General features: G+C 38.0%; 9 protein-coding genes and 1 long non-coding RNA gene across 11 annotated transcripts; 8 read left to right on the top strand and 2 right to left on the bottom strand.

The window, feature by feature from the left end:
* Nucleotides 1–1,203: 1,203 nt before the first annotated feature.
* On the bottom strand, nucleotides 1,204–5,669 carry fkbp11 (FKBP prolyl isomerase 11; the record flags this gene model as incomplete). Its single annotated transcript, XM_079242818.1, has 6 exons — nucleotides 5,420–5,669; nucleotides 5,262–5,324; nucleotides 3,044–3,131; nucleotides 2,888–2,921; nucleotides 2,706–2,776; nucleotides 1,204–1,412 (listed from the first exon to the last, which is right to left on the bottom strand). Exons 1-6 carry the CDS (start codon nucleotides 5,546–5,548, stop codon nucleotides 1,204–1,206), a joined length of 594 nt encoding a protein of 197 aa, XP_079098944.1. The 5' UTR covers nucleotides 5,549–5,669.
* Nucleotides 5,670–12,453: 6,784 nt separating this feature from the next.
* On the top strand, nucleotides 12,454–13,565 carry LOC306757403 (ADP-ribosylation factor 3; the record flags this gene model as incomplete). 2 transcript variants are annotated; one of them, XM_079242445.1, is made up of 4 exons in its annotated part: nucleotides 12,454–12,601; nucleotides 12,689–12,799; nucleotides 12,894–13,018; nucleotides 13,404–13,565. In XM_079242445.1, 4 exons carry the CDS (start codon nucleotides 12,454–12,456, stop codon nucleotides 13,563–13,565), a joined length of 546 nt encoding a protein of 181 aa, XP_079098571.1. The 2 variants fall into 2 exon arrangements, with proteins under 2 accessions (XP_079098571.1, XP_079098572.1); XM_079242446.1 differs by lacking the exon at nucleotides 12,689–12,799.
* Nucleotides 13,566–20,152: 6,587 nt separating this feature from the next.
* On the top strand, nucleotides 20,153–40,446 carry erbb3a (erb-b2 receptor tyrosine kinase 3a). The gene is made up of 31 exons (XM_079242556.1): nucleotides 20,153–20,551; nucleotides 27,365–27,483; nucleotides 28,829–28,970; nucleotides 29,114–29,227; nucleotides 29,360–29,517; nucleotides 29,900–30,086; nucleotides 30,428–30,553; nucleotides 30,912–30,977; nucleotides 31,236–31,354; nucleotides 32,212–32,353; nucleotides 32,478–32,591; nucleotides 32,892–33,009; nucleotides 33,159–33,232; nucleotides 33,348–33,438; nucleotides 34,333–34,550; nucleotides 34,640–34,772; nucleotides 34,859–34,952; nucleotides 35,385–35,539; nucleotides 35,643–35,699; nucleotides 35,796–35,937; nucleotides 36,040–36,147; nucleotides 36,267–36,365; nucleotides 36,551–36,736; nucleotides 36,822–36,977; nucleotides 37,077–37,152; nucleotides 37,262–37,408; nucleotides 37,512–37,609; nucleotides 37,719–37,907; nucleotides 38,012–38,080; nucleotides 38,206–38,455; nucleotides 38,829–40,446. Exons 1-31 carry the CDS (start codon nucleotides 20,461–20,463, stop codon nucleotides 39,599–39,601), a joined length of 4,611 nt encoding a protein of 1,536 aa, XP_079098682.1. The 5' UTR covers nucleotides 20,153–20,460; the 3' UTR covers nucleotides 39,602–40,446.
* A 973-nt stretch (nucleotides 40,447–41,419) lies between these two features.
* On the top strand, nucleotides 41,420–47,956 carry pa2g4a (proliferation-associated 2G4, a). The gene is made up of 13 exons (XM_079242540.1): nucleotides 41,420–41,588; nucleotides 42,803–42,931; nucleotides 43,221–43,326; nucleotides 44,151–44,220; nucleotides 44,342–44,434; nucleotides 44,753–44,816; nucleotides 44,988–45,066; nucleotides 45,552–45,630; nucleotides 45,730–45,863; nucleotides 45,992–46,086; nucleotides 46,175–46,302; nucleotides 46,414–46,467; nucleotides 46,602–47,956. Exons 1-13 carry the CDS (start codon nucleotides 41,507–41,509, stop codon nucleotides 46,662–46,664), a joined length of 1,176 nt encoding a protein of 391 aa, XP_079098666.1. The 5' UTR covers nucleotides 41,420–41,506; the 3' UTR covers nucleotides 46,665–47,956.
* An 855-nt stretch (nucleotides 47,957–48,811) lies between these two features.
* LOC306756781 lies at nucleotides 48,812–50,188 on the top strand. Its single transcript, XR_013771340.1, has 4 exons — nucleotides 48,812–48,860; nucleotides 48,960–48,986; nucleotides 49,404–49,426; nucleotides 49,868–50,188. It is a non-coding gene; the product is annotated as an uncharacterized lncRNA (long non-coding RNA).
* Nucleotides 50,189–51,380: 1,192 nt separating this feature from the next.
* Nucleotides 51,381–67,545, top strand: crbn (cereblon). The gene is made up of 11 exons (XM_079242475.1): nucleotides 51,381–51,462; nucleotides 51,749–51,864; nucleotides 52,005–52,207; nucleotides 53,736–53,885; nucleotides 55,806–55,968; nucleotides 56,269–56,331; nucleotides 56,441–56,525; nucleotides 56,638–56,753; nucleotides 59,225–59,289; nucleotides 60,744–60,875; nucleotides 65,315–67,545. Exons 1-11 carry the CDS (start codon nucleotides 51,390–51,392, stop codon nucleotides 65,496–65,498), a joined length of 1,350 nt encoding a protein of 449 aa, XP_079098601.1. The 5' UTR covers nucleotides 51,381–51,389; the 3' UTR covers nucleotides 65,499–67,545.
* A 4,232-nt stretch (nucleotides 67,546–71,777) lies between these two features.
* On the bottom strand, nucleotides 71,778–73,049 carry LOC306756783 (vasopressin V2 receptor-like; the record flags this gene model as incomplete). Its single annotated transcript, XM_079241639.1, has 2 exons — nucleotides 71,778–71,986; nucleotides 72,206–73,049. The coding sequence occupies 2 exons, from the start codon at nucleotides 73,047–73,049 to the stop codon at nucleotides 71,778–71,780; spliced, it is 1,053 nt and encodes a 350-aa protein (XP_079097765.1).
* Nucleotides 73,050–75,103: 2,054 nt separating this feature from the next.
* Nucleotides 75,104–77,948, top strand: vhl (von Hippel-Lindau tumor suppressor). The gene is made up of 3 exons (XM_079241635.1): nucleotides 75,104–75,522; nucleotides 76,591–76,710; nucleotides 77,249–77,948. Exons 1-3 carry the CDS (start codon nucleotides 75,336–75,338, stop codon nucleotides 77,440–77,442), a joined length of 501 nt encoding a protein of 166 aa, XP_079097761.1. The 5' UTR covers nucleotides 75,104–75,335; the 3' UTR covers nucleotides 77,443–77,948.
* A 5,085-nt stretch (nucleotides 77,949–83,033) lies between these two features.
* Nucleotides 83,034–87,653, top strand: tatdn2 (TatD DNase domain containing 2; the record flags this gene model as incomplete). Its single annotated transcript, XM_079242124.1, has 6 exons — nucleotides 83,034–83,330; nucleotides 83,477–83,902; nucleotides 84,132–85,016; nucleotides 85,730–85,857; nucleotides 86,152–86,335; nucleotides 87,513–87,653. 6 exons carry the CDS (start codon nucleotides 83,034–83,036, stop codon nucleotides 87,651–87,653), a joined length of 2,061 nt encoding a protein of 686 aa, XP_079098250.1.
* Nucleotides 87,654–92,613: 4,960 nt separating this feature from the next.
* On the top strand, nucleotides 92,614–97,840 carry ccdc174 (coiled-coil domain containing 174). Its single transcript, XM_079241704.1, has 11 exons — nucleotides 92,614–92,716; nucleotides 92,901–93,008; nucleotides 93,133–93,233; nucleotides 93,313–93,371; nucleotides 93,444–93,597; nucleotides 93,852–93,947; nucleotides 94,357–94,493; nucleotides 94,616–94,710; nucleotides 95,036–95,183; nucleotides 95,321–95,488; nucleotides 96,925–97,840. The coding sequence occupies exons 1-11, from the start codon at nucleotides 92,675–92,677 to the stop codon at nucleotides 97,491–97,493; spliced, it is 1,677 nt and encodes a 558-aa protein (XP_079097830.1). The 5' UTR covers nucleotides 92,614–92,674; the 3' UTR covers nucleotides 97,494–97,840.
* The last annotated feature ends 7,224 nt before the right edge of the window (nucleotides 97,841–105,064 follow it).

The following is a 105,064-nucleotide window of genomic DNA, read 5'->3' as shown; positions in this document are numbered from 1 at the left end:
TATTAAAGTTGTGATAAATGCTTAGGTATTTTACACTTAGGCATTTGTCTGAATGCTGATATCTGATATGGTTTGTTTTGTGTGTTTATCGTGTTATTGTTTTGACTGCAACCCCAAGCTGATTCGGTCTTTGTGCCGATCAGATGCATCACACTGACACTCAACACTCCTTCCAAAGACCACTTCTCATTGATTGTGCTTTATAGGGCTATTGCTTGCATCTGCAACCTTTAGAATCTAAAGAGCCATTTTTTGCCATAATCTCAGAAAAATAAAACTCATTTAGAGCCACAAACGACCTTTTGAAAAATACCACTTATAATTCTTGTTATTTTCTACTATGGAAAATTATCTATTTACAAGGTTTTATTTCTATGTCAGGTTTTAAAATAAAGAAAAAATGAACAAGAGGATTGATACATTTTTTTTCTATGGGATGCAGACATTTTTGGAAAATTAGGTAAAAAAAAAAAAGCCATAGTTTTCATCACGAAGACAAGAAAAATACATCTTCATCTCTTTATGTTAATGAAAGTTAATGCAATTATTCCATGAAAAAAGCTAAAACCTTTTTTTTTGTATCTATTTAGAAATATTTGTTTTGTATTTTATTAGCTAATGTTATGAAAAGCCACTGTGGATGGTCCAAATAGCCAGTTGCAGCTCTGGGCCTGCAGGCTGCAGACTCCCCGGCCTAGTGTGACCTCAAGCTTTCAAGTGTGTTTGAATTAGCAGAAAGCTTCAGACTTTAAAGGATTGTCAACTTGTGGGCCTGATGTTGAGAATGTTTCTACATATATTCTGATTTTACACCAAGCGTAAATTCAATTATCATCCAATTATATTCTGATAATGACTTTTAAAATTGTTACACCTTGCACTAACGTGATTTCCCAGTAAGTTATACTGGCTGAGTTCACACTTTAGTCTGAGGTGGAAATGTGGAAATGTAGCTCGATTACAGTGGTTCTTCCTGGATATTGGCAGTAATAAGAGACCTAAACTAATTTATTAGCCTACAATTTCTTCATTAGTCTTGAGATGTCGTATCTTTTATCACTGAGCCAATATGAAGAAATGACAGAACTGCTAGAAATAAATATTACTGTCTAAATACACAAAACACACAAGTGGCCTTTTTGAATAAACATAATGAACACAGGTCATTTAAAAAATTTATTTAAATAGTTCTGTACTGTGCCCTCATTTCTTCTTGCTCTTCTTATCTTTTGCCTTCTTTTTGCTGGGCTTCTGGGAATTGGCCTTTTTGTAGAGGTAAAGTCCCACCAAGCCAAGCAGGGTGGGCACCAGGGCCAGACATAGCAGGGGGAACACATCGTTGACCATCTTCTGCCATGGTGTCTGCTGTGAAAGAGAAATCACCTCCACCTCGAATTCAAGAGCAGCGTCACCTGGAACAGAATCAGGACATGTTCATTTCAATTTTGACTCATTCATTCAGGTCTTTTCGTTTTAATTAAGTAGGGACAGAAAATACTGAAATAATAAATCATATAAAACACCACAAACAAAAAAAAAAAAGACATTTTAGAAATATAGATGGTTTGTTATTAGAATCTATAGTTTTTCTTGATGTAAACTGAACATAAAACGCAGAAGAAGGTTTAATTCAGTTTATTTTCTGTTGTTAGTTTTTAACAATTTACACATATGTGCATGATACATGCAAGAATCAAGACAACTTGATCCCAAAAGGGCAACTCCCCCACAACAAAGGCAATAATCATTTAAGAAACAAACAAGACAAAATAAACAAAAAACGACAAAAACTAAAAATAGTCTTTGTCAGCAGTAGCAATCTAACCAGACAGAATGTTACAACTTAACTCCGCTAGGGCAACTGAGCCGAACAAAAGAAAGATCTGTTGCAAGGTGTTAACACATGGACCAATATAGGTTTATTGTTCTCAGAGGAAGATGAGGTAAGAACAAACCAGAAATGGCAAGATGGTAATGAATTAATTGGGGTTAAGGATGCAGCTTAAAACCACAAAAGGCCAAATCAACTCTGAACAGCCAGACCAAAAGGAAAACAGGCACATAAAGCTGATTTTTCCAAACAAAAGCAGCACCGGTGTAACTTTAACAAAAAGCCTAATAGTTGTAACACTGCTGGTATCACACCCAATGACCACAAAGATTTCACAACTACAAATAAAGAAGCTAAACAAGGGGAAACAAAGCTGATCTATCAATATCCACTGGAAATAATAAAGGTAAAAGTCCAAACACCACAGCGAGCTTGGGGCAGACCACTACTGCGCCAGTGGTTGCCGTTTAGTGTCTTTTAAGTCCCGGTCGTTAGTGGAATCAGCAGCGATTAGAGCTCTAATTATCCAATGAAAATGGAGGGGATGAGCGTGCAACTGGTAGGACCAATCCCAGCCAGGAGGCAGCAAACAGAGAGTTAAAGGAAGGATTTTTATTGCTGGAGGGAGCACGGTAGCAGTGAGTAGAAGGCATAAACGCAAACGCATAAGCTGTAATGTGGTGGAGTTGCCTGATGATCGTGATGGCTCTCTGTTTTTTAACCTGAGACTCCCAGAGGGAACTTTATCTCTCGCATTGACTACAGTTGTCTTTGAACAGATCCTACAGTGTTGTTCAGTGTTGATGTTCATTTTAACAAGTGTAGTTGTGTTGCAGTTTTAATGTGCACTCATTCGTAATCTATCATTACATACCTGGAATTGTAGGGGGGTAACCTTTTTTTCCATATGCCAGGTGAGATGGAATAGTGGCTTTGATTTTTTGCCTAAAAGAAAAAAGGAATAAAGAAAATATTCATTCTCTGAGGAAGGATATTCTTGTGTTTCATCACAAAATTATCAGATCTCTGCAGTGGAGCTTTACTTATTCTACTTACCCTTCACAAACACCAACCAAGCTTTGTTCTAGACCTGATAAGAAAATCACACAGAGGCAGTCAGTTTGCAGGGTCAGTGTGTTCCCTGGCCTTGTTAATAAACTAATAAAACTTCCAATCACTTCAACATGCTCAAATCTGCTCAAAAAGCCTCACCTTGGATAACTGTCCTCTTCCCCAGCTCAACAACAAGAGGGTCCCGGGACAGTGACGAGTCGATCACCTTTCCGTCCATCAGTTTGCCCTAGTTTGGAAAACGTTTATAACAAGAGTGAGATGGAGCCAAACGTGAAGAGCACTGACAGATTTCACAGTTTACTTATTTTAAAATATGGTTTTTGGTTGCTAGTCATTTCTGTACAAAACTATCTCTACAAAATGTTTCACTTATATTAGAGAAAACTACGATAACTGCTGGTTTCAGTTTAATTTTTCACCAATACACCTTCACTTAACTCAACATGAATGCAGAATGCATTTTCCAAACTTTCTATAAACGCCTGTAAAGTTAATAAGTAAAAGAAAAAGATCAGCATTTATGACTTTCCTTGTTGGCATTGTCAACATAGCACAAAATAAAAACCTAGAAATCATACCAACCAAAACGCACTGGAGTGAAAACACTAAACTTACATAATTAAAGTCCACAAGATGACAGAAGACAAAGCAATGAGCTATTTGATCACATAAGCTACAGCACTCAATGACCAAGTTATTTCATTTATGGGTGGTGGGGTGCGGTTTTTCCTGGCCTCATGGGAACGGTTCCTCACCACCTTGCTGTGGATGGCACAGCTGACACAGTAGTGCAGCTTCACAAAGAGCTTATTTCATTCAGCAGCAATACCTCGCTTTGCTTCAGTCTCTGGTTTCAACAAGAAGCTGAGCTAATAAGAGCTAATTAACAAGTAGAAACCAGCCAGAGGCTAACTAATCTCTAATCTCTAAACTTGGAAAGAAGCTTTTGTCCAGTCTCCTTCACACCCAGAACACCCAGTTCAAGCATTCAAAGCAGGATGTGCGTTATCGCCAACAGAAATATGAAATGAGTCAAATGTATCACTGCAATAGTCAGAATAATAGTTTACTATTTCCTTGTTCAGACTAATTGTATTCAATATCTAAATTAGGACAACTGTCTCATTTTATAACAATGTTAACTATATTTCTTTTTAGTCTGGTGTCTGTGTAAACCTCTAAAAACAAGTCCTACTGTTTTGTGTATCATATAAAATCTAAAGAGTTTTCAAATCCATCCTCAAAACACACCTGTTCAAGAAAGCATACTCCCTATAGTCACCCTGTCCCTCAGTTCTATGTTGTTTTTATTGTTTCCTATTGTTTTAATGCCTGTTTTTATTGTACAATGTTCTTGAGAGACTTGAAAGGCACTTAATGATAAAAGATAAAATGCATTATTATTATTATTATTATTATTATTATTATTATGAAATAACAACTAATCATTATTCACGTAATTATGATAGGATGTTAAATATGTATAATGAACTATTTTTTTTATTTGTTTTGCTTAACAGGACCATTTGAAGGCTGGATATTGTATTCTGCTTATTACAGTTCATCTGAACATAAGTTTTAGAAGCAAAAAGGTTGTTCAGCTCTTGTTTCTGTTCTTAAGACATTTCCCCAAAACCTAAAAATGGCATTTCCTTGATACTAAAAAATTATATATTAACAATATTTAAAAAAATTAAAAGAAATGCTAAATTCTTATTTTGATCAATAACACACAACTTGAGTAAATATCTGCAGAAAAAAATGAGTCTTCAGGGATTTTTCAGATATTTTGATTCTAATGTGCCAACTGGTGTGAACTGATGCAAATGTCACGTGACATTTTCTTGCTATGACACACAGAAGATGCATAAACTTGTTAATTGCTGAGATTAGCAGCCTGTATGTAAAGAGTGACTGTCCCACTGGCAGAAAGGGCTCTCACACTGCTGACGTGTTGCACCGCCCCATCATAGTAAAACCAGACTGAACCTCATCAGCCACGCAAACACACACACACACACACACACACAAAAACCGCAACCTGTCCATCAGAAATCCACTAAGTCAGCGGGATGAGCCTTTTAATTGTTCCCGTTCAGGCGCAGCGTGGAGATGCCGCTGGGTCCACATGGTCCGGGCAGACGGTGCCACATAGACAGCGTCTGCGCCCGTCACCAGGCGCTCCGTGCTTTTCTTTGGAAAAGACACCCCCCCCCCCCCCCCCCCCCCCCCCCCCCCTCTCTCTCTCTCTCTCACACACACACACACACACACACACACACACACACACACACACACACACAAGCCAGATGCTGGGTTGTTTCATCCAGTTAAACGAGAAATGACTTGAACTCACCGTGTAGTGGATCTGCAGCGTGTCTCCCATTCTGGAGATCACGGAGCAAGTTTCGGGCTTCACCTACAACCAGAAGGGTTCGCAGCAACCGAGGCGATTATTTTCCACAGGACAGCTGCAATATGACTTAGTAATAACATAAAAGTGCTCCTACTCACTAGTGTCTCCACCTGCAGCTCCTCCACCGCCCCATTTTCCTCCACCTGCGCGACTCCACAGGTGAAAGCAGCGACTAGCAGGAGAAAAACGCGTGTCTCCATTGTGAACTTCTGGAAAAGAGCTCCCATCCGCTTAACTTCCGTGTAGGGCTTCTTCTATCTACACCCAGCAGATCGCACAGAAACAGCTGGTCGAGCTGCGTCGTCAATATGGCTCAGCAGCAGCTAATGCTGATGTGGTGTAACACTGAGGACGAGCAGCCCGTGGACGTTGTCCCGACACCTGGGTCTCCGTGAAGAGACCGCCTCAAACATTCCGCCAGCAGCATCCCATCAGGCTGCCGGGGGTGGGAAGCGGAAGCAGAGGCGCAGGGGGGGCGGTGCTGTGCAGCTTCTGCCCCGGTTCTGCTGCTCCAGCATGCAGACGTCCTCTCGCACGCGCTGCTGCGCACACCACGTTGCAGCTCTCTTCTCCTTTTGATCCAGGCTCCAAAACATGTCGGTGATAGGAAGAAGAAAGTCATTTCTGATTTAATTTCCATGTTTAATCTGGATCTTTATGGGAACATAAGCTACTCGTTCCTGTTAAAAGAGGAAGGGAGGGGAATCAAATATATGATAAAATCTGTATTTAGCTGCCTCAGTCTGCCTGACCCTAACCCTAAGTCATGGACGGGTTGTACTGGAATTAATTTCGTTGTGCCGACTGGTTCAATGACAATAAATATTTTGAATTCATATCGTTGATCAGTTGAAAAGTCAGCTATAGGATCAAGACTTTTTAAAGAAAGCAATGATCCATTTAATCTGTCTACTCAATCTATATGCTTCCCATTCTGAGATTATTGATTGTATCATGGCTTCATAGCTACAATAAAATAAGTATACCAAAAAATAAATATCTACACTAACATAAATAAAAACAATGAAAGATCAATGTTTAATGAAGTGCAACATCTTTCTGTTAGATTTGTTTTGTTATTAAATGCATTGCTTGACAAATAGAATATTTCTTTGTCAGACAAACAATCAGCAGAAGTAAAATGACCAAAAGTCATTTGCAAAACACCTTTTTGCACAATTCTACAAGGATTTCAAAGGGATTCCTTTTGAATATACTTAAAAGTCCTGTTTGTAGGATGCACAAACTTGCTGATTGTAAAAAAAAATTACAATCAGCAAGTAACAACCAATTAAATACATGTAACAACCCAAAATGACACTGGCTGGAGAGAAAGGACAACTGTAGACTTTGTTTTATTTGTTCCTTAAACTGCTGTGGCAACATGTTGGTGCAAGGTGGCAGACGGATATGGAGTAAACCATCTGCATTGTTAGGTCATGAAAAAACACTATAACTCTTGTTTTAGACTCTACAATAATTATGACATAATTCTAATATTGCAATTAATTTCTGCCAACAAAATCTACTAAAATATTAGAGACTGGAATTTGTATTTGTTTTGTTAAAGCATAAGATATTAGAAATTTTCTGCCATAGAAAAAAATTAGTCTGTAGGTGGAAATTGAAACATGGTGTTAAAATCCCTCCGATTGCACCATAAGGCTTCAAATTCAGCTTGAGCTCATTAATCCTGCATGTTGACTTTTCAGGTTTGTTTGTTTCATGTTATTGTTGTAAAGGTGTCATGGATCATCAGATATTTTTGTAATCACACCTTCAACAAATATTACTCAGGTGCTCACCCTAAAACTGAATGAATTCTTCCTTTGCACGTGCTCCACTTCTCCACAAACGTCTCAGCCAGCCGGTTTTTGTGCAATCTAGCAGACTGATGAACCAACATGCAGGAAGACAAGGGGTACTGAAAACACAATATGAAGTGGTAACAGCAGCCTCGAGTTGAAACATACGATATTGCATTAATCTAAAGCTGCTCAGCGCCTTCATGACGCAATCAAGGATTAAAACTTTGCATTACTTTGAGTCAGCAGTTTGCAAACATGATGCCTTTTGATGTTCTCACAGCTCACATGGAAAAAAAAAAAAACTAAAATAGACGCATGGGAGATTTTCAGAGTCTACTCACGGTTTGAAGACCAATTTCCTTCACCTATGACTCACTATTGCTGTCAAACATGAGCCATTCTCTCTGGGGAAAACTTTTAGTGAGTTCTTACTACATCACTAAATGTCAGCAAGTTGGGCATAAAGACAAACTAATAAAACTTTATGCCAATATGACAAGATCAAATGCACTGTGTGTGAACTATAAATATAAGAAGAATCCAGGTGATAGGTTTTATCATTTATCAGCATTTATTGCAGACATACCCACCATTCCTGTAAACTTAGTCAGAAATATCTTAATGCCCATCACAGATACAAAATGACTAAATCATCCCCGAAAGAATCCCAAAACTTGTGGTGTCAACAGGATAATGACATGTTTGCAGAAAGAATGTGTTTTACCACATTAGTTTTGTTTTCTTTGTGAATTATTCCTGCTTCTCTAGGTAAAACTTCCAAAAATTAGCATGCAGAAATCCCAAGAGCTGCGCTTCACAGCGGGACGTCATGGAAGACTCCCCACCACAGAGAGCAGAAACAATGAGATATGCTCATGTGTTGACAAAGGAAAGCTTGTCATGAAGAGGAGCGGGTTTAGTATTATACTCTGGTGCTAACCAGTGCAAACATGGAACATACTGGGTATCATGCTACATCACTGGATGAAGTACTATGGTGCAGTTCCATGGAGCAGACCCTTGATAATTAGCCATGCTGTAACTTAACAAAGAAAACATGTCTTCAAGAAACATGCAAGAGAAAAAAAAAAATTGGCAGAAAATGACTTGCTTTTAGTAAAGCACATGTCAGATTGAGCAAGCTGTCCAAAAACAGCAAACTAGAAATGTATGGCTTGTATATGTGCAAACTAAAAGCAGTCTGCTTTCTCCTTCAGATCTCAGAGCTTCATAAACGTATGCTTGCACATTAACTTCCTTTTCTCAAGCTCCGTCATCGAGCCCAACCAACACATTCAATGTGTGCACTGAAGTTTTGCTACTTTGTTTCAGTAACCGATGGTAAAAACAACCCAGCGCGATGCTGAGTCATATGTTTCAACACAAAAAGATTATGTCTCTTTGCATTGCACTTCCCAACCTCTTTACACTTTGCATTATAACATAATTATGTTCTGTAATATTGATATGTCTGCTCATTCTTATGCAACACAAACTTCACTTTGCTTGCTTTCTGTGGTTTAGAATTTTGTACTAGTGTTATTTTGTACAGGAAACCTCTTGATTATTTCCTGAACTGTCAGTGATTTCACCTGAACACGAAGTACTGTACAAAAGAAGCACTCAACAGCATTTACAACTTGAAAAAAAATCTTGATTTTGGGTTTGAATTCACCCAATACATTATTTCTCAACTTGTTGTGAGTATATTTGTCTTCTGTTGTAAAACATCTGAATTGGATTTATGGTGTTTTAAAGAAAGAAGCTTTTTATCTTTTCTTCTTCACCGCAGATTAGATTAAATTGAATTAGATATATAGTTTATTCATTATCAGAGGTAAATTCACAAATGGTGCTGCACGGTGGCATAGTGGACAGCACTGTGGCCTCACAGCAAGTTTCAATGCAGTTTCAATCCCTGAGTCAGCAAGGCTTGGCCATATGTCATGTATGTGTGACTTGCTTGTTTTTGGTCTGGGGTAGGGGATTGATTGGTTTTTCGTTGTTTTTAATTTAAAACACCTTGTTTTGCTAATTATTTTAAAGGAAAAACTACTTTATAAAGAAAGTTTGATTGACATTTAAATATAACAGTAGTGGGGAAACGTCTAGATGTTTTTCCATGATATTTTTTATTTCCTGACAAGGAAGATGATCTTTTGATGCCTTTTAATATTTTTCTGTCCCATTTATAACTTTCTGTGTTTTATCTAAAATAAAAAATACTGCAATTACACTTACAAAATTCAATAACTCTTTTTGAGAAACTGTGCTGAAAGTATGGTTTTACCACACTTTTTAGTTTTTAAAAACATATTTACATTTTTAATTTTAAACTAAAATGAAGATAAAAATTAGAAATAAAGAATAAGTTATTAACCCATAAGAAAACGTACAAATTGTAGTACATAATGAGCCTTTCATGATACAGTGCGATTACAGTGTTATTATTCACATGTTAAAACTAAAACTTTAGCTTTACCTTGTCAATGATCAAGTTTCAGTCTAACAATTACTTATAAGGGTGCAAATGATTAAATATTTAATTATTCTGCTGATTTTTTTTCCAGTAAATTGATTTATTTTGCTTTGTAAAAGACTTACAGAAGAATTGCAAGGTTAAAAAATGTCAAAGAGAACACTATTTAAGGTGATATATGATCCCTTTCAAGGCAGATTTTAGTATCATTCTGTAGGTGGATTGCTGCTGGGAATTGCTACTGGCATAAAGGGAGAAAAGTACAAGCTTAAATGATGAAGCCACAACCTACATTTTTACATAACCCAAATTTTCTGTCCTGCAGAAGGATGTGACAGTATCTAATTTAAACACCTGTGTAAAACCTGTGGAATCCGGCCATCTGGAGCAGTATCAGAGAGTGGAGAGATAGTTGACGGGCCCCCAGTGCAGCATGTTGACCGATGATAACAGGAAAAGAACAGGTGTAATTATTAACATTGATGCTACAGCTGTTCCATTTAATGCCCCCCATCACCAACAGCCCCTTGAGACAGCAGACACCAAGCAGGCACCTAAAACCTGTAAACCTACATGGATTTTTGCTATTGCTGGTTGCTGTTTTTGAGACTTGGTTATACAAGGTTTCATGAATGAATTTTCTAACATATATTTAAATACCTGCTCATTTGCACTGGGAATGAGATTTGTGCTCAGGGTTGTGGATAAAGCGGCTGTGTATTATATTGTGTCATTCTTTCCACCCAGCAGAAGTGTTAGATATGGAAAGATGATCAAATATGTAAAGTGTACTGTTTAAACTGTTAACATAATTAGTATTTTTATGTAATTAATAAGATTCCAGAAATAGCACAATCTGGAAGAGTAATGTTGGATGAACATCAAGGATAAAAAGTAAATAATTTTTTTAAGAAGACGCCAATAGCCTCTATTTGACTTTTAGCTTGGAAAGAAAAAGAGCGATTAATGTTTTACGTAATTTATGAGGAATAGAACCAAAGTAAACGTGGTGAATAATTATCAATAATGTGGTTTAAAAAAAAGAAAAAAAGACCACCAACAAGCAAGCATTATTTCATAAAATTTAAAAAAAAAAACAACAAACCCACAGGTAAAGCTTTCTGGAAAACGTCGACAACCACAACTTTGGCTTTTGACTGGTACTATCGCGAGATCTTGCTAACTGCCAAGTTGTGTCCCAGAAAATCTCGTGAGATATTTAGTAGAGGACTGCTCAGCTAAGGTAAGTGAGGACACTAGCTGCAGCATCAACACGATGTATATCAGGTAGATCCTAAGAGATGATAAAACAGCAGGAAGAAACAGTGGTGGTTGTGTTGTCTCGCTGTCAGCCTGGCTGAAGAATTCACGCGCGTCTTGCTGGTGGCAGGATGGTTGCTGAGTGCACGAGCGGTCAGACTGAATGTGGTGGTGGTGGTGAATGTGGACGGTTCAGATGCTAACAACTGCAGGGTTTAATCTATTCTGCCATTAAAATGTAAATCTGGACGGATAAACGAGTATCGTGTTGTTAACGCAGTGAATCGGTACGGATGTGTTCAGACATGAAGCGGAGCTGAAGTGGCGAGATGTCAGATAAAACCCAAGTAACGACAGAATATGGCTGTTTAATGTTACCTAACGTAGTATTCCGGAGCTAACCTGAGACACAGGATTTGGATGAATATGATAAGGCCCTGCTTTGCCTTAATATGTCCATTCAGAGATGTTACAAACCTTTGGTCTGACCGATCTGTTTGAGGAAGGGAGTATTGAAGCTCTTCAGCACCATGGACAGAGCTGCAGTAAACCTCAGATGGACACAATGTCCCTTTTTTATAGCATCATTCCAGTTTTTCTATACTTTATAGCTGTAACTGTTGCCATGAAATGTTTTAATCAATGTATTAAATCAGAAAGGATCTGCACTGATACATCTTATCTTCTTCCCCCCTTCACCCAACACATACTTAATAATTAAGGATGCATGAGCGATAAGATTTTTCCACACTCCTCTGTTAACACTATATATATGTAGTGTAACATATATATATATATATATATATATATATATATATATATATATATATATATATATATATATATATATATATATATATGTATGTGTGTGTGTGTGTGTGTGTGTGTGTGTGCGTGTGTGTGTGTGTGTGTGTGTGTTTCAATGTGGATTCTGCTGGTATCAATGGAGATACCCCAGAAATGTTTTAATCAAAGCATTAAATCAGAAAGGATCTGCACCGATACAGCTTATCCCCCCCCCCTTCAAACAACAGATACTTTCTAAGTAAGGATGCATGATTGATAAGATTACAGTGAGATATTAACTGTTAATAAACCAGGCCTGGTGATGTAGGACATGTTGCATGTGCTCTGGGGGTTTGGCGTTGTGTTTGAAGGAAGGGGAAAAAGAGCAAGAAAGGCTCTGAACAGATGGTGCTGTTGCCTGGAGTCATGGCACAGAGATGCGTCTCTCTGTCATCCTTTCTGATGATGAGTGTGGGTGTGTAAGTTAGTTCCGCACCTGTCGTGCAGTGTGCATGTACAGCAGGAGTGAGATACAGTTTCAGTTTTAGAAAAGTGAGAGGGGGATGTGAATAAGAGCATTTTAACTCATTAATAACTCAGCCCTCATTAAGCAAGTTTATAATTGTCATTTCTCAACATAGCAATGCTTGTAAAAGCATTACTGAACAGTTTTTACAAATTCTTTTATGTATTTTTTTTCCAGCCCTCCTTAAAAAGCAAGCTTTGCTGGACAAGTGGGGTTTTGAGAAGGCCTCCAGCTCCAGGACGGTAAACACAACATTGAAACTTCGTCTGAATCATGGGGAATATTTTTGGGAATTTGCTGAAGAGTCTGATAGGAAAAAAAGAGATGAGGATTTTGATGGTGGGGCTGGACGCTGCAGGGAAAACGACAATCCTCTATAAGCTCAAACTGGGGGAAATAGTCACCACCATTCCAACAATCGGTGAGTTTTAGGATTTAACAGTTATACAGACTAGTAGTGGATCACCACATTGACTTACACGCTGCATGACATCTTATCTCTTTGCAGGGTTTAATGTGGAGACAGTGGAATACAAGAACATCAGCTTCACTGTGTGGGATGTGGGTGGGCAGGACAAGATACGTCCCCTCTGGAGGCACTATTTTCAAAACACGCAGGGTGAGCAGAGCTAATCAGACAGCAGTACCAGCCATGATGCCTCGCCTCTTCTTTAAGGAAACACGTATCCAGCATGTTTGCCTTGCTGTTTCAGGCCTGATCTTCGTGGTGGACAGTAATGACAGAGAACGTGTGAACGAAGCACGAGAGGAGCTGATGAGGATGTTGGCCGAAGATGAACTGAGAGACGCAGTGCTCCTTGTGTTTGCTAACAAACAGGCAAGAAACTATTACTTCTCTGCAAATGCAGATGCATGCACACTTCTGGATTGTGCTTAAATCAGTTTAAACTGTTTACATTATTAAATATGATAGTTTAAGACTTTTAAACTAAAAAAAAAGTTGTCATATCACAACTTGGAAGCCCAGAACTAGTCCTGTTAGAATCCCAGCAGCTGGTATTGTCACTTCCCAGAGGTTTAAAGGCAGTTAGAAGGAAATTGGATGCTATACAGAGGTAAGTGTGGCCCTTGACAGTTTTAATTCTTTGGGGAATAATCATCTCTCCACAGCCTAAAAGTACACAAGTTCAAAAAGGACAAAAAGTCCCTTATGTGATCCTATTGTCTACTTACTGACCTGTTGACTCTTTTGCTTTTGACAGGACTTACCAAACGCCATGAACGCTGCTGAGATCACAGACAAGTTAGGCCTGCACTCCCTGCGTCACCGCAACTGGTACATCCAGGCCACCTGCGCCACCAGTGGCGACGGCCTCTATGAGGGCCTTGATTGGCTGGCCAATCAACTGAAGAACAAGAAATAATCATTTTAAAAAAAAACACCAGTCAGCAGCCACACCCTTCTAACTTTTTCTTTCTTGTGAGGATGGAGGGTGCAGGTTAGGAGCGAAGGCTTTGATAGGTGCAAAGCACGATTCTGGGTTCGGGGGGGGGGGGGGGGGGGGGGGGGGGGGTCAGTTTTGCTCTGTTCTTGATACTTTTCAGCAGGTATTTGAAAACAGATTCAACTTCACACACACACACACACACACACACACACACTAACTGTAAGCATTCACAGCAGACACTTGTTTCCCTTCGTCCACCTCTTGTCCGTAGGTGCAGTGTTCTGTATGTTCGTCTTTAGGTGCTGTGAAGAATCACATGTGACTCCACCAGCTCAGAAATCAGTCAGATCTGTCTTTTATGTTTTCCAGCAGCAGGTCATCCAGACAAAAAAACATATTCCCTTTTTTTTGTTGTTGTTTTTATTGTTTGTTTGCTGTCCTGCAGAGTAAAAGCCACGTTAAAGAACAACCTCATGTTACAGACTCATTTCACCCTTATTTGTTGTAAATGTTTTGCTCTCTTCTCATTTGCAAGAACTTTGATACTCAGATTAAAGGTGTGTAAGCATACGTGCTTATTCAGTGTATTTTTCAGTGCAAGCAGCCCAGGAAGTATTAATCATGAACAACAAAAGAAACGTCCTCTTACTGCCACATTTAGGAAATCCTTTGATATCTGTGCTGTGTTTCCGCTCCCCATGTGGCAACCTGAAGTTCTGAATCTGCCCTTTTTTTAATATTTAGAGCACACAACACAGTTTCTGACCTGCATGTCTCTTTCTGGCCTTGTTGCATATGTCTCCGTCCTTTAAGCTGCATAGATGTTGATGCTGTTTGTAGATTTTTGCTTATACTACCCCTGTGTTTACTGTAGGATGCAGAAGGCACTTCTTTCTGCAAGAGGTGGCAATATGTACTGAAGATTCTGTACAACCAGCTTTAATGTGAGAACAGTATATAGGTCAGGGGTTCTGTCCTTAAGATTTGCCATCCTCCAACTTTTAGATGTGACCTTTGTCCAGTACACCTGAATCAAATGAATGGTTCATTACCAGGTCTCTGCAGAGCTGGATGACATGCAGAAGAAGGAATTCAGCTGATTTATTTAAGTGTGTTGGAGAAGGGATGCATCTATAAGATGCAGGATGGTAGATCCCGAGGACCAGACTTGGGCACCCCTGATGCAGGTTGATCCAAACATTAAGTCACTAATCTGTAAAGCTGCTTCTTGTCTGCCTTTTTGCGTGTCCATACGAGCACTCCGACTACATCGGGTAGATTCTGTCACAGGTAATCGTGCTGCTGAATGTGAATGTTGTGGATGAGTCTATAAATGGTTGTAACTTTATTTATTTTACATGCATATTCTGTCTTTTCTGTGATGTGTCTCCATGTTTATGTGAAGGAAAGCAGGGTCAGCAGAACATTATTCTGGTGAATTTGCAGGAATTCATCAGCACATCCACAACTCACTTTTAACCAGCAGGCGAATGACTGAATCTCCATTGATACCAGCAGAATCCACAGTTATGTCAATAAAACTTATCTCCTTGTGCCATACATGGGTACGACTACTCATACACCAGTAACAGTATCGCACGCTGTACATCCGCTTTTCAAATGATTATGGCATCTTTCATGTCCAGCATTTATTATACATTACGTCAAAAACTTGACTATTTGGTTTATGTGGCCTTATATTAAGATTATTAAGATTTATTTCTTCTCAGCTGGTTTCGTTCAGATGTTTGAGTCACAATTATTTATCTATTTAAAAAAAAAGACTTGCAGGTTTATTTCTCAATGCCTTGAAAAGGCTAATTTTGCACCACACTTTATGAAACTCAAGAAAAGGTTTTGCCCAGGTGTGTCTTTTGTTAGTACAGGAATTATATTCAGTGGTTGATTTCTTTTTCTTTCTTTTTTTTTTTCTTTTTTTTTTTTTTCATTTGAAGAAACTTTGATGTAGACGGTGTCTGTGAAACTATGATAATCGGCAGTGAAAAAATTACATATATATCTGATTCATTCTGTACCGTTATAGTTACACTGGTAGATTTTAAAACCGTGACAACCATGTGTCAGTGCTGAATGCATGGAGACATGTTTATGTGATGCTATATCAAATAAACCCATTTTCTGTATGACTTGTCTCTTCAGCTGAGCACCATCATTACTGCTGCAAAATAAAGTTACGTTTTGGGCACTTTATTTGCACGAGGTGAAAAATGTAGAGAATCTCTTGCTGTTACAATCTTCTACCAGGAGAGGGCAGTCTATAGGAATGTATCTTTACGATGAAAATTACTGGAAAAGGGAGCATATTAAACATATTAGATACTCTGTTTTCATTTTTTTTTTTTTCGAGTCATTCTTTTAAAATTTAATGATTTAATGTGATGCATCATTTTGTTTGTGGCCTCAAAGACCTGGAACACAAGGAAGAGATCGTAATTGATGTGATTGTGCAACACTATCACAGCCAAGTTGTGTTTTTTCTGCAAAAGAAAAGGGAAGAAGAAGTTTTAAAGCATATAAAATATCAATGGTTGCTTCATTGATTAGGCTAACATGATCGTAATCTTAATTAGTAAGAATAAGGGCAAGAGGATGGTTTCTATTTGGTACTTTACTACATAGAAGAATAATTGTTTTTAATGCTTTAGGAGATAATACATAAGTACTAGCAGGCAGAAAAGGTTGATTTAAGGTAAACTAGAGTTTTTTATTTTTTTACAGAATCAGCTTTGTCAATCAAGACATGATTGATTAATGAGTGGAATTAAAAAGGGCCCACTTGGATGCTACTGCTTCCACTTCTTAATTTTTAAAGAAAAGTGGTACCTATCACTTCCCCACGATGAAGAACATAAGTTCAGGACAGTAAGGGAAATTCTTTTGACTATATGAATTTGACTATTTAGACCAAGAATTATTATTTTATATTATGGAAATCACTATTCCTAATTTCTCCTAACAAGCTCCTGAAATGTAGTTTGTTTTTGGTTTCCATGCTCAGCAGGTTTCTGTGGCAGTATGTCTTAAATCGGGGTGCCCAAAGTCGGTCGCTGTCCTGCAGGTTTTCAGTGTATCCCTGCATCAAAACGCCTGTCTTACATTAAATGGATCCAACAGCCGATGACGTTCTGCACAATGACTGATTAGTTTGTGTCAAGTGTGCCAGAGGCTGCACGGTGGAGCAGTGGTTAGCACTGTGGCCTCGCAGCAAGAAGGTTGCTGGTTCAATCCTTGGCTGGTTTGGTCAGTGGCCTTTCTGTGTGGAGTTTGCATGTTCTCCCTGTGTATGCGTGGGTTCTCTCTGGGTACTCCAGCCCACCATCCAAAGACATGCATGATAGGTTAATTGGTCACTCTAAATTGCCCCTAGGAGTGAGTGTGGTTGTTCGTCTCTGTGTGTGGCCCTGCGATGGACTGGCAAGCTGTCCAGGGTGTACCCTGCCTGTTGCCCAAAGCCAGCTGGGATAGGCTCCAGCTTCCCCACGACCCTGAATTGGAATAAGCAGTTCAGAAAATGAATGAATGAAAGTGTGTCAGAACAGGGATACTTGGAAACCCTGCAGGCTTGTGGCCTTTGGGGATTGGAGCTGGGCATGCCTGTCTTAAATGAACTCTGCAAAGAATCATGATGTGATTTTTTTTTTTTCACAGATTAACTGATTCATTTGAGCCAAACAGACTCATTGTAGGTTTTCAGATATAATGTTAAGATCTCCTGGTGTTTTATTTTTTTTAACTTTCTTTGGTTTTGAGCAGTTTTATAGCATTTGGTACTGGCTTCCTCTTAGATTTAAAATATTATCTATTGGTTAAGAAGAATTTTCTCCGTAATATATAGTTTGATCTTATGTAACTTGATTGAATTGAGAAACTGAAAACTGTCTTTTCGTGGGGCTTAGAGGTTGTGAACATTCAGGCAGAACCAGTTTACAGAGAGCAGTTCGGCCTGCTCATCCACTCTTTAACAGCAAGATGTTTTTCCAAAACAAGACTACTTTCCTAGCACAATGTTAGAATGTCTTTTATCAGCAAATAAAGAAATGTTATACGCAAGTGTTGTACACAAGTTGGTCACAGGTCCAAAGGTAAATTCATGCTTGAGCAATGCAATGATGCAGCAATAAAATGATCACATCTCATGAAATCCTGCAACAAGGAGTGGTGGGGTCAAAGTCTTTGTGTTAAGACATCAAATGAGAGAAATGTGCCAACAAACCATGACTGATAATTGCAGGAAAACAGGGTAAACAGCTTTCAAATATGTTTTAGAATTTCTTTTGTTTTTCTGTAGAAGTTTTGAAGCGTGGAAGTTTATTAAGTGTTTTTGTCTGTAGAAAGATTTACCAGGACAAAGGAGGCAAAATGACGTTTAGAAGCTGATTCTAAAGATAAAAATAAGTTAACAACAAAGTGATAATTTGCACACATTTGTTTCAGGCTGTTTCTGAAAAATGAAATTGTGTCCATTGTAGGTCTCTTGACCCTTTAGGTTCTAGTCTATCATTTGGTAGAGGTAAATTTGCAGAGACCATGGTGAATTTCTAGATAAAAAAAATAGAAATAAACTGCCTGAGGTATCTTTACCAATTAGTTTTGGTATTTAAAACCCAAACTAAGAGTTTGTTTGACCACAAGTGTTTCAAATTTTGACCATTTCATCATTGTTATGTATTATTAACATCAAAGCAATTTGCTAAAAAAAATTTATTCTGATTATTCTTGTCCGAAACAAACAGAAAAATACAAAGAAAAACAAGAGAAACAGAGAGAAAGAAACATTTTTCTCTTACCTTTTTCTTCGTGTAAACTTTAAAGGATTAACAAAGAAAGAAAATGCAGCATAAAGAAGTTGGATTGGGACAGAACTTTACCTGCGGTTTAGAGCAGCCGAACAGAATCATAACAGGCAGATGTTATTTGAGGAATCTTTTTTACCTCTTACACCCCAAGTGTCCCTTTGGGGTCTCTCCTTGAAAATGACATGCACAAAAAGAACAGATTATTTCTCAGTGATTAAATCACCTTGGAGTCAAATTAAAGCTGATACTTTATTAGAGGTTAAATCATCACCACAGACATCACGATGTTGGAGATACAGAGGCAAGAACATCGCAAAACTTTCAGAATTTTCTTCTCGCCAAAGTATATTTTGCATTTTGCAAAACAAAGTTACCAAGGTTTTAGTAAAGAAATGGTGAGGTGTTTTATTTTCAGTTTGGCACCTGTGAAAATCAAAGATTTTCATTTTAAGTATTGATTTAAAATATGTTTTTGTGTAAAGTAGGCTAATTTGTGGTATGCATCTGTGACTAGTTAAATAAAAATGGCACAGAGTTTAGGCTTTATGCTATATTTTTAAACATGTACTACAAAATTAACAATATAATTACCTCTGAAAAGTTTTTAATAAATGCATTGCACCAGTGAAAACCCATTGTAGTGGTAGTAAAGTTATCATAGTAAACCCTGCAGTAGGCCTTCTGAAAAGGTCTCAGGTACATTCAGATGCTGTCCCATTATGCCTGAAGTGGGAATAAAGCTTCTGCATGTCGTCAACCAACAGTACAGGCTGGGATGAGCACTTCTACCTCATTTCTCTGCTCATCTTTCATGTAAAAGATGGAGGCATCAGTAACGTATTTCTTCTCTTTCTGCAGGTCTTTCTGAATAAAAGTTGCAGTACATGTTGACCTCTCTTTCCTGTCTTCTCCTCCCCTAACCGGTTGATGCAGATGACTGTCCTCACTGAGCCAGGTTCTGCCGGAGGTTTTTTCTTCCTGTTAAAAGGTAGTTTTCTTTCCCTTTCCTCTATCAACTTGTGTATGTTCCAGATGGGGGATTGGATCGAAGTCGAGATTTGTTGCAGTCTGTTGGTTTTCCTTTACTAGACTCTTTATTGTGAACTGGCTTGAATCGATGTGTCTGAGATGACAGAAGTGGTGCTAGACAAATAAAGCTGAATTGATAATTGTAATAATAGGCTATTATGATGACTGCCTTATTTTGTCTCAACATTTCTTATTTTTCCAGTGTTTCACCCAATACAGTTAAGTGGGTTGGGACAGCGCCTTTTGAGATATGATTTTACGTGAGTGTTGTGTTGTAATGTATATGTGGGTTTCATGGGTTCTCTAATCACGGGTATTTGATGGATAATATTTTTGTTTTTTTCTCTATTTTTGACTTTTAATGTAAAGCAATTTGTGCTAAATTGTTTTAATTGTAAGAACAGTGCTTTATAAATAAAGATGCTTTATTGATAAAATGGGAAAAACACTTGTTCTTCATTCTTTTGATTAAAAGTAATTCCTTGTAATCATATAAAGCAGGGTTGTGGTTTGTTGAACCCTAAAAGTGTACAAGATAAAATTCCTGTTAAAGTGTGCCAACTTGCCAGGACCAATATGGCGGCGCGTTGACGTACGAAGCGACGACCAGTGCGTCGCAGCGTCATCCCAACGTAAATCAACGGCAGAGAAAGAGCCGCTCCCGCTGCTGATTGGCTCGGCGTTGCGCTCCGATCACTGAACTGCAGTGATTCCTCTCAGATGGACCGAAGCGAGCGTAAAGTCAACTTACAGCTCATATAAATGTCAAATAGAAAAAACACAATCAACTTTTTTTTCCCCTCGGGGTGGATTTACGTTTTTAACAGCAAAAAGCGACGCAAAAATACACAATAAGGATACGACTTGGATTAATCGGAGGGACATTAATCCGTAAATGGAAGTCTCCCGCTGAAATGAAACAAGTATAAACAATAAAAGTTTTTTTTCCCCTTTTCTTTGCATACTTATTTGATTGCAACGCCTGTTTAAAACACCACCAGCCTGGAGATTTCAAGGGTTTGAGGATGACAGTTCTCCTGTGGAGGGTGCAGCAGGTGCTTTGCGTCCTGCTGCTGCTGCGTGTTTTCCAACTCTGCAGCACTGACACACAAGGAGGTGAGAGAGCTTTATATTTTTAATGATCATTACTGACATTATGAAACGCTTTAGTATACTCAGACCAACCTGTGCACCGTGGTCAGGTTTGTCTGGCGTTGTGAGAGCACCTGTCCCCGCAAACCTCAGAACCTGTTCCGTACACGTAAAACGTGTTTGCTGTGAGTCATCTGCACCTCTCCCACGACTCTGTGTGCTTTATCATGTTTGTCTAAATTGTTACAAGGTTTTGCAACTGAGCCCAGCCTTTCACCAGCCGAGTCGTAGTCAGGCAGGCTAAACACATTTGCGCTTAAACTGGAAGCCTTTGTCTATGACTTGTTGAAGTCACTAGAATCAATTGTAAAACAAGACGTCTTGTCAAACTGGCTGGTTAATATATACATCCCTTAGAAAGCTGTAGTATTGGCAGCGTTATTATGAAGACTTGTTGTATGACAAAATGGCTTTACTGGTCAGAGTCAAACTAATTCTCTGTGCATGTGGGGTTCTGGTTGTTTAAATTAATTTTAGGTTTGGTTAAGTATTAACCTATGCAGCAAATGATGGAAATGAGATTGCATTTGGATTTTAAATAGTGTTGAATTTGCATGAACTGCAATGAAATCTCGTATTTACATTTTAACATGATGGGATGAAGATTGACTGCAACAGATAGCTTTTTTTTTTATATAACTTTTGCTGATGTTTGCCTCTTTTAGCAACACTGAGTAGTTTTGCTGAAGTGAAGGATCCTTTCCATCACATGTAAAATAACTTAAACATAGCAGAGCAAAAAAAAACTGAACTATTCAAGTAAGTTGTGTTGGCTGAATACAGTTTATCTGTATGTGTACTTAATGACTTGTTGTGATGCTTTGGAGGGAGAGACCTGTTGTGATCTGAATACTGGTGTGAACTTTGACCTTGTTGTTCTTGTCACCACCTTGTTGCCACCTTCCTGCCAGGTAAACCCAGTGACTCTGATTCTGAGAAAAACTAAATGAAAATGAACTCACTGAATGTCATGTTTAGGCATTAACCCCTCGGGAAAACGTTAAACCACAATAGACAGATGAATAAAGTGAAAAATAAATAAATAAAACTCATTCAAATCATTCAAATCAAAGATACTTTATCAATCCCCGAGGGGAAATTCAAGGTTCAAGCCAGCTTGTCCAAGGTTTGACATGCAGATATGTAAGATTTATGACAAGTTTACAGAACCAATCTGAAGCTCAGGACCCGCAGCCAGTTTTACCAGCGCTGCCTTATGACACATAAAAACAGAGATACATTAGGATCATTGGGGGTCGAGGGAAAAAACATGTAACTCTGGACCGCGACTCTAGATTATTATGTTATTTCAAGAGAAAATTAATGTGACTCGATGCAAACCTCAAGATTCATTGAAAATTAAGTAAATCTTTAACAGTGAGGCAGATGAGCACTGATATACTGCACATCCCCATTTATTTGCTAAGTTTTAAATAGATTAAAAAAATATTTAAACTAAAACTGTAAAGGGGATTTCAAGGGATTAACTTCACATTATAGACTTTCTTTTTCTTAGTGTTCAACTTGTTATTGGAGGTAATAATTGAACTAATGGTCAGTTAATTTGTTAGTTTGGTTTTTTTAAAATTTTCTTTTCCTGCTCAATTTCAGTGCCAGTTTTCCTTTCACATCCTTGTTGCACCTTCCTGGAATAAGTTTTTTTTTAAGAAGCTGTTTTTTACATTCTCAGTTGAGCGTGAAGTCAGAAAAACAGATTGCACAACCAGATTGTAAGTAAACAGCAATCGATTGCCAACTTGTAGTAGCCTACTTTGATTTGAAAAGTTGTCACTGTGCCAGTAGGAGGAACAAGTGATTTATTGTCACGACAGCACAGCTGAAGTTGTCGGCTAAGAGGTGGCATTATTAAAGACTCAACTTAATAGATTCAAGTCATCTTGAGATACAATTTAATTGATCATTTTTAAGAATTAAAAAAAGTGCGACCATATCAAATCACTGATGTGTCAAAAAGCAAATATGTTGTCAGGCCTCATGCCAAACTATGATGCCAAGAGGTTTTTGTGTGTTCAATGAAGTTTAGCACATTGGAAAAGATAGAAGATAGAAAGATAATCTTTTTTTATGCCATCAGATCTCTGCCTGTGAACCAGTGTGTCCACAATGAAACAAAGTAGTTCATGATCTCAGGTGTCTGGCTTTGTATTTGCGCGTGCACGGTTGTGCACGATTACCTGTGAGGTATGCGGTAATCTCTGTCCATCCTGTGCCAAGTTTCTGTTTACATCAGTCATCGTCTCAGCTGCCTCAATGAGCTTGTTTATCTCCTCCTCCCTCTATTCTTTTCTTTCTCTTCCTCTGTTTTTTTTCCCGAGCTGAAACCATGGTAGCAGATAAACTAACATAACAGCTAAACCCAACCCATGCTATGTTGTTATCATATGTTAGATGACATGTTAGTGTCAAGGACAATGACACTGTACTGCTGTGAGTTCATATACTGTGTGTGGTAGTAGACAGTGGGTTAAGTTGGGGCTCTAACACACTGCAGTGTGTATAAAGGATGGGAAAGCTCAGGGAGTAAAATGTCTGCAGACAGAGAGGTTTAGAAATACAGCTACAAGACTTGCTTTGCACTCTTAAAATAGGCCCATTGTGTTCATGTGTCAGTCAATGTGTGTATTGACTCTAAACCCTCCACCCCAGTCCTTTTTCATCCATCATCCATCTGCCAACTCTGAAAGTCCTCCTTTGACAGAGAAAACCCACTCAGCCTGTTGAGATTTTCAGCTTCCACAGCTGCAGCTTGCCTTTTTCTGTCACACTGTGTCCTAAAGTTGTACATACTGGTTTGCCCTCCTCTGTAGAGGGCTGCGCCTGCTCTGCATTCATATTCCACATAAGTTGTCGAACATACATGCTTAGGTGCTCACAGCTATTTCCCAACATGTAGTTCAAACAGTACAGAGTTAACAGCTCAAGTCAGGCTCTGATAGTGCTGAGTTGTTCTCAGGGGTTAAACAGGACAGATTGGAGATTAAGCTTCACTCCTAAAGAACCTCCAAACTCATATAATTTTAATTCAATGTTGCAAAACTGAGTCTATACAAAGCAGGAAATCTAATGCATGGAAGAGATCAGGTTTAAATGCAGGTGCACATTTGCATTTCTCCAGTGTTAATTGCATGTAGTGACCATTGTAAGAAATGTGGATATGGTTTGTTTGTTTGTTTGTTTGTTTGTTTATGCCTACTTTCACATGCAGATTTAAAATAAGGGTGAAAATGTTTAAACATTGTTACTCAATAGCTTAAATAATTTAATAAATAATAGTTGAGAAGGTTGTCATTTATGTCTGCAGTGACTTCAGCTCAACATGTCTGAAACACGTTGCAGAAAGTGAGATTGTGTGAGCAATAGTTTGCAGCGTTGGATTAAAAAAGCTTGTAAATGTGATAAAACTACAAACCAGAATAATTTTTTTTATTTACTCAATATTTTTTTATCCTCCATTTTAAAGAAGATGCACAATGAGGGTGTAACAATACTTCAAAATGTGTTGACATATTACTTCATTCATTAGTTGAGCTAGTAGAATCAATGATCAATCAAACATGGATGCAATAATAATTTGGAAGAAAGAAAACATGGAACAGTTACATTTGCTATGTTTTAGCTAAAGTCAATCCGTATGTGTGGTGTGTAACTATGATAAACCCAGACTGTGGGAGCTAAATTACTAAAGATATTTAGTTTGAGACTCGAACTGGAGCCCAGTTCACACTATATGTACTACAGTGTGGCTTTGGATGAAGACTAAGGATCCCTGATGGGCCCGTAAATAAAAGCAGAAAGTATGCAGTCAGCTCAGACTTCTTGCAGGGAACAGGATGACCCTGCCATGTATAAGTCCTATGATGGCTGCCATTTAGCCACAGACTCTAATTTGGCATGGGATGCAGGCTCAGGTCTGCTCACCCTGCAGCCAGCTGCCTCTGGTGAGAGTGTATGGTGTGAAATGGTGTGGTCTGACCAACTAAACATCATGCAGAACGGAGAATTATGCTCTAGCAATGAGTAAACCAAACACTTCGAAACCAATTCCAGTAAGCCCAGTGTCCTCAGAAACAATAGAATAAACCTTATCAGGATTTTATGAACCGAGGACATGCTTGTTGCCACGTCACCACACACACACACTCACTCACACACGCGCATACAGAGTTGTTTTCCCATTCCTTCAGAGGACATTGAATTTACTTAAAACATTTCCTTCAGAGTTATCCAAAATTACAATGTGCAACACACACACACACACACACACACACACACACACACACACACACACACACACACACACACACACACACACACACACACACACACAAAACAGATTTTTGTTCTTGAAGCAAAGGTGCAGGAAGTGTGTACTAATATGCACAAACACACAATGTTCTTTGACCTGCCTGTAATTGAGTTTAATAATCACGAGTCCTTTATGCCCTTGCTGATCCTGTTGTTCTGCTTGCTCCTGTTTGGATTCAGATGTCAGTGGAAGGAATGTGTTTTTGTGACTTGTGTACGAGTGTAAATCAGCACGTATTCAGTTCAACGGACACATTATAAAACATGTAATAGGATGAGCTTTCCGAATAAAATAGAGGAAAAGTAGTTCATTAATGGTTATGCTCAGAAGTTAAAGGATTAGTACACTTGATAAAAAGATTTTAGAACAATCTGATGTGGCACTTAACCCTCTAATGCATTAATTATTAAAAAATGATGCCACATTCTTTTTAAAATGCAATGTTTTACTTATACAGACACGCACAGAGATGCTTTTCTTTGTCTTTAATATTATTTGATTTTTTTTTTAACTTTATTTTATTTATTTGTCTAGTCTATAGTCATGTTTCTAAACTAATATATTGTAATCTTAATCATTTTCTTGTCACTGAGGTAAAGTTATATGTATGTGTATGTGGAATTTTTATACTAAATTAGTATTTTTCAGTGAGTGACAGTGTGTTGGGTGATTTTCCTAATGTCCACTGAAGTGGCAAAATTGCAAACATACCATATTCACTGAATATAATGGAAAACAGCCTTTAAATAGGTGTCCACTGTAGTGGACACAATGCATCAAATGGTTAACTGTGTAGACTCTTTTTGTTGCATCCTCTCTGTTTTCAGACAATAAAAGTGAGATTACTGCCACTTCAGACATGATATTTAAATTCATTATGAGTTAATGAATTAATCCTTTATTAAATTAAACCTAGATTGATGATAATTTTGACACAATAATTGGCCGTGTCAAAGAATATTTCAATATTTCATATTAATCTTGTTATCTTACTGTGACCATACCTTTGCCGACATTCAGACAATACACTCATGTTATTGTCCACATTTGTGACTTTCATTGCAACACCTCACCTCACATCTAAATACAAGAGTGTCAGTGAACTCTCAGATGGATTTTTAAGAAATTATAGTTTATTTAAAAGCACAAAAATCCATCACAGACCAATAGCGAATTAGCATATTATATGTAATTATACATTTGTGCAAAGTCTTGATTTCTCAGTGACACTAAAAACAACAGTCAAGTCCAGTTCCCCGTCCTTGCTGTGTTTTTCCATATTTACTCTGCTGGCTTTCTCCAAAAGACATTTGAATAGCAAAGCAGCCTTCCTGTGACGCTGGCTGGTTGAAATCCCACACACCAAAAACAAGGCCTTGTATGTTTGTTAGAGAAAAGAGCATGGCCTGCACACAATCCTTAACTTGTTTCACATTGTTACAGTACATGCATTCATGCTGAGTGAGCTGAACATAGCATCTTATAGTAAATAACATAAAACAGTCTTTGTAAAACCTCACACACCATTGTCTTGTTATATCATGGCTTGTCATCAGTTTGTTCTTTTCTTTTTATGTTACGTTGAGTTCTGTATCCTTCCATCAGGGCAAAGAAGCACATACAGTACTGGCATTGAACATAGTTGACTTAGACATGAAACTGGAAAAAACAAGAATGAAAGACTATCTGTCACTCTTCTAACATCTAACTTTCTCTAGCATCACTTGCCCAAACCGAAGATGGACGGTTTAACAGTTATTTTCCCAAGATTGGAGAGAAAAGTGGTTTTATGAAACTATTTTTCAATCAAAATGAATCAGTGTGCTTATTGAGCACTTTAGGCAGCTGTGGACTAATGCATAGTCAGTGCAGTAGGGATTATTTACAGCTGCTTGATAGTGAATGAAGAATGTGTTTAAAGGGAACTACACTAATCATGTCTGCTGTAATGAAGAAACAAGTTACCTTTGTGGTGTAACTGTGTAACATTTCCCTTTTCCTCTGCAAAAATACAGCTTACAAAAGCAAGAAAAATGATAAAAGTAGCAATACAGTTGTAAGAATTATTTTTGTTCTTGTCTGAGCTCAAGAAGTTTTCCCAGATAGAAAAAAAATGTTTTGTCCCAAATATGACCCAAATGTACGCTTTTTTTAAAACCCAAATTAATTAGTGAGTCGCTAAAACTCCGCTGCATGACAACCTCATGTGGCCCACAAGGTGATTGGCATAAAAACCATATATTAGTACTATTTATGGCCCACAGAATACATACATAATCCATTTTCAGGCCAATAACTGACCTCTGCACCACATATGACCAACAGGAGAACTTCAGTAAATAAATTAAACTTGAATTAGTGTTAATGGCATTCCTGTGTTACATTTCTACCCCATTTTCCAGCTGCTGCCGCTGCTGCGATGCATTAACATCCTCCCCTCTAACTTACAGTGCCTACGACAGTGTGCGCTCCTCAGTGTGACGGCCGATGCTTTGGTGGAAACCAGACTGAATGTTGCCACAGTGAATGTGCTGGAGGCTGCACAGGCCCCCTTCACACAGACTGTTTTGTAAGTATGAACTTTCTGTAAGACTTTTTACACTATCACTGATATACCAGTCAATCATTTAGACTCAATTGCCCTTAAAGTTAACGAGTAAGTGTGTCCAACTGTTTTGACCAGTTATGGTACAACTATTCTTAAAAGAACATGTTATTATCTTCATTGACAGGAGGTATTCCTGCTATCTTTTCCAATGATTATAACTGAACTTACAAAAAACAAGCTACAAACATATTTGATCTCACTAGATTTGATTAAAGTCCATGGTTGTTGTTGTTGCGTGCCATATACAGCATATTTTTTGATCTGTAACACGCATAGTCATTCTGTGCCTCGAGATTTCTCTACATGAGATAAAGAAAACATTCAACAGACACCTATAAATAACCAAAGAAGCTCAACAGTCAGGGCTTTTCGTAAAAGTCCATCAGAGGGTGTTCTGGTGTGTATGGTAGTGTTAACAACTTAGACTTCAGACTCTGGTTTAGTGTAACATCTTTATAAACTGGACTATTGAAGATTAATTGCTCTGGGAGTCCCATCAGACTGTTATGTGGTGAATTTGGATTCCCAGGAAACACCACAGACTCTGCTGTGTTGCTTTGAGTCCGTCTTAACCCTTTCATGCATAGTGACCATATAGTGGACACCTATTTACAAGCTTTTTTCATGCATATTCATGTCATTCAGTACGTTTCTACTTACTGGTGAATAAACAAATGTATGATATAACTGAACATAATGTAATTATGCAAGTTTGCATTTGCGATAAATAGGAAAAGAAAAATGATACAGCTATATTTTTATAGAAGATTTACAGAATATAATTATGATCCTATATTATTTTAGAAATATTTTATAGAATACTTTAAAATAAATCACAAATCGGGATAAATTATGAATATCAATAATAAACATAAAAAGTATCATTGCATATGTGGAGCTAAAATACTGTATTTTTAAAAAGGTTGCATTGTTTTTTATTAATTCATGCATGAAAGGGTTAAACTGATATTAAGGAGTCATTTGCTGCCACTGAACATCATGTGAATGTAAGAATCTAGACTTTTCCAGCAGAATGTCACATGAAATATATATATAAAAAAAATAGCTTTATAGTTTGTTTAAAAGTTATTGATGATTGACTTCTACTCACTAACAAAGTGATTAAAAGGTCTGTGTCTCACCTTGAAATTTCACCTCATGTCAGCTTTATGTGGGATATCATTCCCAGAAAGAAAATATAGTTATTGTAAAATGTTTCAACTCTGTCGGGACGAACATGCGCGAAGCACCAAGCAGATGAAAAGATCTGACATGTTTATCAGTTTTGTTTGTGTTGCATTCACAGGCTTGTAAGAACTTCAACAATTCGGGATCCTGCGTGTCTCAGTGTCCCCAGGCCACAATCTACAACAAGCAGACATCTAAAATGGGACCCAACCCCAATGCAAAGTACCAGCATGGTTCTGTTTGTGTGGCCAAGTGCCCGGGTAAGTTCCCCCTCCATCCCACAGTGCAGATTTTATGTTTCCTTTTATAACGTTCCAGGTGCATCAGCTTTTATTAAAGTTTAAATGCAGGTCCAACTGCACTGCCTTGTAGTGATTTACATCATCTTTCTGTTTCTGAACAGTAAACTTGGTTGTGGACGACGGTTCATGTGTGAGCAACTGCCCATCGGATAAAATGGAAGTGGAGAAAAACGGAGTAAAGCGATGTGAGCCCTGCGTAGGCCCCTGCCCAGAAGGTAAATTAATTCAACCAAATCCGCAACTGCGTTCAACTAAAGTTACAGCTTTTTATTTGAAAGTAAATTGTGGCGCATGGAATCAAAACAACATTAAAAAAAAAAAAATCTGCATGTTCTTTGCCTTTCTAGTGGTCATTTGTTCCGGCACCCAAAACGGCTTGAGTACAACAGGAAATTCCGAGATCCAGTACAACCTGATGAAAAAGATGTACACCGGCTGTGACATCGTGATGGGCAACCTTGAGATTACGCACATGGACTACAACAGAAACTTCAGCTTCCTGCAGGTGAGTCTGTCAACATCACAATCAATAGAGAGCAGACTGGAAGTAATCCTTTCACAGAATGTGTCACTAAAAAGAATCACTAACCAGTCTGGACATGGATGTGAATCAGCCAATGGCAGAAACATTCCCACATGTGAGCTCTCCCGAGAAAATCACACAGAGGGTGTTTACAGAGGGTTGTGTCACTATGAGCTCATTATATTTCCCTCCTGCTCTTTTATTCATAGCATTGCCTTGATGATGAGTAATTTAATGAGTGAGACACACCTGTGCTACCAGGTTGTGACCCTGAAAACAATCTATTTTACAAAGGCAGGAAAGAAAGACTTTAAATAGAAAAAAAACCTCTATTATTCCTTCTTTTTTCCCCCAAATTTTGCAGTCTATTAAGGAGGTGACCGGCTACATCCTGTTTGCTCTCAATGAGTTCTCTCGCCTACCTTTGGACAACCTGCGTGTCATCCGAGGCACCACTCTGTATGAGAACAAGTATGCTTTGGCTGTGATGGTCAACTACCAGAAAGGCGGGCAGTATGGAGTTCAAGAGCTTGGGCTGACTCACCTCACAGGTATACAGTTCATGTGTGGTGTGTGTTAAAAGTGTGGGAGGCTACAGTGGAGCAGATAAGAGGTGAGGGTGCACTCTGTTACTGTTGGTGCTTTCACGCCCACACCACGCAGACACACCCTCAGAGTACTGTGCAGCGGTGTGTGTACATTCGGAGAAGTCCCAGGAATGTCTCCGCTCAACTGCCAAACTGTCGCAGTAACATGAGCTCTGGCAGATTACACTATGATTACATGGGATGCAGTAAACACTCAGTGGCAGCGTTTGATGGTATGAGTCACCAGCATGTCCAGGCATGCTACGTTAATTGTCATACTCTATTTGCATGTGTGGTTACCACAGAGATACTTGAGGGAGGCGTCAATATCATCCAGAATAAGTACCTGAGCTACGCGCCGCAGGTGAACTGGCTGGACATCATGAAGGATGGCACAACTGAATTAAAGATTGAAGACAATGGTCCTGAAAGTGAGTCAAAAGTGCGATAAATACACCTATGAACACATATGGTTATGTGCAAATGCATCTCAGCGCAAGTAAAATTTTATTTCTTATCAGAATATAAACGGAAGACTTGTGCAAAGCAAGTTAGATATTTTCCACATGTACAGTATTTATAGTGCAAACTCTTCCTGAAACTGTTTTTGACTGCAGCTCTGCAGAACAAGGTGACACTTTGACTCAATAAAGTAATAAACCACTGGTATTTTTGCAGAGACCAATAACTTTTTCAGCAAATGGGCTAACATGAGAGCTTTTAGGAATGTCAAAATTGATTTTAAACTTACTTTAAAATATATTAACAGATGATATATTGATATTCCAGAGCCTTGTGACAAAGCTTGTGGAGACGTGCCATGTTGGGGACCAGGAAAGGACAAATGTCAGATTTGTGAGTGACATCAAGACCCTTATTTTAACAGACTTAGCCACCATGTAGTTACACAGATCTCAACAGGTGCCCTGGGGTGTTTTAAAGATTTCTGAGAAATGACTCATGGACAATAGTGGCAATGAAGATTTATTTAAATATCAGTAAATAACTTAAACTTGCATTAGAAATAATAGCATTTATGTGTTGCATTTTTGCACCAGTTTCCAGCTGCTGCCACTGCTGCGATGCATTAACATCCTCTCCTCTCTCTTACAGTGACCAAGACAGTGTGCGCTCCTCAGTGCAACAGCCGATGCTTTGGTAGAAACCCGAGTGAATGTTGCCACAGCGAGTGTGCTGGAGGCTGCACAGGACCCCTTGATACAGACTGTTTTGTAAGTATAAAGTTTCTGTAAAACTTTTTACACTATCACTGATATACAAACATTTCAACACGTTTATTGTTAAAGTTAATGAGTTAGTGTGTCCCAATGTTTGACTTTACATCAGTTTTAAAAAAGTAAAAGTTATTGTCTTCTCTAACTATCTTTTTCCAAGGATTAGTCCTGATCTTACACAAAAAAGGCAATCTAAGTGAGCTGCAGTTAAATATATAAGGAAAGAAATGAAAGAATTCAGCTAGACATATTTTATCGCACTAAGCAACTTTATGTGACAAAAATCACATCAGTCTAATTTTAAGACCCCTTCAGTCTTCAGAAGGGGTCTTTCAGCATGAGATGCATGTAACATGCATCTACATAGTGATTCTTACCTCTAGGTTTCTCTACATCAGATAAATACGACATTTAACAGACATGCAGAATGTCATCTAAGGAATTTGGATGCCTGGAAAACACCACAGACTGCTGTTTTGTTTTTTATTTATTTTTTTCTTCCTTTGTAAAACTGCTGTGGGGTCCTTTGCTGCCACTGAAGGGGAGTAGTGTTGGTTCATAAGGAGGTGACATCATGTGAATGTGAGAACAGAAGAATTTCCAGAAGAATATCACACAACAAAATTAGCTTTATTGTTTGTTTTAAAGTTATGGGATTGACTCCTACCCACTCATGAAGTCATTACAAGGTCTCTGTCTCACCTTATGTTACCTTTATGTGGGACATCATGCCCAGAAAGAAGATATTGCTTTCCTTATCATAAAACATCTATAAATTCGCTGGGACAAACGAGGCACAAAGCAGATGAAAAGATCTGACATGTTTATCAGTGTTGTGTGTGTCGCGTTTACAGGCTTGTAGGAACTTCAACAACTCCGGATCATGCGTGTCTCAGTGTCCCCAGGCTCTAATCTACAACAAGCATGCATTTAAAATGGAACCCAACCCCAATGCAAAGTACCAGTATGGCTCTATTTGTGTGGCCCAGTGCCCTGGTAAGTGCGCCCCCACAGCAAAATGCAGATTTTATGTATGTTTTTCATAAAAGCTCCAGGTGCATCAAGTGTTTAAATTGCACTGCCTTGTAGTGATTTGCCTCATCTTTCTGTTTCTGAACAGCAAACTTTGTTGTGGATGACGGTTCGTGTGTGAGCAACTGCCCATCGGATAAAATGGAAGTGGAGAAAAACGGAGTAAAGCGATGTGAGCCCTGTGTAGGCCTCTGCCCAAAAGGTATCCCACGACTATTTAAACAGCTTTAGATGTACTGTTTGAAATACCTTTAAGCCAATAACATCTGGATAGAAAATTATTTCAACTTCATGGGAAACAGTGTTCAACTAAAGATAGTGAATATATCAGTTTTATAATATATAGCAGGTGGTGATGGATGTGGTTTTGCTGTAGGCTTTGTGTATTTTTAAGCTACACTTATTGCTCACAAAAACTCTTCACAGATTCGCCTTATACTTCTTTTTTTTTCTTTTAAAAAAAAAAAAAAAATTCAATCCTTTTTCTTCATTTTCCCTCCAGCTTGTCATGGCACTGGAAGTCCTTCCAGGCAAACCGTTGATGCTAATAACATAGACAGTTTCATAAACTGCACTAAGATCCAGGGCAGTCTGCACTTTCTGGTAACAGGAATAAAAGGGTAAATACAACTTTTATAGTAGCTGATAGTCCTTTTATCAAGTACAGGGCATGTTACACTGTGACTAGCCGTTCATTAAGTACTTATATCCATGTTTCAAAGTATGTTATATTGCTATAGATGTTTATTTTGTCTCTGCTTCTTGAAAGCGATGAGTACGTCGGCATACCAGCTCTCGATCCAGAAAAACTCAAAATTTTCAACACTGTCCAGGAGATCACAGGTGAGTATCAGCTGATAATCAAACTATGTGGAGGCTGTTTTTTTTCTGGTTAGCGCAACATCGTGGTATTTGCAGTCTGATTAAAGCCTCTGAAACACATTGTGTTTATGATCAGATATCCTCAGTATCCAGTCGTGGCCTGAAAGCATGTCTGACCTGTCCGTCTTCTCCAACCTCCAAACAATTCAAGGCAGAACTCTTTACAAGTGAGCTTTTTTTCCTCCCTCTTTCAATTCACATTGTTTTTTTGTTTTTTTTGTTTCGTCTCCAGTCAATCACGATCAATTTATGTTGTATCCTGAACTGTAGTTCACTCCAAACCTTCACCAACATGAATCTGATTTTTTTGTGTCTCTTCACTTCCTTCTTATGTGACATGTTTACCCTGTTTAGAGGAGTTAGCACTAGAAGGTACAGTAAATGTTTTACATGCTCAATTTCTGTGTTTCACCAATTTTAGTTTGTCTTCAAAGTGCTTCTTCACTGGGATTTTGTGGTGGTGGGCATATATCTTTATTAAGTCTGCACACTGTTTTTGCACGCTATCGTTAGATTTATTTTTTTCCTGTTTAAGTTTTGGGTGGTAAATTATGGAATCTGGGGGTGTGGCTGTGTTTCTTGGAGTCTTGGAGTGCCTTAATCATGAGGTTTTATCCAAACTTACAGTTTATGTCACGATAATGAACAATCACAAGTATGTAGAGACGTGTGTTTTCCAATTTGAAAAGCATAATAGAATACTAAGGGTTCAACAAATTAAAGTTACAGAAAAAAAAAATATGGGTTCTTAGATTGTGTAAGACACTTAAAATCAACAATGACCACTCATCACACCAAGAATAATTATTTAAGTTGGTGTCTTCAGGATTTCCTGCTTGAATTAGTCACCTTGGAAAACACCCAATAGCATGATTTTAAAATTGCAAAACTTAATTTTTCTTGTGTGAAAAAAATTAAGTACAATAAAGCATTATTTTGGATGTTTTTCAAATTAAAATATTAAGGAGTCAGTAACATTGAATTAGCTTTTATATCCCTTTTAATTAAGTTACATCTGTCAGACCTCTATCTGGCACTAACTTGCTTGACTCCTGTTTCAGGGGCTACTCTCTACTGGTGATGAAGATCAAATCCCTGACCTCCCTTGGCTTACGATCACTTCGGAAAATCAACGATGGTGGTGTTTACATCACTGGGAACAAGAATCTCTGCTACTACCAGACTGTGAACTGGACGCGTATCCTAAACAGCAACTCCCGTCAGCAGAGACGTCAGAAGCACATCGACATCAAAGACAACCGAGCTCCAGATGACTGTGGTGAGTAATGCTTTATTACATTTTCTCAAAGTCATAAATCACTCTGGCACTCTGTCAAATCAATTTTTCTCCCCTCTGTGGCTGTTTAGCAAACGAAGGTCACGTATGCGACCCTCTGTGCTCCTCTGACGGCTGTTGGGGTCCGGGGCCAGATCAGTGCATTTCTTGTAAAAAGTACAGCCGGGGAAGGACGTGTGTGCCAAACTGCCTGTTCTTAACTGGGTCAGTCTTCCTGAAAAAGCTTCATTTTATTATTAGTAAGAAAATTACTGCTGCTAAAAGAATGTTTCTTTTTGCTTTGAATGCAGGGAGAGGAGGGAGTTTTCTACGCAATCAGGGGAGTGTATGCCCTGTCACCATGAGTGTAAGGTCCAAGAGGGGAAGGAGACCTGCAGAGGCCCGGTATGTCTAATGACTAATCATCTCGTAACAAGGTTCAGTCCATTAAGACACATTGCAGCGATTAGGCAGATGAACACTCATTTGTCTTAAAGCACAGGTGTCAAACTCCAGTCCTCGAGGGCCGATATCCTGCAGGTTTGTGTTGTCTCCATTCTCCAACACACATAACCAAAATTCATAAATAGGTTGACGAGAAGCTGCTGGGTCCATTTGATTTGAATCAGTTGTGTTGGTAGAGAGAAACAACAAAAACCTGCCAGATACCGGCCCTCTAGGATTGGAGTTTGACACCCCCGTCTTAAAGAGTCACAACAGCTTGAGTAACTTGGGGTTTAAGTCAACTGCTGCCACCTAGTGGCATCTCAGATGACATGTCTGATTGGCAGATTTACTGTTATTTGTCGGCTCATTTTTTATGATTTTTCTGTTAAGGGAGCAGATCAGTGTGTAGCATGTGCTAGCCTGCAGGATGGTCCACACTGTGTCTCCTCATGTCCTGAAGGTGTGATGGGTAGAGAAGGGTTCATCTTTAAATACCACAACAAGCAGGGCCATTGTGAACCATGCCACATCAACTGCACCCAAGGGTGAGCAACGAGCAGAAATGGGACACACACTCACACACACACACACACACACACACACACACTATCCCCTCTAAAGCTCACCAACTTTGTGATGTGTATTCAGGTGTACTGGACCAGGAATTAGGGACTGTGTGGAGCTGACTTCTCGATATATTTCTGGGTAAACTATTCTCTCATTCAGAAGTATTTCACTCAGTGATTTTAAGTCTTCATCGAGTGCTAAATGTGTGACGGTGCTTTTCGTGTCTGTCATTAGACAAGCGACCGCAGCCATCGCATTAGGAGTGATTGCCTTCGTCTTTGCTTCATTCTCTATTTTCGTCTTGACTGTTCTGTACCGACGAGGTCTCGCAATCCGGCGCAAGCGAGCCATGAGAAGATACATGGAGAGCGGAGATGTCAGTCAGCAATTCTGCTTTAAGTTTCATAGTGTTGCTGTACTGATGCTGGCCACTGTTAAGCTATACTAGAATTATTAACATTGTTATGTGTGCCAACAGAATTTTGAGCCGGAAGAGAAAGAGAAAGTCCATGCCCGGATATTGAAACCCACAGATCTGCGTAAGATCAAGCTGCTTGGAAATGGAGTTTTTGGATCTGTTCACAAGGTACTTATCCATGCGACAGTTTCCAAAGCAATGCTCATCTTGCTTTTCTTTTTCTTTTAATTTAGCAAAGCCAAGCCAACTTTATTTATGCAGATGTCTCGGTTTCCTGTACTTTATAGGGAATTTGGATTCCTGAAGGAGACACGGTGAAGCTACCGGTTGCCATCAAGACAATTCATGATCGCAGTGGGCGACAGACCTTCTTTCAGCTGACAGATGTAAGAAAATTAGACTTTATTTTTTTTAAAAAAGGAGGATGGGGGGGACTGAAATCAAATATAAGAGTACAGCACCCGGACATGTTTTGTGTTGGTCCTGCTTACGCCTTCAGCATAGCTATGAACTCTCACAAAATGTTGGCATTCAGTTCAATCCAATTATATAACCTTAATGGTCGTTGCAGCACATGATTGCAATGGGAAGCCTGAACCACATTAACGTCGTCAGGACACTTGGCATCTGTCCTGGTGAGAGCCTCCAGCTTGTCACCCAGCTCAGCAATCAGGGCTCCCTGCTGGAGCATGTCAGGAACAACAAGAACAAGCTCAGTCCACAGAGGCTGCTCAACTGGTGTGTTCAAATCGCAAAGGTAAAGAACCAAGAGATTTTGCCTTTTTTTTTTTTTTTGTGAGGATGTATATTAATTCAATATATTGTTGTCTTCTTGCCACCAGGGTATGAATTACCTGGAGGATAAGAGGATAGTCCACAGAAACTTGGCTGCCAGAAATGTACTTCTAAACAATAATTTCACAGCCCAGATTTCAGACTACGGCATTGCAGACTTGCTCTATCCTGATGACAAAAAATACTTTTACAATGAGGTCAAGGTTAGTAGTTTTGCAAAAAAAAAAAAAAAAGAAAAATACATTTTCTGTAAGATTCTATAATTTCTAAGATGTAAACCTTATTTGTTTATTTATTTTTAGACACCAGTCAAGTGGATGGCCTTAGAGAGCATCTTGTTTCGCAGATACACTCATCAGAGCGATGTTTGGAGTTACGGTGAGCATCAAGCAAAGTGACAGACTAATAAACACTGATTCAGCTTCACTGATATATAGATGTGCACATCTGTTTTCATTCCACATTAACTGCCTCTGTGTTATTGTAGGTGTCACAGTGTGGGAGATGATGTCTTATGGGACAGAACCATATGCATCAATGCGTCCACAGGCAGTTCCTGACCTGCTGGAAAAGGGCGAGCGTCTGTCCCAGCCTCAAATATGCACAATCGATGTGTACATGGTCATGGTTAAGTGTGAGTAATCACATTTTGAAGTCCTGACTTTAGTTTTGAATGGAGTTGCAGCACCTCAAAAAATGAAGCCAGATTACAGATACGTTTCTTTTTAATTGCTCAGGTTGGATGATTGATGAGAATGTCCGTCCGACATTTAAGGAACTGGCCAGTGAATTTACTAAAATGGCCAGAGATCCTCCTCGCTACCTGGTTATCAAAGTAAGACATTTCTTGTTTGGTCAATACTGCATTTTGAATTATTTTAACTGTGATTGAAAATTGGTTGCTCATGCAATATGGTCATTTGCGATTCACCTCGGGCTGTCAGGAGGATTGCAACCAACAGGAGCCATTTCCAGATGAGGTTAACCAACGGAGTGCAGACCTGGATAACCTGGATGATCCAGAAATGGATCCAGAGGACCTGGAGGCAGAAGGAGTGGTGGATGGCACTGCTCCAACACCCCACTACCTGTCCAGGAGTGTCAGTCGTCTCTCAAAGATGGACACCCAGAGAGTATGGGACACAATTCTCAGTTAATCTAATGGCTAGTTTGTTTTCTGAAAGATGCTTTTCTGACATTTCTTATCAACATCTCATTGCTTCTTTTTGTGGTAAAGGTGATTCTTAATCCATCAAGTGGGACTGGATACTTGGCTATGACTCCAGGTGTTGACAATTCAGCACAGGTAACGAAAGCAAGCTTTTGTGCTGTCAGACAAGATTATATGTAAACTGTTGTCAGTCAGATTGTATTTATTTTATAATCTGATATTATATAATGTTTTATGGTTTTATTTCGGCTATGTGGCAGTCTCGCTCTCGCCTAAATTCTGCACGGACTGTGTCTGAGAGTTCAGAGGGTTGTGGGACAGCAGTGGAGCAGGAGATGAGCGAAGACTTTTCACTGGCAGGAAGCTTGAAAATAAGACGCCGCAGAGAAGACAGTGCTTATGTGTCACAGAGAGACAGCATGTCCGGTGGACCACCGGAGACACCCTCCCCAGAGATGGAGGAAGAAGATCTGAATGGATATGTCCTTCCTGGAAGCACCCCAGAAAGAGGTGATACAATGATTTTATATCTTTTCAGATATTTATATATAAAGTGTAAAATGTGAAATAAGATGTAGAGATGCTTTTTTTTTTTTTTTTTTTTTTTTTTTAAAAAAAAGCAAACTTACCACTTTTTCCTTTTCTCTTTCATTAATGTTTTCATGACAAAAGGCATGTAACTACATTTAGAAGTAGTGTCAACTTTTTTTTTTTTTTTTAAGTAAAGCAAAAGAAATATGGATATCTAAAAGATGATGATAAAAACAGTAGCCACTTGCTCCACCAAAACAGTCACAAAATGGATTTATGGCTTCAGCATTAAATGTGTTAAAATGAAATAAAAAAATTCTTCATAATTCAATCCGTCGTCGTTTTGTTTCAGATCCTCTGCTGTTCTCATCTCGAGCCATTCCTGGCAGAATAGCCAAGTCTCATTCAGGCCTTTTGGATGATCCAGATGATGAAGAATATGAGTACATGAACAAGCAGATGTGTGTGACCTCTGTTTCACTGAGGCACAATGGCCAGCGGTCAAAGCAGAACAAGAAGCGAACCTCCTCTGTGTCGTCACAAGCAACTGCGTGTTCCTCTGAAAGCACACTGTCAATGGATATCAGAGGAAGACGCGCAAAGAGCAAAGACTACTCTGATTCAGAGCCACAGGAATGCAGCAAAGTCGAGTATGAATACATGGACATCAGAGGTGGCGAAAAAGAGGAAGTCCCCCCCTCATGTGAGCCTCCTCCACCCCCAGTTTCAGTGAGGATGAAAAGAAAGGTTGAGGAGGGGGAGGACGAGTACGTGGAGGACGCTAACTATCATTACACAAACAAACAGCCGAAGCTGCGACAAACTCTTCAAGACAAGAGGGAGCTGAAGATCCAGGGAGGAGATGATGGGGAGGTGTATGAATATGAGGACATGGACTGCTTTGCAGCCCCACCGTCTACAGATGCATCTGTGTACCAGAACATGCAAGGAGAGGAAGAGGGAGCTGTAGGTGGGACACAGACTCATCCTTCTGGGTTCAACCCCCATGTAAAAGTGCGAGCAGGAGTTGGCGTGGGAGAACCTGCAGCTGGTGACAAATCTTTTGACAATCCAAACTACTGGCACAGCAAGATGTTCCTAAAGCCCAATGCAGTATCCACATGAAGAACATGGAAAGCTTATATCTGGGACACAGCAATGAAGGAACTGAAAAGGAAACACAATGAGAAGACACAGAATGTAGACTGAGACATATTTTAAAAAAAAAAAAAAAAAAAAAAAAAGATCTGTGTGATTGTAATTGTACTTATGTAAATAATAGAAACCCATTTGGGACAAATAGATGAACAAAAAATAAGAAATGAAAATAAATGTACCTCAAAATCTAAAGTCTTAAAGTAATTGCATCACAGAGAGCAGTGATGTACTGATCTGCATCACTACCTTCAGCTTATGTGAAAATAGATTCAAGATACCTTAATGCAGCTAACATTTTGCCAAATGTTCAAAATCATGCCTTTTCTTGTAGAATGTAAACAATGAAAACTGCACAATTTTGACATATCCTTCATTTGGAAAAATGGGATTTCTTGTTTGTTCATTTATAAATCATCTTGAGCAGCTAATTTTTTATAAAAAACATTGTCAATATGATAACACACATGATCTTTTTTTATTTTATGTTTGTGGAAATGGGCTTTCATGCATTAAGTTGGCAAAAAAGGTATTCAGGCCTATGATGTTAGGGATTTCAGGAATTAATGGCACTGAGTGTTGAAACACTAATAAAAAAAAAAACCATAAGCTATATTTTTTTGCTTACATTTTGAATTTATGAAATATTTTAGAGAACAAATGACATTTTCAGGAACTTGATCTCTTCAGATCTCTTATGATGATACATGGAACACATTTTCATACTCAATAAAAAATATTTGTACAGTGTACTTCTGTTTGGAGCAGCTTTTTAAATTGGTGACATCAACATCACATGCAAAAATAATGTATGTAATGCAACACTAAATGTACATGCACACACACACACACACACACACACACACACACACACACACACACACACACACACACACACAAAGAATATGTTTTAAGGGGAAAAAAAAGTTGTACGCCATGCTGTTTGTATATAACTTTAGTCATAAACTTATAAAACATTTTTTAAAAAAAACTTTTGCAGTGTATTTTTTTTTTTTGCTGAAGAAACCTTTATTATTACAGCGAAAAACTGATGAAAAATTGTGAAAATTGAACAAGCTGATATTTAAAACATAAGGAAATTGGATATAGTTGAAGCTGTGCTTTGAGGATACTAACAGTTGTGCTCATATTTATTCATACCCTTTCAATAAAGAAGGAAAAAACCAGCTGCTTGTAAAATAAGATGAAATTTACTAAAGTAATAAATAAAAACTTTATGAAAATCATTACATTATTTTCTAATTCTGGTTCAATAGAATTTTTTTTTTTTTTAAAGCAAACAAATAAGATAAGATAATAAATAAGATCACTCATAAAGTAGTATTTTGTTGAACAATCCTTTTATGTTTCCGCTACAGTCAGGTGTTTTCTGCTTCCTCTCAATCAGACTTCTGCACCTGTTGACAGGTATTTTGTCCCACTGTTCAACAGAAAAGTGCTCTAATTTGTCCAGGACCAATTTCTTTTTTTTTTCCTTCTACTCAATTAAATGAAAACAGAGTGTCTTATATTACTAAATTCTATTTTTGCAAATTTTTAGTTATTGTTCCTTTTTTAATTCTCCAGTTATTTGAGTGACTGTTGTAAATTCAGCCTTTTCTTTAAAGAAAGGGGATGAATACATATGAACACAACTGTAAATGAGGGTGTATTTTGAAGAGCCATGCATGCATTTTGGCGGTCTGGGGTCCACGCATCGTCACTCTGCGTCACTGTGGAGTGGGAGGGTTTGGAGGGAGGGGAGCAGGAGGAGGCCCGTGTGGAGCAGCAGCTGCTGCGGTCAGAAAGCGGAGCTGAGTTTTGGAGCACTGTCGCTGTGCCGGGCCCACTAGCGACTGAAACTTCACTGCCAAGATGTCCGACGACGAGCAAGAACAAACTATAGCCGAAGATCTGGTTGTCACTAAATATAAGATGGGAGGTGACATTGCCAACCGTAAGTTGATGTAAAGAAAAAGCTGGTTGTAACTGAATGGGACGCCCTTCTCGGCCCGTCGTGCAGACAGCTAATGCTCCCCAGCAGCAGCCATGTGGTTTTATCAGTCGAAGCACACGCATGCTATCCTAACTAGCTTTACTAGGCTAACAGGTGCAGCTTCTTCTGGTTTACTTTTGACGCTGCTAGTTTCTCTGCTGCCGACGTTCATCGTTGTTGAAGCTGTCTGTCGATGCTAACTAACTAGCTAGCTTAGCTTGCCCCAAGGTTGCCTGTTTAAAACTGTTCAGTAAAAGCTAACAAGCTAAAATACAAGAAGCAGCCAAAGAAATGAAGCAAGGCTAGTCACTTCTTACTGGGTGGCGTTTAGGGGGGGAAAGCTGGCTTATTGGTTATACTAGTGCACAGCTTCAATGTATTTTTTATTTTTATTTTTATTAATTGACCTACTTAATGTTACTCAAGTAACTTAATGTTCTCAAGTTTTACTCCTTTCAGCCAGTTTATTATAAACTATAATGTACCAAGTCTCTCAGAGACAATAAAAATGTTAGACTTGAATTTCTTTCATAAAAGTAATTTTAAGGATTTTAAAGAAGAATACGTTAAGAAATCTTGATGGGTTAAAAGTGAATAACTTACCAACATTAATGATATAAAAGTTAGGGTTGTGATAGACTGTATTCCTGAGCTGTTGTATTTAATCACTGCAATTAAAATAATATAGAGTAGTAGTCCTTTTTGCTATTATAATTTTCCTGGGGAAAAAAAGGTAAATGTTGGAGCACATGCACAAGATTTTTCTCTCATCTGCAATTACACAGCTGTTGTTTGTACAAATACAAAATGTGGTCTTACAGAATTGCTTAACAGATAGTTGGATAAACTGTATTTCACAGCGGGGCTTAGGTTACTTGTAGTGTCCCAACAGGTAATGACTTATGGTCCAGCAGGTGTGACGGAGGATGGTGATGTATCACATAAAAATGGGGGTTTTATCACTGGATATTCAATATCTATACCTGTTTCTAATTTCATTATCTTTTTGACAGTCCCATGAATGCTAAAGAGGCTCACCTCAAATTTTCTTGCTTACCCATTAATGCATTTCTTGAAGTCAGACCACGAGCTTCATTTTATCAAAATCATTTTTTTCTCTTCTGCTCTGTCTCTCCTGCCGTTCTATTAACCATGTTTCATTTCTCTAACCCCAGAGGCTCTTCGCCTAGTCTTGGAAGCAGCAAAACCTGGCGTTTCTGTCCTCAGCCTGTGTGAGAAAGGTGACGCCTACATCATGTCTGAAACCGGAAAGGTCTTCAAGAAGGAAAAGGAAATGAAAAAAGGTGAGGCAAAGATGGAATAGTGTATATGTTGTGTCTTTGAATGAACTGAAGTGGCTCTGGTTGTAGGAGCTGATTCATCTGCTGGCTGTTGATTCTCTTATTTCTCAGATCTTAGATTAGCTGAATAACTTAAAGGGAAAAAAGGCCAAAATTGGCACAACCGTGTGAACGTACAAGTGTCACATCCTTCATTTTTTTTTTTTCCAGGTTTTTTTTTTTTTTTTTTTTTTATAGAAGTCGTGAATGATTTCCAAATGAAGACTTGGTGGTTCTCTTCTTCCCTTTCTAGGCATTGCCTTTCCCACCAGCGTCTCAGTCAATAACTGTGTATGCCACTTCTCTCCCCTGAAGAGTGACCCTGACTACATACTTAAAGATGGGGATCTGGTCAAAATGTAGGCACAATGCTCTGCTTTAATGTTACCCTGTCATTTTTACATGTGTCTTTAGTCCCCAGTGTGTTGTCCTCTCCTCTATGTGGCAGTTTGGCTTGTACTTGAAGGCTTTCTCACTGCAGTTATTTATTTGCTTCATCTGTAAAGTCTTGTCTGTCCTCCTATCTGTCCTGTGTGTGGCAAACGACAAGTAAGGTTGTTTAAAATTTGCATTTTTATTATGATGTTGGATTTCAGCGTTTATGTTCATCCATTAACACAATCCCATATCATATTATCTAATGTAGTTCTGTGGTATGACCAAAGAAATCATCTTAATTGTTGTATTGCCACTGATGTCTTTGTCCTCTGCAGTGTACTTTGTTCTGTGTATTTTGTAATATTTTACATGTGTCTGTTAGTGTTGTGATGAAGCTAAAGCTGGTTTGTATTTTTTCTTTTACTTAAATGTACTTGCAAAACACCTGGCTGGGCATGGTTGTTCTCTTTATTACACTGCTTGAAATGACTCCAAATCTGTCACTGTATTCCAGCAGCTATAAAAGAAATTCACCTTCAAATATATCTTTGATTTAATGGGCAGATTATATTGATCGGTTTTTATCCAAAGTTATTGTTCAGCCAATTAGAATTCTCCTTTCTGTTCATTTATTTCTTTCCTGCTTTACTGTTTGTGATCTTGGCAGCTAGTTAGCACTTAAATTTGCAATAAATACAAGATATAATCTGTTTATTTACATTATTTTACGCTTAAATTTCCCCTCAGGGATGAATAAAGTATTCTTGATTGATTGATTTTTACGCTTTTCTTTCATTTTGTACAGAGATCTTGGCGTTCATGTTGATGGCTTCATTGGCAATGTTGCTCACAGTTTTGTTGTGGGAGCCAGCAAGGTGAGAGCTTTTTGTTGAAACAAAAATTTTTTAAAAAGATTACACACACACACACACTGTTTTTGTTGCAGTTTTGCATCCTTGTGTCCCAAGTTTGAACAGTAATCCTTTGTTTCTGTAGGAAAACCCTGTTTCAGGTCGGAAAGCTGATGTCATCAAAGCAGCCCATCTGTGTGCAGAAGCAGCTTTACGCCTTGTGAAGCCTGGTAACCAGGTACATTAAGCAACATTCTCACATCATCTTACACGCTGACCTCAGGTTTAACTCTCTGAAATGGCTGCTCTGGGCCTTTGAAACATTTAAAAAGCTCAAGATTTATCTCTGGTTAAGTGTCAGTTTTCTGCTTTAACATTTGATTTTCAAAAAAAAAAAAAAATCCCAGTATTGCTCATCTTTACTGCTCTGCCTCCATTAAACTGAGATAAAATAGATCATATAAACTGTAGTTTAAAAAGGAATTTAAAAAAAAAAAAAAAAAAGTTTCTTTTGCATCAAGCAGACAAAGCTGCATCTTGCATGTCTCTTTTCCAGAATACTCAAGTGACAGAAGCCTGGAACAAGATTGCACAGTCTTTCAAATGCTCCCCAATTGAAGGTCAGTCGCTGTTAATAATTTGGCCATTTTTACCTCTCCATCCATAAATTTCTTTGTGTAATATCAATGTGATACGGGTTGTGTATTTATAACAGATGAGTATTTGTTTGTCAGACCGATTCACTTGCCTGCTGCAATATTATTTATTCTCTCTGTCTCCATTTTTCACAGGTATGCTGTCTCATCAGTTAAAGCAGCATGTCATAGATGGTGAGAAGACCATCATCCAGAACCCAACAGACCAGCAAAGGTATGGTTTTTTTTTGTTTACTCATTGGAAGTCGCAGAGCAATTTTCATCAGTGTACGCCACAATCAACTAATGTATTTACATTGTCCAATACAGTGGATGAAGTCGACCTTATCTGAAAAACTCTGCAAAGAAATAAAAGATGTTTCACAGATTTTGATTTTTTTAACAAGTTGCAAAGAAAATGTATATCAACTTAAGAAGAAACTTTGATTTTTAAAAGAAGCTTTGGGAGATGCCAGAATACTGATGTGCTTTTGTGAAACTATGAAGCTGGATTTGCTTCTCTTTAACCTGAGTTCACAATCCTTTGTAGCTGTATGCTGTCCCTGTTTATGATATATAATTACAACACATTAAGCTTCCATAACTCCAAAACTGTATGCTTTTTATCTGGATTCACTTAACTAAAATAAAGATGTTGTATATAAAAAAAAAGATGGTTAAATCAGATGCAGTAAATGCCATATTTGCCCCCCTCCCCAGAAAGGACCATGAGAAGGCAGAGTTTGAAGTGCATGAAGTATACGCTGTGGACGTCTTAGTTAGCACTGGAGAAGGGAAGGTTAGTGGCTTGCTGGTCTGTTCCTCATCTTTACAAATGTGATTTTACTCTTTGTAAACAAATGCGAGTTTATGCATCATGTTTGTGATCTTAATTTAGGCCAGAGATTCAGGTCTCAGGACCACAATTTACAAGAGGGACCCCAGTAAACAGTATGGTTTAAAGATGAAGACTTCTCGTACATTCTTCAGCGAGGTGGAGCGACGCTTCGATGCCATGCCCTTCACTTTGAGGTTGGAATATTTGAGAAGTAGCTGCACCGCCATCCTGAAAATTGGTTTAAATGGCCTGACATTAAGCAGAGTATGAATACATTTTGACTTAAGAACTTATTAAATGCCTATATCAATTTTCCCTTCAGGGCTTTTGAGGATGAGGCCAAGGCCCGTCTTGGCGTGGTAGAATGTGCCAAACACGAACTGCTACAGCCCTTCAGTGTGCTACATGAAAAAGAGGGTGAGCATTTGTTGAACGTGTTAACTTTTTTTTTTCCCATTTATTTTTATGTATTCACCCCTTTTGACTGTTTCTGTTTTGTGCTCAGGAGAGTTTGTAGCGCAGTTTAAGTTCACAGTGCTGCTGATGGCAAATGGACCTCACAGAATCACCAACGGACCCTTCGATCCAGAGCTCTACAAGTCAGAGCATGAAGTTCAGGATCCAGAGCTAAGGGTGAGTGTGTGACCTCAGTTTGTCGGATTGAGTGTCTTTTGTCATAAATAGCAGTTTTTGAAATTAGAGATCCTACTCAGTTCATGACAAAACGTCTCATCTCTCTTCTAGACTTTACTACAAAGCTCTGCAAGCCGTAAAACTCAGAAGAAAAAGAAAAAGAAGGTAATGTTGGATTTTAGTGGTCATCTGTGCACCATGAACAAAACTAAGTGTACATCATAAACCCTAATAAAGTGCTGACATTTAGTTTCCTGTCTTTAAATTATTTCCAATCCCCCCCTCCCCAATTTTATCAGGCCTCAAAGACAGCAGAAAATGCAACTGGACAGCCGACTGAGGACACAGAAGCTGCTGAATAAAAACTGCCTTTCCACACATGCAAGACCCCAAAGAGAAGAAAGAAAATAGGATGCTTCCCTGAGCTCTCTGCCCATGACATTGATATGACTAATTTAACAACTGGTGAATACATAAAAGCATAAGCATCAATTCAAAATTTGACAATCCCATGTGGATGTTTACCCTTTTCTGCATTGATGGAAAGTGTCATTGAAAGATTTTGTCTTTTCTTCCCCAATTCATCCATAAAATATAGAAAATTGACATTAGTTTAAAAACTTTGTTGCAGAATTGTACACTGCAGGAAATATTTTCAGATTTTAAAAAAATTGTATTGATCCTCTTTATGTTTGTAATGTTTGGAGTCATCTTTCATTCATTCAAATGAAGTTGAAGCTTAGAGAAGGCATTGATGGGTCTCATCTGACCTAAATTGTTTCACATCCTCTCAGCAATGAGCAGCATGGATCATATTTGTTTCTTTGTGTATTCAATCTTGTTGATTCTTTCTTTTGCTGAATTGTGGAAAGTTATATCCGTTGGACAGCAAAGTCCGTTAGAGCCACTTAAACAGGTTTACACTGACATATCATAAGATGTTTTGGTCTCTACATTTGTGGTTCCTAAGAGACCTTCATTTGATCATATATTTCATTATTAAATGTAACTTTTTATTCACATTTTCTAATGATTTATTTTCTTATTCATGCAGTAAATGGTTATTTTAAATTTTTGCACATAAATGATGCAACCTAAAATTAATCTGTCTTCAAAAATGTATAATGTCAATGAAAATTTTAAACTGTTTGACCCGCATGGTGTAGGATAAATGGTTATGCTTGTTTTATGACTGCATTTCTGGAGAAAATTGTAACGTTTTAGCCACACTAGATTTTAAAGCAATAACCCAATGAAAAAAAATTTTTTTTAATATACAAGCAAGAAGAAAAATGCTTGATTTATGGGAACAAACTGCTAGATTAACTGCCATTCCCCTTTTATGATCATAATGATGGAAATTATGTATGTTACAGTTTGGAAACAAAACTTTTTGTACGAGTGACACCTGTGACTTGCTTTACTTTTCATTCGTGTTGTGAAGCATGAAGTCTATAACGAAGTAAGTTTGGGGGATCGTCTGTGGGAAGTTTTCAGACGAGTTGCATCAGTGAAATCATTTTATGTTGGTTTTACTTCAAGGTCTGGGATACTGTTGGGTCACATTTGTTCAATATGTTGAGAAAAGCAAAACGTTGCTTTTTAACTCAACCACTGGGAAGTGGAACTTTACATCTAAGGAAATAAAAAGTTTTCCTAATCCTTGTTTTCCTGTTTTGTTGGCAAATTAACTTAGTCTTCACTGAGGTCAAGTCTAACAGTATAAAAAAGTCACTATACCTTGAGTTAATGCTGGTTATCTTGAGCGTACTCTGACGGAAGACATTAAATCTGTTTTCAACCACTGTGCCGAAAGATAATCGGCCCTGAGAAATTATTCAATTTTACCTAATTGGTCCCAAAAAAGCAGCTGTGTGTTCATCCAAACAGGCCCCAGTGAAATATAAAATTCCTTCCTCTTGTGTTTATCTGATTTCTATTCAAGAGGTTTTGACAAAATGGACTTTATATTATTATTATGGACTATTTATTTTTAAAAAAAAAAAGATTTTTTTTGTTTGTTTCGTGTCTTGCGATTTTTCAGTGAAAAATGTGCCTTGGCTCAAAAACGGTTCAAAAACACTGTCTAAAATGACCATCTGAAGTAACAGGAATTAAACAGTTTCTTTAAAACGAATTAGACATTTACAATGTTTTAAAAGCCTTTTGCGCCGTACAAATCAATTTTCTTTCGGTTTAATAACCATAAAAGTAATTTGTTCAAAGGTGAAAGGCAAAAGAATCATTCATAAAGTCTAAACAGAAATGTACAACGTAGAAAAATTATCTGTCGTAAAAGACACATCAGTTACAGGTTAATTAAGACTATAATTCAAAATTACCCTTACGGAAACAATATTGCACAAGGACTTCGTCACAAAACCTTTTTTTTTTCGTGCACCAAGAAAATCACGGGAAAGACGATTAGCCCAACAAGACTACATTTCCCATACTGCTCAGCGCTGGTGAAAGGCGCGTAAAATGTGACGTCACGCTGTTTTACAAAAAGCGCTTTCTTTCTTCGTCACGTCCTCTTTCCGTTGCTCTTCTCGCTAGAGGTACGCAGTGATATTTCACCACTAACAGAATCCAAATCAATCACGTTGTATTACTCTTCATCTGCAGATACTAACCTTTTATTCGTTTAAATTTTACAGAAACCACTCCACACGATGAGAGCCAAGGTAAGATAATGAAGCTGAATTCAGATTTTGGAGACTTGCTTTCTCCTCCCTTTCCACTCTGTACTGCTAGCTAATGTCTGGCTAGCACCTCCCGTGTTTTCCTCTGTAAGCTACGAATGTTTTTCAGCTACTTCTATGTGCTTGGCACCCATTGGACTTGTTACATAAAAACATTTAGCACAAGTAAACAATGCAACATCAGTACAAGTCTGAAATGTCTATGCTACATTTGTTGCAGTGGTCAAGCCTTGTTGCCATGTGTTAACCGCTTCGTCCGTCATTGCACGGCGAGCAGTTGTTTTGTGGTGTGAAATATTCTTTATCTGCATCAAAGCATGTGGTTATTAATTTATATTGTAAAACTGGAGCATGTTTTGGTTGTAAAAGTATTAATCACTGCTCATCTTCATTTTCTAGTGGAGGAAGAAGCGCATGCGCAGGTAAGAATTTACTTTTCGCATAATGATCCTGGAAAGTCACGCTTCTTTCACCTCTCAAAGGGTTGTCCAACAACTTTTTTTTATTACATAGAATAGTTGTTTTTGCAGGACAAAACTACATTAGTAGTCGCAGTATTCAATAGAGAAAAACTAGACCGTTAGTTTTAGAAATGGGTAAAATGTGATTCTCATTTGAGCATTTCAAGGAAACATCACAAACTGATGGAATTAAATAACTTTGTTCTATTGAAGTTGCACTTGTAATCAAAAACTTTTTTTTTTTTTTTTTTTTTTTTTACCAGAAAAAGTTAAAATGATTTGGTCCCACCAGAGATTTCTTGGACATTTTACATACATACTGAATCATTAGTTCCAGATATGTGCACTTTTGCATGGGTATTGGGCTGTGTTTTCTTGACATTTTTTTTTTTTCTTCATCAGGCTGAAGCGTAAAAGGAGAAAGATGAGGCAGAGGTCAAAGTAAGCCCTCATCCCTGCCAGCTGTGATCCCATCTGAACCTTTCTGGATGACTGACAGCCTATACCTGAAGCAAAAGGCTTGGAGCACTTGTTTGCAAAATGGGCCTAGATCCTGACTTCACATCACCATGGCAACTGCAAAGACGTCTGTCTAGAGGATGGCAAAGATGCTGGAAATTATACATCACATATGCAGCTGTTCTGTTCATGGACCATAATACATCGTGCTTATTTACAACTGTTATGTGGTGTATTGAACAATAAAAAAAAAAACAAAAACCCACGTTTCCATGTGATTCAGCCTCTGTTTTGATAACTTGCTGAATTAGTCTAGCTGTAAATATGTGCATTAGGCTTGGCTTGATCTTTTTATCCAGAGTAAAAGTGTGAATTGTTTTTCTGTAGAGGTTCATTGCCGTTAGCAAAATACATGTGTGTCAGATACTCGTGAAATTTATAACGGGTTAATTTGCCTCTGGATGAACTGCTCAGATCTATTGCAAGAACATCCCTTTTTTTTTTTTTACCACACCAACAGTCAGTTTGCAGATTATCTTAGGAAACGTTTCAACTTGATGTGTAGCCTCTTAAGTTCAGTTAATTGCGTTATCATGATTCCTAAAGCAGCTGGCAGATTTCATTATTCTCTTCAGTTGGTTAAGTAGTGGACCAATTAATAGAAAATAAAAACAAGGCTTGGTGTATACTATGCCTAATTCAGAGATGCTTGTTGCAATTTAAAGATAATGTGAATATTTTTACTTTACGTCTTGATAGTTTTAGATACTGCGGAAAATTAAGTTTTATGTCCCGCCAGTTTAGTATACACTTGTGGACCATAACACAACAGTACCAAAGGTCATCTGAAACTCAAGGTAAATGGCATGGGCTGATTTTGGTTAACAGCGCGTTTCTGAGGGCTACAAGACGAAAGCTGCAATCAACACTGACTTAACACTATACTGAACTTTGCATTTCAGCTCAAGTGGGTGCTTTGAGCTTCCTCAGTATGTCTTGACTGAGGGACTCTTTGTTCACTAATCATAAACAGGAAATGCAAAGAAAAAGTTTTAAATTATGTATTTTGTCCAGACTAAACACACAGTTCCAGATTATTATTATTAGTGTCTGTGCTATACGAAGTACAGTCAATTTGTCATGTCTTAAAATCTCAGCAACAACAGTCAAAACTGCTGTTTGGAAAACAGTTATATAGTAAAGACTGCCCGGCAGGACTCTTTCATTTTATTTTTAGGGATTTAGATGACAAATATTGACTCATATATATTAATGTCTTTTATTTGTGTTTATCATTGTATATTTTTGTTACGAAATATGTTTGGAAGAGAAAAGCCTGTTGGAGCACTTTTCTGTATTGACTATTTCTGGAAATGAAACATCGCTAGATGGCGCTACGGCACCATGTTGACGCTGCAAGTTGTAGACACCGTAGAAGAAGAGTTAACATTGTAAACACAAGGATATGGCTGACGAGAGGGGTGGAGGCGAAGGCGATATTAACGACAACATGGGGAACCAACTACAGCTTTTACCAGGTAAAGTTAAAAGTAAAAGAACAGTTTGTTTTTTCATAGTGACGGACGTGCATCTTCGTTTTCTGTTAACTGCTAACTACCATATCTTCAACACAGGCCACTGTCAGTGAGCTTATCCTGGTACCTTATTTTAAACATAACCTCAGTGGTTTCGCTTTCTTTATCCTGTTACATACAAACGAATATACTTTTTTTTAGATGATATTGTTGCATATAACGTTATCTTTTGAGACAAAGAGCTAATTAACTAGCTGTATTGTATAATTATAAACTTGTGCCATGACAGACAATGAGGAGGAGGAGGAAGAGGATGGTGACATGGAGACTGAAGATCGAGACAGTGACGAAGCAGAGAAGCCCAACATCATTACCTTTGACCCTAGTTTACCCACATCTCATGCTGTGAGCCGTCATTCTCTCTTATCTCAGCTATGTCTTTATATAATATAATATAATATAATATAATATAATATAATATACGTTCATGTGAACCCTGCCACTGTTTTTCACTTTTGATCTTACACTGACTGCTGTGATGGCAGTACCTGGGTTCAGACATGGAAGAGTTTCACGGTAGGACAGTCCATGATGATGACAGCTGCCAGACCATTCCCGTGCTGCCACACACAGCTGTAATGCTGGTGCCGGGCCAGACACTGCCCCTGCAGCTCTTCAGGCCTCAGGAGGTCAGCATGATGCGGAGCGTCATACAGAAAGACCGCACTTTTGCTGTGCTTGCACACAGGTGTGTGGAAGTGTCTTTATAGTCGTGGTCATCACATGGTTGACAGACTGAGCTTGTACATTGGAAGAATTTCTTTGATTTGACCCTCAGAAGAAGTGCTGTTTATACTTTTATCTGGTTACATTAATAACATGTTTATACTAAATATTGATTTTATGAAGATAACTTGTAAATGTCAAACATGTAAACAGAACAATCTGAGGCCTTTACTATGAAGCAGGATTAACCTATGTGGGATATTTCTCTGTTACCTGGGTTGACTTACCCAGACTTTTACCATTCTGATCAGCAGTACTATGAAGCTGGGTTTCAGCTCGGTATTTCAACCCAGGGTTTCCCTATCTCAGAGGTGTCCAGCTCCGGTCCTCTCGGGCCAGAATCCTGCAGGTTTTCTATGTATCCCTGCTCAGACACACCTGATTCAAATTAATTAGTAGTAGAGCTTAATCAGTTGTGCACGTCATTGGCTGTTTGATCCATTTAGTGGAAGCTAGATGTGTTGTAACAGGAATACATGGGAAACCTGCAGGACAGCGGCCCTCGAGGACCGACTTTGGACACCCCTGCATCTTAATCAGTGCTCACTTACATAAAAGATGTGGTGTGTGTAGTGTCTATCCCTAACCCTGACAATTGCAAACTCTGTTAATGAATACATTTGTGTGATTATAAAATATTAATCCATCGGATCAAATAAACAGACAGCATTCCGATGACTTAATTTCACTTTATCATAGCCAACTGCTTCTGGAAGAAAGTACCATCAGTGTCCTTCTTTTTCTTTATATTTTCCTCTCAGTTCTTTTGCAGCCCAGCACCAACGTGAGTGCATTTAGTGTTGGAAATTTAATTCCTCACAGTGATGGCATGACGAGTTGTGTGTTCCATATATTAATTTTTCTCCAGATATGCCGTGTGTGACTATTATTTTAAGCATTATTGTTATTATTTGTAATAACATGTATAATAATAATATCCAATCCGTGCTCCTACGCTAACAGAATGGCAGGTAATTTTCCAAGAGAACTGATTGGTCAGGAAGTGGAGCTTTAATTCTTGTTGAGCTGTTATCTATAAAATAACCTGCTATGGGGCAGGTTAGCCATTCAGCATAAGTTACTATGGTGAGTTACCCCAGTAAGAAATGAACCACTATCGGAGTATGGAAAATGCAGAGTTAACCCTAACGTTACCTTGATAAGAGAAACCCAGCTTCGTAGCACAGGCCTCTGGTCACAGTTTGTTAAATTTAAACATTGCCAATGCTTTGAGATTAAGATATTAAACCACTATCAATGCTAAAAAATGTAAAGGCAGAAAACATATTGCTAACAGAAACAACTTGATGATGAAGTCATAGCTGCATTCCTTATTTTTATATGTGGACTGGCAACCAGACCAGGGTGTGCACTGCTTCTCATTTGCTAATTGCTGGGATTGGCTCCAGCATCCCCATAACCCTGAACTGGTCTAAGTGTCACAGAAAATGAATGAATACCTGACTGTAATAGCTGATGTGTCTCTGTAGCAATGCAGGTGAGCCAGAGGCAGAGTTTGGAACAACAGCTGAAATCTATGCATACAGAGAGGATCAAGAATATGGCATTGAAACGGTCAAAGTGAAGGCTGTGGGAAGGCAGAGATTCAAGGTTCATGAGATAAGAACTCAAGCCGACGGGTAAGTAAAGTGTTAAATCAAAGGTCAACGAATAAGTTTTTGTTGTCGCTTCCTGGATCAAAGGAATACCACAAACTTATGGAAGAGGAATATAGCACAGCAATTGGAATTGTAGAGTTTTATTGAAGATATTTTGCTGTAATAAAACTCCAGTTGCCTTACTTTATTGCTCTCCTACGAACAATGACTTGGATGGCTGAGAACCTTTTTTGAGATATACAGTACCCTTCACATAACAAAGCCAAATTAAATACTAGCAGGATACATCTATGAACAGGTGCGAAGGCTCAGACTGCTCAGGTGTACCAAAGCTCTTACAGGCTCCATCCATACTGTGATTTTCTGGAACAAAAAAAGAGGATGTCATTTTTGGTTGAGATGTTGAAATCAGATTTGGTGTCTGTAAAAATGATTTTCACTTTCAGTCCAAATTCTGAAATGTCTTCAGACTGATAATGACCCCTTCAGTGCAGCAACATCAAACAGAGTTATCTATTAGAAGGAACATTTTTTAGATGTGTCTAAATGACAAGAAGAACTAATTTCTGGCACGCCATTTTACAGTGTTTGATTGAAACCTTTTTATAACAAGTCACAGCTAGAGGGCAGACTAACCTTCGTGAAGGCATCAAGAAAGTAAAAGAAAAACAAAACATCTTTGTCCATTTCCATCAAGCCTGTTGGGTTAATGCGACTGTCCCTGCAAAGAGGGACATTTATGTTTTTATAGTAGTTTTACTTCAAGTAAGTTAATCATTAAAACTGATGATGTTAAATCATGTGTAGATGCCAGTCACATAAGTAATGCAAGCAGTACATGGAAGTGTGTGATGAAGTGGTGTTGATGCAGATTACCTGGTGACTCTAATCTACTGACCGTGAAACATTAAGAGGGGGTGTCGTAAACTTTTTTTTCTGTTTGTTTTTGGTTAGTATGCTCCTAACCGGTGTTTTCCAGTCTGTGTTGCATATTTTAGATGTCTTTGGCAACGGTATACTGAAACAGGGAAGAAGTGTCATTAATAGGCTCATGAAAGACTTAATGATAAGAAATTCATCAATTTGAATCAGATGTGTAGAAGCAGGGAACATAAACATGCCTGGAAGTATGTTCTGAGAAACAGAGTCTTCAGTTGTTGTGCTACAAGATGGTATAAAGTTATAAACTTTAACTGCTTAATGTGTTATTTTATATCTTGTTAAACTGTGCTGCTGTCTGCCTTGAAATTCTTGTAAAACTGTTGTCAGCTAGACTTTTCCTGCTTAAATGAAGGGTTGTATGAAGGTGAAACAAGGAGAAACTGATAGAGAAATGCTTTTTGCGTCACTGTTGCAGTCATAGTATTGATCAAGTTTACTTCCATTCCTGCCCAGGGTATAATTGTGGTCTTCTGAGCCTTTTGCTCAGGCTTTATTAAGACTCCCTTCCTTCTTTCTCTAATTGTTGTTATATAATTCACTTAAATTGGTTCCAATAATCCTGGCGACCTCCTGTTATGACTGTTAACATTTAAAGCATTTAAACTGTCGTTAAAATTGAATGATTTTTTTTCTTGAGTATCTACATTGAATTATGCGTTATATTAGATGTGTTACCTCATCCTGAGGTTTTAAGTCTGCTGCAGAAAAGAAATGGAAACCTACTGGTGCAGTTTGTTCATCAGACAGATTAATACTGGATATTTTCTTCAGGAATGAATGAACTTTGTACTGTCATTAATGCCTGTTATCCCACGTGGAGATTTTTTTTTTTTATTGCACTTTGTATGTCTAAACTCAAAAAAAAAAACAAAAAAACCACCAGTCGCGCCTTTTTGTGATCATTTAATATACAAACATCTTGTCACACAGTTTATAACATTCAGCCAGTACATCTCTTGTTTAATCTGTTATTTACTCTTCACCTTTTGCACTTTTCAGCATTAGACAAGCCAAAGTGCAGATCCTTCCAGAACGAATCCTTCCAGATCCCCTCTCTGCCGTGCAGCTGACACCGCTGTCCAGGCTCCACATGCATCCTTCCTCCAAACCACCGACTCAGAACTGCAAACAGGCACAGTGCTGGTGGAATACATATCAGCAGGTTAGACTTTCCTGCAACGGGTCATTTGTCAATAACGTACAACTAATATATGTAGTTAGATGACTGTGTTCTCAAAGCTTTTTGTAACAAACCCATCATAGTCTGCCATCTAAATTTGTGCTATAAAAACTATAACACATGAGCAGTCAGCTGTGGGCATGTACTAGTCAGTTTATACGTCTGAGTGTCAGTCTGAGAAAGGGGGGGGAATCAGTGGATGTTGAACTGCTTTAGTAAAAAAAATATTCATCTCCATTGAATGTGCTTTTTCTTTCATGGTGCATCTATCGATCTCCACAGAGGAAGTTTCACTGTGCCAGTCTGACGCCATGGCCACCATGGGTGTATGCGCTGTATGACTCTGTGAGTACTGCAGTGCATGTGCACTTTGTAAAGTTTCCTGCACATATAAACATCACATTGAAGTAAATGTAAACAGTGATCTCGCTGCTTCCCTGGATTCACCTCACAGGAGTCGCTAATGAACAGAGTGAAGAAACAGCTTCACGAATGGGATGAGAATCTGAAAGATGACTCCCTACCAACGAATGCCGTAGGTCAGCCTCTGCTCAGTTTATTTCAGATGGATCACAGACGCATACACATGTGGGTTTGTTCGTGCTTTGCCTATTTCATCTCTCCTCCTTTCTTCTGTCTGGTGTGTGTCAGACTTCTCTTACAGGGTGGCGGCCTGTCTCCCCATAGATGATGCTCTGCGGCTTCAGCTGCTGAAGATTGGCAGCGCCATCCAGAGACTCCGCTGTGAACTGGACATCATGGACCGGGTATGTAAAGGTCATCACTTGCCTCATTGTCATGTCCCACCATGCTTCTTCTCTGTCCCTGTTGGAGCCGTCTTAATTCCCCTCATGTTGTGATGAGATCCAGTTCTCTTGCATTGTACTGAGCAGACTGTCTGTTTTTCCTTATGATGTTCTTTGGTATATTTAACTAGGTCTGACATAACCTGACAGATGTGCTGTTGCTGCCGTATTTTAGTCCAAATTTATAATTGCAACGATTGTTTGATTTTATAGATGGTGACAATTAATTTTCTCATCAGTTGTTTGTTCTGGAAAGGGTTTGTGTGATCTCAGGCGATGTTTGGATCCTGACCAGAAAATGCAGACAGTGTTGACTTAGACTTTTTTTTAAATTTATTCTTTTTTAATCTTGCTATTATTACCTCTTTGGTAACATTTACATTTAGATATAAACAGCAGCAGTCTGTGCTCTGTCAACTGTGTGTCAGTGGTAATCAAGTTTTTTGGGGTTTTTTTGCCACGCTGACTGCCTCCCTCCTAAGAAGGGAAATGTCTGCTTGTTAGTGGTTCCACCACTTTGGTACAAACGTTCATGTTCCTCTCAGGGTGATTTGTAGTCAAACAGCGCACCCTTGTTTTTGTCGCCATTTTGTTGCCATTATCCGGTCAGAATTTATTGGGAGTATTCCTCATGCACCTAAGTCTTGCTCATTCTAAATGGTTGCAAATTACAATAAAATGCTTAAACTTAACCCTTTATTGGGCAAAAATAGAAAGTAGGGTTACTATAATAATGGAGGATGATGCAATACTTCAAAACTGGGACACTTTATTCTAAAATAACAGGTATAAAAGGTATACCATACTAAGTTACCACTACTGATAGCCTGATCTATCTTGATTGGTGTAGTTTTTTTTCTGATTTCCCAAATTTACACACAAAGGCAGTTTGTACAAATATGATCATTTGCCCAACATTGTCATAATGTTGTGCAAATTTCTGTCATAATGAAGCAGTCTCTTTTAGGAAGACAATGGCTCCATTTGTACAAGAAGCAGATGCTTCATTGTGATCATTGGGTTGATGGCAAGAAAAAACAATGAACTCAACTTTAATACCTGACTTTGTAACAACTTGATTCAGTTATCATCAAACCAAAAATATTTGACAGAAAGAACATTGTGTGGGGAAAATAAAAAAGCTTTCAGGTGGTATTGACAAAAACAACCACTGTGCCAACACATATGATAATTGATGTAGTGGAAATATGAAATATCTAATGTTGATTATTATAATTTTAATGATTATAATAGTAAATAATAATAATGTGTATTTCATCAATATAGAGATAAGTAAGACTTATCAATCAATGAAGAGTGAAGGTACATTAGGGAAAAGAAGGCTGGCGTCACGTTAAAGCTTTTATTTTTTTACACACATTAAGCAGAAAGAAGTGCTGACATTGACTTGCGTTTCTGGTGTTGCATTAACAACACACACACACACACACACACACACACACACACACACACACACACACACAATCTTAGTTGGGGTTTTTTTTTGTCCCATTTAATAAAATGTTTTTTTAAAAAAATCATTTTTTGTATAATTACCATTTATTAGTGATGGCAGAATTGGAACATTTGGAAGATCAAATTGTTTGGAGCAACTGTTCCAGATAAAAGAATCGATCGTTTGGAAAGTTTGGTACACATCACCAAAGTGACATCTGGCTGCCAAAAAAATGTGCTTTCAAAATATCAATCTTAATAAATTGTAAAGTTTTCATGTGTCCTGGTCATTTTGTTTGCTATAACTTCCTGTGTTGGTTTATACTGATATCTGTATAGAAGAATGTTTAATTCTACCCAGTCAGTATCTTTAGGGTTGCTTCCATACATTTAAATATTTTTTATTAATAAAGACTATCTGCTTAACTGTACTCAGGCTCAGACAGTGTTTCATCTTGCTCAAAATCTCTTATGTGTTTTTATTTTGTCAAAATGTAGTAAACCTTTTTCATTATTCATTTTGGACACAAGGTATTATTAGGTATATTAGTCTTATTCTTATGCTATACAAATATACTTGCTGCTGTGTGTGTATATTTAAGATCTATAGATAAACTGTATGTATTTATATTCTGATGTTGATGCTGCTACTACAATTCAATTTCCTTACGGGGATATATCTTGTCTTGTCTAGTCTAGTCTTGTCTTGTCCTGTAAAAGGTAGTTTGCAGTGTTTAAACATGTCTGCCCATTATACACTTTCCTCCTCAGTCTGGTTCAGGATAATCATCACTCTTAATGGACTCTCAGTGTTCACAGTGAAGCAACCTCAACTCATGTCATCACTTGAGTGGCTCCTGCAGAAGCATTAAAAATGGGAGGATAATTACAGCGGGTTCAGTGGTAGTCAGCAGTGAAGATTTCTTCATGTGAATGTTTGTTCTGTCTCCTGTTAACACTTTATCTCTCCTCTTCAGTGTACATCACTGTGCTGTAAACAGTGTCAGGACACGGAAATCACCACAAAAAAGGAGATCTTCAGGTGAGGATTTGTCTTTCTTTGCTTTGTTTGAGTCATTTCTTTTCATCGTTCATTCTGTCTTCCTTAGCAGCTCGGTATGTGATTGTGCAGATAGTCTGTACAATGCCTGAAGAGATTCATGACTGATGTTACTTATTTTTCAATGTATTTGGAAACAAAATGAAAACCGAAATAAAAAAACTACTGATAGCTGCATACAGTCATGTCAACTCCACCAAATGTTCTTTCTCATTAGTGATATTAGAACTGGAACATAGATAACATGGAGTAACATTTTAGATTAGTGTTATTTGGTGTGTTTAAAAAACCTGGAACACAAACAACCCAAAACACACAAGCATTACAAAGTTACCTCTCAAACCAAACGTCTATCCATCCTAAATGAAACAAAATAAAATAAAAACCTGCTTAATCCAGTTCAGGGTTGTTTTGATGTGGAGTTTATCTCTGCTGCTACAAGTTGAGCAGTGAGACAAAGATCATTAAACATTCAGACTCCTCTAGGGTGAATTTACGATCACCATTTATTTTACAATATAGGTTTTTGGACTGTAGGAGAAAGCTTATTTTACTTTGTAATATACTTCACCTCTAGTATAGTGAAGTAAAAGTACATATTACATCAAAATGTATAGAGGGAGTGTAAATGTATTATACATATACTGTGTAAATATTACTGAGCCTGTGTATAAATGGTCTTGCTCTGCAACTCCACTCTCAGCCAGACGATGCGCTCACTCGCTGTTACATAATGTCATTTTCTAACTGTCTGTGATGTGTTACGGTTGATATCTTGTTCAGAAGCAATGCTCAAAACCATGAAGAGGAATGAAACTGTCCAAGCTCCAGCTGAAAGTTTATGACAAAATGCTGGTTCTCTCATCCAGTAATAATGTGTGTAAGATGATTTCTGAGATACTCAGAGGTAATAAATGTCTGAAGCACAAGTTCTCAGACTAATGGGGGCCTGTTGGTGGATAATAGGTTTTCAGATCACACAATAGAGGCCTAACAAAAACATAGTTTTAAAATGAATTGAAACGTGAATTGAATTTACTTGTATTTAGTTGCGTAATTATTGAAGATGCTCAGAGTTGTGGTTTCATCTTAATGATACAGCATTTGTTGGTGAATAGTAACTGTTGCAAATTTTTATTTTTCTATCAGTCACAGTACAATATTTGCATTTCATGCAAGTTAGAGATTCTCTATAAAATCAGGCATTCAGAAAGTTTCACAAAATATTAGCTGAAAATGTGTAAATGAAATTAAAACAAAATAATGAGATTGAAAACCAAACATATAAGAAGATACTGAAATTACATTTGGAATTGGAAACTAATGCGTTTCAATTAATTCTTTACTTTCAAATGATCATTATGATGTTATGTTTGACATTTATGACAGAATCTCTGCTAATAACTTGGCCCATCTGCTTGTTTTTTTTCCTACAGTTTGTCTCTGTACGGCCCCATGGCAGCATACGTCAACCCTCACGGTTACGTCCACGAAACGCTGACTGTCTACAAAGCCAACAATCTCAACTTGGTCGGCAGGCCATCCACACTTCACAGCTGGTTTCCAGGGTAATTCTGCTACTCTCATGGCATTTATCTAACACTTTCCCATCTTAGTGGTCGATAGTACACAACCCTGATTCAGACCTTTTGCTGTATTTTTCATTATAATTATAAATGTCCTGAAAGTGGGTGACAAGCAGTCAGTATGTTCACTCAACATGAGAAAAAAATTAATTGTCCTATCCTAAATTATATTAAATAAGACCTGTCAAAACTAGAAGATCACACCCAGATAATGATGCTGGGGGTTGAATCGCTCATGCTTTTATTTGCTTACTCAGACTCAAAGGGGAGCAGGGACAGCGCAGTAGCTTCAAAGTTACTTTTTATAAAAGCAAGACATTGTCAACTTGCTGTTGCATAGAGCTCTTCTACAGAGTTGCTTTACTCCAATAACATCCTGATTTTCCTTTTTATTTATGTATTTTTAGTATTTATTACCATGTTTTAGGTCAAAATTATTGTCGTGTAATCTTCTGCTTTCTGGTATTCGCCAGGGAGCAGAGATCAGTATCAGACGGCGCACAACAGTGTTTTGAGCAAAGTTTCTAACAAAAGGAGATGGGAAGTATCTCAGTAACTGTATGCATCAAATATGATACATCTGGCTTTTTAGGGTTAAGTAACTTGGAGACATCTCTGCAGTGAATTTGGGCAAACTGGGACATCTGATGATCTCCCACAGATCACGTCAGACAAACCTAAAGCTGTAGGTCAGCTTAACTGCACAGAGCAGTACTGAGTGTTTTTGACACCTTGAGGAGATTATTTAATAACATTTTTGATCTCATGGTTGAAATGAAAAGCTTTTGTTAAATTTGTCAGAAAAATGTCAGCTCCTGCTGTGTTAGGAGTTACGTATTTTATCGGAGGACCATTGTGCAGCCACAGCTTTCTGTACTTTGAAGAAAAAGTATCAAATCAAAATTCTTCTTTGATAAATAGTTTGATGTTTTATGACATTAAAACATCTTACCAGTGTGAAGCGTATTATATTTACCAGTGCCTGTTTGTCTTTTTAGGAAATTTCAACAGAGCCTTAGATGAAGTTGTAGCACTGACATGTACCAAGTGATCACAGGGTCAAACTGAAATACATTCACCTCATTTCATGTATATTTGACTGTGAAGATTTAGATATTCATTTCAGCTTGACTTAAGATGCTTTGAACTATTTATTTTCTTTCTGACATAAAATTCCCCTAAAATCCATTTAAATTGCCAGAGGTGCAAGAAATAAGAAACTTTATTCATGACTTTGTTCAAGCTGTTAAAATCAGACTCTGGACTATATTTAATTATCTCAGCTACAGGCTTAAACAGCCACGACGAGATTCTTAATACCAAATGGACCAGTTATAAACCAGGATAAGGCAGATATTTGACCAGGAAACGTGAGGTGATCTAAATGTAACCCATCTTAAAGTTGTGTTCACCAATGACTGCAGCAGCATTGTGTGCTTTGCATACTGATATAGTGATGAGTAAAATCATTCCGCTAATCCAGTTTGTGATGTTAGAGCTCATTTTAACTGAGCTGTAGCACATTTGCTGTATTTATGAAGGCTGTGAGCCGAGCTGTTCAGGCTTTCAAGTTCTCTGAGCTGCATGTTAATTCCGCAGGAATGGACTCTGATGCACCGTTCTTAGATTAATGTGTTTTCTCTTTAAATGCAAGCAAAAAAGGCATGATTTCCCCTTACAGGAAAATTCATTCATTCATTTATGGTCGAGGGAAGCTGGACCAAGAGGCGGGGTACACCCTGGACAGGTTGCCAGTCTGTTGCAGCACCATGGCAATGGATTCTTAATTATATTATTTGTGTGAATAAACAGTGCATCATTATTATTTTAGAGAAACTGCAGGCGCTTTGAACATCATGTGAAATGAAAGTGCATGTGTCTCAGAGCACAACAAAAGCTGCCTGCTGCAGTTATGTTCTGACAAAGTGTCTCATCCTAATTAAGATGCAATTATATTATTAAGGACAGAAACTAATAAAAAGCTCTAGATATTGAAACAACACTGGCAAAATGGTTCTTGACTGAAGTCTCCAAGGAAACCAGTGCATTTACACTCAGTAAGTCAGTAAATTATGAAACTAAATATACAAGAGTCCAATTAATAGAGTGATGAAAATGAAGGCGGTTAAAGCATAAAGAGACATGACAGCTCGTGCCTCTGTGGCCTGTACGTACCTCAGTGTAAAGTTAAGGACAGCTTACATTTAAAAGTACCTCTTAATTTTGATGTGTTTGATTAGTTTTATTTCAGATGGATGTTTGTACAGATCATAAAATTAACTGGCTTTGAGTAAGTAAAAGCTGAACTTCATTGTTGTTATATTACAACCAGTCATGGTTTAACTTAGTGGAGGATGTGGCAACATTACATACACTGACTTTGTTTTAGAGTCAGAAATATCACATGAAAATCACTCTCTTTTCATTTGAGGACCCTAGGTGAAGAATAGGAACAGGAAAATATAGATGAGGCGAATATTTTATCCTCTTGGGAATACTTATTATTAAAGATGATGGACATAAAGCGGTCAAATCAGAAAAAAAATCCAAAACATATTATGACTTATTCACCTGTATACTTCGATTATTGCTATTACAGCCTCTTTGTATGAAATGGACAATAAGCTGAACGCATTCTCGGCCGGCAGAAACTCAGGATACGTGCAATTTGTATTTCACCTTGAACCACTGTTATTTTGAATGTTATTTATATTAACTGCACTCTATTATGGTTTTACTCAGGCACGTCTGTTGGGTGTATTAACTAATGTAATGAATGTAATGACTTTTATAATAATGATTGTTTAATAATGGAATAATATGCTTTTACAATGTTTTAGTTTGTAATTTTAGGGAACATCTGTTAGGGGACAATGGATGGAAAATAGCCTACGGCTATAATCTGGCTTGTTTACGTCTGCAAACTGTACATGACGTTCATTAACTGGCATTGTCCCTTTTTAAATAAAGATAAATTGAATAGAATTGAATAATATTCATTTCATATTATGAACAATGTTGCTACCTACATAAAAGCAAATTTTCCTCAAAAAACTTAGAACATGGTGTTTGTGCCTCACCAGGCTTTAGATTAATATATTCTTTTTTTTTTTTTGTTTTTTTTGTTAGTATTTTGAAATTAATTGGGGATTAAAATGGCTTTTCAGTGACAGAAATTCATTCTCCTGTGGCCCTGTTGTGAGGAGTAGCTGTTAGTTTAGCTCCTTGTCAGAATTCAGGTGTATTTCTCCAGTCTGAGCATTTGGACCAGGGTCTGTTCGACATAAGTTATTGATTGTTCGTAGGTATTTCACCAACCGGAGAAAAAAGAAAGAAAATGCATTTAAACCTTTAAAATCTAATTCTCAAAGCTTTCTGTGCCACTGAAATGTGAAAAGTTACAATGCAAGCTGAACACATGATCCAAAAAGAATTAGCAGAACTAATATTGGTGCCAGTTTTAATTATGACATTTTCACATTTGGAGCTAAGAAGCAATTATGCTGACCCGGATCATATCCTTAAAGTCCTTTTTAAGGATTTGATTTTGTCCTAATTTAAACATACTGTGACTCACTGCGCTGTAACTACGTGGTTTGAAGTGGCAGCTACAGACCCAATTAAGGACCCCAGAGCTTTATGTCTGCCCTATCTATTGCCTGACTGGGGGGATTTTGCACAAAGATTCCAAGAATGCAAAACAGTTACCACAGGATTTGCTAGTTACTTCTGCAGCTGTTTTATCAAAGTGTGTGCATCCACATTCAATGAGGGGTTGCACAAATCTGATCAACATATGAGCCTTCCCAGGAAAAAAGGTTTGCTGTCTAAAAAAAGTATTAAAGCAGAACTGCAGTGTGATGATGTATGTGTAGGCAAAGATCAGATGAATGGAATAATTTGGGCAGATGAATCATTCCACATAAAGCTGTCTTGAAACAGTTAAAAGCAGATGTGTTTGGGCACAGACCAAAAATGTATTTTCAGGGAAGGAGCTTATTATTAGCCGGATAGTACAAAGGTGTAAACGATATGGTCTGTGGAGGTTTTGCTCCCTTTGGGACCAAGTTGGGTGTAGCCACTGATTCGTATATGAATTCAAAGAGTGCTTGAAGATAATGTGATGCCACCTGTATGGAAAAAGAAGCTTTGAAGAGGAAATGCAGTCATGGAATGGCCCCAATTTTAATCTCTGCCTGAAAGGCCCGAATTAGCTTCCAAACCCACAATTTATTGACTGATTTCACAACAGAATTTAAAAATAACTTTTTTTTTTTTCAGCAAATGCATGAAAACACACTTTGTGTTCTTCAAAACTTCCATATTTGTTTATTACCTTTGTGCTTGATATGTTGTTTGTTTTAAAAAATATTTATATACTTTTCATCTGTAAAAGAATGTGATCTTTTCTGTGCTGCCAGGTATGCCTGGACAATCGCTCAGTGTCGAACCTGCGGCTCTCACATGGGTTGGAAGTTCACTGCCACCAAGAAGGACTTGTCTCCACCTCGTTTTTGGGGTCTGACCCGTTCAGCCATGCTTCCTCGTATCCCACAAGGGGAGACAGATGAGGGCAGAAAGGGCTCTCGTCTCTTCTGCCTGTGACCATCCATTTGTTCCGTTCAAAAGAAAAAAAAGAGAGAGAGAGAGAGAAAGCCTTGCAAATATCACCAAAACTGAATCTCTAGTCAGTGTCTGGCTGCAAATAGTTACTTACTAATATTCAATGCATCACCCTGCCTGTCACCTCTGGCGGCATATCCATCACATTGTGGAAAGGTCATGGAGCCTCTAAATGGCACTTCTGAGAGCAGATATGAGGAGGATATGGATGCAGTGATTGCTCTGGAAGGGGTCTTAAAATATGGGGGCAAGAGAGCAAATGAGAAAGAGGAGTGAAAGACTGGACAGACAGTGAACATGTTTATCATCCCAGCATGCAGCTCCCTGTCCAGCTGTTTTCTTGGTATACTGAGCGATAGCTGCAAGTTCACACAAATGATGCAGAATGCACATTGCTTTATACCCTCATGGCAGAGTCTGACTGCATGCAGCTTTTCCAGAGCTATCTGTCTCAGACACTTTCTTTAGTGAACTTTTAAATTCAGATACTTTGCAATCGCGTTTTCGTTTGAGATCTTGGCTGCCAGAGACTGGTGGAGGATGCTGTCAGGGTGAAAGTGCACTAATGTATGTGTTCAGCTACGAAAGTAAGGGGGAATGTTTTCGGTCGTGCAGTTAAATTTGATGTATTTTTGTATGCAAGAAGATTGGAATTTAAATGAACAAACATGCTGATGTGTGGACGAACCAAGCAGCTTATTATCACAGCAATTTCTTTTTCTTATAAATAAAAACACTGAGGCGATAATGACAATGTATAATATAACTGATATAATCTATGTCTGTTTTGTATCCACTGGACGCTCAGTGTCCCATCTGATGATATGCTTCAAGAAACAAGGATAATCTCTGGTTGCACAAGTGAATATTAGGTATGTATCAGTTCATCACGGCAGACTGTTTTGATAAAGATGAAAGCTAATGAAGACAGAAAGCGAGGACCGTTTACTCTCCTCCATTCAGTTTATTCATGACCTGTGACGTAGTAAATGCCTCGGCTCCAGCTCAGTGTCTTTTCATAGGTTTGAACAGTTTGTGAAGCACAGATATGAGTGAAAGATTAAAAGCAGCAGGTTGATAAGATTCAGAGTTTGTAGTTGAAGTTTTTAAGGATTTTCTTGTAATTTGGCTGCAAAACCCGAAAACAAGGTAGTTACAACATTCGTCCTGTTAAATGACTATTGGTCTAACAGTTGGTAAATTTTTTCGGAAGCTCGTGTTTCTGAGAATTGTATGAAAATGATAATTTTATTAGTAATGAGTCATTGAATACAGTGAGAGTGAAGAGAATGAGGATGTGCCTGATTCCATGTTTTTGATTATATTACCTGTGTGGTCGCTACTCAGCCACAGCTAACAACTGGTTCGTAAAGCTTCACTCATGGGTTCAAAATGAGGAAACAAGGTTTTGTTTGTCTTATTTTAAACAAATAAGTAGAAGTTTAATAGAACAGTTCTTTGATTTGCTATGCCAGACGTGTGTTCAGCTATTTGCTGGATACAAAGGCTCACCAGTTACTATCACCAGTCCTGAATTGCACAGTTTTTGAAAGTCTGCAGAATAGAGTGTGTGATGCTAGATTACTTTTTACTTTTTATTACTTTTTTTTTCTCTCTGTTGAGCGGCATTTCCATGCATTATGTCTTCACAGTTTAGTAGTTTAAATACAGTGTGTTGACCCTTTGAGACTTTGTCATGCAACAAACCTCTTTGTTGGTCCCTAAAAAATCTGAACGTCGGCTTCCACACTGAAGAGCTGATTCTTTTTTCCTTTTTAGTAAATAAAAATGTCAAAGCCTCATCATTTTCAAGTTTCAGATCATATCATTTGTTTTATTGAACTTTTCACCATGAGCTTATCACAGAAAACCCAAATGACATTGTTTCTAATGAAATAGTTTTATCACCAGCTGTTTGCCAGGCTGTCAGACTTTCATTCACCTATAAAATGATAAAATGGACGCTTCACTGAGGAAATCAGTTGCCTGGTTCCAGAGAAGGCCTTTGCTTGTTTTTCCATGTCATTTATTGTACCACTGAGTAAAAATAAACATGCAGGTTACAAACATGGACCCTTTGTCTGAGTTTTTACTTTTTGTTTCGCCATGTGTCAGACAGAAACTTGTTTTGACGATGTCCTCCAGAGGGTTTAATCTGACACTTCTGACAACACGTGTTACACATTATTGAACATGATTCTGAGCTTTCTACATGCAGGTAAAAGCTTTCCAGGATCTGTGAATGTGTTATGAAGATGCACAAAACCTCCATATATTCTACAGACCAGTCAACGTGTCTACTGCGTCTGCTTTCATGTGTCTGCATGTAATGTGGTTGTCGCATGTTAATGGCTTGTGCAGATACGCGTGGCTGGAAGATCATTTGTATGCTTGAACGGTGCAAATCTAATGACTGTGTGTATGTGGGACGTGTTGATCACTGCTTTACGGATGTCTTGCACTTGAGGACACCTCAGAGAAAACATTACTTGGAAAGGAGGACACTGATTTTTTTTTTTGGGGAAGATATAACATGTAGCATCTGGTAAACAAACTCCCCACTTGAGGTTGTCATCAAATCACCCAATTTACTTTGTAGTTTCAGCACATTATTTTTTTTATATCTGTTTTTTATGGCAGTTGGTAATGTTATACTGTTTTAAGCCACAGTCCATAGCAGTTTGCTTATTTTTATTGTGTTATATGGGAAGAGCAACCTTATACAAAGGCATCACACATGTCAAAGAAGCATCTCATGGATGTACTGGGATGCATCATCAATGATGTATCCTGGGTTCATCAGGTGATTCGGGTCTCGCAACATCAGACACCCTCATCCAGGTGACCCGGTGGCCGGTCGTGATCAAGTCCTGGCTTGTCTCCTAGTAGCTACCCACGGATCTGTCTTATTCAATGAGTCAATGAGATCAATACTGTCTTATGTCTCTACATGGAAGATAAGGAGCAGAGCGATGAAAAGGAAGTGCTCATTGCATCATGGGAGGTTCCTCAGCATTTAAGCCTATGACAGCATAGCTAAGGGATAGCTAAACACCACAACTCTTAAGATTTATCGAAAAGGAAGGTTGCAAGCTTGGTTTTAAAGGTAGAGAGGATGTCTGCCTCCCGAAGCGAACGAGGAGCTGGTTCCATACGAGTGGGTCAGGAACCTCCCATTGTACTCCTAGAGACTCTTGGACCTAGAAGTAAACCTGCAGTCTGAGAGCAAAGTGCTCTGTTTTAGAATAGATGGAGATCTTTTGAAATACAATCGATCTTGGTCATGGAGAGCTTTATGTGTGAGGAGAAGAATTTAAAATAAGAGAAGAAACCACAAAACAGAAGACTTTAGGGTTAAAGAAACTGAGGAACAAAACTTAAACAAAAATTATTCATCATTACAATAAGAGCTAAAGTTAAACTTGTTTGCAGGGTGTAATTTGTGGTTACTACAAATCACTAGCCAGACTCTTTTCCTCTGTTGTGCCACGATGGTGGAGTGATCTCCCAAACTTTGTCGGCTCTGCAGAGTCCTTGTCAACTTTTAAGAGCAAGCTGAAGACTCAGCTCTTCAAGGAGCACTTCCACTCTTAGTATAGCTCTATTTGTTGGAAAGTTGGAGAACTTAGCCCAGTTTTTTGCAACAAACATTATGGTATTAATTCTTTGTACTTTAAAATCGGTGATATTATGGGGTGGGAAGGGTTAAAAAAAAAAAAAAGGCCGTAGCACTTCATGTAAGGGCCTGTGTCCAACTGGACAGTCCACCAGCCTACGATGTCTACTGTCTGATTTTGTGCTTGTGTTGTTCTCACTCATAAGTAAGTCGCTTTGGATAAAAACATCAGCTAAATGACTAGAATAGAATAGAAAGATGACAAAAAAAACCACAATATGGCTTGGCGTGTTCTACCAGCCTATTTGTTGGCTCATAATGCATGATATGTCTTTACGCTATTGTGTAATATTAGTGGTCTGTAAACAAAGTAGAAAATTTTCTCATTGGATGTTGGGTGCAAAGATGAAGAGAAATTCACATTTCTGCTCAAAGTGCTCAATACTTTTACTTTTTTGGAACTATTTCACTCATATGGTTTATGTTATTTGAATTGTACATGAAAGGTGTTATACAAATATACTTGCCTTATTAATCTTAACTGAGAAATCAGTTGTGGTAAGTCTGTAAACATACCAGAGAGCGGTGGGCTGCTATGTTTCAGCACTTTGGGAGCAGGTGGGGTTTAATGGCCTTGCTCAGGGGCCCTGAATGATTATATTATGCAACATTACAATGGCTGTCACTACCTTGTGAAATCCTGGAAGATTTCTGGAGAAAGGCAGGTTAAAAAGATTAAATGGTGTTGCTCTTCTCTGCTCTGACACCTGTTGCTCAGTGAGACAGAAGATGACAGAGATTATTGTTCAGCTCACGAAAAGTGCTGTGAGTGCACAGTAAACAGAATTACATCATGCTTTAACAAAATATGGTTCAGAGGCACATTCCTGGTTTATTCTACCCCATTTGTTCTTTAAGATATTGGACGACGCATTTTGAAATATCTGTCAACGGTATTTCCACCTGTGAGAAAACTTTACAAGTGGAGACAGTTTACAAAGACGCTAAATGCAGGGTGAGGTAGTTTGGGACACACTGCTCTCCAGTAGCCCAGCTAATCATATTTTTGTTTCTCAGAGTCTAAAAACAACCTAAAACCTGCATTTCCATACAGTAGTAATATGTCTCACATTTTCAGCTGATGACATGGTTGTTCTAAAACAGATATATAAAAGCAGCATTACATCCGGTGCAACTGCTTTTCTGCTGGTCTCTATGGAGTCAAAGGTTTGGAAACACACTGAGTCATTTCATGTTGCTGAAATGAAACTCAGATTGCTGAGGTTGCCATGGTGACAAACAACTAACAAGCCTTTCTATTTAGACTCTTTTGCTTCTCTCTGAGGTGTTGCTACTCCTCATAATGACCACATATCTGTAGTATTATACAGGCTGCAGACAATGACCTGCCTCCAGTCCAGTAATGCAACATTAATTATTTTTACTTCTGAAAATAACCCCAGAAAAACATCAGTGGCTGTTGACTATGTTTTAAGTTTGAACCAAAGTCTTGATCGGAAATATTTTCCATTGACAAAAGCCTGTTACCTTAACTTCTCATCTGATGTAGCAGAAAACAAATGGGCTACATTCCCTGCGTGTGAAACCAGTTAAAGTTAAACATTTTTCATGCTGTCAGCCTCTGGCATGCTGCTCTGTCTCCATGAAAATTCCTCATCACTCTGTTGACCTGCAAATAATGCACACAGTGTGTGTGACATACAGTTTGTTTGACTCTGAGGAATACACAGAGGGAGAGAGGTACATTCCCAACGTAGACAATATGATCCTAATTTAGACAGGAGATAAATAAAATGTGGCAAGTTAAAATTTCATTTTAATCCTATTAATACATTGTAAAGTTATATCTGTATTTTTTAGATCAAAAGAAAAAGACAAGAAACCAGCGACAATATGTTTTTATTATGATATGTTTGTTCTGTTGAGTCAATCAAAACAGTTATTCACCACAGGGAACATTTACAGAACTGCTTCACATAAACATGGCACAATACAAGTTTCAGATGCTGGAACATGTTCACAATGAAAAGCAGGTGATTACGGCGAGATTCATGGAAAAAAACTGTGTTCTTACTCTTTTTTTCTTTTTTTTAAAAGCTTTTTCTTTGGAAAATGAGCCTCCAGATACAACATGTAATTTATGTGTCTGAGATCAACTCCAATGACTATATGGTTGGTTGGATTTCATTTTGTTCTTTACTTTCTCTTCTTTCCTAATTAAATCAGTCACTCATGTTTTTCTCTCACTGAAAATACATTTTCACCTCAAATCTGATCATATTTAATTTGAACACATTTTTTTTTTTTCCAAATAAAAATGACTTAATGTTGTCCAAACAGTCTGATGTTGTATACTAATATAGTCTTTAACTGCTTCTTTCTCAAAGCAGATTAATGAAACTTTTTTTTTTCTTCAGTCAGGGTTAAGTGGAATCCAGTTCCCACTCTTGTCCACCCATTTCTGATCAGCATATGCCAGCTGATTCGATGACATTCAGTTAAAAAGTCAATGTATCCTACTTGATCTTCATCTCTCTGTAAAAGTCAAATAAAGCTCCGAATCAGCTGCTATTGGGGCGCAGACTCCACCGCTTTGTTTTCTCCTTTAAATCATGTTGATACTCTCATTTGGGTTCAGAGACGTTTTTGAAGCTCACATATAAAGTGCTGACCAGCGTCGCCTCCTCGTGCATTGAATCCTTACAGTCTGAATGCCGCTGGCACAGGAGTGTCACCAGTTTCTTTGGAAGCTGGCCGCTGAACAGAAGATAAATGCAGGGATTTGCGCAGCTGTTCAGGCTCGCGAGCAACATCAGGATGGTGAAAGTTGCAGCTGTTGGAACAAAAGAAGCGCAAAGTTAAAGAAATTCTTACATGCTCATTCATTTTGTTCAGGATACCGCTTGGGTGCCTATGAAACGTTTGTGCGCGTTTTGTGCGTAAAAGCGCGCACTTCTCGAATGTACCTCGCGACGCATATTCTAAACAAATGTAGATAATTAACTAAATAACTACACAGTTTGATGAAATTTAGCACTAGATAAAAACTTACTCTCCTTTGGCGCATGTGTATCCCAGGCGGACCACAGCTGGACTGTAAAGAATGGAGCCCAGCAGACAATATAAGCCAGCACAATGACCACTGTCATCTTCAGAGTCTTCACCCTGGCTTTGGACATGCCGGCCATTCCGCTGGCTCTGGATGGCACAGGTACACTTACGCCTCCTTGCTTCTGAGTCTTTTGGTAAAGGTTGATCTGAATGGCTCGGCAGATGCGTACTTGACAAACAACAACTGCAGAAACAGGCAAGATGAAAATGACCAGAGTGGTCCAGGTGATGTAAGTCTGCAGCCCCCAGGGCTGGATGAATTCAGCCCAGCAGTCAAACACACCGGGTGCAACCTCTACTTGAGAGAATATGAAAACCTGTGGCAGGCTGCCAAGCAGAGAAACCCCCCAAGCGATGCACACAGGGATGTTCAATCTTGTGCGTGTGCGCTGAAACTTCACCATCGGGTTACACACGGCTTGGTATCTGTCGACTGTCATCACCACAATCATGTAAGTTGATGAAAACATGCCGAGAACTTGCAGGTACTTCACAAGGCGACACACCAAGTCTGGTCCAACGAACCTGTCTGTGATGTCCCACATGAGCTGCGGACACACCTGAAAAAAGGCGACCACCAGGTCCGCCAGGCACAGGTGGAAGACGAAGACTCGCATTCTGGACATTTGTTTGCGCTGTCTCCAGAGGACGAGCAGCAAGGCGGTGTTGAGGATTGCGGCGCTGACAAAGATGGCACTTAGCAGCGCGATCTCCACCTTGGCCAGACTCTCATCTCTTGGCACATCCTCCGCATCCACAAAACTGCTGCCATTCTGAGGACGCATTTTGTTTGGATTGTGGCACAATTTTGACTCACCAGCAAAGAGTCTAAGATGTGAACACAGAAAACGTAATTAAATTGTCAAAATGTGACATTTTTTCTAAAGGAAAAAGTTCATTAGAACTTGATAGAAAGGTTTTCTTCACTAAAAGAACTGATAAAAGTAAATACAACCTAGTTAGGCTCGGCAGCTATTTATTTTCTACCTACCTTGATAGATTTCTTTTTCTTTTTAAGACATGTATTACTAACGGCGAGGCTCTAATGAAACCAGCCGTGCTTCTACTCTACACGACCACTTTTCGTGCGCCTCCAGCTCCTTTATGTAACAATGATCGTGGGTGGAGCTCTCATTCATTAGGCCTGGGTCTGACTGGCTCTTTGGTGATGATGGAATACATCTGAAACGACATACTATATGGAATCATTACGAATACTTACCATTATTACTGACTGAACATTGTTAAAAGATTTTTTTCCACACAATGGAAAATTCCACAAATATTCTGGATCGATTGGATAATGTTTTGCACAGAAAGGAGCTACTTAGACTCTTACCAAGAGTTTAACTATGTTTAACACTAAAATAAACTATAAAATCTTTGAAAAAGCAAGAAAAAAACCTTCTTAAATCTAAATGAAGTCACATGGATTTAAAGAGTCACATTACGCTAAGGCTACATGTAAAAAAACAAAAACAAAAAACACTGCTACAGTTACAGTTAGATGTGCATTTCATATTTCACCAAACTATTTAAAAGTTTTGTTACACCCCCAAATTTCCCAAGGGATGAATAAATAAATATCCAAGCAGTTCAAGTCCAGTAAAAAGCTTGAAATGATCCAAAAGAATGTGGTGGAACTTGTAAAAAAAAGTCAAGGTCCTAATTAGTCCAGTCTCCTTCACCATCAAAAGCCACTCAGAGACTGAGGCAATCTTACTTTGGGGAAGACCCAAAGCCACAACACAATCAGACCACTTTGTTTTGCATTGTAGAAAGAATGTCCCAAGTGTGTTTAATAGCTGTTAAAGGTGGCTACTTACATTATATTGTTCATAAGTTTAGAAAAACATTGGTTTATAAATGGATCCTTTGGTTTCTTTAAGTAATTTATTTGTTTTATGATGTTATTTTATGAGACTTTTGAACTGCTATAATCTGAAACAATGGGGTGTTTCACAACTTGGACCAGTCGTGTATACGGTCTATGGTATATCTATAGGAAAATATGTGGCATTTTCTACTCCACAAGGCTCTAATCTCTAATGATTTTGCTTGTTGTATAACAAAACATGCCCCAAAATCACAATACAATTCTGATTAAACAAGTAGCACATTTGTGTCACTTTTCAGATGTCCATATACATCTAAACACTAGAGTTTATTGTTCCTTTGAATCGTGTGTTTTTATTTCAGTCAATGCTTAAATGATTACCAGAAAAGAAAGATAAGAGAAAAAGACCAACTGGAACCAACTTTGTGTATCAGAACTTCATTTGGTCTCTCTTTTTCCTCTCATTCTCCTTATGCAAGATATAAAAAGTTATACTCTGGTGTTGCAGCATTGACAATTTAAAGATAAAATAGCTTTATATACCTTGTACACGAGCCAAGGCCTGAAGAACTTTAACTTAATTCTACAGCTTTTATATTGTAGCTAGTCTTAGCATTTGTTCATATGATAAATCTGCAGCTGAATTAATTAAATCTGCAGATTAATCATCATTGCAGACATCAGTGCAAAGCTTCTGAAAGATTTCAGAAATTTTGTCCTTTTTTTTGGTAGCTGAAAATGAAAGTTTCAACTGGAACCTTTGCAACAACGTGTTTTCCTCTAAAGTTGGAGCAAAACGTTTTAAAAACCAGTTATTGTTTGATTCAATCTGGAAATGAAATGTCTTTAGCCGTTGTTCTTTCTGCTCGTTTCTCGTACTGCACGTACGAAACGCACGTCTACGGTTCAAGATGACGTCGCACGCCTCTCAGCCAATCACAGTGCAGAATAGTTCGGCGTCTCTCTCTCCCGGAAAAGCAATGTAAACAGACTTGAGGAGGAGTTGAAGTAGTCGAAGGTAGTTTCCATCGTGTTATTGTTGAGACTTTTGCGACTTGGTTTTAATCAAGCAATTGTAACTATTTGGATGAATAACGCAAACACGTGTCATTAATTTGATGCGGCTTTTGCGTTGACAACAGTAAAAAAAAAAAAGACTTAATTGAGCTAGCTATCAACCTCTTAGCTACTAAGCTAATCTCAGCAGTACAGATAAGGTGTTTTATTAGCACCGATGCCTCAAGAAGGAGAGCAGTCTCTTCCTCTGGTACGCTCCCTGAATAGTCGGATCCCAATTAATGCAATATTTTGCAACCGTAGCCCCCGTGTTGTGCGGCCATTATGGATAGATTACCGCGGTGTGCCTCGGATTTATGATGATTTACAACCAGGGACAGGACGAAGAATGACTACTTTTGTAGGTGAGCAACCCTCTCCCCTATTTTTATTTTATTTCTGCTATTTTTATCTTTACTTATGTATGAAGAAGTTCTGGCCTAGAAGAAAGTTTATATCTTTGAGAACGCTTATTTTATAACTAACACTGGTTTCACACAAAAAAGTCTACCCTTACTATGAAATGCTTGTAAAACAAGCCAGTCCTGGACCAGTATGGAGTCTGAGATGCATCTTTGCTTTCTGACTCTCTGCTGAAAACCCCCCAAATATATATATATATATATATATATATATATATATATATATATATATATATATATATATATATATATATATATATATGTGTGTGTGTGTGTGTGTGTGTATATATATATATACACACACAGTTGTGCTTGTAATTATTCATACCCTTTCATTAAAGAAAAGGCTGAATTGACAACAGTCACTCAAATAACTGGAGACTTAAAAAAGGAACAATAACTAAAAATTTGCAAAAATAGAATTTAGTAATATAAGACACTGTTTTTTCCATTTAATAGAGTTGAAGAAAGAAAAAACAAACAAACATACAAATTGGTCCTGGACAAATTAGAGCATTTTTCTGTTGAACAAAGGGACAAAATACCTGTCAACAGGCGCAGAAGTCTGACTGAGAGGAACAGAAAACACCTGACTGAACCGGAAACATTAAAGGATTGTTCAACAAAATATTCGTCTATAAGTGATGTAATATGTAATAAATTATCTTATTTGTTTGCTTTTTAAAAACAATATTTCTATTGAACCAGAATTAGAAAATAATGTAATGATTTTCATTAAAAAAATTTATTATTACTTTAGTCAATTTCAGCTTATTTTACAGGCAGCTGTTTTTTTCCTTATTTAATGAAAGGGTATGAATAAATATGAGCACAACTGTATGCATGAAATTGTAACATGTTCTGTCAGTACACCTATTCCTTTTTGCATAAATTGGTTTGATCTGAAGTAAAAAAAAAAAAAAAAAAAAAGGTGAACTATTACCTCTGGCCTGCATAACGTATGCTTCTTTAAATATGACATGCATTTCATTTTCATGTTTTCCTTACCAGGTCACCCATGGATGTTCAGAGATGCAGCGACTGATGAACCTTTGAGGGTGAACAGCAAAGAGCTGTTTCTTCCTAAACCGGGGGATGGTGGGGATGTATTTGTCAATATCACTTTACCAGGTAAAACTAATCAATCCACTTGAAATATTTCTACAAGGTACATTTCTGATTTAATGTGTTACAGTCTTGTTTCCCAAGTTTGTGTCTGAGCATGTGATGTCTGGCAGACTTTAAAATATGTATTTGTGTGTTTTGAAAAGCTAATATACTGTTTCTAATATGAATTTAAAAAGATATTTCCAATTCCTTAAGCATGAGTAGGCATGCAGGTAATTTCAGCAGTATATACGGTAGATTTTAAAATGTCTAATGATTATCGAGTTTTTTGTAGTGCTTCAAGTAACCCAAAATTACACACACAAACAAAAAGTTTTACCAAAGCAAACTTTTCACAGGAAAACTTCCAGATCTTGCTGTGATTGTCTTATCATCCATCAACACTCACTTTAAATTTATTTAAAGTGCAATAAAAATGAAAAAAATAAAATCTTTACTCTATTAATATTTTTTTTAAATGAAGTTTTAAAACAGTTATGTATTTGCAGTCTTGTTGCCACTTTTCTAATGCGTTGAAAAAATATTTATTTGATTTACACAGTCGACAGTCTCAAGGATCGTGCCCTTCATGCAATTCGCCGGCTCGTACAGCCAGAGGACTACAGGAAGCTGGAAATAGCACGTTGTCTCCATGAAGAGCTTGAAGACCAGCCCAGTTTGTTGAAAGATCTCCAGCGTATGAACCAGCGAGTAGAGCAGCATCTATTGGAAAGAATCCAAGGCCAGGAGGAATGAGGCATCAAACTGGAGGAATATTGTCTCATATATAGACAGCAATGCTGTATATATTCAAAAGAACAGCATAGACTGAGAAAACACTTATAAAATACAATAACATGTTGGGGTTGCTTCATGGAGGAGACACTACTCTTCATTTGATGCAAAGAAGACTGACCTTGATTTGCTGACTTGTTGTATTCAGTCAGCTGCTTTAATGAATGCCTTCCCTCTTGGACAAAAAGTTAGCTTAATCTCTGAGGAATAAAGTACTACTAATAATACTGGGAACTTTCCAGATTGTTATATCTTATTAAAAACTTTATTTAGCCATTAAACATGTTATAGTTACAAGCTAAATTCAGACAGGTACATGGTGGTTGTTCAGAATTATCCTACATTTTCTGCAAGATCTTGTAAGAGCATTAACTTGATGGACCTACTAATGAGGAAAGTGTTTCATAAATTTTTATCTTGCAGCTGATCTCCAACTAAGGAAACAAAAATCATTTAGGAGATAAACATAAGCCTGTTAAACTGTGTTGTTGAAGACCTTATACTGTTGACTTTCCTGATTTTTAATTCTTTCCCTCTTTTGATAGCCTGTTACTCATTGGTTGCAACTTTGTCTCATATCCTTCCTTCATTTATTTATGAATATTAATAAATTCACTATATTTGGAATGATATGTTATTACTTCTTGCAAGGTCTTTAAAGTGCTGTGCTGTTCAGATTCTGGCAAATTCAGAGGCAACAACTAGAGTGACAAAAGTGAAGACTCAGTGGGCTCATTTCACACCAGAAACGGAGAATAATGGCAAAACCACTGAGTATAAAGCGTGTACTATAAATGAAGCAAGTACTTTCAACATATATGATAGTAATTACACTGTAAGTTCAGTTGTTGCAGTTTGCATTTAATGGGTTATCATTTGGGTTTATAATGATAAAAGATGGGGTAAAACATTTATCCCTCCCCAGGGAGGAAATTCCAGTGCAGCAGGAGGAAGGATCAGAAGTAAAACCAACAAAAAGAAATCATAAATAAAATATGTTGCAACATACAAATAAAAGAGCATAACTGGGAAATACAATGTAAAATAATTTATGTTTTTTTTTTTGTGCCTTATGTGTTATTTGGTTTATTGGGAACTTGTACAATTTAACTGCTGCAGGGAGGAAGGATCTGCAATAGAGTCTGTTGCTGAAAGAGCTCTGCAGTGCTGGCAGTGTTTTTGACAGGGTGGGAGCTGTTCTTCAAGCTTAAACATCATCCATCTTTCAGCGGCCACCTCTACTGGGTCCAAGAGGCATCCCAGTATATTCCAGCAGACCCTCAAAATGGGGCAATATTGAATTTTATTTAAAATTTTGTTGCATTTTAATCTGATAACATGACAATTTCTTGCTGTCCTGTGTAATATATGAATACTTATACATGCTGAGCAATTTCATATTATATATCATTATATTATTATTTCATATCACAGATGCAAATACAATATACAAGCTTCCAGAGAAGACTGCCCAACAATGCCCATCCCAAATGGCACATTAGTTCTTAAAATTATGGCAGAATTCAGTTTACGCAGCAGGGCCATTGTTGCCAGACGTGTTGCTAAGCGACACGGCAACACAACACATCTTTGAGTGTGTGAGAAGAGTTGAGCTGGGTGCAGTAGTATTAAGAGCATGCAGACTGGGGGAAAGAAGAAAACATGGGACTCAAGTCGTTTCAGGCGAGAGCTGTATGTTCTCTGATGCTGAACAGAACTTTCCCTGTGTTTTGCAGAAATGTACAGTATTTGCTTTGCAGGGTTGACAGTCCTGTTCTCTTCCTCAGCAAAACCTTTTGGCCAAAGAGTCATCCGGTCATGTTTCCACACCTGCAGACGGATCACTGGGCTAAAATGAAAACAGTGGTAAGATTTGAAGATAAACTCATGCAGAGCCATAAACAAATGACTTAAGGCAAGAACTTTAACAACTGGTGTCTAACTATGCCTAACTGTTTCCATCTAGGCACCAGTTTATCTTGCATCCTTTCCAGCTACCTTGTTGAAGGAAACAGGTCTGGGAAAAGTATTTTAAAAGTATAGAGAAGTGATTAAAAAAATGCTTGATAAAACATGGAAGACGAGTAGTTCACTGTTGTGCAGCATGTAACAAACAAGATGCACCTCTGATACAGTTGTATTATGTTCTTTAAAATACATATTTTAAAAAATATAAAGGTGGGCCTGTCCTGAACAAGACAAGCAGCATGCTGCCGCTTCTGACTGAGACCACAGATCATGTGCCCTCCATAGTGCAAACAGACAGTAGGTACCACATTACACATTGTGACAATTTCCAAATTCAGTGATCAGCTTTTCCATGATATCACTGTATTATTTTTCATTAGGCAAACAAAGAGCCTATATCTCACCCCAAAACATGCCCCAGTACAGGAATGTGTTCAATGACCGTGCCAGGAGAGGCTTCTGCTACTGGCTTGTGGAGAAGAAGGGGCCCTCATGTAAGTACTGATCCAAGTTGCAGCACATTCAGAATATTTATCATCTTGGTGCAACATTCACACACAAGTGGATGACAGGAGTGAGATATTTAACTTACATCTGGCTTACTGCTCATCCTGCTTCTCATGCATTCTACCAACTAAAGCTTTAACATTTTTAAGATCGTACTCTAAGACAGTAAGAATAAACGAAAACACTCTCACTCATCTTAATTTGCAACTTTTGTGTCCCACTTTTGAGAGCCATATTACCAGTGGCACATAAAATTTAAGATTTTGCGGCTAATAATGCAACAACACTGATTACACTTCTTTGCACAATACTTATCTGAACTTGTTATTTTCCCCTCCAGGTAAAGGATACAGCTTGGGTGCCTACAAGACCTTTTTGGGATTACCAAAACTTTGACAGAGTTTAACTCCAGACTTCCCTTTAGATTGGTTTAAGTTACTTAAAACAAGTATTTACTTAAAAAATGTTAGGACACAAGTTGAACTTTTGCTTTTGAGTGTGAACTCAAAAGTTCATTTTAAAGTTTTAAAATGATGTATAATTTGTTTCAGCTGTGATTGAGAGTTCAGATCTCATGGGTTTGGTGGCAAACTAAAAAACAAAAAAAACATGTACAAGTGACAACTTTGATACAATTTCTGACCCAACCTGAACTAGATAAATAAATGAATAAAATATTTTGACAATTCATTTTTCTTAACCCATTCCAACTTTACAAACAGGTTTATAAAATAAGTTCATTTTGCCTTCCACATGTTCTGAATTAAAGTGTCTTCCTGTTATTGGACCTAAAAATACAGAGTTCAGTTTCTTTTTTCATGCCTCAAACATTGTTTTGAATTCCTTGTAAGGTTTAAGTGTTTAGCAAAGCAATTAAATGTTAAGTAAATTCTGTTGCATAAGTAAATGTCCTTTGTCCTCCCTTTTGCATAGCTTTCTCTTAAACCTTTTGTTCTGAGCATTGAGCATTTGCTGTAAAACCCCACATCCCTTCTTTTTTAGAAAACACAAAAAGTCTTAATTTAAGAAAGTGATGAGATTAAATTTCTCTGTAGTTATTTTTCCCACTACAGCAATAAAAAAAAAAAAAGAACAGATTTCATAATTGTTTAATCTGTTACTTTGAACGGATTACATCTTTTTACCTTTGGCCATGGGACAGTGTTGTTGTCATGCACTCCAATAAAAGCACTATGTACCACAAACAGCACAAGGTGCTAAAAAAACAAGGCAAATAAAAGTAGGAATTATGTACATAAGTTTGCTCTTAGCATAAATCCCTAACTCAGAAAGATTTGGTACAGTGTAAAATAAAAATGAAGACCAATACAGTGATTTGCAAATCTCATGTAGGCTTTTCCCAAGAGAACATAAACAAGATATCAGATATTTAAACTGAGACCTTTTACTGTTCCATGGATCATTTTGAATTTGATGTCAGCAACCTGTCATAATATTAGACCAAATCATCTTTTCTTTCTTTTTTTTTTTTTAAACAACTTTAGATATCTGGGAAGGGAGCATAGGGAGTAAAGACCGTGCTGGAATTTTTTGGAAAGGAATGCATTTATCTTTTCCAAAACAAGGATTCATGTGGATGTAATTAAATCCTTTTATTTTTATTTTAAGCAATTAAAGATGATAAAATGAATAATATAAGTTAGGGTGATTATTTACCATAGACTGCGTTACAACTGCTCTCGCGAGATCCAGCGTGGTTGCATTCAAATCATTAAAAAAAAACAAAAAAACCAAAAACTAGCAAAAACGATTATTTTTTTATTTTTAAAAGTCAAAATAGTGATAAAACGTTTTTTATTTTTGGTATTTATGACTTATTCAGTAACGCTGTTTCTGAAAATAAAGTTTCCATACTGAAGAAAGACGGGCGAACTGATTATTGTTTGCCGTTTGAATCAAGTCGTGGAAACAGGTTAGCTAGCAGTAATTAGCGCAAAGCGGACGTCATAACCAACGGACTAATCTTTTATCACCAAAACTGCAGTTTAGGCGCTTTTTTTGACATCGAAAGGTCAGACTTTTAATTTTTTTTTTTAAATTTAACTTCACGTCGCTTCTAAATCCAAAGAACAAAACGGTATGTGTTCCTTGTCAATCAATGTCAAGTTTTTAGCCGTCATTTAGCAAACATTTGGTACACGGATATTGACACGTGTCCTTGTAAGTCGTGCTAAACACGATTTAAAAGTTGGTTGAAGTTAGTTTATTCAGTAGTAGTAGTTTAGACCGGTTTAAGTGAAGTAGTTTAGATCGTATTAAGTGACTCAAATAATCTGTTTAGATGTTATTGTTCTTAACTTTAGTCATGTAAAAGACATGTTATACCTGAAGTCAGTGTGATAAAAATGAATGATTAAGGTTATATTTTATCACATGGTTTAAACAACGCTTTAAAAAAGATAAAAGCAGTTCTTTTGTGTTACTTCATAAGATCATAAATTTCTGTTTGGGATCTACAAATAAAAATTTTTCGAACATAAGCTTTGTAGTTCATTAGATTATACATTTACACACACACACACACACACACACACACACACACACACACATATATATATATATATATATATATATATATATATATATATATATATATAATATGTGGGTATGTATATATGTATGTGTCTTTATATACATATAGATATATGTGTGAGTGTATATATATATATATATATATATATATATATATATATATATATATATATATAGTGTGTATTTAATTTGTATATATAATATAATAAAATAAAGTCAAAGTATTAACAATAAAGTTATACAAGTCAGGTAAGTTTTATATTGAACTTGTACTATGAAAATCACACATTCACCAATCAGGTCACATTTAACTTTTACAAAAAATGTTAAAGTATATTCACAAAACATGCTTACATTTAATAATGTGATCATGAGGCAAGGATGTAACCTGTTGTTGGTGGAACATTGAATATACTGCAATTTTGCTGCTTTATAAATTCCCTTGTTACTTACAGGACTGCTGCTTGTCTGATCAGCTCACTTTTTTTTTTTTTTTAGTTGAGTATTGGCTTGAGATATCAGACATGGACAGCGACAGAAAAAAGGTGACATTTAAGTGGCTACGTACCGTCGCCTCACCCACGCATCCTCAGGGAAGACACAAAGGATCAGGCACACCTTATCGCCGGAATAAAGCAGAAAATGAAGACTCAAGTACTTTGCCTTTCAGTGCTTCTCCAGGATCTGAGGACTTTAGAGCACTAAGTCTGGACACTCCCAAGAGAAAGGCTGAGGGGCTCTGTGAAAGTGTGTCCTCTTCAAGCAGAGCCAAGCTGAGGAAGCTTTCTCGGAAAAATTCTGAGATGTTTCAGATTTTAAAGGTAAATTTTTAGCTTATTTGTGTGTGACTATCTTCACATGTTCATCAAATGTGTTTCTAATTAATTTGATATTTCAACTTGATGTGAAATATAAACACTTGTTTGTGTCTGGTAAAGAAATACTGATTTATCTGTGTTGCATACAGCACACAGAAATGGATAAATCACCTAAGCAGCAGGAATCTCCAAAGAGTCAGCAAACACACTCAACTCCATCTCATTCTTTCATTTTGAAAAAGAAAGAGAGGACACCTGAGGAGGGATCGAAAGCGATCTGTAGGATGGCATTAATTGCAGCTATCAGCAGCACAACAAAGCTCAGCACGTCTAAAATCCACATAGCTGACACTGAGAGTGGGCTTTTGCCCCTTGTATCTTCCTCTGCAAAGACCGAAGCACTCAGTCCAGGGTCTGTCAACTCTGAGAGGTTGGCTGGTAACTTCTTCTCTAGCAGAAGTACCGACAAGTCCGAGGACATTGACGCTTCTAAAGAGGATCGGAGCTCTCCCCTTCGAGTGTTCGAGGATTTAGAATCTCAAAGTTATGTCACAGAGCCAAAAACAGATCACAGGGTAAGTCCAATCAATCAATCAATCAATCAATCAATTAAAATCTTGTTTTTAACTATCCATAATTAAATTTGGCTCATTTTAACAAACTTTCTTTTATTCATTGGAATTTGAAGGCAGCTTTAGTCTTAAGGAAAAGAACAGGAAATTATTTTAAAATGTAAGCAAATCAGTTGTTATCAAGCTTGTGAGAAGTACAAAGTAAAGGGATAAAATGTTTTTATTTTTTCAGGACTGGTTGTTGAGAGAGAAAGATGAACCAGAAGACTGTGACTCGTCCATCCCTTCGCTGGAGGAGATTCCGTCGTATTTCCCTTTTGTCACGACTCAGCAGAACAACCCGCAACAGACTCCTTCACCTAGCCTCCAGGATGCCTCTGTCCCCTTTCTGTCCACTGATGAAGCCACTGGGGTCACACAAGCAGCGGTTGAGGACACTGGGATGCCTTCCCCACCATCACAGAGGACCGTATATGTCTCATTCAAGCAGCCTCACCCGCCAAACATGGACCCTTCAAACTTATTCAGTGCTGAGACTCAGAAGTATCACTCAACCTCACAGGATGATTTTTTGGATCCCTACGCTCTGCCACTATACTCAGATAGAGGCGTATCAAACATTTCCTCAAAGTCTTCAGCTCAACGCAGGCAGAGTGATGGTTTCTCATTAATACACAACTCCCCCCATTCCTTTGCTCCAAGAAGATTGTCTTTGGGGGATGAACCTTTGTGGACCAGTTATTCCTGGGACAGTCAGGCTGGTTTCATAGACACACACTGCCATCTTGATATGCTGTATGGCAAACTCGGCTTCAGAGGAACATTCGGCCGTTTTCGGCAAATTTACAGGAGCAGCTTTAGTCCGGAGTTTCGTGGCTGCATTACAGACTTCTGTAACCCGGGCATCATGGTGAAAGAAGCCTTGTGGGAAGGTTTGCTGGCTGAAGACATGGTGTGGGGGGCATTTGGCTGCCACCCTCATTTTGCCAAAAACTACTCAACTATTCAGGAGCACAATATACTGATGGCAATGAGGCATCCGAAAGCTGTGGCGTTTGGTGAGATGGGGCTGGACTATTCCCACAAAAACTCCACTGATACTGCATTGCAGAAAAAAGTAAGGTTTGATTCAGACACACTTTGATCAATAAAGCTTTACAGCTGTGCTCATATTTATTCATACATTTTGATTAAAGAAGGAAAAAAATGGCTTCCTGTAAAATAAGCTGAAATTGACAAAAATATTAATAAATGAAAAATTTATGAAAATCATTACATTATTTTCTAGTTCTGGTTCAATAGAAATATTTTTTTTTAAAAAAGCAAACAAATAAGATAATTTATTACATATTACATCACTGATAAACTAATATTTTGTTGAACAATCCTTTAATGTTTCTGCTACAGTCAGGTGTTTTCTGTTCCTCTCAGTCAGACTTCTGCACCTGTTGACAGGTATTTTGTCCCACTGTTCAACAGAAAAATGCTCTAATTTGTCCAGGACCAATTTCTTTTTTCTTTATTCTACTCAATAAATAATAATAAAAAAACAGTGTCTTATATTACTAAATTCTATTTTTGCAAATTTTTAGTTATTGTTCCTTTTTTAAGTCTTCAGTTATTTGAGTGACTGTTGTCAATTCAGCCTTTTCTTTAATGAAAGGGTATGAATACATATAAGCACACCTGTACATCCAGATAGTCTTCATTTGAAACTTTACTGATCTTTATCATGAAATGCTCTGTAATTGATTGTCGAGTACAATAGTTAATAATAGAAATAATGTGGTCTTTCTGTGCTTCTGCTTTGTGTTTGTGTGGTCTGTGAAGGTGTTTGAGCGTCAGCTGCGCTTGGCTGTGGCCATGCAGAAGCCTCTGGTGATCCACTGTAGGGATGCAGATGATGACCTGCTGGCAATCATGAAGAAATGTGTCCCTCGAGAATACAAGATTCACAGGTGTGTGTGGTAGCAACATTGTTGTGATATTTTCCACAAATGTACTTTTTGAATATGTGGGTGTTTCTGTTGACATACTTTATTGTTGACTACCGCTTGTATCTAACCTTGTGGGATCTTTTTGCTGCCCTTTCTGCTTGGGCCGTGTACATACATTGAAACTGAAACTGCTGTCCAGCATCTGGGGAATCTTCAGATGTAAAAGTCGAAGGAGCTGCTCAGTGCGTCTGCAAAGCTATGTGTGCATTTAACCAGGGAATTTTTCCTTTTGTTGTTTTTCTTTATGTTTTGCAGGCACTGTTTCACTAACAGTTATCCAGTGATTGAGCCCTTCCTGACAGAGTTTCCTAACTTGTATGTGGGCTTCACAGCTCTGATCACTTACTCCAGGGCCACTGAAGCCAGAGATGCAGTCCGTCAGATTCCACTTGACCGCATTTTGTTGGAGACGGATGCACCATATTTCCTTCCAAGACAAGTATGTTTGAGTTGAGCCTCAGGAATCTTAAAACTGCAACACAAAGACCAATACTGGCTTTGGCTCTGTTAGAGTTACCGTTTGAGCCATCAGTTCATAGTAGGGCTGTGATGATATGCTTGTGTCACGATTTGATTCAATTCTGATTTATTGGGTACCGATTTGATTTAAATTGTGATTCTTACAATTCTTCAATATTGCTGATTTTTGATAGACTAAAAACATAAAGAAAAAATGAACAAAACTTTTTTTTTTGCTGGTAATTTTTCTTAATTTTAATCAGAAAAGAACAACACAGTTGCCAGACTATCATTCTGCTGCTATAATGCCCAAGAAGACAATTAAAAAGGCCTATAAAAAACAATAAAAATGACAGAAATTTGATCATAGATTATTTTTTTGATTTATTTTTAGAATATGATTTTTTTTAACAAAAAATTGTAAAGCAAAAAATCCTGATATGGGATTTTTTTTAAAATTTGATTTGTCACCCCTAGTTTATAACATGTTTATTATAGTTGCTGAACAATGATTGTTTCAGTAATAAGGACAAATACACATATCTTTTTTAAAGATATCTTAAAAATTTGCTGCTTTAGTTTTTGCATATCCTTCAGTTTGAAAGCTTGGTGACTCTTTATGTTCCTAAATTAAAGCGTAAATAGCTGGCAGGAGAATTGCTGCACTTTGACTGGTTAGTTTTTGTATGTTTTTCCATAATTACTTATTTTACATTTTTGATATTATTCCTCCCCTTTGGTGGTAAAATCATTTTCAGAAGATGCTGTTAATGTCACTGTTGTTGCTTTTCAGGCAACTGATCATATAAGATGCATTATTAAACTGGGACCCAGAGGAAAAAAAGAGTAGAACTGCGGCTGCCACAGAAATAAACACAAGAAGCCGCTTTTAGATAATCTGAGCTCTAAATGCTGACCCTGAGTGTTGTGCTTTTATCTCTCTGCGCATTGCGAGCTTAGTGTGAGCTGTTTAGACAGCATTTGAACAGGTTTAGAACTGAGACTACGAATGATGGCACCTTTCATTACAAGACATCATAATAGTAATGGATCGTCATGGTACAACAGATGGACTTTTGTATGAATGCAGTACTTAAAGCACTCTTCAAAACAAGATGTTTACATTGTTGGCATATTTGTGACTTGCACTCTAACAGGTCAGGAAACATGTCTGCCAGTTTTCACATCCTGGAATGGGCATCCACACTCTGCAGGAGCTGAGCTGGCTGAAGGGGGAGGATGTGACCACTGTCCTTGACACCATCCGGAACAACACCACTCAGCTTTATGGTATATGATCTGGAGAGATGGAAGTATTAAAAAAAAAAAAAAAACTGGCACAAAGGTGGTTTTTGAGACTGACATTTTCTGCAGATTTAAGTTTAGATGAAAAAATCCCCCATAGAGAAGTGGAAGATGGAGGAGCTGTCTGACTTTAAACAGCCTGACAAGCTAACAAATTGATCTTGAAAAGAAAAGTTACAGAAGTACAACCTGATGGAGGTACAGTTAATTCCTGTTGTTTTGGGGGCATTGTTCACGCAGATTAATTAATGACTATTTTAAGTTTGATTTGGTTCTGTGATGCCTTTATGTTTTATTGTCTAGATGTTTTGTTGGTCCACCTGCTATGCAGTCTAGTTTGGTTTGATGCAGTGAAGACATTAAAGTACTTTAATCCTTTTTCATTACTCTTAATGTATGTGTCTTATATGATTCCTAAATGTGAACACAATGGTTGATGGAAGAAGCAAATGTAAAGCAGAGTTTTTCAAAGCACTTCATCAAGGTAGATTCTTCCTTGCAGAGAGAAAGCAGCAGTGAGGCTTCTCCATTAGCCTTCATCTATAACATCTTTTTCATTTGACACAGTCTAGCTAAGAGTCTTATTTTTTTGACAGAATAACCTAGCATGTTCTAGATACTAGAATTTGTCATCTGCATGGTAGAGTAATGGTTTATGGGCAGGTTTGTCTGTTGTACATCACGTTTGATGGAATATGGGAAATGCATACATTTTCCATCTTATCAGGCCCCTTTTTAAAACCTTGTTTTCAAGCATTTAATGAATGTAGGTCAGAGCACACTATGTTCAAGGTTTTTATAGTGGATCACAGAACCGACATGGGCATCAACGCAGTTTGTGCTTCACACTGTTGTCTTAGTTACTGAGTTTTAGACAGTGTTTTGCAGTCATGTTTTATTGGCAATTTTGTGTTCACAGGAAACAGTATTTAGCTCTAATTGTAGCTGAAAATCAGGAAAAAGTCCAGCCTTTACTCTGTTTACTCAAACATGGAATACATTCAGGACGTGAACGGCTGGCTCTTAAAGTTTCGATTATTTATTATAATTCAAATTGACAAAATCGTAAGAAGTTAAATCCAAGAAGCTTCAGGCAGTAATATGACTAAATGTGTGAGATTGAGGCAAAATATGAGTCTAAAGGTCAAATCTCACTCTATTTTTCGGGTGTTTTAAGTCCAAAATGAATAAAAAAAACGGCATGACTTGATGAATGAAACATTTAATTACAATTTTGTACATGTAAGCAAACATTCATTTATTTTTGTAAACATAGGATCTCTCCATTAATGCTCATATTAAATAGATTTGTATGTTGCACCACTTTCTGCACCGAAACAAGACTGTGCAGTGATAACTTAACCACCAGTTTCATCATTTTTAAAATCCTGCGTAGAGAACAAAAGAGATTATTGGTTTGTTTTGATCTGTAAGGTTGAATTTGTACCTTATTTTCCTGGCTAGCAATAGCAGTTTCATATGAGGACAGCGGTGGTTTCTCTGGTCTGAAACTGTCTTATGCTACAGTCTGGGTAATCATGTGGATAAATATTGAGCTGCAGAATACATTAAACCTTTTAAATAAAAGAGACCAGCATATTTACAGGCAAAGTTGAGACAATAATAAACAGTATTTATGTACCGGAGCTGAAACTGGGAGGCATTGAAATGACTAAATTAAAATCTGTCCAATGATGTCTGTGAAACAATGAGGGAAAAAAATTTAATTTGACAATGATTTTGATGTTTTTCATTTATTTCTTTATTTGTTGAACATTACAGAGTGACAACCTGTTTCTGAGCTGCCAGCACACATCAAATCACCCTTTTCAGTACCAAACTACGGCTTAAAGTAATTTTCTCTTATAGTAAAGACAAAGGAACTTTCCTTCTCAGGACAGAAAGATGAAAGACTGGTTTTGGGCTGTTTCTTTTTAATTAAGTATATATTTCACACTCGCCGTGAAGCAGCTTCCCTCCTTGGATTGACTGGGCTCGTCTGTGGCTTGGTGGCCAACTCTTTCCCTTCTCCTTTGAATAAAAACTGATAGATCAGATCGCATGTTTGGAAAAATGTAAGCTTCACATTAGAAATTTAAAGTCTTGTCTTAAAAAATGCACTCTGAGGTTTAGATTAAATAGCCGCAATTAATTAATTTAAAGATTCATCCATTCATTTTCTGAAATTGCTCAGTCCAATGAAGGGTTGCAGGTAATCTGGAGCCTATCCCAGCAGTCTTTTGGGTAAAAGGCAGGGTACACCTGGACAGGTTGCCAGTCTATCGCAGGGCTAATACAAACAACCACTCACGTGGGCAATTTAGAGTAACTAATTAACCATTTGAGGATTGAACCAGTGACCTTCTTATTGTGAGGTCAAAGTGCTAATCACCACACCACCATACAACCCACTTTAAAGATATAACAGGTAAAAAATGTGAAAGCAAAATGAATCCAAAAGATCAACAGAAATACTCAAAGAGCCCATTCAGATACTATACATTTAAGGGTGTTGGATTCATATTGGTCCTTTAATGGTCACACTTACAAAAATTATAGAATGTATTCTAGGAAAGGAATCTAAAAAGTGAACCTACCTCAGGGTTTTGTGAAGGAAGCCTGCAGTGGTCAACTGGCAGCACCACAAGATAAAAACTTTTTTCTTTTTTTTTTTTATTAAAAACCTGTCCTGTCCAGCATCTCAGCATACCGAACAGCAATCTGTGTGCCATATTTTTGCCAGACAGATTTGCTCTGTCAAGGGCGACATCTCATGCATATAGCTGCCCTTGATAATCTGAATATTTTTATTATAATTATGTTATTTTATTTATTTATTATTATTTTCCTTATTTCATTTTGCAATCATTGTCAGTCTTGATATGGCCGAGCTGGACCTGGCAGGGGAAGAGGAAATGAAAGGAGAAAAAGAGAGAGAAAAGAAAGGCGTGTCTAAGCTGCTAAAGTTACAGTATTTGCAAAACAATTTAAAGTACTGAAAAAATACAACAAGACATAAGTAGGATAGTGACAGTATTCAAAAACAGACAAAAAAAAAGAAAAATAAAAGTAAAAAACAGTAAATGAATTAATAAAATAATTACAATACCAACCATTATCAAACATACCTACAGAGAGTCATCAGCAACATTTAGTAGGAAGCAGATGAGAAGATGAGCGCTTTGTGGGCGTGCACGTGAGTGTTCAACCTGTTATCATGCAATCAAAGATCAGCTGAGTGCTTGTAGGGGAGCACGACCACGACCCGAGGCGTAGGGGAGGAACCCAAGGCCCCCAGGGCCCAGCAAGCCCACCGCGCACAAAGCCCAGGCAGGCAAAGCAGAGAGAGCCTCCGGCAGGGGCACCGGGTAGCACCGGGCGACGGGTGCCGAAGCGCGGGCCGCACAGAGAGCCGGCAGCCCACAGGCCCCAGGACCACCCGTACCCCCCGGCAGAGCCCCGGCCAAGACCCAGCGGGCCCCACCTGCCCAGAGCAAAACCATCGCGGGCCGGCACCACCACGATACCAGGGGCGGGATCCCCAAGGACAAGGACACGTCCGTAGACCATCCCCCCAACAACCCCTCCCCAACACCCTCCCGCTGCTTCCTACTTCCCCAGTTTGGGGAGTGTTGGGGATGTTTTTAAAAACATGGTGGGATTAAAACTGCACACTGATGGAAACCTTAACATCTAATCAGATGCTCTCATATGATACCCAAGTCGCTCTACCTTTAAAATAACCTCTTTTATTTAGGAAACTCTTTCTTTGTATCTTTAAATAACTTCCATTATCTATCAGGATTCATATTGGTTAAAAAAGACAAAACAAAAACGTTCAATTTGATAGCAGCAGGCACTCATCTTGGAAGCAGAGGCCTATTAGTTTAAACTGATAAATGGGGGACATTTCCATGCTGTAATGTGACATCATGCTGGTCAATTGTATCTAATCTACTGACTACGGGTTACAATATTGCTGAGATGCAAATATGCAATGTTGCAAATGACCCCAGTAATAGGTTGAATGTATACATTGTGACCTATGAATGTATACATTTTACCTATTACTGGCGTAATTCGCAACATTGCATAACTGGACTCTTTGATAGTAATAAACAAAACATGTATTGAATTCCTAGCTGCCCTCATTCAAGGAGAACACAAGCTTAATGGCAACATAATGCATTAGCTTAATCTTGTATTGTTCTTCTGATTTGTCTGAAATAAAATGCAACAAAAGAGTCTGTTTAAAGTAGTCACAAATTTGCAATTGTGACCTATGATTAGACCAAAGTATTTCATTCTTTACACCACTGGCTAATGGTGTATATTATAAATGTTTTTGTGGTCCTAAACAGTACTTTAAAATCAGTAAGTTTGAGCCCTTAAAAAGCATTGCGATATTTTGAAAATAAATAGATATACTGTATATATTAGTGTACATCGATTGGTTTGCTTTTCAATGCTAATAGAACTAAACGTGTATCTTACACAGCATACTTTAAGTATCCTACACTGAGTGTTATTTGATAATGATGGAAAATGGACTTACAAAGCTAGATATGTTTATGTCCCGAACTGAAAGTCCATTAAGTTTGACCACACTTACAAAGACGGAATGTGCATTTGAGAATATAATATAAATGAATAGATAAACCGTTCTTGATCTTTTAGTTCATATTGTGTCAATATTTGCTTTTGTTCATGTCTAACTCTTGATTGTGAATACACATATTCTATCTTCATAGGCTTTCGTGGATATAATCTTAAGCCATTTTTATATAACTTCCTACAAACCTTTCTCCTTATTGAATCCAGTTATTAATTTAATATAAAGCTGAAATAAGAAAAGCAAAAACACAACATTCCCTTTCATTTCAGACTGTAGTGCAGAGCCGAGTTGTGCCAGTAGACGGCGCTGTTGTAGCATCATGCCAGTTAAACTAACCACGAAGAAGAATGCTAACGCGATAGCAACCTTCAGATTATTTTGTGGAGGGGAAAACTAATTATGGATAAAAAGAAGAAACCACTGAACGTGGCAGCGTCATCTGTGAGTTATTTGATAAGAAATGCTGTAGTTATGTGAGGTATCTTATTACATGAGGATGGGCAATGTTTAGTTAAAAAAACGAGCTAACTAGAGCTAAGCTGAAGCTAAGACGGATTTATATTGGTTTGTATGGACAATGTGGAAAGTCAGAACCTATATTATATTAATGTGTTATTTCTTACAGCTAGTAGACCTCAAAGCTGAACTGTACAGAAAACAGGAGCAGTTCAAACGAGAGAAACTCGGCCAAGAAAATTTCGATGCTGGACTCAAATCGAAATCCACAGTCAAGGTACTGTTAAGGGTTACAGTATTTATACAAATGCATATCATTCCTGTTACACACAGAATATGTGTTTACTTCTTATGACACACAGAAGACCCTTCAACCCTCTTCTCTTTGTTTACTCCCGTAGAAACCTAATATCTGGAGTAAACCAAACGCAGGTGTTTCAGCAAGAGCTGCAAAAGATGCGGAGCAACTTGCAGAGGAGCAGATCACCCTCGACACAACAAAGTGAGTCTAAAGGAGGTTTTTATATCTTCACACAGAAGTAAATACAACATATGATCTATAATTTCTCTTCTCGCAACAGGCGCAAGCTGGAGGAGAAGGCCAGACTCTATGATCAGATGTCAAAAGGAGACTTTCCAGGTTGGTGGTCTGCCTGCTATTTACAGAGTGTAGTTGCTTTATTTGTGCTAAACCTGTTTTGTACTTCATCAGATGAAGAAACAGAGGGATTGTACCTTGTTGATTTTACCCAGAAGATTATTGACAAAAAAAGAGAAACACAAGCAAAGAAGGAGATGGAAAAGGAGGATGAGGAAGGAGACCTCTCGTCACCTATCCCCCCTCCTCAGAACCCAGATGAAGAGTGGTAAAGTTTCATTAAAAAACATAAACTTTAGTTACTGTGTTGTTTAACTCATTTGCTGCCAAATACATCTGCTGTAGCAGTGGCTGGTAGCTAGAGAATTACAAATTGCATCTTTATTTATATGCAACTCAATAAAATAAACTCAGATGAACCCTAGAAACTTTGCACTACATTTATAACCCTTTGAAAATTGCATTTCTATTCATAACTATTGTCAAAATACTGTCAACATTTTATTGCCTTTTTTGTCAAAGGGTGGACTTTGTGGATGCTTTGGGACGATCTCGAAGATGCATGAAGAAAGACCTGCCAGATTTTCAGAAACTGGACCAGGATATTAAAGGAAGAAGGTAATTATCTGAGTGAATTATATAATTTAGGTTTGATTCGCAGCTTGTTGGGAATAATGTGAACCAGCAGTGTATCTTAGTGATGGACTTGGGTTTGTGGGATGCTGGAAGGAAGAGATGCAAATATGAACTACAAAGTATGAAAATTAAATGTAGCACTTTGATGAGTGAAAGTTCTGGCATAGATAAAGTATTTGGCAGCTTTTTTTAAAAAATTGTTGTGGTAATTTTTTTTGTATTCATTTCAGTTTTCAGAAATTAATAATCTAGATGAACATTTACAGGGAGAGACATTTGAAGCCTGGGCATATTGTCTAGCTTTAAAAGATGTGTTTGGCATGTTCTTTCAAAAGAAAAAAAAAATTCCAATTCTTCTTTCAAACTTGTTTTTTTTTTTTTTTTTTTGTAGAATGGTGTCATCTGACAAGACGTTACTCTCTGAGGACATGCGGCGAGAGCTGCAGAGACAAGAGTGGGAGATGGAGGAAGAGGAGGCTATGAAGAGGCCTGTCGGACCAGTCCATTATGAGGATATTCGGGCACAAGGTTGGCATCGTATCAAAACTTTTCTGCACACATTTGAACATTGATTACTAATTTTTGGCAAATACGAGGGAATAAAGTTAAAAACTTTATTTCTTTTGTTTTGTTTTTCATCTCTTTGCCAGAGGCTCGAGATCTTGGGGTGGGCTACTATGCTTTTTCTCAGGATGCAGAGCAACGCAGGAAGCAGAGAGAAACTCTGGACATGCTCAGAGACCAGGCAAGTTGCTTATTATTAAATGGAAATGGACGACTAAATGCCGGATCAGGATGTCAAACCCATAACACATAAGTCTGATCTCTTCCAGAATGCTTACCCAAATGGCTGAAATGAAGATAAGACAAAAAAACAGCATCAAGATTAAATTATTATAGAATAATTTACTATCATAGTATGTTTATTTTACATTTTAAGATAAAAAAAATTATTTCATTTGACCGACAAAGTCCATGAAAGATTTCTTTCTTAACAAGTAAATGTGATTTTTTTTTAAAAAATCTGAGCAAGTTGGAAATGTTTTTTTTTTTTTTTCTACATCATTCAGACAACAGATCAGCGCAGTAAGAGGGAACGACTGAAGGAGAAGAGGCAGGCCATCCTCCTGGCTCGGTTAGCCAAGGTGAGGCAGAGGAAGATGAAGAAGGCAAAACTGGATGGCACTGAAGAAGAGGAACAAGAGGCAGACAATCAAGGTTGGGATTTAAACCGTTAAACCGTTGAGTCTGTTTCTGCTATAAAAGAAATGTGCTTGTGATAAATGTGTGGTTCTGCTGCAGTTCAGGGATTTACAAGCTTGTTAGTAACTGGACTGTTTGAATTTTTGTGTCAGGAGAGAAAAATGAGGAGGAGGAGGAGGAAGCTGAACCAACGGGGCCCTTCCCCGTGCCTGATGAACCTCCAGAGGTCAGCATTTTGAAGCGGGTAGAAGTGGAAATTCAGGAGAGACGGGACACCAAACCAGGAGTCCCTCATGTCAGAGAATGGGACAGAGGCAAAGGTAAGCCTCATTATCTATAAGTCTGCATTGAATAGAATTAATATTATTTCATCAAGTTTTCCGTTGACTTAATATTAATTCATATTAATCGATTATGTTGTTGTATTGACTTTATTAAGTTGTATATAGAGGACACATCCCTGTCTCTTCTAATGACTCTTGAACATGCATTGTTATTTAAGAGTCGCTTTTAAAAAAAATTCAATTCAGCTTCATTTATATGGCACCATTTCCCAGCATGTGTCATTTCAGGGCATTTTACAGGCACATTGATCTGAGCCAATTCATAATAAAGAGCCTAGTTAAGGGAAACCAACACATTACATTGAATCTTGAGTTGGATCCAATCCCCCATCCTGAGCTGTACGAGGCGACGGTGGAAAGGGAAAAAAAACCTCCTTTACACACTGATCCTCCTTTCAACATACTGCTGGCAGACTCTTGTTTCACTTTGGTTGTTTCTTGTTTAAAGCTTGAAGTTGAGCCTGATAACTCGCTGTTTCATGTCAAAAATATACAGTTAATAATCTTCTTTTACTTAAATTGATTATTTTATCTGAGAAATGTACTTTTCCTGCCAAACAAGTCTCAAATCCTTTTATGTGTTTGCAGGTACATACTGTAGCATGATTTGGATTAACTTTTGCAATGCTTTTTTTTCCCCCTCATCCGTCTGCTCTGAGATCAGTAATATTCAGTAACCCTTGAAATTCTGTGTTGCTCTATGAGGCCAACACCAAGTATTTCTGTAATGCTTACATTTCCCTTTCTCTGTAGTTTAGGGGTTCTGATCCCTCTTTTAGCTGCAAGCGACTTCACGAAACATATTGAACTGCCCAAAGTTGTTAAAAACACCAGATCACAGAACATGCTGCAATGTCAGCAGTTTTCTACTTCATCAAAATTTATGTGATAATTCTTCTGTGACATACCTTCTCCATAAATCCTGAGCTTCACTGTTACTCTGTTCCTGTTTCCTTTTCAAGGGACTAGGATAAGGAACTGTTGCTCATATGATCTACATTTCCTCATAGTTAACAGTTTTAGTAATGGTGTATCCAGCAATGATGTGTGCATTGGAAAATGATTATTTTGAATTTTAAACAGAGAAAAGATGCTTAAAGAAGTCGGATTTGTTTTTGGTGGGATTGAAAACAATCTAGAAAAATCTGGCTGCTCATAAGCATTGATGAGAAGATGCTGTTAATACAGAAGCAAAAAATGTTTGTACATTTCATGCAGTATTAATTTAACTTGAAGTATTGCAGTCAGTATTTCTACTCTGAATGAAGAATGTGATGCGGAAATCTACAGCAACTGTGAAACATCCAATGAATTCCATATGTTCACTCTTAGACGGCTCCAAATGAAGTCCCATGACTGGTTTCTGATTTTTTCTTATGATTTTTCACCACTTCCTGTCTGATCTCTTCCAGAATTCATGTTCAGTGAGTGGAAATCCCGCCGCCGTGATGAACGAGACTCAGAATTCGCTCCTCCTTCTGCTTACTTTACTGATAAAAGGAGACCAAAAATAGGGAACTCTGTGGACCAGAAAAAGAAGTCCAACATGCTGTTTCAGGAGACAAAAGTTTCAGGAGGAATCTCTGAGAGCAAAGCTGAACCACAACCTCAGCCTCCAACAGTTTCTTCACCTCTTACAGCTGAACAGAATCCTCCAGTAGCCTCAGCACCTTCCCAGCCTCCGCCTGCACAGACCTCGCCACTTTCTGCTCCCCCGTTTAATCCCCACTACCCCCCTCCTCCTTTTTACCCTCCATTTCCTCCTGCCCTGCTCCCCCACTTTGCAGGTGCACCTCATGTCCTTCCTCCATTTCCACCACAGTACCCATACCAGTACCCATACCAATACCCACCCCAGTATCCAGCCCAGTATCCACCACCACCACCACCACCTGCAAGTCAAAGCCAAACTCAGGAACAGTCTGCAGCTGCTACTCAGAGTCTGGACGACATGCTGTCCTTCTACAGGAACTCTACCTGATGCCTGCTTTCTGTAGGGACAATAGAAGATGTCTGAGCTCTTTGGATTTGATCAGTATAATAGAAATCCATTATTTCTCTCCTTTTTGTGTTTATCAGTATGGAAATCAGCTGTTTTAGAGGAAAAGGGTTGAACATGGCTTGTGTTGTGTAATCTGTGCAAAGGATTGTTGGTTGTTTCAGATTTGAGTTGCAGTATGAATACATCCACCAGGTGGTGCTGTTCACCTTTGCAGGTGACGCTGCAGTGATTTTTACATGAGATGAGTCCATGCTGCCTTCACTGAAATGATCAGTAAAGGTCTTTTACTTTCACTGTTTTCTCTCATCTTGTGTATAAAAACGCAATCAGGCTTCCCATGCTTAGTAGCTGAAACTAAAAAATAAACATTTTTCTTGAAATTGAAAGCTTCTGAATGAGTGATTTGTGCTGTCTCCATTTACAAACTGAACAATCCATGTTGCCATGTTGTCTTCTTAAACAACTTGTTTAGCAGGTGAAGGGTTTTAAACAATGGTGTGATTGGTCATTTTCATATTTCTTACTTTAAAAAATAAAACGAAACCTGGATGGGAGAAATGTTTATTTAAAGCAGGCTTTTAATACATTACAATAATATCTGTAAGAAATCTCTAATGGCCTGGCGACCTGTCCACGGTGTACCCTGCCTCTCTCTGGGATTGCTGGGAAAGGCTCCAGCTTCCCTGCAACCCTTTATTGGAACATGTGGTTAAGAAAATCAATGAATCTGTAAAAAATATTAGAAAACATTATTTCAGACATTTTCACCTGCTTTAAGCAGCTGGGATGGACTCCAGCTACCCTGTTAAACTGAATTGTTTTAGTTGTAAAGTCTCCCATTCTGGGTACAAACTTGACAGTCCGACCATCCTTCACAGGGCAAACTCAGACCCAAACAACCATTCCTGCACACTCAGCTCTATGGCCAGTTTAGATTCCCCAGCTGACCTGATGTGCATGCTTTTAGACTGGGAGGAAGCCAGAATAGCCCTGTGATGGACTGGTGAGCTGTCCAGGGTGTACCCTGCCTTTCACCCAAAGAGCCAGCTGGGATTGGTTCCAGCTTCCCTGCGACCCTGAATTGGATTAGGCGGTTTGGAAAATGAATGAATGAAGCCAGAATACCATACAGAGTTTATAACACTGCAAAGTATAAACTGGTAATAACTTATTAAACTCTCTCCAGCCCTTTAAGAACTTCACTGTAACATTATGAGGACAACTTCAAATACTACTGAGTGCATTTAGTGAAGGCTTATCCAAGTTTTAGTTCATCCACAGAACAATGATTTAATAAAGCTGGAAGAGTTATAGAAAAAGAGGAGAAAGTATACATCAGTTTAACATTGAATCAATGCCAATAAGGGATTATAGCTGCATTTAAAAAAAAAAAAAAAAAAGTTCTTCATTCAGTTATGGTTCAACTTCCCAGTAGGTCTATAGACAGTGACCTGCGTGTTTTTATATGTTTTGTTTTATAATATTGAAATCTACTCAACCATGCTGGAAGAAAAAAAAATCTATACAATCCTAGATTGCAGTGCATCACTTTACTTTTTTTTTTTTTTTTTAATCATCTTGGATACTATGTTGATATTCAGAGTACATATGCACAGTCGATTAGCCTAGAGACCCTGTTAGTCCTGAGACATAACAAGAGGGGAACTATGCAGGGGTGGACGGCGGCCAGAAGGATCTTGAACTACAACCTGACTGCAAATTAAACACCAGATCACCCATCACCCTCTCAGATACTTGACTCTTTTCTCTCAGTAGCACAATGGGTCTTTTGGCTCCTAATGTGTTTTGCGGAAGAGGTTTATTTTCCTGATGTGGTAGTTTGTCGGCTCCTTTGTGACTTTAAAGATGTTTTCTCCCGTCTTTGTTGCTGTTCTGGCAGAATCAGCCACACAGAGCATTTCAGCACAGTTTTTCTGGCTGATGCATGAACCATATATGAGTTTACAATATGTGCTTAATAAGACATTAAATGTCTGTTAGATTAAAACCATTGTTTTCATATTAAAACAATATTTTAGTCGCAAATTACTCTTCAGAAGACGCAGAAGGCGATTATTTCACTTCAGTCTGATGGTCCTCACAAAGTCATTTGAACTATTGTTCAAAGCAGTGAAAAATAATCTCCTTGGGTAGCTGCAGTCATTTAATTTTCATCACAATGAAGTAGTTTGTAGAGCAACAAAATTAAACTAGTTTCTCCAACACTGGTGAGAGTCATAGGAGTGACTTTAATCCAGATTGATTTGTAGTTTATGATCAAATTTCAGTGAGTAGTTAATCCACCTCAGTTGTGCACAAATGTTAGCATGCTGAAGGTGTAAATGTAAATACATTTACTGAAATATTTTATCGAGTTTAAGAAATTTTGTACTTGTTCAGTTCGTGTTTTCACTATTTCACTGTTTTTTACTCAGATATAAGGGAAAATAGAGTCTTACTTTTGTCTTTAGGCTTTTTGGCCTTCACTGCATGTCACTATTTGGAAGATGAAGAAAAGAAGCAGCGAGTGGGGACAACATGCATCAAAGGATTCTTGTCAGAAACAAACTCAGGTAAAATGAGGAAAAAGATGTAGAACATCTGCTAAAAATGAGTCTGCAGCTTCAGCAGAATGGTCATCGAGCTGAATATTAGCATGTTAATGGTGACATTTAGCTGGCTTTGTCTGAAGTGTGTATGAAGGCATAATAGTATCTATGTCCAAGGCTACACACACACACACACACACAAGTAGTCAGACAACTCTCTTTCACTGTATGGTGAGTGGAAAACATGCTGTTATTTGTTTTCATTTCAACCAAACCATCAGCTGTAGATGTGGTGACATCCAACAGTTAATTTGCTGATTGCACTTTAATGTTTATTATGTACAAATTTAAGACGCCTGAGGTTTGATCTGATTACAACCATCCATTTTCACACCTGATCAGCATCTTTGGTTCATGTTTTGCAGAAAGGCTGCTTCTGAAGACAAAAAGGTTTTAAAATGTGCACGTGCTGCATGCACATCCTACTGAAGCCGCACTGCTGAACGTTAGAGTTTCACCTTTTGGTGCCCCCTAATGAAAGCTTAATCGCATCCATCTTGCATCCTGTCACTTTTCTGAGCGCTCTCCAGCCATTATAAGTCAGTACAATGTTAATTTTTGTCTTATCTCTTGCCTTGTCACTTTCCCGATTAACTGTCTTCTCTTTCTTGTATAATGTCCTCTTGTATTTCTTTTCTATATAATTAAAGTGCAATTTTTCAGCCTTGAGACGCTGCAAGGCAATGGCAGCTCCAGGAATATGCATAATGAATGCCAGTGCACCATCAAAGAAGCACAAAGATTTAAGGTCGGAAATTCATGTCCAGTGGCCGGTGGCTGACTGTGAATAAAACAGGTGCTTCCCTGAATAATTCACATTTATAAAAGTGTCTGTTTCATGCATTTGTCAGCTTGTCTGTACACTGTTTCTCATTTGTTTTACATTGATCAATCAGGCAAAGAGGAAAAAAAAAAAAGTCTTTCATTATCACTGATTAGGGACAGCGTTGTGTCCTACAGACAGATCCGCCCTACTCTTATGGATCAGCTACAGTAAAAATTGATTTCTGCATTTTAAAGTGGCACTTTCATTTTGCTGTGGAAAAGCAAAATGACAACCTGCCATTTTAATGTGGGAAAATAAATTATCTTTAGTGTGTAGAAGATCCTTTTGATAATAAGACTGTAATTTTACACCTTCTTTTTGATTTTACAAAAACATCTGCTTAATGAACAGTCCATCATGCACCATTTAGAAATATCTACCAGACAAAGCAGGTTGTTACAGTGCAGCTAACAAAGCTTTGTATTCTTAAGGTTATAAGCTCAACAAGCTATCGCCTACTTTGTGATGTTGGGTCATGTCAATGCAGTTACGCTGAGATAAAAGGGAAACAAAGGAGGCTAAGCCAATGAACTGGTTTGGGTATCCTCTCTACCACCAAAATTAAACTTCCAACATGGCGAGATCAAATAAATCCCTTCCCTGTGGGATTTATTCAAGGGATCGAGTAAATCCCACAGGGGTTCAGATCACGTAAAGGTCTCATGCTGACTTATTTCTTGTAGTATGAATCTTATCTGGATTGTTTTTGTACCAATCCTTTTTTTTAAAGCATGTGCACAAAAAGAAGCTTTCACTTGTGTCCAATAAAGAAGCCATTAAAATACTTACGTTTGATGTAGATAGCGACCAATATGTCTTGTTTCTACTAACTCTGTAATCAAATTAATCAGTCTGACCAGATTAGACAACAGAAACTTAATTCAATTACTTGGAAATGTGTTTTTAAAAATCTTTTTCCTACGTTGAAAGATATGTTATATGACTTTGCAAATCTTTTTTTTTCTTGGAGAACTTAATTGTTAGAATTGTTTGACATAAAATCTGCTCAGTTTTTCTTCTTTTTTTTAAATTGACATGCAGACGCTTCTTGTGCTTGTTTGTAAAAGTATAAACGACAGTATAAAATATAATACTTTCAACAGACTTTTTACTATTTTTACTCTGTTTTTTTTTTTTTTTTTTACCAAGAATCAACTCACCAATTTCTGGCACAACTCCAACAGGGCCCAGATGTGCTTTGAGCTCAGACAACATACTCCTCCATGAGAGGTTTGTAATCCATTAGGCAGTTTTATGATGCTGAGTTTCAATGGCACAGCTGGGGACTGAACTCACAAACTGGAGAAGGGAATCAAACTCATAAATTGTCGACCCCAAGGTAGACTTAATGCAAGTACAAGTTCAGGAAGCAGAATGAAGGTTTTCAAACCAAACCTTCATCCAGGAGCGCTACAGCTGATCTGAAGATACAAGAATTTAAAGTTATGGAATTTCTTCTGATCAGTTCATGCTGGGAATGTCATAATGGTGGCGGTGGTGTGGACCCAAAAGCAGGAGAGCGGAGCCAGGCTTGCAGAGATAAGAGACAAAACAAAAAGGTAGAAAGAACGGACACTAGAAAGTTCCACAGGGAACAAAGGATAAGTTAACACAATGATCCAGTGACAGGGAACAGAAACCCAGGAGTATATATACACACACACACACACACACACACACACACACACACACACACACACACACACACACACACACACACACACACACACACACATAACAAGACACAGGTGAAATGATTCAACTAATGAGACCATGTGAGCTAATGAACAAGAACACAAAACTGGAAACCACACATAAAGGAACGAGGAAAACAAACTAAAACAGGAAACTAGAACTCAGGAACAAAACAGGAAACCAAGACCAAAAACACAGAACATGACAGGGAACAGTGCTGGTTCAGGGATCCATTTTCATGCAAATGACATACTTGTTTCTACTTAGATAAAATGATGGCCTGTTACATAGAAAATGTAATCATCCATCTTTACAGTAGCATCATGAAATCCTCAAAAATCTGACCATAATTTATACCATAAGATTTGGGAAGATACTAAACACAGAGACTTTTTTTTTTTTCTTTTTTTTTTTAAGCAAAACACACTTGACGCCTTTAATTTTCTTTTCTAATGTAGCAACCATTCAAAACATACATATCTGGAACAAGCCTGTAGTAGTCCCTCAAGAAGTGGGTATACTCTATTTTCTTTTTTTTTTAAAGTGGGTGCAGGCGAGGCTGCTCGACATATACACATCTTTATTATGTCTATGTGTAACCAGAATTGGCTGAACCTTAATTTATTAATTCCACAAAATCTGGATAAATGCTAATGTACCTGAAGGGATCTTACAAATCACTGTCATTCAATTTAAGATAGAAACCCCTCCTCGATGTCTTCTTCTTGCGATCTCTCTATAAATTCCTTAAGCCCCGTATATCCCTCCCCTTTTATATAATCTTCCTGTCAGAAAGGTGGGTGGCATTATTATTTAATCATTTTGCCATCCCAACCCATCGTATTGTTTTGCAAACTCTTTTTGCAAATGTTTATTCTCACTATAAAAACAGCATGTATATGTTAATAATGACAAGACGACTGTGGCATGTCGATGGTTGTGGAGAGATAATTCGGAGTCACCGTTCTTAGCAGAAATTCTGTTATTTCTCATAAGGATTGAAGTGGGCACGTTGACGTTGGGATTAATTTATTTTGTTTCCTTCTGCCTTCGGGAAGGAAATTAAATGGAGGCTATATATATATATATATATATATATATATATATATATATATATATATATATATATATATATATATATATATATACACTATTCACAAAAAGTTAGGGATATTCAGCTTTTGGGTGAAATTTCACAACAAGCCTAAAATGCATTCAAACCTGTACAGGTGAACTTAATGTGATCTTCTCTAAGCTTTTAAATGCACATGTCCAACTGTTAAATGTTTCAATAAATTTTGCACAAGTTGCTGTTCTCTAACAAGGAGCTTAACGGCAAGAATCACGGCAGGTGTGTGATCCTTGAATTGACCAATAAATGTCCTGGTTCAATTAGAGCTGGTGTTTAAACAGTTGTCCTCATCATGCTGTTCACATTTTGACATCATGAGACCAAGACGACACCTAACAATGGAACAACAGTCCCTTGCCATTGCGATGCTTCAAACAGGACGTTCTCAGACAGAAGTGGCCACTGAGCTTGGAGTGTCACAGAGTGTCATCAGCAGGTTGCAACAGAGATATGGAGAGACTGGAAGAGTCACAGAAAGGCCTAGAAGTGGACGTCCTTTGGCCACATCCCGTGCTGATGACCGCTACATTGTGAACACTGCCCTGAGAAACCGGATGATGAATGCCACTCAACTCCAGGCACGTTTAAGAGAGGTGAGAGGCACCCAAGTGTCACGTCAGACCATTCGAAACCGTTTACATCAGCGCGGTCTGCGTGCTAGACGACCTGCACGGGTACCTGACCACACCACCAGGCACAGGCATCATCGTCTTGCATGGGCCAGGGAGCATTTACGCTGGACGAGGAACCAGTGGGCCTCAGTGCTGTTCTCTGATGAAAGTCGATTCACACTGAGCAGAAATGATGGCCGGTAACGATGTTGGAGACGTCAGGGAGAGCGCTATGCATCAGCCACTGTTGTCACCAGGCCAGCTTTTGGTGGTGGCGGTGTTACAGTGTGGGCAGGGGTATCCACTTGGTACAGAACTGCCCTACACTTTGTGAATGGTACAGTGACAAGCCCATACTACCTGAATAACATCATTAATCCAGTGATTGTGCCCCTACATGAACAGCACAGGCCTAATTTCATCTTCATGGACGACAATGCTCCTGCTCATCGAGGCCGCATCATCAGGGAACGGCTGTTGGAGACTGGTGTACCTCAAATGGAATGGCCTGCACTCTCTCCAGACCTGAATCCCATTGAAAACCTGTGGGATCAGCTGAGCCGTCGTGTAGAGGCTCGAAACCCTGCACCCCAGAACCTCAATGACCTGAAGGCTGCCCTTCAAGAAGAGTGGGATGCCATGCCTCAGCAGGCAATAAGTTGCCTTGTGAACAGCAT

The sequence above is a fragment of the Telmatherina bonti genome, assembly GCF_933228915.1.
Source record: "Telmatherina bonti genome assembly, chromosome: 6".
NCBI classification, from domain to species: domain Eukaryota; kingdom Metazoa; phylum Chordata; class Actinopteri; order Atheriniformes; family Telmatherinidae; genus Telmatherina; species Telmatherina bonti.
Note: the sequence above shows the minus strand (reverse complement) of the source record. Positions and strands in the feature narration are given on the sequence as shown.

Coding starts and splice junctions, on each gene's coding strand:
- ccdc174 (XM_079241704.1), top strand. CDS start 92,675: ATGGATAAAAAGAAGAAACCACTGAACGTGGCAGCGTCATCT. Junction 93,009..93,132: donor AATCGAAATCCACAGTCAAG/GTACTGTTAAGG, acceptor TTACTCCCGTAG/AAACCTAATATCTGGAGTAA. Junction 94,494..94,615: donor TGAGGATATTCGGGCACAAG/GTTGGCATCGTA, acceptor TCTCTTTGCCAG/AGGCTCGAGATCTTGGGGTG.
- pa2g4a (XM_079242540.1), top strand. CDS start 41,507: ATGTCCGACGACGAGCAAGAACAAACTATAGCCGAAGATCTGGTTGTC. Junction 46,303..46,413: donor TTCAGGATCCAGAGCTAAGG/GTGAGTGTGTGA, acceptor TCTCTCTTCTAG/ACTTTACTACAAAGCTCTGC. Junction 46,468..46,601: donor AGAAGAAAAAGAAAAAGAAG/GTAATGTTGGAT, acceptor CAATTTTATCAG/GCCTCAAAGACAGCAGAAAA.
- vhl (XM_079241635.1), top strand. CDS start 75,336: ATGCCTCAAGAAGGAGAGCAGTCTCTTCCTCTGGTACGCTCCCTGAAT. Junction 75,523..76,590: donor AAGAATGACTACTTTTGTAG/GTGAGCAACCCT, acceptor TTTCCTTACCAG/GTCACCCATGGATGTTCAGA. Junction 76,711..77,248: donor TGTCAATATCACTTTACCAG/GTAAAACTAATC, acceptor TGATTTACACAG/TCGACAGTCTCAAGGATCGT.
- crbn (XM_079242475.1), top strand. CDS start 51,390: ATGGCTGACGAGAGGGGTGGAGGCGAAGGCGATATTAACGACAACATG. Junction 52,208..53,735: donor TTTGCTGTGCTTGCACACAG/GTGTGTGGAAGT, acceptor GTGTCTCTGTAG/CAATGCAGGTGAGCCAGAGG. Junction 56,526..56,637: donor CCTACCAACGAATGCCGTAG/GTCAGCCTCTGC, acceptor GGTGTGTGTCAG/ACTTCTCTTACAGGGTGGCG.
- erbb3a (XM_079242556.1), top strand. CDS start 20,461: ATGACAGTTCTCCTGTGGAGGGTGCAGCAGGTGCTTTGCGTCCTGCTG. Junction 27,484..28,828: donor CCCTTCACACAGACTGTTTT/GTAAGTATGAAC, acceptor TTGCATTCACAG/GCTTGTAAGAACTTCAACAA. Junction 38,456..38,828: donor TGGAAGCACCCCAGAAAGAG/GTGATACAATGA, acceptor GTTTTGTTTCAG/ATCCTCTGCTGTTCTCATCT.